General features: G+C 41.6%; 2 protein-coding genes across 4 annotated transcripts; both read right to left on the bottom strand.

The window, feature by feature from the left end:
* Positions 1-16,511: 16,511 nt before the first annotated feature.
* Positions 16,512-20,539, bottom strand: CLEC3A (C-type lectin domain family 3 member A). Its single transcript, XM_074969178.1, has 3 exons — positions 20,425-20,539; positions 18,178-18,261; positions 16,512-16,903 (listed from the first exon to the last, which is right to left on the bottom strand). The coding sequence occupies exons 1-3, from the start codon at positions 20,537-20,539 to the stop codon at positions 16,512-16,514; spliced, it is 591 nt and encodes a 196-aa protein (XP_074825279.1).
* Positions 20,540-44,683: 24,144 nt separating this feature from the next.
* On the bottom strand, positions 44,684-136,772 carry VAT1L (vesicle amine transport 1 like). 3 transcript variants are annotated; one of them, XM_074968806.1, is made up of 9 exons: positions 136,330-136,772; positions 125,491-125,620; positions 119,962-120,177; positions 102,967-103,109; positions 96,332-96,435; positions 95,179-95,234; positions 92,074-92,268; positions 50,729-50,812; positions 44,684-47,802 (listed from the first exon to the last, which is right to left on the bottom strand). In XM_074968806.1, exons 1-9 carry the CDS (start codon positions 136,551-136,553, stop codon positions 47,704-47,706), a joined length of 1,251 nt encoding a protein of 416 aa, XP_074824907.1. In that variant the 5' UTR covers positions 136,554-136,772; the 3' UTR covers positions 44,684-47,703. The 3 variants fall into 3 exon arrangements, with proteins under 3 accessions (XP_074824907.1, XP_074824909.1, XP_074824908.1); XM_074968808.1 differs by having other exon boundaries at positions 136,475-136,768; XM_074968807.1 differs by having other exon boundaries at positions 136,493-136,767.
* Between the last annotated feature and the right edge of the window lie 7,407 nt (positions 136,773-144,179).

Raw genomic sequence — 144,179 nt, 5'->3', positions numbered from 1 at the left:
GCCCCTTGTCAAGCATCAAGGCCTCCATTGTGCTAGGCACTATACACAAAAAATGAAAAGGGCAGTCCCTGCCCCAGGGAGTGTGAACTTCTTATTTTTGAGGAAACCATCTGAGGAAGCCCCTATTTTAATTGGTCCCCAAGTGCTCTTATGCTCATGCACACCCGAGGCTGACTTCTCATGAGAATAGCTAAGAGCAGTAGAAGAGAGCAAAGCAACATCTGGCCTAAACTGAAGAATGAAGCAATACATAAGATTTAGCTTTGCTAGGTAATTATTTAGAGTATGATTTAGCCATGTGAACAGCACTAAAGAAACTCTGAAGCAGGCTAAGGAGGCATAAGGTGTTTAAAGATAGAACTGGTCTGAGATCAAGAAAACCTGGTTCTCAGAGTAACAATTTAAACAAAAGCCAGGGTTCATAGAATTTACACTTTTGGGTCCAGGATAAATTACTTTGTACTCAGATATGTATAAATTACAGAGCAAATGTGAGGAAGAAAAAGGAACAAGGAAAAGGAACACTGAAGTGAAATTTCTAAATGAAGTTTGAATATAGGAGGGTTATGGCTATAGTATGCAATATCCAGGCTACTTTTACCAGCTGTTCAAACATTCATTTTGTGGTTACATTCAAATCCATAGGGCAAATTCTGCCATCAGCCCCACTCAGGTAAATCCACAGTACCACCATTGCAATCAGGAGGAGTTCCCCTGCACTTACACCAGTGGATGTTAATGCAGAATTTGGATGAATCTGGTTGTCTGGTGAGCAGAATTTTTATACTTCCAGTTATTTCAGCAGGTCTGTTTCATTTAGGCTGGGATTTGCAAAGGAGCCACAAGAAGCGAGGCACACATCTCTCTGAATTTCAGAATGATTTTGGCACCTAATGTCCTTAGGCTGCTTTGGAAAATCCCAGTCTTTAAGGATTGTTGTACTCATTTTGTCTTGTTTTCTATTTACAGGTGGCCAAAAGCTTGTGAGGGTGGTGGCGGGGAGAGGCGGTCTGATCACTGAAGTCACTGGGGGACTTTCCCTGGATTTTAGTGGCTTTGTATCAGACACTAATCCCAGGAACATTTTTTAAAACACACACAAGTAAGTGTAACACAGGTAGCAGAAAAGGGGTCCTCTTTCCACAAAGCAGACACAGCTACATATACAAAGTGGGCGCATACATGATGCAAAAAAAAAAAAAAAAATGTCATTTAGTGCCCATCTGGAATTGTGAGTACCATTACTTTAATTCATTCCTCCTAAGGGCGAGTGGGAAGCTGAAGAGAAGCTTAAATATCATGGGAAATCTTTTCATAACTTTGGCTCAAATTACAGTTGCTAAGAGAAGAGTGTTTTGATTAAGTTCGAATACTTTATTAATTACGGACAGCTTGGTGATCCAGCCACCTTACCGAGAGAATCCAGCTCATCACAACAGCATGGTATTTATTTGAAGAAGCAGGGGATTTTCAAACCCTACTTTTACAAGTGTTGGCCCCAATTTCTTTTGGAAACGTTTGCACTGCAGAGCTACCATTTTGTTAGCCTATATTCTTTGGCTACCCTGACAGCTTGGTCTATTTGTGCAGAATTTTCCGCACTCCATTTCTCTGGCAATTTGAAGGTAAGCCACAGTGCTGTTATACATACCATATGTTCTGGTTCTCAGGTCTGGATAAAGCAGTTTTCCTCAGTACTGGCCCCAATTCAGCACACTCACCATAGCCAGCACATGCTCACAGGTGTGCTTTGCTGATTAGGCATGGGCTTCAGCACCTGATTTTTGGAAACAAGGCCTTTTTTGGGGGTACTGGAAATATGGGGCTATATTGTCCAGGTGCAACCTCAGGCAGGCATGTCCCTGCTCTCTGGGGATGGCTCTGCGTACGTGGAGGGCTGCTCCCTTCATTGGGCTGCAGCAGAGAGTTCCTGCATTCATGCTGGTCCTTCTCTCTGAATCCTGCCCACTCCCCGTCTCTCTCCACTCCCTTTTTGTCAACGTATTCTAGGTGAGGAGCAAAGGCCAGTGCCTCTGTGCTCCCCAGAGCACAGGCAGAGCAAGGACTGCTATTGTGGGAGGCTCTTGGGCAGTCATACAAGTAGGGGGCATAGGTTCTCTCACCTCCATCTCCCTTGGGCACAGGCCATCGGATCTAAGTCAGTTGTTTTAGTTAGAACAAACTTTGCTTCGCAGAAGTTTTCCTCTCTTCCATTTGACAAACCAAAGAGATTGGTGGATTGCTCTTTCATGCTGTGCTACAACAATACGATGCCACAATAGTCACTGCTGCTGCTACAGTTATCCAATCCAGTTCATTAAGCCAATTCTTGAACTCAGCTGTTCACTGGGCCTTCTACAAACATGCATTTCAAAGAGATCAGGGCCCCAAACTTAAAGCAAAGCTTATTTAAAGCTGCCAGTTTTCTCCTTGTTTCATCTCCGCACCGGAACCTCACATGCCTCTGATAAGAAGTCACAAAGTGCTACAAGTTCTCTCAAAACTATACCCATTGTGCTGAGTCTCTAACACAGAAGGCCCCCTCTAGGCTGCAATGGCAGCACAAAGGGGAGGAAACAACCCTCTGAACATAACCCTTGTACAGAGGCTGGCATAAGGGCTCTGTGCTGACCCTGCTCCCAGCCACTGATACAGGGGATGTATTGAGGATGGGAGAGGGGACTGGCTGGACTTCACTGTGTTACAGCTGCTCTCTGCTTCCCAGTGCCCACATGCTGCTCTAACTTACACCAGGGGCCGAGAGACCCTGACTGCTCCAGAATATGGGGAGTGCAAAGTAACTTAAAAGCACCTTTAGTCCCCGCTTCCATTCCTGCTGCAAACGTAAGTAAGAGGGAACCAAGAATCAGGACCATTGACATCTGTGGAGTCATTCCCAATTTACATCATTGTAAGAGAGAAAGGAACCAGGCCCTAATTATGTAATATAATGTCCCTAGGGCACCCATCAGTGTAGTATCTGAGCTCTGACATTACTGGTCTTGTTAACTAAGCGGATCACAGATAAGGAACTTAACAAAAAGCAACTACGTTGGAGTAAGGCTTTGTAAACAAAAGCCAGAAAACAAAACCAAAACCCTTCAGTCTTCTAAACAGAAAAATCAATAGGGAAGGAAATAGTTCCAACCTCTCAACAGTAATGGCAAAACCATTAAGGATAAACAAAATAAACAGCACAGAGTAGCAGAGTTCTTTTTAAAAGATACAATATTTAAGTCTTATTCTTTTCTTCCTCCCAGGGACCAATTCCAGAAGAGTCAGACTGCATGTGAGCCATCCTAGATGGGCCACATTCTACCTTCATCTATATAAAGGCAACAACATGGAAATCAGGGAGAGGACTAGGATTGCACATCAGCACATTCTTCTTTTTATTTAAAAATCTGATCTTCAAAACCATGTCAGCTGGAGTAATCTCTAGCAGGGTCTGTGGAGGAGATGGGTGGTTTCTGGTGGCCCTTTGCTTTCTGTTCATTGTTAGTGGTCAAGTAAGGAGATTGCTACATGGAATCCTACCAAGTAATTCCGAGATGATCATCATCTGCTTAACAGGATGGGATGGGGCAAGGCCAGGGTTTGTGCTACAGAGACAGTTCACAGGAGTCCCACATTAGACAAAATGAACCCCTCTGTGAGGTTTCTGGTCTACTCACAGAGTTCTTGTTCAAACTAACGGATGAAAACTGTTAAAGTCTCTGGCCACTTACCCTTCATGCAGCTCAACAGTTTGTCCTGAGGCAGATAGCAATTCTGGCATCTGCAGCACACCCAGTGACATCTCCTGGCTAGCAAACACCTATCTGTAGTTACTGTCCTGTGACTAAAGCTCCTTTTAAAGGCTTTGAGCCCATCTAGTCACATTTGCATCTGATTGCCTGAGCTCAGGGAAGTACTTCCAGCTAGTACTCTGAACCCCCAGATGAGATTTAATCTCCCAAACCCTATGCTGCTCTGTGGGCCTTCCTACAGGCCCCAAAGGGGTAGGGGAATAACAGGACTGTCACATCCCTTCCAGGAGACACTGAAGGACCTTATACCCTAGCACAGCAGCTACTGTGGTCTATAGAGCTGGTTTTTATCGCAGGGGAAGGTTTAAACTGAGCATTCTGAGCAAGAATCCTGAAATTCAAAATCTGGAAACTGTTTCCCACTGTATTAGTGGTTCCCTGGTTCATTTTAATTAGAAACCCCTAGACAACTTTCCTCTTTGCAGACCATTTGTACTGAAATCCATTGCATGTGGACGTCCGCCCTTCAGACACTATGCAGCCAAAACCAGCCTAGTGGAACTTCTCACCGCATTCTAAACTTCCAAGCGAGAAGGGCAAAGTAAGATGCCAAGTTTGGGATGGGAGTTAAAAAATGAGCCCTGGTCCTACGCAGGGCTCTGTGTCACTGTGCAACAGTCCCAGTGCCTTTTTATTTCATGTTAGGTTTCGTCCAACTGCAAATATCCCAATTGCCATCCAAAGAGAATTCTCCCTGAACCTGTATTTAACAGCATTCACATGTGCCTCACTAGCATAATGGGACTGTACTGGACCTGGCTGCAAAGGGAAGCTTACTAGGGTCCTAGTTAATTTCTGTTCTCAACAGCCTGCTATGCACATATAAGGTTATGGAGGAGGCGGAGGAAAAGGGGCAAAATAAGGAGAAGAAGACTCAAGTCATAAAAAAGTAGGGTGACAAAAGATAACGATAGCAAGTAAAGGAACAGGGATGCAGAGAAAGAAGGGGGATGAAGAAACTAAGATAGGAAAGGTGCCGATAATTTGTGCCACCTGGAGCAGCACCTCCTACAAAGCACAGATGAAGCAAGAGTAAGGGATTTAGGGTCACATTTGGAAGTGAACTTCGGAGAAGGGGCTTGAAAGAACCCAAATCCCATCTTCTTTTGGGGCACCAACATACCTAGAACTGGTCCTGGGCATCTGTGTCCACAGGCTCCTGGAGGTGTTCTGCATAGTACAAGCCAATTCAATACATTTTGGCTACAGCACAGGCTTCCTCCCCTCCACCCAGTGCATGGACCCCACGGCTGGTGCTTTTTCTTTCTGAGCACAAGGTGAGGAGGGATCATAGCACAACGCTGGCACTAAACAAGCTGCAGTCAGATGAGAAGCTGATTGTGTCCCATCCCCCTTCTACTTGCTGCCATCCCAGGATCTGCTCTGCAATTCACTGGGTCTATGCTACACACTGTCAAAGGGCTGAACAGTTAGTCGTTGCTCCTCTGTGTACTCCTCCACTTCTCAGTCCACTGCTTCTGTTCTCTCCAGCCACTACACAACCCTATAGGTCAGTAATGGCACAGTATTGCACTGTGAGGATTAGGATCCTCAAAAGACTTCTGTGATCCAGGTGGGCATTACTATCCCCATTTTACAGAAAGGGAAACTGAGGCACAAGACTGAACAGTGACTTACCTAAACTTACAAAGAGGGCCGAAGGGTGGTGTTTATGTGACCATCACTTATTTGCACTACTGCTGTAGTGCAAATAAGTAATGGTCACATAAACACCACCCTATACCGGAAATCTACTGACAACTATATTTACCTACATGCCTCCAGCTTTCATCCAGACCACATCACACAATCCATCGTCTACAGCCAAGCTCTAAGATACAACCGCATTTGCTCCAATCCCTCAGACAGAGACAAACACCTACAGGATCTCTATCAAGCATTCTTAAAACTACAATACCCACCTGCTGAAGTGAAGAAACAGATTGACAGAGCCAGAAGGGTACCCAGAAGTCACCTACTACAGGACAGACCCAACAAAGAAAGTAACAGAATGCCACTAGTCTTCACCTTCAGCCCCCATCTAAAACCTCTTCAGAGCATCATCAAGGATCTACAACCTATCCTGAAGGACGATCCCTCACTCTCAGACCTTGGGAGACAGGCCAGTCCTCGCTTACAGACAGCCCCCCAATCTGAAGCAAATACTCTCCAGCAACTACACGCCACACAACAAAAATACGAACCCAGGAACTTATCCCGGCAACAAACCCCGTTGCCAACTCTGTCTGTATATCTATTCAAGGGACACCATCAGCCACATCATCAGGGGCTCATTCACCTGCACATCTAGCAATGTGATATATGCCAGCAATGCCCCTCTGCCATGTACACTGGCCAAACCGGACAGTCTCTATGCAAAAGAATAAATGGACACAAATCAGACGTCAAGAATTATAACATACAAAAACCAGTCAGAGAACACTTCAATCTCCCTGGACGCTCAACAACAGACTTAAAAGTGGCAATTCTTCAATAACAAAAAATTTCAAAAACAGACTCCAATGAGAAACTGCAGAACTGGAATTAATTTGCAAACTGGACACCATCAAATTAGGCCAGAATAAAGACTGGGAGTGGATGGGTCACTACAAAAACTAAATTTCTCCATACTAATTTCCCCCTACTGTTACTTCTTGTCAATTGTTTGAAATGGGCCACCCTGTTTACATTGGCCTCATTACCACTACAAAAGTGATTTTTTCCTCCCTTGGTATTCTACTGTTGAGAATAGCCCACTTCCACTTTAATTGAACTGTCTCGTTAGCACTGACCCCGTACTTGGTAAGGCAACCCCATCTTTTCATGTACTGTGTATATATACCTGCCTACTGTTTTTCCCCCCACTACATGCATCTGATTAAGTGGGTTTTAGCCCACAAAAGTTTATGCCTAAATAAATTTGCTAGTCTCAAAGATGCCACAAGTACTCCTAGCTGTTTTTGCTGATACAGACTAACATGGCTACTACGCTGAAACCTGGGTTTTTTAAGTTCAACATACATAACATACAGCAGGACCTCAACTTTGGCATTGCTTGTAAAGTGTCAGGATTATACTTAGTCCTGGCTTGAGTGCAGGGGACAGGACTAGAAGACTTCTTGCAGTCCCTTCTAGTCCTTCACTTCTATGATTCTATAATCTGATGTCATTTGTGTCAGTTCACTCAGTGCTGTGCCTAAAAGTCAATTAGCAAGTCCTAGCAAGTCCATTAATGATATATGAGAAATACTTCTCACTAGCTCAGTGGTTCCCAAACTTGTTCCACCGCTTGTGCGGGGAAAGGCACTGCTGGGCCAGGCCGGTTTGTTTACCTGCCGCATCCGCAGGTTTGGCCGATCACGTCTCCCACTGGCTGCGGTTTGCTGCTCCAGGCCAAATGGGAGCTGCTGGAAGTGGCACGTGCCAAGGAACATACTGGCTGCCACTTCCAGAAGCTCCCATTGGCCTGGAGCAGCAAACCGCGGCCAGTGGGAGAGCCGTGATTGGCCAAACCTGCGGATGCGGCAAGTAAACAAACCGGTCCAGCCCAGCTGGGCCTTTCCCTGCACAAGCGGTGGAACAAGTTCGGGGACCACTGCACTAGCTTATACTAACTTCATTATGCCAACCTTGGAAGATGGAGCACCTGCTTATAAGATGAATGCACAAGTGTATGTATTAGGTCTCTAGTCCATTGTGATATGGCTATATCACAAACACACTAAAAAAAATGCACAGCCATTCTCCAGAGACTTTGCTTCCATGCAAGATAGCCATTCGCTCTGTCCTTTCACATCTCCTGCTGCAAGTCTTAAATTGTCGGTATCTATTGTAGTGAGGTATAGGACCATCCAGCTGTAATAATCCTAGTGGATTCAGAGGGAATATGATCTAGCAGAAGATGTTCCGTTGTATTTATTTATTAAGCAAAATGAAACCAGATGGCTGAGAAACACCAGGGTCATTCTTTTTCCAGATACCAACCTGCAGCTGGTTTCTAAAATACATAGTAGTAGCAGCATCCTTTCAGACTCATTACTTATTTGTGACATTTATGGCCTAATCACTTAGACTCTTCAGCAGCTGTCAAGATGACTGTTACATATAATTACTTCATGCACATTGAGCCTACAACTGTAGTGTCCCTGATGGTCTCTCCTTCTCTTTCTGCCTCAGTATCCCCATTTTTTCACTCTTCTCATTGCCCCTAAGTCTTCTGTACTTGGGCCCTTTCTCTTCTTTCCATTTATAGTGTCCGTGGCCAATCCCATCTGTTCTGAACTAAACTCTCAAATCTACCTCTACTCCCCTAAAAATAACTTAATATAGAATAACTCTGTATTGATTTGGTTACTTCTGCATGCCTACTAACTAGTGCTATAATTCTACAGTGGATTGATGGCGTAGATAAAATAGTCACATGGGCCATTTACCACAGTATTACAAGTTAATGTAGAGACTTCCCCCACGAGACACTAGTCATCAGAGCTTCCAATGGACTTTTTACCTAGTCACCACAGCGAAGATTTTAAAAGCAGGATCCTAGAATTAAGTTGCTATATCTACAGTTAAGCTCCATAATAAATGGCCTGAATTTCACAAGTACTGATCACCCATTGACTTCAATGGGAGCTGCTGGATGTTCAGCACTTTTGAAAAATCAGGTCATTTAGGACCCTAACTATGCTCTCCTATTCTGCTCATCTTGTCCTGCATCATCATGAAGTAATGCTGTTTTTTGTGATTCCGGGGAATAACTTGTCATCACGCATCTATTTCCAAAGTTCAAGAATTAAATGCTGGAATCGCCCTCCTTTTCCCTATGTTTTCTATGGGTTAACTTATTAATTCTATTTACACAAGTCTCTGCTGAATTTAAATAGAATCCTCTTGATAATCCACCAGCCATAAATTTAATCATCAAATCTTCAGGCCATCAGTGCCTTTGGTCTAACCAGAGACAACCTCAAATCCAAACTGCAGGTAATCTGGCTTTGTACTCTCTGCATTGCTTCTGTGAAACAATGGGCTCTTATTGTTGCACAGAGTCTGTGCACTTTGAACCAATTCTGTGACTACATAGTCTCCTCAAATTAAGCTGGCAGGTCAGATAACAGAGGTTCCCATCTCCTCCTGGATATCCCAGATTTGGGCCTCTTGAGAGCATGCTACATGCTTCTGAGCTTATAGACCCGCCAAGAGTATGCCTGATTCTGCGCTTCTTGTATTGGCCTGGTTGTCCACATTAGGGTCCATTCTAAGCATGTTCAAACTATGTTATAAGATTATAAATCATCATCACATCAGTTAAATGGACTAGAAATAAGTCAGACAATACATTTGCCTTCGGAACATTTTAATTAGGTGTTAATGTAGACTTCCAAAATATGGATCCCTTCCTAATGTAATAATAGCTGGGTAGATCTGTTACATGCACTGATTTCTTTAGCACTGAATTAGAAAGGAGGGGAAAAAAGCAGTTTTAGCAGTACTTGCTACTGGAGTTACTACTGACATCATCTGAAACAAGAAAAGGAGGACTTGTGGCACTTTAGAGACTAACCAATTTATTTGAGCTACAGCTCACTTCATCGGATGCATACTGTGGAAACAGAAAGCTCATGCTCAAATAAATTGGTTAGTCTCTAAGGTGCCACAAGTACTCCTTTTCTTTTTGCGAATACAGACTAACACGGCTGTTACTCTGAAACCTGACATCATCTGGCATTTTTAAAAACAAAGTAGGAACCACATTGTTTTGTTATACCACTAGGTGTCAGTACTACAATTTCTACTGCAGATCTTGGGTCCTTTGACTGTAACTTACTTAACAGTGGCAAACTATGTATCACATTGAACACCCTCCAGCCCATGCAAAGAAACTAGCTGATTTCCAGGTTTGCCATCACAACTATTCACTAAGGAAAGTCATCAATGGAAAATCACCAACTAACCAACCTAGGGTGACCAGATGCTCCGTTTTTATAGGGACAGTCCCATTTTTGGGGACTTTTTCTGATATAGGTACCTATTATCCCCCACCGCCTGTCCTGTTTTTTCACAGTTGCTATCTGGTCACCCTAAACCAACCACCTATCATGGGCTGCTCTGACAGTGATCACAACAAAGCCACACTGACTGTGTTCAGTGGAGACCATTATTATTAGTATTGTGGGAGCATCTGGGAACCTCAAAGGAGGTCAGGGCCCCATTATGCTAGGGGCTGTACAACCAGGTGCAAAGAGCAGGGACCATCAGAATTTGGAGTCAGGGGGAAGGCAGCAGAAGGAGAATGTGCAGGGAAACATCAGTAGGATTACAGGTGGGATTTGGGAAGGCAAGGTATTAATGACTGGAGGGTCTGGTTAGGGGATGAATGCAGATACATGGGTTATGTGACACACTCCATTATCAGGAGGGAGGAGAAGAAGGGAGTATAAGCTGTTTGGAGCAAGGACGGTCTTTTTGTCCTTTGTTTGTACAGCACCTGGCACAATGAGGTGATGATCTCTGACTAGGATACCTAGGCAATACTAATAATTCAGATGAAGATGACAGCTCCACATCCCAATCAATGAGTTCAGACAATAGCAGACCCAGAGCCCATCTTAAGTTCAAGCCTTAAGTTCTCTGTGGTCATGGGTTTCACAGGTCCTCAAAGCCATTATCAGTTATTATCATACTGGTTTGGTTTTCAGTCCTTGTCATATACCGTTAGCCAAACCGGTATTTTATTACATCAAAGCAAAAAATCATTTGAGGGAATTGGTAGCAGAGCGTGTGTATTTATGTAGCAATAGTCTGAAAATCTTTCTGGTTTTACTAAGGAAAGGTAAAAAGAAAAGGAGTACTTGTGGCACCTTAGAGACTAACCAATTTATTTGAGGAAAGGTAGACCTCTGCTGGAAGAAAAAACTACTGGGACTCTTGACATACACTTATATCTGTATAAAATAAGATGCCGATGCAGATTACAGGTAGCCAACATTTTTCAAACAAAAACATGTTTTATTGGAAAATGGCTTGTTTTCAGAAATAACATTTAATAAAGTAATTGTTGACGCTGTCAATGTTTTCACAAAAAAGGAGGCTTTTTTTTTTTGGCAATTTTTATCAAAACAATTATCAAGATTTCTCACTGACCAAAGATCAATTTTTTGGTAAACACAAAATGTCTAGAACTAGTTCGTTAACACTTGCAATACAAATGGTGAAGAATTTAAAAAAACAACATTCAAATATTTTGAAGAAAAACAACAGCTATTCATTGTTCCACTTCAAACATTTTGAACTGAAAAAAACTTTGAAGTGATCATACGTATGATAAAAAAGCAGCTAAATTCTTAAAAGGCTGTACTCATTGTTTTGAACATAGAGAACAGAGGTTGTAGGATCCCTGCTTGACTTAGATATAACTTTATAGGGTGTTGAATCTAATAATGTATTTGTCCCATTTTCATTCTCTTTAACCAGGAACCAATATTTTCCTTGGTTTTTTATTTTTATTTTTTGTGTTAAATTATTTCACTAATAATCCAAGTGAAAGAGGGGGAAAAAAAGAGAGCTAATAAATGCCTTACAATTAATTGCATTTCCAACCACAGATGAAGAAACAAAACTATTCAACATGTAGAAAAGCTGGCAAAAAATATTTTGTAAATGGTTAATTTCCCTCTGCCTGTCTGATCTCTCATCTTTTTGTCTGTCAAAATGCTTACATGGGTTCCATCCCAGGAGCATCTGAGCACTTGGGACAAGAATTCTCCAGCAAAGCTTTACTCTCTTTCAGAGTGAGTGGGATTTATGTCAGTGTTCCCAAGCTGTGATTATTTACAGAGAAGTGCGATTTCCACTGTGCCATGATAGCTCAAGGCTTGTGGCTCAGTGCTGTTCATGCCGCTTACCAGCTTGTCTCCCTTACCTCGAACCCAAGTCAGTGCAGCGCGTTGCTTTGGGAGCATTCTCCATTTCACTCACCATTCTGGGATAAAAGTGGGGTCCTCATCAACTCTGGAGCTACAGCATAGAAAGGCTACTTGGTTAGGAAATACATTCCCCTGCAAGGCTCTGATGAAGCCATTCAAGCCATCTGGGACAGGCTTGTTTCCTTATCAGGCATCAAACACCCATCCCCTAATGCTAAGTCACTCTGGCTTCACGCAACGACATGATCACAGTTAGAGGAAAGGCAGGAGAGTGTGGCAGTTTGTGCTTTGCTGGTGCACTCAGACCCTTTATTGGCGCCAGCTGGTCCCTGCATTAGGGAGGCCACACTAGCACTCTCGGAGGGAGAGGAGCAAAGTGGTGACTGACTATGTTTTCTGTGGAGAGAGGGCAGCACTCACCTCTGTACAATTGCTACATAGTATCTACAGGATGGGGTAGGCTGGGTGAAGGAGTGAGGGTGGGGGCAATGGAAGAAGATTGTTTGTGCTATTTAACAAGGTCCTTCTAGGGCTTGCTAGTCACTGCTCTCTAGATCTACAACTGCAAAGCTCTGTGCAGCTCATCAAGTGACCTATTTCATGGATGTGAGTGAATGGGGGGAGAGGAACATTCTTTGCTTTAGCCCAATTACCGCAAATTGACTCTTACCATCACTCTGTTTCCTCCTCTCCATCTACGCCAATTACTCTCTCTCCCCTGCCCACCCTCAGCTTCTTGCCAGCCATTCCATTCTCTTTGCCCCACCTTTTTCATCCCATCCTTCTGGTCTACTTCAGATATTCCAGTTATTAGACAAAGCATCTGGCTGGGAGTGTTAAGACCTAAGTCTGAGTCCCCCATACTGGCTGTAACTTTGTGAACTAATTAATTGGCACAGATGTCTGTTTGTTTAACAAAGTGTATGACATCTGCTGTCTATGGAAAAATGTTCCCCAGTAGTGTCCATAACCAGTTTATATTGCTATTACCTAAAGTAAATGGATGAAAATTGAGTAGAAATAAAGAGTAACTCCCTTGGCATTTGGTAGCTATTTGTGCTACTGCTCATGGGAATAGGTTTCCAAAACAGTGGTGAAATTACATGTTGAACATAATGTAGTTTCAGATATATTTATATAATTAACTAACCCAATGAACCGGCACTCAAGAGGCCATATTAAACTACTGTAGGGCTCTCCATTTATTTAAATCACAGTTCAAAACCAAAACCAAAACCAAATGGGGATCATAGCATCTGCTGAGCTTAATAGAGATGGATAGATCCTGATAGCCTGCTTTGCTCCCATAATTTAAATCAGAGGATGGCTAGCAGGGTGGACAGTTAAGCCTCTTTGCAGGCTTATCTGGGGAAATAATTATTTCACCAATGAAGGTGCAGTAATAATAACTATTCAAGTTCAATCCTTGAGGGGGCCATTTAGGGATCTGGGGCAAAAATTGAGGATTGGTCCTGCTTTGAGCAGGGGGTTGGACAAGATGATCTCCTGAGGTCCCTTCCAACTCTGATATTCTATGATTCTATGTATAAGATGGTTCTATATGTCCAGGTATCATTGCCCGCTATTGATGTGTGGCCGTCTCTGGAATGGAAGAGGGCAGCTGTTTGACAGCAGCACGACATAACAGCTAAAGATGAGGAGAAAAACTTATCTGATTGAAAGTGACGGAGAATTTACAAAAAGAAAAGGAGTACTTGTGGCACCTTAGACACTAACAAATTTGAGCATAAGCTTTTGTGAGCTAGTTAGTCAGAATCTACCTACCTACAGTGAAATCTGCCTACAGAACTCACTTCCTCTTGTTACTCTTGTGATGAGGGCCATGGACAGCAAAAGACTAGATAGGGTCAAGATTTTGGTGTAGCATCTCACCCAGAAGAAGATCCCCCACACATGTCAGTTCCTTTACTGCCATACTGCTGGAATAATGAGAGGAGTGACACCTATCAAAAAGGACTACACCATTTCCTGTGGCAGCATCTTGCATCGTCTTTGGTGGTCTCCCAGCCAGGTGCCAACCAGCCCTAACGGTGATTAGTTTGTGAGAAATTATGGGACCTTGGCCCTAGCTGGCTAGAGAAATCTGTGGGTGAGCAAACATTTGCCCAAAGATATCACATTCCACTTACAAATACGAGTGATGGGCCCCACTGGAAGTGGAACCTTCATTCGGAGTTGCTGACACCAAGTAGGGTGGTACGGCCCAGTACCCTGTACCAGCAAGAGATTTATAGCTAGTACGGCGTACCGGAAAGAGGAGCAGCAGAACGTAGGGCCATGGGGCAGCCCCACACCGGCAGCTCCTGCGGTACAGCTGTATTGCCCCCAGCCCTTCCATGCAGGGTCTCCTCCCTCTGTACAGCAGACCTGCCAGAGGACCGGGCTCGGGGGGCGGTACAGCAGCGCCGGGGGAGCTGCTGGCATGGGGGTGCCCAGCGGCCCCATGTTCTGCTCCTTTCCACGCTGCGGTTCTGGAGGCACAGCGAGAGGAGGACAGAGCCCCCACATCTCCAGGTAAGGGGTGTGGATCATGGGAAGGGAAGAGCATGGGGGTCTTGGGCTGGGGGCGGGGAGGAGTCACATGCAGGTTCATGTGAGGGTCTCATGTGCCCCCCCGTACTGGTAAGAAATGGATTCCGTTTGCACCACTGCTGACACCAGACCTGCTACAATAGCTTTGGTTCTTGGTTGGAGCTGAAATCAGAAGGGACCTATTTTCTGCATCTGATGCTGCTGAAGTCACATGAGAAACTCAGCCCAAGATGGCAGAAATGTCACAAGAACAGCTGAACTCTTATGATTTCGGGCCAGAGTCTTGCAAGATTTTGGTGACATTAGACTCTGATCTTAGCCCAGATTTGGCTTTGAACATGAATCCAAGCCCTCTCCTAAACCTAATTTGTGTCTGTACACTGTCTTCTCAATGCATCTTGAGCAAAGCCCTCCTTAGGTACTCGATATTATGGAATAGCAGCGGCACTCAGATTACTCTCAGCCTCAGTGTTGATGGAATTCTCTCCATACAGGATGTATACACAATATTTACAGAACCACAGTACATGTAACCTTGTACACTTTATCTTTGAAATGCTGATTGTACATGTCTTCATGTTCTCAAAAAAAAACCCACTAGTGAATTGTTTGATTTATTAGCAATTTATTAGCAAATATGTTTGATTTATTAGCAATTGAAATTTATTGTACAATTAAAAGGGAAACTAAGAGTTGACCTCCAAGTAACAGAATTCAGGTTCTAGGATGCAAGAGGTTATTTTCAAACTGCATTGTATATACCACTAAAATAAAGCATACTTGGATGATGCAAAGTATATGGCTGGCTTCTTTTTTTCTATTGTTTCTCTAAATGTATAGGACTTATTTACTATTCACAGTTCTTTTGAAAGATTAAGAATAGCAAAAAATAAACAGTGTAATTCCTCCACTTCCAAACATCAGGTGCTTAACTAGCATTTGCATGTAAACAAGTCAGTGTAGAAGCACAAGGACAATATTTTCCAAATGACCAGTACATACAAAAGATTTTCACAGCTGGCGTTTCATGAGGCTAGATTGTCCCCTGGATAATGAGGCTCATAGAAATGTAGGTAGGAGCAAAGAGTCCTTCTCTCTTTGTTCCACACTGGGGCTGTGTTAATTGCCATGCTCATCCTTGAGTGGAGTGCAGAGGCTGTACCCTAGATATGGCCCTGGAGGAGCAATTGAGAGGGGTGTGGGAAGGAGCAGGTGAAGCCATAGCTCCACCTATCCCTATATGCCGGTCAACGGAGCTGGTTTGCCACTAGCATGTTGCACCCTGCAAAGGGGGGGTCACAAATTACTCCCCCACATTACAACCAGGGCGTGCTACAAGGCAATATGTCTTTGAGCATACTGCTCCTGCTGGGTGGTGTGTTTGTGCACTGCCCCTTATTATGGATGGCAAGCTGAAAGCACGATCTAGCCCCGACGTTGCACTTCCAAATGGGCAGAAGAACATTCCGAATGACATGCTTTACATTTAAAAATAATAAAATCAATCTGAGTGGAAGCAAACATTTCAAGCTGGGCTGATGTCTCGATCACTAGTGGGAATATTTCCCCCACTTTCTAGGAATGTGTCCTTTTTAACTCTATAATCTTTCAGAATAATATCAGCTTCTATTCATTTTTTTCTTCCTTTAGATCAAAATCTTATCTCAGTACTACATTGTTGAGCTCCAGCAGATGAATTCCATGCATTTGCAGAGGTTTATACACCACTAAAGTTCTACTTAAGCTTCCGTAGCCTCATGTTGGCAAACTTCACCCTCTAGTGAATGTTCCATGTATGGAACTTTCATAAATATTGACCAGAGTTCTGCCTGGGGTTCAAGCAAACACTAACCTATAGAGATATGTAGTGTGGGTCTGAAAGATGGATTTTGACTTTACGATGTTGATAACATGAACATCAGACTGTGAGATATGGCAAAATATGATGCAATACACCTCAAAACAAAACATTATGTATACTCACGTACAGCATATGTGACAGTTGCATGGTGAGAGAGAGACCTCAGTAAACACAACCTTTTTAGCAGTTGAATGGAAAATAAATTAATAAAGAAAATTCCTGCCTTAGGGCAAGGTGTGTGTATTGTGGGAGATGTGCATTTCAATAAGTATTTTCAATTCACCACTGTAAATGGAAGGAACTACTAACATGCAAAACCTGCACATTAATAACCAAATATTGGTGCAGGTAATGGTAATGGAATTACGGGATCAGAAATTCACAAATATATCTTTTGACAGTACGGCAGACTTCATCCCGCCACTTGCCTTGAGATGACTGGGAAAACAAGACACAGTTTTCACGCTTTCCCCCATTTGGTTGGGAGCGATCCCAGTTGAAATAGTTTAGAGCCATTCCATTGACATCAACAAATTTCCCTTCGTTTACCATGTCGGTGATACCCAGCCAAAAGTCTGCAACCCCTGGCAGACTTTTCTTGCCATAGTCTTGAAGGGAGTTGGTTTCATCATTATCTCTGGGGATAGCCAGTGTCCCTCCCTTGGCTATGCAGTTTTCATTGGCTTCATGGAAATGCTTGGCACCTTCTGATGCCAGGTAGCACTTCTTATGGATCTTTGTTCCACGAAGACAGACTGTGAATAAATATGGTTGAGCATATTGATTAAGAAATTGAGTCACATATTAGAATAGGGTCTGGACCGGTTCTAGGGGCAGGTGAGCAGGGCAGCGCCACTTGGGTTTATTTTTTTATTTTGTGCATTTGGCTGCTCGTGGGCAGAGCACCAAGAACATTTTTCGCCCCAGCTGGCAAAATGGCTAGGACTGTTCCAGAACAGAGTTGACATTTTAGTGGGAGATTTTCAAAAGCCCCTAAGGGAGCAAGGCCTACAAGTCACGTTGACTTTCAGTGGGACTTGTGATCTTAATTCCAGAAGGGGCTATTGAAAATCCCACCTATAAGCTTTTTATATTAATCTACTTTGGTCATCATTCTCAGCCTGGATCCAGCCAGGAACGTAATTTCCTCAAGGATTATTTATGCTGCTGTTTGAGAACACACATACACAGGAAGATGATGTAGGCCTGTTGTTTGTTTAACTTCATTTTTTTTGTAAATAGTCCCTGCTGCCAACTTCACACATTTGACTTCACCTCATCGGGTTCATAACGTACGCTGAGGAGAAATGGATGTTTGTATTGTTGGCAGAGCTGGTTTAGTTGTCAGGAAGTAGGTGTATTCTTGGCTTCACACCAATGACAAGGATCTAAAGGTCTTTTCATACTTGTGACATTTAAGTGCCAAAGTAAAGCATGTTATGCATTAGTTAAGCCTAGTTCCTAGTAAATAAATGGAAGACAGAAAGTGCTAAAGGGCTAGTTTTACAGTATGTCCTGATCATCAGATATTGATTGGAAATTCATAATTCAAATCTGTGTTTGGGCAATAGATAAATATTGCCACTGGCAGGATAACATACAGAGGACATAAATTCTTTAGGGCTTCATTTCCAGTCACTTTTTCCACCAACCTCCTCCCTTCAAATGCTAATTTCAAGTGACCCAAGGTGATTTAAAACTAGAAAGGCCTTTTAAAAGAGAGAGATTACATTCAATGCCTGGTTTGCACAACAGTCTCATTTATTAAATCTTATTTATTTTTGGCTTCCCCGTGTGGCAATAGACAAGGTATGGCAGCATGGCTCTTCCAACGTCCCGGCTATTGCTGGCTTCATCAAGTGGAAGATGTTGGCAACATCTCAGTGCTGTGTTGCTAAGGAATCCCACTTGTCAAAGAAGCACGATTCCTCAATGAACATTATAGGGGGGGCAGGGGAATGTTTGGTTTCACTGATAAAATGTTTAGTGACATTTCCTAGTAAAAACAGACTAATAAAACATGTTTTACCTGTCTGAAGTGCCTGCATTTCTTTCAGGGAATTTACTTCTAGCCACAGCTTGTCAATCTGAGTCTTTAGATCACCATCCTTTTCTTAAAAGAATAAATGAATAAATAAATATACAAATTGAAGAATATCTTTAAATAGAAGCCCTGTTAAAATAGCATGGGCTTCTGCATGTATGAGATTTGCATAACTCTTTAGTTGGGAGAAAAATCATAGTAATTACAATATTCAGGGACAATCAAAATGCTATAATGCAATAAAATTAAGCAGCAATCATTTAAATCCCATGAAATCACAATGTCAAAGCAATGCAATTCTAGTAATAATTATAAGCCAAACAAAACATTCACCGGGGTGAGACTCAGTGCTCTGTGACACTAGTGCACCTTCTTCCATCGAAATCAGCGAGATTATACCAACACAACGTTAATGCAGGATGAGAAAGCAACAAATATTCATAAACAAATAAATCGCATATTTAACTATTCTGAAATACATAGTTTTAGTAAAATTAATTTCCCAAGATTAAGTATAATATTAATATGACAGCTTGCTGTTTTGCTCATTGGTTTCTTTGGGCTCTCTTTAGCTGAATACACATGAAATTCCAATGCACTCTCATGGTAGTTCACTTATTCCAACTTTTTAATGTGTTGCTGAATTATAAATTCAGACTATTACTTAGAGATCAGTCATTATTGTACTAGGGCTGCTGAAAAGATTTGGTTTTGGCTGTACATTTGAGGCCTGGTCTATGCTATACGGTTAGGTCAATGTAAGCTGCATTGCATCAACCGCGCTGTGGAAATGTCTTCACTTAAATTTGGCTCCCCCCATCATAAGTGCCCCTCTACACCAGTTTAGTAACACCACTTCCCCAAATAGGGTAGAATCAAGGTCGATGAAATTGGGTCAATGAAGTGTAAATGTAGCCACTGAGTTACTTCCGTCGACTGTTACTGCCTTTCAAAAGCCATCCCACAATGCCCTACACTGACAATTCAATTGGTACAAGAACTCCTGGTGAGGACACGCACTGCTGACACAAGGAGCCAAGTGTGCACATACGCAAGCGATTTAATAACTATGGTGACTGTATGCATACGTAAGTTAGGTCGACAAAATTTTGTAGTGTAGACATGGCCTAATTTAACTATTAGATGGGGTGGAGATGTTGAGAGGTTTTTTCCATAGAATTTTCGCTTTAAAAACTATATTGAGTGATTGGGCTACAACCTGCTTTATATACTTGTCTTGGCAAAAGAACCCCAAACAATCCCAAAAGATGCTATGGCAGACATTTTAAATTTTGGGTGTCTAAAGTCAGTCACCTAAATAAAAGAGGCCCGATGTTCAGATTTACTTTGCCACTGCACAAATATGCACATGGGTTACAATAGGAATCAGGGTTCCCATTTACCGTGGTAATGAACATGGTGTAAACCCCTCAAAACTAGACAGATAGATTCATGAGAAGGGGAAACAAATGCCATACAGCCTCCTGACTTTCAGAGTCGTATGAGCATCGTAAGAAATGGACTTGTGTAAGCTGCTTACTTTTCACTGACTAACAAATATTCACCAACTGTGTAATCTACATTATGCTTTCTAAAAAATGTGAAGTAAGTTTAAATTAAATACACACATTTTCCAACAACATTCAAGGTTTTTGTCTTTGCTTTGCATATTTTTATTGGGAAATTATACTTTTCTCATGAATTCTTTCTGGTTTCTTTTGTCCATCATTGTACAACACTCCCTAAAGAATTAGAACTGAAGAATATCTCACAAATATCCCATTTAAAAGTTATAAAACTTTCTAGGTCATGGAAAATAAATCTCTACAATAATCCTTGGGAGTCTGTTAATTTATTCAGCTTGTTTTAACCAGATGCACACGATATTCCACCTTGGTGATATCCATTATATAATACATAACTGAAGATCATGGGCCAAACTGCGATCTCATTTACAACTCAGAATCCCAAATAAAGTCAATGGAGCTAGAGGACACTATTTGGCTCTGTACCCTATATTTATGTAATACAGTTTGGCACATTACACTTCACTTTACTAGTACATGTAACCCAAATAACATATACAAAATCTTCTCTCTAGACAGAATAAACAAAGGTACAGATATTCTTTGATAATACATTTAAAAAATAATATTAACCACTGGGTTCAAATAAGATTTAAGAGTATTGTAAATGCCCATAGTATATACGCCCCCAAATTAAACTGATTACCTTTCACTCTACGTTTACTGTGCTTTCTGGCTTTGAACTTGGAAGCCTGGCCAGTAGCTTGATCCAGCAGTAGTATGCTAATGAGGAGAAAAATTAGAAGTCCAGTTTGTGCCATGTCTCTTTTCAAAAGCTAATAAGACGCTTCCAGAGAGTCTCTATAGCAGCTAAGAGAGCAAATCACACAGCCACAGCTCAATATGAACTGACTGAGGTCAGCTTTATAAAACCTTAGTGATAGAGTTGGCTGTACTCCTTGCTTATGAAATGTGTTTGATGCTTCAGCTGGCTTCAGCATAAGGTACCCCCTTGTTCTCATTCCTCCTCTTTGACTGATTTCAGTTGGGACAGATCCATTTTACAGAGCGTATACCAGAACTGAACAATTTATTTGTTTTGCCGTCAGTGAACTCCATTTTTCAAGGGTTAATATTTAAAACTTTGAGGATGAATGTCATAGAAAAGCAAATGGGCATTCAAGAAACATTCATCCATGCACTGTCACTTTCAAGGAGATACAGTCAGACTACTTACGTGAATGTCATAGAAGCATTTAGCAACATCCCCATCCAGCTTCTTGAAAATGGGTCTGGCCTAAGCCAATTAAAGCTAGACAATGAACGCGATCCTCCTTCCATTGAGGTGAATGGGAGTTTTGCCACTGAGTTCTTTGGCAGCAGGCCTGAGCTCTGTAGCTCTCTGAGGGGTTTTGGTCACTTTCTATGAAGGGTACATTTATCAATAGCTTACAAAGGGTTAATAAGTGACTAATAGATGTTACAAGTTTACCAGCATAAGTAGTATGTGTTATAGACTGGGGTAAGATTTGAGGGGAAAAGTGCTGGTACTCTTCCAGCCTCCTCCCACACAATAAGCGCTTCTCACTTGAGTCATCAAAATCAGACGTCCCTCAGTTAATTGACGTCCACTGGGCTCTTTGAATCAGGCTTCCCTGGGTGGGGCTTGACTATGCCCACGGAATCTGCTGTCCTCCTTGGGCCTCGATCCTTCTTGATTGGAAGGGGAAAAATAAGCAGTGGCACCTCTTGCCCATTTGTGGCACCAAAACGAGATGTTGCCCACAGGGAATTGTGCCTCTCCTTTTTCACATGAGGAATGAAAGAGCTAACGGAGTTGAGGTTCAGATAATCATCATTGCGTCTCTGGGTTCACAGCTCAGGGAGATGAATGGGGCAATTCACACCTGTCAAAGCTGTTCCAGACTCACCCAGACCTCTTTACACTGGCTACATTCCATTCCCATTTGAGAGGTTTTCTTTGCAACCAGAACAGCTCGGGGCATGTCGGGGCTGGAACAAAAGCTGAGATTCAGGAGAACAAGATAATAGTTTCAGAGAAGTGCCTATATAGTGCATAAGTCTGTATTGGCTGTTCCCAAGCCCTGGTTATCAGGACAACAGCAGAAGGTGTTATGGATTGCTATAAACAACCTCTTTGACTCGAACAATCCATAACACTTGATTAATCATTAAAACATCTATTAATTAACCCTTTAAAAACTATTTATAAATGTACCCTTAATAGAAGTATGAGTGGGTCTCTCTAGCATCTCTCGTCAGAGGATCTAGGCCCTTCCCAGTTATGGTAGATCAGCATAATGAAGTCTCTGTAACAGTAATGTTAACTCCTTGGTGTTGTTCTTAAATATCACAGCACTGACATACTGCTGACCAAGTACAAGACATGTATGTAAACGTATAGTCTGCCTTGAAAACATAGTAGGTAAGTGTGATGGCTGCCATTTAAGCTGCCACACCAGAGACTGAACTGTGAACCACTACAGCTGAAAGCATGAGTCACTACAGCACGAACTAAAGAAGCCAAGCAACCAAGCTGAGAGTGTAACAGACTCATATCCTCTGTGGATCAGGGACAAAGGGAATCGTACGTTTCAATAATTTCATCAGTGACTTGGATAATGAAGTGGAGCGTGCACACAAAATTTTCCACGCTGGAAGGGGTGCAGGCGCTTTGAGAATAGGAACAGAATTCAAAATGACCTTGATAAATTGAAAACTTGGTCTGAAATCAACAAGATGAAATTCAACAGAGACACGTACAAAGTACCATACTTGGGAAAGAAAAAAAAAAATCAAATGCACAACTACAAAATGAGGAATAACTAGCTAGGCAGTAAGTATCAGAGGGATAGCCGTGTTTGCTGCTTTCACAGATCCAGACTAAGAGTCCTGTGGCACCTTTTAGTCTAAGAGATGTATTGGAGCATAAGCTTGCATCCGACGAAGCGGGTATTCACCCACGAAAGCTTATGCTCCAATACGTCTGTTAGTCTATAAGGTGCCACAGGACTCTTTGCTGCTTTAGCTAGGTAGTAGTATTTCAGAAAAGGATCCGGGAGTTATACTGGAACACAAATTGAATGTGAGTCACCAATGTCATGCAGATGCGGAAAAGGCTAATATCATTCTAGGGTGTATTAACAGGAGTGTCTCACGTAAGATACTGAGATAAAGGTTCTGCTCTATTTTGCATTGGTAAGGCCTCAGCTGGAATACTGTGTCCATTTTTGGGCACCCTAGTTTAAGAAATTGTGGACAAATTGGAAAGAATATACCCATAGTGTGGATGCAGTTATATCAGTGTAAAGGTGCCTTATGCCAGTATAGTTTATTTCCCTTCCCCTATAAGAATACACTACACTGGTACAAGTACCTTGGTGTAACTGCATCCATGGGGAGAGGGGGCATGTATTGCTTTAACTATATTGGTATAGTTAAAGCAGTTCAGCTTGTGTGTTTAGACAAGGTCTTATGATCACCTCCAACTTGCAAAAGCCATAGTCTACGATATTGTTCAGTGACCCGGGTGGGTTTTTAGAAGCAGTTTTCTCAGTTTGTCCGCACTTGCTTTCCAATAACAGGGTCATTCAGAAAATGAGATAGCTTTGTTTATAGGAACCTGCTGGTTGGTCCATGGAGACTGCTCAGGGTAGAAAGTATGCCCTATTGACAGTCGGATCTTTATCTGCTGCTGCAAACTGGCTTTGAACAACCCATTCTTAGCCTCCACTGTGTATATAACGGGTTTGTGGAAACAACATGCAGTTACACGTTGAATACTAAGAGAGCTATGTGAAACTAGTCTTGGATGCTGGGCTGAGCTCCTGAAATAGGTGTGGATGCACAAATCATTTCCTGTTGCATGGAATAAGAAGTTACTGTAAAGGATGGTCACGTCAGTCACTTATCTCCTGAGTTGGTAGAGCTGCAAATAAAACACAGCTGGTGAATAGACCTTTTAAGATGGTGAATGCATTGATCTATTCAAAGGAAAGCTGTTCAAATATTGCTTTTTGGCCAACTATGTTTTACTGAGGTTTACCACCTCCTCCAGGTTTTGGAACTAATAGATTACTATTTGTGTCATGTCATGCTTGGACAAAATGTGAAACTGACATGTTGTTGCAATAGCTATTTCTGGAGTTTCAGTAAGTTGTTTTCCAGAGTTTCATACTCTGACAAACGGGACCAATATAGGCTTAGATAGAAAAGCCCTTGAGTTTGTGGCTAATTGTCTGTTGTAGAGAGAATCTGAAAGCTGTCAAGAATTACACTGAGCCACTGCCAACCTGTGGAATTTCAAGTGGCACAACCTGAGGAACTAACAGGATAGATAAAAGTAGATAATATAAAGCTAAGAGTGAGGTCTCTTTCCCTATCACAATTCTCTCTCCAAATGTCATTTCAGACTATCCAAGGTGGAAAGCATGGAGTACACTGGATAACATACACTCGTTTCAGTTAAATGTAACAGGTTTGCAAACTCTTCAAGTCACTGAATATGTTGTGCTTGGAAAACTACTGTATGTTTCAATTTCCTCAGTCCCTCAAAGCCTTGTAAGTGCCTTTTTAAAGGAGCTGAGCTCAGACCAAGCAGGCATAAGGGGAGACTATGGCTGAAATCCCAGAACTAGGAAGCAGCACATGGATACTGACTAAATGAAGTTGTACGTCCGGAAAAGGGATGGATCAACCTCCTAGTGTGTGAGGTTTTGTAAATGTGATTAGCCGTCATTCTGGGTTTGTGCAGGGAGGGTCAGATGGCTAATCTTCTTTCCTGTCATGTTAACCCATTCTTTCTAATGGAAATTTTCTAGTTAAAAAGAAGACTGTGCTATGTATTAGACAGAGAGGGGGAGCAGGATTTTTACTACACAAGGTAGGATGCATAACAGGAATTTGTCTGCTCATACACTGAAGACTAGAAAGACCCTGAACACAGACACTGGCTAGATGAAGAGTTCTGGGCACTAATTTAAAATGAAAGATTCTAAGAGTATTTTAAGTTTCTTGCATAAATATTTTGTGTCACACATAGGGGCCCGTATTTGGGCCTTTTCTAAGGCGACTATCACTGTCTTATATAGGTGGCCTAGAGTATTGTATCCTTATTCTTCCAATTCTCTTGAATAGTCAGAATATAGCAGGGGTTCTCAAACTTCATCGCGCTGCGACCACTTCCGACAACAAAAATTACTACACGACCCCAGTGTCCTGTATGACTCTAGAGCAGTGGTTTCCAAACTTGTTCCGCCGCTTGTGCAGGGAAAGCCCCTGGCGGGCCGGGCCGGTTTGTTTACCTGCCACATCCGCAGGTTCGGCTGATCGTGGCTCCCAGTGGCTGCGGTTTGCTGCTCCAGGCCAATGGGAGCTGCTGGAAGTGGCGCAGGCCAAGGGACATACTGGCCGCCGCTTCCACCAGCTCCCATTGACCTGGAGCAGCGAACCGCGGCCACTGGGAGCCGTGATGGCCAAACCCGCGGACGCGGCAGGTAAACAAACTGGCCCAGCCTGCCAGGGGCTTTCCCTGCACAAGTGGCGGAACAAGTTTGGGAACCACGGCTCTAGATTCTAGAGTTTAGAACAGGGATCGGCAACCTTTGGCACGCAGCCTGTCAGGGAAATCCGCTAGTGGGATGGGACGGGTTGTTTACCTGCAGGCTCTGTAGGTTCGGCTGATCGCAGCTCCCACTGGCTGCCGTTTGCCGTTCCAGGCCAATTTTTGCCTAATTTTTAAATTTTGCCTAATTTTTAAAAGCCAAATGTGACTATTAATCACAATGCACTACCACGGTCACATTCTACAGGAAAAATATGAAATTAAAGAATGAGGGTTAATTTAAATTTGGATAAGAAAATGGGTTGTAAATAAAGACCCTGAGTAGTAAGTAGAAGGAAAGCCTTGAAAATAATTAGATATACAGCCAGAAGGAGTGAAGTAGGGAGGACATCTGGTTCAAAGAATAACTAATGGAATAAGGGGAAGTTTGTGAAAAGAAAGCACATGACCAATAAGGGTAGCTGCAAATGGTTTTAAATAAGACAAAGAGAATTGGTCTTCAAATGAACCAGCATGGTCCTTCCAACCCACACACCAATGTTGCAGCCTATGTGAACGAGGTGCAATGGAAAAACTGGTGGTCAGTAAGAAGGAGGGGAGGAAAGGCCTTGAGGAGAAAGGAGGTTGTAAATTGTATCTGGACTAAGACTGGTAATACAGGTGAACTGTCTCCAATTGGTTTTAAACTGAAGTCAGTATTTGGGAATGACATCACTTGTTTGTTGCAGGGTATAAAAAAGTTAACTCTTAAAGGGCTCATTGCTAATATCTGCCTGACTACTCTGGAATGCACCAGTATGGGTCTAAGCACCCCGGGTTTAGCCCACGTGTATCTTGATCAAATGCTTATAAGTGTTGTGTCACTGTCTGGATGTAGTAAATTGCTAAATATTTAGGCTTTTTAAAGGCATGTTTAGAGCAACTTTATAAAGTACCATTTGGCCTTTGGACTTCAAGGAATTTTTATGGTTAAATTTGAATCATGGTAATACCCTGCATAAATAATTCCAACACTTTTCCAAAACTGTTTTTGTTAGGCTGTAGTGTAATGACAAAAAGGACATATTTTAGTACATCGTGTTCCAGAAGAGAATTCACTCAAAAAAAATGAGAATTTTTACCATGTAAAATGCAGTCAGTTATTTCCACAGAACTTGCTGAAATCTTCAATCAATGGCCTCCATTTTCTACTTCAGCCAAAATATTTTAATGCACAAAATATTTTTTTTCCTGGTTGCAGCAAACATTTTAACTCAAACAACTCATTTCTCTTTGGGGCCCTGAGTGCACAATTAAGTGACCATTCTGCAGACTGTCCCTGAACTCTTGTGCTACATATTTGGAGAGGAAAAACACCAGAAGTAATTTTCCATTGAAACATTTCTCTGCTGACTAATATGTGAAGTATTCAAATGGAGCTGAATACCCAAACTCACTCCTCCAGCTGGGAGACCTCATGCACAGGCTGTGGTTTGGGTTTTCTGTCCCAAATCCCCAATTTTTACATTTTTTAAATCCTGCAGTTTTGGGGAAGGGTGAATTATACCGTCTTTGTTTGTTAAAGATAAAATGGAACTTTGTTTTGTCTTCTTTAAGGAGAAGGAGAGTTAGGATTAAAAGTAAACCCTCTGTTTCTTTGCATTCCAGGTGCAGTGAAGACGCTGAAAGGAGTCTTTTAAAATGCTGCCCCTTCTGACTTGGCAAAGATTCCGTGCCTGACTTGGGAATTACTGGCGGCACCTCAGTTTGTTTAGACCTAGGTTTGGGGTTTTTTTATTTTAAATAAGCAAGGATGACCCATTGTGTTAATTTCTCCCCTGTAATGTGTGGTGCTTTCTTTTCCTCCCAGGAAATGATCTGAGAAATTTTAGACTCGAAGTTTTGTTTTTTCTGTACCAAGATTGTCCCGGCCTGGCACTGCTGCTATTCTTCCACAGATAGGCAACTTCCAGACAAAGTGGCAGGAACGAACGCTTAGCTTCAGTAAGCGAGACAGAGGACAGCAGGTCACATATGCACACGGGGCGGCAAAATTGGTAGAGCTACCCCTGATGAAGGCTGGTGGGCTATTATCCTTGTGAATTCCCCTTCCTGAACAACTTACTTAACAGTGCAGCTTGCCTCTTGCCAGTAGGTCCAGCCAGAGTGAGATAAATGTGCTGGCTTGTTTGGATTGCTTTCCCACATGGGATTTGGTCACTATGGACTTTTAAGAGTAGGTCTTTTCACGTACGTGGTCCTTTCTCCCTTTAGCAGCTGCAGCCTACAGATGCATGGGCCACCTTGTTTACATTGGCCTCATTAGCACTACAAAAGTGATTTCCACAACTTCTTGTCAACTGTTGAGACTAGCCCACTTCCACCTTAATTGAATTGGCTTGTTAGCACTGACCCCCCCCCCCCCCCGCCACACAATATATGGTAAGGCAACTCCCATATTTTCATATGCTGTGTAATTACACTTTCCTACTGTATGTTCCACTCCATGCACCTGATGAAGTGGGTTTTAGCCCATGAAAGCCTATGCCCAAATAAGTTTGTTAGTCTCTAAGGTGCCACAAGGACTCCTCATTGTTTGTGCTGATACAGACTAACACGGCTACCACTCTGAATCCTACAGAGGATATATCATCCATACCTCTTAGCACCACAAACTTCAGCTCAAGTGTTGAGGCCTGTGTTACACCCATAAGGCCCATGTGACCACAGGGATATGTAGGGAATAGATGAGGCCTGAGGCTCCTCCACAGATGTGGGTTTGTTAGAGTTCCTTTGAGGGTCCCAGCAACCCTGCTGTTCTTACCTGGCCCGCAAAAGTTGTTGTTGGGGAGAACAAACAACACCTCCCATCCCTCTGGCTCATTGGGAACTGAATGCCCTGCCTGTGGCAGCCAAGACAGACCACAAACTTTCAGCTCAGGGCTATCAGCTTCCAGTGTTCCTATAACCAGCACCAGCTTAAAGCACAGCCACTATATGTTGATGTACAGGGCCCAGGTTTTGGAGTCGTGATGAGGTCAGAACCTCAGCTTTCATTTCACATAGCCTGGCATCATGACCTGAATGAAACCTCTGCAGTGACATCTGCCCGAGTGTGCAGACAGCCTGGAGCAGGAGTTCTGAGAGGTGTGAATTGCCTCCTGCATCTCAATGGGGTGTTAACTCCAAGACAAAAATAACAAAAAGAAATCACCAAAACAAAACCTTCCATTGCACATGTAATCCTGGGGAGAGGATGAGGGAAGAAACCACATGTCACTTCATGCACTACTGGAAGGTACTAAGATACTATGGTGACCCCCTGGTGCTGCATCTCCAGGGGCAAGTGGGGACTCCTGCTGCGGCTCCTGTTGGTTCTGACCAGAGGAGGGGGCCTGGATGCTGAAGCAATAGGGACCCCATGCTACTGCCCCCCCACCCGATCCCACTATAGGGCAGGAAAAAGGTATGGGGGGAGGGCCTCAGGGGTGGAGACCCAATGGGCCTAAGTGTGGTATGCTTAGGCCCTGGACTGCCTTAATCCAGCCCTATTTATAACATGGATGACATCTAGCTGTGCTGAGTTTGGCAGCTAGTGTCTCTAAGGCAGAGGTGGGCAAACTACAGCCCATGGGCCCTTGAGCTCCCGGCCGGGGAGGCTAGCCCGTCCTGTGCCCCCTCCCGTCCCGTCCTGTGCCCCCTCCCCCGTATCCTCAGCACACCATGCCACCAGTGCTCTGAGCAGCGCAGCTGTGAGCTCCTGCTGGGCAGCGCGGCTGTCCCAGTGCTCTAGACTGCATGGCAGGCTCCGGCCAGGCGGCGCGGTTGCCAGGCCTGTTGCTCTGAGCAGCATGGTAAGGGGGTAGGGAGGCTGGATAAGGGGCAGGGGGTCCCAGGAGGCAGTTGGATAGGCGTGGGAGTCCCAGGGGTGTGGATAGGGGTCAGGGCAGTCAGGGGACAAGGAGCAGTGGGGGTTGGATGGGTTAGGGGTTCTGAGGGGGTGGAAAGTGGGAGCGGGCGGATAGGGGGCAGAGGCCAGGCTTCTTGGGGAGGCACAGCCTTCCCTACCCTCCATACTGTTTCAGCACCCCAACGTGGCCCTCAGGCCAAAACATTTGCCCACCCCTGCTCTAAGGCCCAGAGCCACAAAGGTATTTAGGCTCCTAATTTCCCTTAAAATCAATGGAAGTTAGAGCCTAAAGGCCTGATCCAACACCCATTGATGATTGTAGGGAGATGCAATTCCAGGGCACCCTAGTATGGGCTGGGGTGCCCTGCAGGCACTCTGCCAGAGTTTCCCTCAGAAGGTCCCAGAAATAAGCCACTCACAGAAATGAGGTATTCCCCCCCCTTGGGATCTAATTTATTCAATATAGTCCATCCCATTTTCACCCTTTGCTAGGTGCAGGGTTTCCACAGAGCTTCTTTTGGAGTGTACAGCTTAAGTCCTGGCTGCCCCACCCTTCAAACTCACCCCTTTAGATCAGGGTTTTACAGTCTTCCTCCCAGGATATTGGCTAGCTGCGCTCTTGATCTTTCTAGGTTCCCAACCCCAGCTTCCTCCAGCAACTCCTTCTTGACTAAGCTTGGAGCCTCCTTTTACGTTACCTGCCCCATCACCTGCCCAATCCTTAATCCTTCCCAGGTGGGCCTAATAACCCCAAACACCTGTTTGTGTTGCCTCGGCAATAGGTGAGTCTTGTCGCATCCACTGTGCAAGGATTCTGGTCCTGGGACTCTTAAAGGAACGGTGGGCTGGGTTTTCCTCTAGCTTTCCCCTCACAGACATTAACTGTTCCCCAGATCCAACTTCCTCTCTCCCAAGAGAGTGCTTCATTCACTTTTCTGGACACATGGAATGGGGTAGCTGACTTCTCAAGCTACCACCTCTGACTTTAAAAGGCCAGTCCCCCATAATAATGCCAGTGGGGGGACAGGGACATCACTGGGCATTGAGTCAGACCCTTAGCAATACATGATTCATTATTCTAGAACTCCTGCAATTGTGTCCGCAAAATTCCAGAATGCTGACAAATACATCAGTGAAACATCAGGAATCACATTCCCATTTACCCTAAGGCCCCTGTACACTGCTCTGTTAGGGGGAATGGGAATTAGAATAGATGTAAATGTAATCTACTCCCATTTCAAGGTCCCTTCACATGGCCAGAATGATGTAAAGGGGTTCAGAATAAAGGAGAATCTAGCCTTTGATTTGTTCCAATTTTTTTTTATAGCTGTTGTTTGGATTTGTATAGTGGCAAATGAGGGTGTGTGCTGTGTGGGCAAGTTTGTTTATTTGGGATTGTGTATGCCGATTGTGCTGTAGGGTGGGTGGTTGTGTTTATTTAAGTCTGGGGGCATTGCTAGGAGATCTGTGTGGGTGGAAGTTGGACCTAGTAACCCTGCGTCTGTGCAGTCTCCCTCATATAACCAATGAAACTGTTGCAAGAAAATCAGGTGTAGAGGAAGAATGGTGATATGTTGAGTTATCTTTGATAACACAATGGCCTAGGACTCTTAGCAAGACTTCAATGGGCATGCTAGGCTAGCGTTTTGAGTGACCCAGTGACATTCCTGGAATCTTATTATACAGATTACTGTAGCTCTCACTAACAGTCTGATCTGTCTATTTAGACATTATGTCCCTTTTCAGAAATGTTGCCATCTCATGGAAGCTCAGGTGTATAACATTCCTTCCAATTTTCACATCTGCTATGGTCACTATGGACTTTTATGGCAATCCTTACATGTTTATTTTAAATGCACTGGTCTATGGAAGGTTCTCAGAACATTTATATGGTATAAATATGTTACATCAAAAGCACGCCCTCAATTTTCCTGATTATCCATATGATACAAAAATCTTTGAGGGCCTTTTCAAAATCTTGGTGACTTCCCTTTGCTTAATCTAACTTGGGCATTTAGTTATCATACTGGATAGCTGGGAGAGCACAGCCTGGTGGCTCGACAACTCTTGTTTGGCTGGATTTCCAGGCAGCTAGCACCTTTGGTGGTAGGAAACTGGAGAGAGATGTGGCCACTAATTGATGAATAGGCTTAGACTGTCCGATGAAATGAGCTGTAGCTCACGAAAGCTTATGCTCAAATTAATTGGTTAGTCTCTAAGGTGCCACAAGTCCTCCTTTTCTTTTTGCGAATACAGACTAACACGGCTGCTACTCTGAAATCAGAAAGTCCATTGATTTACAGACCTTAGCATTTATGACAACTCTAGAATTACTTAAACAAATGGGGGCTGGAGAAATCTTTGTTACAGCCAATGCAATCGTACATGATAGGAAAGATTCATCTGAAGTTTTAGGGAAACTAGATTACTCTCAGACAAAAGAGTGCTGACTGACACACAAATAATCCCCTCAGGATGTGGACTAAAAGTTGCCCAGGCAAGCACCAGGCAGAAATAGCTGCTAGCCATGGAAAGGAGAGAATGAAAACTGCTTTATCCCTAACTCCTTCACCCTTGAAAAGTCTATAAGTTTGGTCTCTGTGGTAGAGCTGGAGAAATCCTGTCACAGCCCATTATTTAGGTATCTCCATTTGCACATGAGAGCGATTGCTCTGTGGGCTCAGGGCTGTTAAGGGGACAGGTTCAGTCTGTAGGGATTTCACCATGCAAGACAAGAATGCAAACCCTCAATGTTTTGTTGTCTGACATGGCATACTTTTAAGCAGTAGCTATGTGGTCCACTTTTCTCATTTATTCCTGGATGCCTTGCACTTCAGATATAATATAACCAAAACCATATTATAAGTTGTATTATGCTCTTTTGAATTGCAGTTTATGCCTATTTCCAGTAGATGGCTTAAGAGACCTAGGAATAACTGACAGGTTTCAGAGTAACAGCCGTGTTAATCTGTATTCGCAAAAAGAAAAGGAGTGCTTGTGGCACCTTAGAGACTAACCAATTTATTTGAGCATAAGCTTTCGTGAGTATGCGTGAGTATACAGTATGCATCCGATGAAGTGAGCTGTAGCTCACGAAAGCTTATGCTCAAATAAATTGGTAGTCTCTAAGAAATAACTGAGTACTCAGTCCATGATTTTGTGCTGCTAAACCCACCAAACTGAACAGAAAAGGCCTGATTCTTTTCTCACAGGTTTGCACCAGGGTAATTCCACTGAGGTTTATGGAACCACTCCAGATTTATACCAGTGTCAGTAAGCGGAGCATTGGGCTTATGCTGTATTGTATATTCTCCAGACAGTTCTTCAGTGCATGATCTCTGGTTGCAAAGATAGCCAGAAGGATGAACTCCTTCATTTAGCATGGGATCCAGAGATGTTTCACATATGGGAATATAAAATAGGCAGGGGATGTTTTTTGTTGTTGTTAATATTGTTCCCCAAACGAATGCCTTGATTTCAGTGCTAGTTAATCAACCTAATCCAATGTTGTGACATGATTTCAAGAGTGCTCATGTGTGCCGTAAGTATATGGCAATATGACAGGCTGGTTACGTAGCCTTTAATGAACCCTGTGATTGCTGGATCAAAATTATTTGTTTGCTGAGCCTCTCACTACATTGCTATGGGAGAGTACACACATGCCAAGACTTGATGCTTAAGTTGTTACCCACATTTACAGAAGACACCTTAAATCATTATGAGGCAGGCCTCCCCCTAAGACCCAGGCCAAGCTATTGGGCTGGATGCTGGGGTGAAGGAAGTAGGAATCCTTTAGCCTTAGGGGTGTCTGGAGCAGCCTCCCTGGAGTGGGGAAGGAGCTGGAGAAGGCATGCAGCTAGACCCCTTGGTGCTGTCATTCTCCTGGCCCAGCCCCAAATGCCTTGTGTGCGTGGCCAGGCTCCATACCAAAAAAGGGCACACTACCACTGCATGGCTTTCCCCTCACTGCTACCAGCCTTATGTGGTGCTACCATCCCAGCTGTGCAGCAAGAAGGCCCCTCACACCCAAAGAGATGCATGGAGGAAGGGTTTGCTCTGATGAGCCAAATCCTCGCTGAAGTCAACAGGGGTTTTGTCTGAGTGAGGCCAGCAGGATTTAACCCTCTAGTCTTACTTTTTACTCATTGGAAACGTCTGTGTGTCAGACATATTTTATCAAGACAGTCCCTTTGCAAAACATATAATTCCAAGAAACAAACCAATTATTCTAAGGAAGGGCTAGTGAATTCATACTCTCAGCACTGAACTTACAAGGTAAGTATTTGCTCCTTAGCTTTATATATCTAATGCCTTTTACATTTGGGAGCTTAATGCAACTGGCTTGGCTGGCATTTTTGCAGTCTTTGATAGAGCAGAGTTTTGTGAGTCTCTTTAGCACATAAAAAGAAAAGGAGGACTTGTGGCACCTTAGAGACTAACAAATTGATTTGAGCATAAGCTTTCGTGAGCTACAGTTCACTTCATCGGATGCATCAGGAACCAGTGCAGCAATGAGTGCAAAGTAACATCTGTATTCTCCGTACAGGGATTTTCCATTTCATACATCACTTACTTCACAATTTACTCCAGTGGCTCCTCAAAACCCAATACCGACTAGTCCAGGAGCCTCAAGGAAAATAAGTAGCTTTTGCCAACATCAGGATTTGACCTTAACACATATTTTACTGAAAAGCAGAGAATTAAATAAAATCAAGTCAAGGCAATGTTGAATATTTTTCATGGGAAATTATCATGTGGAGTTAATTATTGATCAGTTGTTCCCTGAATTACAAATACTGTAGCTGCAACAACTGGGTTAACTTCAAGTGGCAGTTGTAAGATCTTTGGGGCAGTAATTAACTTTATGTTCTGTGTTTATACAGTGCCTAACACAATGGAGTTCTGGTCCATGACCGGCGCTCCCAGGCACAATAATAATACAAATAAATAAATAATAATAAAACATAATAATGATCCTCTCTCCAGCAAAGTCAGGAGCAAAACTCCCATTTATTTCAGTAGGCGGAAGATTGGGCCTAATTTACCATCTTATTGGGGATAAAGCAGGAAGCTTAATAATCATTATTATAATTAACTATCTTTTTATTAGGTCTGTGTTCGCTCTGTTGGCCCAATGATTAATAAACAGAGCACTGTGAAACGACATTATTCAGTGATGGAACGTTGCGCTAGAAGAAAGCTCAAACATCTCCACATGAGTCATATTAAATATTGTGTGTTGTTATTAAATTAAAGCCACCATGCCAGCACAAATGCTGCCTAGGCAGTGCTGAAATAACACCCGTCTTCTGCAAGTGAACTGTGTGAATATGTAAAGCCAGTATCATGCAGCACAGTCTGGAAGGACCTTGAGAGGTCATCTGGTCCCGTCCCCTCCACTGAGGCAGGACCAAGTATACTTAGGCCATCCCTGACAGGTGTTTGTCTAACTTGTTCTTTAAAATACTCCAGTGATGGGGATTCCACAACCTCCCATGGAAGTCTGTTCCAGAACTTAACTCCCCTTATAGACAGAAAGTTTTTCCTTAGATCTAACCTAAATCTCTCCTGCTACAGATTAAGCCCATTACTTCTTGTCCTACCTTCACTGCACATGGAGAACAATTGATCACCATCCTCTTTATAACAGCCCTTAACACATCTGAAGACTACCAGTCCCCCAAATATTATTTTCTCAAGACTAAACATGCCCAGTTTTTTAAAATCTTTTCTCATAAGTCTGGTTTTCTAAACCTTTTAACATTTTTTTTTTGTTTCCTACCTGTGGACTCTTGCCAGCTTGTCCACGTCTTTCCTGAAGTGTGACACACTACTCCAGCTCTACTCACTACTACTTTACTCACGAGAGCTGAGTAGAACAGGACACTTACCTCCAGTGTCTTACACTCATGTTAATATACACCAGAATGATATTAGCCTTCTTTGTAACTTCATCACATTGTTGACTCATCTTCAATTTGTGATCCACTATAACCCCCAGGTCCTTTTCAGCAGCACTACTGCCTGGCCAGTTATTCCCCATTTTGTAGCTGTACATTTGATTTTTTCTTTCCAAGTGTAGTACTTGTCTTTTCACTTGTCTTTACTGAATGGGTATCTATTGTCATTGGTATCTAATGCCAAACGAGCGACTGTGTATAGATCAAAGTTCCCTGGGCACTTTTGTAGAACAAAAATTTAGTCTGACACCTGTGGGCAATATGTACCCTTCCCATGACTGCTATGCTCCGCACCATTTCATATACACATGAAATCATTTCAATAGTGCTCTGTGTAATTCTTTGGGATTAAAGACATTATAGTGTTAATATTTTACATTTCAATATATAATGCTATTTTCTATCTGAGGAGCTACAAACACTTTGCAACAGTTCAGTAAACCTCACACTATGGGGACAAGCCAGGAAGCTTGGAGCTGAGGTTTGATTTGAATCCAAACTTCGCCAAAGTCTGGCCACGTTAGAACTGGGGTTCCAGCTTTGGCCCCTCTTTACCAGAACACCCCCAGGGAGATAGTGTGCTTAAGCCCACCCTGTTGTGACTGCCAGAAAGGAGAGCAAAAATGGTGGTAGTTAGATAATAAATGCCAAATTCAGCACTGAGCCATCCCATTCAATGTGAGTAAGTAAAGAATTTAGCCTATTGTTCCTAAACTAAGTCTAGGGTAAGTTATTTCATTCTTTGTTCTCCAGATGCAACTTACAGACTTTGAGTTCAACTTTCATCTCAGAGCATAGTTTCCAGCAATACCTTCCAGTTAGCAGAAGGGCTAAATTCAAAGGGCAGCTATGGCCTTCTCGGGAATGGCCTGGGGGAACAGGGAGGTCTTGAGTCTATTACGATCTGTGCTACTGACTCACTGTGTGGGCCTGGGCAAGTTCCTTAGCCTCACTGGCCCCTTCTAGAACGGAACTTAACAGTGGAACCAAAATGCACTGTTGAAGGAAATGCAGCCTTTTACACGGAAAATAACAAGGTCACTGGTGAGTCATGAGCAACTCAATTCCAAACCCAAATGTGAAATGCAGGCCCTGGAGGGAAAAAATAGCAATAAGAGTAAAATAACAGAGAACTAATCTGCCAAAGCAAACTGATATTGATGGGGAATGAGAAGGAAAACACTTCAGTCACCATCCATTCTTCTTGGTGTTAGTACTAAAAGAAATGCCCTCTCCTGCTGGAGTCTCTGTAAAATCCTCTGCATCTGACATAGTTCCTTTTCATAGTATGATGCCTATATTCTGGCAGGTACATAAGGCCTGTATTCTACTTCCTTCCCCGGGGTTTCATAAAGCATTGCCTATGTTTCATGTGGAGGACCGCAGCTACCTAGTCACCTGGTGCGCGGTGGACTCCAGACTATATATACACAACCTCTGTACAGGCATTCACTGCAAATAACTTGTTTTCATTAGTGTGTGTAGCTTTGCAGGTAGCTGAACAGTTTGCTGTGACATGGAGATGCTGCACTTTATTCCCTGAGGGTCTGTCTACATTGCAGCTGGGGATGTGCTTCCCAGAGCAGATAGACAGATGCGTGCAATACAGCTGGGGGCAGCATGGGCAAAAGCCTGTCCAGACCCCTGGGTACATGCTTGGCTAGCTAGCCCGAGTCATTGCCTGTGCTTCCCCTGGCTACACTAGTATTTTGAGTCTGTCTACCCATTGTGGGAAGCATGCTCCCTTCTGCAGTGTAGTCACACGCTAAGTAACGTGATGTATGTTTGCAGGTGGGAGTTGTCAAGCAGGGGACTATGCAGTCATCTGTATTGCAAACTGCAGCTTATCAAGAAAATGATACTTGGTGGGGAAGTGGCTCTGGTCTGACAGAAAAGCAATGCATTTCCTTCGCAGAGGCAGAGCAGTTTCTGAAAGGGTTGTAGGTCACCAGGGGCTGATTGATTGCTGCAAACGGAATGGAACAGAGCACCTGATGTTACAATGGGCATGAGCAGGGGATGAGCAGGTCATGGGCACTGTGAATGCCTGCACAGCTCTCAGAGCAGATTTCTCAGCTGAGAGGACTGAGCCTTCTCTCCCCAACTATGTGCTACAACTGCCTCCTTAGCTTCTTGTCTCACTATTTTTTTCCAGCCCAGTTGTTTTTTCAGACTCACTGTACTGTGTCAAAGCTCCATCTTCCCCACTCAGCACCAGAGACTCCCCAAGCAAAAGGTTAATTGTATCCAGATCAAAGCCTACCCATTTCCAGGCTGCAAGCAGGCAAGACAAAGCTCCCTCCCTTTTCCAGGATGCAGCAAAACACCCTCCTTCCCTCTCAGCTGTGGACCACAATTCCCCCCAGGCTCCTCCCCTTCCTCCTCCCCTTTTTTATGCATGGCCACTGGATCCTGCAGCGTCTGTTCTCCAACCATTTAACCCCTGGCAGGCTGCCTTGCCACACTGCAGCCCTGCTAGATGGTGGCAGCATTGCTAACCTCAGATGTTCAAAAATAAGGAGTCAATCCTCTGCCCCTCACCCCAAATAGTCTTGAGCCTGGGTCAAAAACCATGAGATTTTAACTGAATTCTTTTCCTTTGCCTTCTATTTTGGAGCTCTTTGGTTTTACTTGGGTCACATTTTTCTGCTTTTCTCTGCAACCATGAGGGCTAAAATCTTACTTTTCTCTCTTTAAAGGGCAGCCAAGATCCTCACATAATCACGACTTCAGGAGCAGGGGTTTTCAGAGAAACACCAAATATTATGAGATTTGGTAACCCTTCGGTTCTGGCCTTTTGTCCCCCTTCTCCAAAGTACCTAGGCGGCCTTCTGCTACGTGGAGGGTTAATCTACCGCACCACACTTATAAGCCACCACTCTGTGGGGGTGGAGAGCTTGGCCCCCCACAAGGAACTGCCATGGAGTGACTATGCAGAAGGATTCCCAGCTCCTGTGTGGCAGAGAGCAGTGCTCTGGTGTGACTCTGCCCATAGCCAAGCAGAGGAGAGATATGGCTACAGATCCACCTGTCAAACCTTCAGCGTCTAGGGTGGAGTGGCAGCCACAGCTGCTCTAAAAGTCATGGCTGCAGCAGCACCATTAGTGTTATGCACCATTTTGTGGCATGGGGAAGGAGGTTTCCCATTGCCCCCTCGCAAATCTCCTGCATGAGGCCTGTTTACTCAGGCTTTGCACCAATTTGGCCCCTAGAGCATTATTGCAGTGTTACATACGTCTCGTTTTGCCTCATTGCCGTGCTGATGGAATGTTCTGCAGCCTCTTGGAAATGCTGCTCCTTTTGGAAAAAAAATGAGAGACAGAAAGTCAGTTAAACTCCATTGCACGAGCTGAACGCTCTCCCCAGAGATGAGGTGAGTCAGGTCTCCAGTGCTGCTGTGAAGGAGATGAGGACAGAACGACTCTGAGCCTGCACTGGAGCAGAATAACCTGGCAGAGATTAAAGGAGACAAAGCCAAACCTACTCAGCAAATCACCCTGCAGCCTCCATTCCCCTGCTGGCCTTGGTTTGTAGGAATGAGTACTGGCTGGTTTAGTTCATACAGATTCACATCCCCTTTAAACATCACATAACTTGCCATTTTCAAACAGTGAGGCATGCCACCCTCCTTTGAAAGCCATGGGACCCCCCCCCCCCACACACACACATACATAGGATCCAGATGTTTTATCAGAATCTCCATTACTGCACGGTGCAGTCTGGAGGCATCTCAGGCCCCCAGTTAGGGTCACTCTAGCTGTGGATGAAGAATCCTTTCTGATAGCCGGGCTGCAGAGAAGTTGGGAGAGGATGGGTGGGAATCCTGCACTTCAGCGCACACCGGCCAACAGAAATTATGGGAGGCAAAGCCTTGTGTTTTACAGCCCTCCCTACTTTCCCTTTCAGAATCCAGCCTGGAGACATGAAATGGCCAACAGGCCACCCACTGAAATTACAGGCATGGGGAAGGAAGTCAGGCATGGGGAAGGAAGTCAAGCAAAGAGGAATGAGTGGACAAAGCTGGTTAGCAGGCTACTGGATTCCCTGCAAATAACTACAGGAAGGTACATAGGTAGGTAGGGGTGTGTGTGTGTGTGTGCACGCGCGCACGTGTTATGGCCATTGGGGAAGGAGATGATGTAAAGAAAGGGTTCCGTTTTTTAGTGGTTTTACTCTTTGGCTGACAACCAAAACTAGTGGAGAAAGAGATTCATGGCTTTAATTCTAAGCATCCAAAGGAATTCTTCTCCATCCTTGGGGTTTACTTTCTCCAAATACCCACGCAGGATTACATCCCTCCTTAGCAGAGGTGGGTGAATGCTGCAAACACTTATTCATCAAATAATTCATCCAACTAATCATGGCAAGATTTATGAAATAATTCAACAAATGACAGACAAGCAGCTCCACTCCTCAGGGGTTGCTCTGCCATGATGCACATAATTAATGTAATCTTTTCTCCTACATCACACCTTCTCGCCTCTGAATCATCTGTGTTTTTCTCTTAAGACCTTCCAGATTCTGAACAACTTCCGGCAGTGAGGCACTGAACACAGTGTTGTTCCACTTGGCAGGCATCCAGCCAGCATGCAGATAACCACACAATTTGTAATAGAAGTAATTGATAGAGATACCACAGGTATGGCTTAGTTAAGATCAATCAGATGGGATCAATCAACATGACAGCTCAGACTAAGGAGATAAAGTCACATTCACACAAACTAACCTGTTCCCTCAAAGGAAAACATTAGCTGAGGAATGTCAGCCTGGATATTAAAAATGTCTTGGAACAAAGATGTCTTGTTTGAATAATGGGGATGCAGATGTCAGTTATAGCTGGATGATTGTTTCAGCTCTTGTCTTTGTGAAAAGGGTGTTAACACCAGGGATAAGGCTGGCTCACGCTGCGGGATTTACAGGCTGCCAGTGTAAGAAATATCCCCATTGATTGCCTAGGAGCTGGAAGTGTTTTGTACGCTGTATGTGTTGGCAGTTATGTCAATAACCAGGAGAATCCATTCTTGGGATGACCACCAGAAATAATCACGAAACTCAAAGAGAACGAGGACTTTAGGGGGAAATATTAAACCCCCATCCCATCCGCTTTATGTACTGCAAGATGAATTTGTATTTTCTTTGGCTTGATGTGATAGATATACTCCTGCAATTCTGTTGTAGTGTAGCAACTCCTGTATGTTACAGAATAAGATAATTGAGTACAGATGGCCCAGCAGGAAAACCTGGAAGAGGCAGAGCTTTGCTGGTAATCACAAAGAGTTTACAAAGGGCTAAGTCTGCTTGCTTTTGGCCTACTCTTGGCCCCACAATCAGCAATGGACTGCTCATTATTTGCTTATTAAGACTGGAAATCAGAAAGCAGAAATTTGATGTGCTTGCCTTCAAGTTGGCATGTGTGCTTTTGGATTATGGGACTCGTCCAAAGCCTACTGAAGTCAACAGAAATTCTTTCCATTACTTTAATGTGTTTTGGATCAAGCCCTGTGTGACTGAAATTAATCAAAGATAGCCCTACTGCTTTGATTATACATCAAAGTGAACAGTATTGATCCATTTTCTCCCTCCATGCACTAAAGAAGATAACTTTAAGGCCTATATCCAAATGACAAGGCATCCCAGTATGAATTTGACAAGGCCACTAGACTTATTTTCTGACAAGAATATTGGTGGGTTCTTCACAGAACAAGGTTCAAGGCCACTTTTGATCCCCATTGACTTTCCTTAGAGAGAGCTAAAGGAAATCCCTCCAAGGTACAGCTGACTAGACCAGTGCACTAAAAGAGAGTGAAGATAGAGCCTGTTACTCACCTTTGAATAAACTCCATATTCATGAATAGACATTGGAGGCTTTCATTGATCTATGCTGTAAGAAAACTGAAAATTTACAGTGTGGAATCCTGAGGCTACTTCTGTCTTCAGAATTATTTTTCATACTCTTTAGAAGAAGATGTTTGATATTTCCTCTTGCAGATTACTCCACGTTCCTCATAGAATATTTCCTGATGATTATTTGGTACAGGCAGTTTCATTTTGTCTTTTGTTGTTGTGTACAAATTCACTACAAAAAACAAGCTACATATGTTAGTTGCTACACCCTACAGTTCAATATAGAATTTGTAAGATCTACATAACCTTACCCTATATAATCAACACAGTTCAGAACACCAGATTGTTCATGCATTAAAATATTCTTCTACCCCGTCCACATACCATACTATGATAAAACTTATACAATTCTGAAATTACAAGCCTGTGATTATTTTCTTTTCCAAATCTTTATTACACATATTAAACTATATATAAAATCAACAGTATATACTCCTAGCAGGTTATTTCCATTACTGAACAAAACAAGGGAACAGAATTGAGGTTAAACATAGTCAGAGCCGAGTTATATTGTAAAAAAACAAAACAAAACAAAAAATCCCTGTAAATATCTATTCAATTTTTTAAAATGAATTCACTTAGAATGTCTTCATGTTCCTTTGATGTTTAATTTCTAGGAAAATTCCAGAAAATGAGTTTACTGGGAGGACTATTCATGAAAATAGAGAATTTTAAACCAAGGTGGGAGAAGTAATATGAAAAATAAATTTTGAATTAATAAGCATGGGTATTCACATGCTTTTAAGAGATACGCTTATTCCACTCAAGGAGTGGAAACGTATCACGTGACCTACAAGTCCAGTCAGTACTAAGCAAGGCAGCTGTTTGACTATCAAATATTCACAGCGAACTGCTTGACACCCAATCTACAGACCAAGGCTGTTCAGCCAAAATGTTTGGCAAATAATTTAGAATAATGAGTGATTATTTCAAATTCAGAAAGTCAAAATCCAGAAGTGAAATTCACTAAATACATAATTTACTATGATGGATTAATTCAGCGCGGAGTCTCAAAATTGCTGCCCTCATGCCTTCACAGTATGCATAGTTCACTCCCATTGAAGTCCATCTGAGTTTTGCCTACGGCAGGTGCAAAGGATTGACTCTTCTCTATGTGCCTAGATATCTGTAGTCTCCTCAGAGGTACCTCCAAACTGCAGTAATTAAAGCTTTGGAGCAAGAAGGTGGGGTTGTGCATAGTGGGTGTGGGGATGGAAGCTGATGCTCTACTTTGCCTGAGGAAGAGAGGAAACTGAGTTCCTTCTTTCAGTTTCCCCGTGTCCTTCAAATATTAGCGGTCTCTGAAATAAGGCACTATGCATCTTAGCCTTTTCATACTCTGCTTAAGTGATCTTTAAATGAGTGTATTTCATCATCACATATAATTGCTGCATCACTCTTATTTTCTTTCTTAAAGCTGCCTTCAGCCCCTGCTCACATTTCATTATTCCAAGTCACTGCCTTATAACAGGTCCTTTGTTCCCCCATCTGATTCCATTATGTGTTACTCACAAGTCCTATCAGTAGAATGCTTCTCAGAAGAGTTAGCAAAACTTTTCTGCTGTCAGAGTAGCAGCCGTGTTAGTCTGTATTCGCAAAAAGAAAAGGAGTACTTGTGGCACCTTAGAGACTAACCAATTTATTTGAGCATAAGCTTTCGTGAGCTACAGCATCCGATGAAGTGAGCTGTAGCTCACGAAAGCTTATGCTCAAATAAATTGGTTAGTCTCTAAGGTGCCACAAGTACTCCTTTTCCTTTTCTGCTGTGACACTCTGTAGGCTTGAGTCCATTGTCTGATCAGAGAATGTGCATTTTGGATGTTTGGAATATCTTCACACCTAAGTAGTGAGAGTTGATATTTTATGAACTGTAACTTGCAACGTGAAGACTAGCAGCTCTGCTTACCTTCAGAAGTCACTGCACAAGACACCAAAGCATGTACTATGGGAAACAAGCCTATATTGGCATGGAAATGGACTGGATGGTCTAACAGGTCTTTTTCATCTAGAACTTCAATGAATCAGAGAAATGACTGGTGGCTGTGTTGATAGCTGAGCAATCAATCAATGGAGCTCTTAGGTCTGGAACCCCTGTCCTCCATTTTCAGGCAAAAAAGCCTTCTGAAAAACCCAACAAAGGAATGTAGAAATCCTGTCTGTACTACTGGCAGTCCAATATCAGAGGTGGTATTCATGTGCCATAGGTATCATGACACAGTACAGACAGGTTTCAGTATTATCTGAAATCTAAGCAACCAGGTGAAAATGCCAGGCATTCATTAGTTCAAAGAAGCTTATTTAAAGGAACTCACTAGATAGAAGGATGCCTCACTTCATACAATCCTTCAGCAAGACATTTATTCTGAAATGTCAAGTCATTTGGACTATCCTTGGAAAGGTGGGATTAAGAAGTAATGGCCCTGAAAAAGTCAGCTAGTTAAAATGGGTACCTTAGCAATGAAGTCAATGTAGAACTGGAAATTCACACGAGAGACTTCTGATGGAGCTACTAAATCAAAAAATCACCAATAGGTGTGCTGAGAGGATATGTGTGTATAAAGTTATCACTGGTTTATATATAAAATATTGTGAAAGCCATCAGATCAATAGCACTGGGGTGTGTGTGTATACACACACACACACACACACACACACACACACCCAGTGCTATTGATCTGATGGCTTTCACAATAATTAAAAGCACACCCAATCTTCAGGATGTGAATCAAAGCCATAATCATAGAGCTCATAAGAATGCATTCAGAAGATTATATAGTCTTATCAACACACCTGGAGTGGATGGAACTTGGCTGTGAGATGTTTCATGTCCTCAAGGACACCCTGCAGAATAATACATAGCACTTGCATAGCCCTTTTTGTCAAAGCACTCTACAGATATTGACCAGTTAATACTTACAACACTCCCTTAGTACTATATTGGCTATTTGTCTAAATCAGAGTCTGATGAGGAAACTGAGGAAGGGAGCTGTTAAGTGACTTGGCCAAGGTCATATAGCAAGTTAGTTGCAGAGCTGCAAATAGAAGTCAGGTCTTTTTACTCCCAATACTGTGCACAGAGCCACATGACCTCCCTTCCAACCAGTCCGTCCTGATTGTTTCAGATCATAACCATGTATGTGGTTCTTTCACTTACACAAGTTGACTCGACTGACTTAAATAGAGCTCCAGTGTGTAAATCAGGAAGGAGGGGAAAAAACCCGAGCCCATTAGCCCATAAAAATATCTTATTACTTTCTGAAGGGAAAAAAAATGCCTCTGATGTTAATGTGCATGCCCAGATTTATCTCAATGCAACCTGAGAGAGAACATTCTGAAAGTTGGTGTTTACATGTTGTGAAAGCCACTGATTCCTCCTCCTAGCACTTCAGGAAAATGCTGCTGGGATAGTCTGACCTTTCTCGCATAGACTGTTAAAAATACCAATTCTTTGTAATATCATAGAACATTTTATGTCTGAGTTGTTACTGGTCTGAAAGGCAGTGTTTTCAGCTGGTTTTAATGACCCTGGTCCAGTGTATTTTGAAATAAAAATGTTCTTTTTCTTAACCTATCGTAACCTGCTCCCAAACAGGAGCAGTATGCTAGAATGAGTGACACCAGTCCAGGGTAATGCTATGCGTAATACTTTATTTATATCTTTATGTAAACATAATTTGCTTTGTAGGCACAATATAACAAAAGCTCTAAAGCAACAAGACAATTAAACAACGTTTCAGTTCACTTCAATCAGACTTAAGTTAAAGAGAAGGTTTCACAGTTCCTTAAGGCAAAATTGAGAAATAATTTATTTCTAACCAATCAATTATCTAGGGAGAAGTTGTTTAACTGACAGAGTTAGCAAGTGGTAAATGCAAATATTTGTTTAGACTGTGAGAGGGTTTTGTTCAGTAATAACAGCCTAACTACTAGCATTTTCTTCTGAATGGCCTGTAACATGCCAGACAAAAGAGATGCTACCTTCTGTGAAGTTTTCAGTAAACTCTTAGGGCTAGTGGGTCAAATTCTGCTCTCAGAGCCCAGTACTGCTTCCACTGAAGCTAATTGCAAAACTCCCATTCATTTCAATAGAAGCAGGACAGGACCTTCGCTTAGTCCGGATTTATACCCGTGCAATGGAGAGCAGAAGTTAGTCCATATTAGGGGAGGGTAGATCCGGAGGAAATTCATTGTATCCAGTGGAATTTCTCCAGCCCTTTAAGGTGATGTTTTGGAGCTCAGAAACTGCCCCTAAATTGGCATTAGTTGCATCAGAAGTATTTTTGCCTCACTAAAATAACCAGAAAGAATGAGAAAAATGGTTTCTTTTCATCATTGTCCTCTACCATTTCTACAGATACTCTAGGAACGTTAATCTTTATTTGACTTGAAAGGAAATTTAAGTGCAGTCCCACCAATACTGTGGTATTAACAGAAGAATTGGTTTGTTACTCTGCTTGCCCTAGTTATCTAAGGCCTTGGGAATGCCACTTTGCTGCCAGCTCAGGGTTACGAGCAATATTGCTCAGTTTGGTATCAAATGAAAACGCATGAATTATGTTTTAAAGTGTGTTGCAGGATAAAATTGCTCCAGAAACTTTTAAACAAACATAACCAACCATTTTTCTTACTGTTGTCATCTTACATGGCAAAAATTAAATGACAATTCCTTTAAAGGCCCAATTTAGCAGTCCTAATGCACGTAAAACTCTCACTGAATTCATTTGGTCTGTATTCTGATGGCAAACTTGGGCCTAATATGGCACTAATACCTTAGATAAACTCTGGTATGACAAGATGATACAATTATGCTGAAGTTCTGCATTAAATTCTATAAAAAACTGAAATTCTGTTTTGTATTTCAACAACAGCTTTTTCTGTGGCATTTTTCTCTGTAAACTGACTATTTGGCTTTTCTCATTTGTATTTTTTTTCAACCCATAGAAAACTCATTTAAAATGAACATTTTGCACAATTAACTAGTATTAGAGCAGCAACTGCATGAACACAGAGTAAAGAGATGGACACTGCTACTCAGGCAGCATGGATTAAACAGAAAAAGAGGAAGGAAAAAAAAAAGGAAAGAGAATCTTCTGAAACCACACACACAAGTCATCCAGACCTATCTTTCCCATCACATTGAGAAAAGCCTGAGAAACCCATTTTTCACTTGGATCACGACATAATGCTGCTAGGTTTAGGAGATCAGCTAACTTGGCATTTGGGAGAAGTTTTTTCTTTTGTGAAAAAGATATTAAATCCAAAAGGGAATTGTCAGAATATGAAGTCTTGGACATTCCTTTACTGCTTCTACTGTGAGTGGCTGCAGTCATTAAAAAAAAATAAATAAATAAAAAAGGACCATGGAAGAACTGACCAGCTGCTACTTGGGTAAATGGAAGATAGGGACAAGCATATTTATTTCAGTGTCAAGTTTTGTTTTCATTTCCATTACTGGGAGGTAGATACGCTACATGTTCTTAAGGGCTCGATCCTGCAAACATTTCCGCATGTGACTAACTTTATGCAAGGGAACAGATCTGCAACGGGATTACTCACCTATGTAAAGTCATTCATGTGCAAAAGTGATGATGGAATTGAGGCCTAAGAGTTGTGAGCAAATTGATTAATCTTTGTAGGAGTTCGGCACCATTACTCAGCTTTTTAGTCCATTAGTGATTTCAGAAGTGTAAACTCAGCCAACAAGATAACATCTATTCCATGTGCTGAACAATGATCCCTACTGTTAGCCAGCTTTTATATATCACTAAGAATATGGTTGCTTCAGTTTTTGGACACAACCAGCTCAAATTAAACCTTGGGAAGAGGTGCTGTTGAATCAACAGTAAATTTGGTAATAGTTTCATATGGTTAAGAAGCACTGGGCAAAAAAAGTGGCCCATTGACTTTTCCTGAAAGTAATATAAGGGAATGGTACATAGGGTGATCAACAGTAAGCATGAAACTTGGCACCATGCATCAATTTCCATTTAATTTGTAGTGCTGATGACTAATGTGTTTATACAACACTAATCAAAGACGCTTAGTAATGACTTCCGGCATATTTTCTTTCAGACTCTACCATATATTATCTAGGTTCACAAATGAGGTATTTTTTAAAACTTAAGACAGAACTGTTTATGAGATGAAGTAGCACGATTCAGGGAAACAGAATTAGTCTTCTTTGCTGCCTCTTATTTGTGTCTCATAAAGAAATGCTATGTTTTGACCTTCTTTACTGAAAGTCCACAAACTGAAAGCCCTCCCTCTGATTAGTGGAGAATACCAGACGATGGGCAGGGAATTAAAAAAACAAATCTCCAAATCGAAAAAACATTACACAAATTCACATGAAGAAAGATGCCCATCTAAAATGACACAGTACATTAATAAGGCTTTTAGATAGGAAAAGAAAATCAATGGGACTCCTACAGATTGGCCGTCACACTATGGAATGTCATAATACTGCACTGGATAGGAATGGCACTTGAGTTCAAAACAACAATGATCAACAATTTATAGCTCAGCTGGCTGCAGACAAATACAACACACACTGTACTACAGCATTTGTTCACTGATGCACAGAATAGATTTCCCAGTCTTGTTCTCTTCTACTCAATCAATCTTTCTGTTTCCCCCCATCCCTAAGGGTTACTGGATGAATGGCATGCGTTCTTTATTCTCATTGTCCCCTTCATGGTCCTCCTCCTCTTCTCCTGCTTCGCTTGTCTCTGTGCTGTCATTGGCCATCTGTGGACAAAATGAAGGAAATCGTGATGTTTACGGTGGTTTCTCAGCTATTTTAATTTTAGCTTGACTCACCTGATAAAGTGATATTAAAAAAAATAAAACTTGGTTAAAAACTGAAACTGCACATTCTATCTGTGCAAAAGATTTGTCTGTTGTAGAGCAATTTCAGTGTAAGATCATAAACCATTCTCCAAAGGATTACACACCTGAATTATTTATCAGGAGCTGCTATGTATGACAGTTGTGCAATTGAGTTTGGTGTGTGTAGCAAAATAACATCAAGGCTCCCACATATGAAAGAAAAATGTGTGGGAGGTTCACAAAGTGCATCCATCATGTGTTTTATGAATCCTTCAGAATCAGTTGTCTCACCAAAGCGAATAGCAAGATACTTTGGTGAGTGTTAATAGATGGCATCTGATCCTACAAATATTCAAGGAGGCACAATGTCTTGGGAACCCACAGAATGGTTATTTATTTTTTATAAAAACAAATTAGGACCAATTTGTATAGGACCACTGGGCATGTGAACGTGCGTATACTTGCTGCCATAGGATAAATAGGTACTGAATCAACATCATTACAGTGAAAATACAATGTAAAATTTAATGGTGGGACAGATGCTAGATTTCTATTGTGTAGTGAGGGAACTTCTCAGGTTGTAGATAACCACACAAATATTAATCCATAGTAGTATTTAAAGAGCACAGCATCTTTTTTCCAGATAAGAATGCTATTTACACAGCATATAATAACCAAAGATGCAACAGATGCTTGCATTGCATCTTTCCAATTTGGCTGAGGTCAACAGGCACAAACAGAATTGTACTAATTTTACATGTTCCACGAGACAGTGTTGCATTCATCTGCATAGACCATGGATCCTGGATTGTCTTGCTAACTAAGACTATCCTACTTGGTACATGGTGAAATCCTCGTTTGACTTTATAGGTATTTTCTAAACCTGTATGAAATAAGGAATTAAAAACCAAACATTAATAACATCAAGCTTTGATTTAGTTTTCTGCCATAGATCACAATAATCCACAATGGAGAGTTCATTAGTGGGCTCAGCCTCAGAGGGGTGTATTAATAAGTTAATAATGCATACCCTAAAATGGCTTATTGCGGTAAGAACCCGACTCCTTAATTTCACAACAAGCAACTTACTTGGAAACATAAGTGGGGAAAGAAGGCAGTTTTACTATGTGTTCTTCCATTCTTTGAAAACCAGAAGAATAAGAGGTAACCCTGGGGAAAATGGCTACAATCACTTTTCCCCTACTGCTCTGAATATATTTGTGGATTATTGTTTCTAACTTATTTTTCTCTTTTTGAAGTTCCTTGGTCCATATGGATCCCTTCATCCCACTTCTGATGCCAAAGTCCAGTACAGCTAAACACTTACCTTCAGAGTAGCAGATGAATTTGCAATAGTATTGCTCTATAGTTATGAGTTAGAACAGAATCATGAAATACTCTAATGTTCATACTGCAGTTTGGGTTCCCTAACTAAGGGCAATGAATAACTATAAACTCTGGAGGGGGAAAAAAAGGAGTCCAGCCAAAATTATATTTGCTCTATTAGATTGTTGCTAGCTCTTGAAACCCCATGGAAATGAAATGAAATAAATAAACGCAACCCTATTTTAATGGACACGCAAGTGACATTATGAAATTACTCATATTTATGAATGAATTCCCTTCAGTGTTTGTGAAAATATATCACATATCCTCTCACTTTCTAAGTCTGTAGCTTCCACAGACACTAATGGCAATTAGGCATGTGCATTATCAAGAGAATAGATGGCTTAATATGTTGGAGACTCCTCCTCTTTTCTCACACTTTATTGCTCTGCTGTGTTTTACAGTTTTAGGACTCAGTTGAGTGTCTGGTGTCAAAGAGTGTCTGGTTTCCATGTGTGAGATTCCAATAGCCTTTAAGTCAGGTTTCCTGCTGCCTTGTGAGGGTTATATACAGTATTAAGTAACTTGCGGTCAATTTTAGAGCACATCCAAACCTCCTCTCTCCAAATGGGGAGAACTTCAGATCTGAATCCAAACTGTGCATTTTAGGTCCATCTTTAGTTAATTTGTTCCTGCTTTTCTTCTATTACTCTTTCCAATGTAAACAGCCAAAGTTTGGGCTTGATCCTTCTGATTTCCCTCTACCAAATACTCTCTGTAACCTTTCATTCTCAGCATCTTGATGCGCTGGGCTCAGTCTGAACACAACATTTAGTTTCAGTAGATCCATCAGTTTCCTTCTCTCTCAGGCGCTGCCCAGTAACAAGTACAATTATCATTACATTAAAGCTTACAAAGCATGACTTTACCCAAAATATCAGCATACCTGGCATTTTCAACGGAGTTTCAAGAAATCACTAGCTGGTTCCTACCCAAGAAATATTCCTTTGTATGGCACTGGGAAGGCAATTCTGCAGATATGTAGGTTTTAAGGGGAGTACTCTCTTGTGTTTATAGGTAAAGATAAGTTGATTTGGTCTGTTTGGCTTCAATCCATTGCATTATCTCCACTAATGTAGCAATCTAGTATTACATGGAACAGCTATTTGTTTTCCATCAGAGACAGAAATAGATGCTGTGAGGTTTTTTTCCCCAATCAAAGTAATCTAGTAAGATTTTCCAGAGGCAATACTGGTTTATATTTTGAGAGACAGAGATGGCCATTTTACCTATGAAATGAACTGCTGTGGCTATTTTCTGCAAATCTCCTTCAGAACAAGAACTACAATTTGTACTGTACCTTAAAGTACAAATTAAAGATTGTGATGGTTTTGATTTTGTCACTTTAGGTGATATTTATCTGGTAGAAAACCACATGCAAAATAATTAACTCTAAGAGCTGTTGACACATTGTAATTTGTATGGAACAGTTATTATATACACAATGCTTTTCACTCACCAGTGGAGTGGGTGCCTTCTCTATATCCAGAATAAGTTTTCCTATATTGCCCCTGTCATGGATTCTCTGCATGGCCTCCTTCACCTGTAAGACAAAACATGTTAAATTCCAAGGATTAGTAACACAGAAACCAGAATTTTATATTCATACTAAAGTGACAGCTATTCTTCATGATGCTCAAGTTGTCCCTCAAAGAAAAATGAGGAGAACTAGACAGGAAATAGTTTTACCATCCTGTGACTTCATAAACTGTTCCTGTTCTTCGTTGGGACAAAACAGAGACCTGTCAATTTTTTCATTAAAAAACCAAAGAGAGACCTCTGCCAAAATAGTCAATAGCCCAGTGTTCAAGGCACTCACCGGGGATCTAGGAGGGTTCAAGTACCTTCTCCAAATCAGGCAGAACATGGATTTGAAACCAGGTCTTCTACAGCCTAGGCAAGTGTCCTAACCAGTGGGCCATTAGCTATTCTGAGGTGACCTTTTCTCTCACTGGCTGTCCCCTCTGGTTTTGACCAGAAATTCCATCATGGACCTCAAAGGCCCTTCTGATTAAAGTTTCATCAAACCCAGTACATTCCCATAAAAAGTTTTAATGAATTGACATAACAAACAACAAAAACCAAACAAAAATGTTTTGTCAAAAAGTTCCTGGCCAGCTCTAAAAAACTATATGTTTGGCACGGTCTATTTAGATTATAAATACTTGGGGCCAGGGATTCTCTTTTGTATAGCACCTAACACAGTGGGATCTCTGTCTTGATCAGGGTCTCTAGGTGCTAGTTTAATACAAATAACAAATACTATGGCCACCTGAACTGCAAACTAATGGCTACAAGTAGTGATCAGCCAGTAATTCCCAACAAAAAGTTCATTCTGCCTCTTTTTCTCTTTGCAGAATATCTGTGAGTAGACTGGTTTCACTGAATGTGTTCATTATAGTAATATATTCAACTACCATATTTTCAATTAATCTGTCATGGTTTTCAATGAATACCTTTTTTGCATGCAGGAGCAATGCTACATACGCTACACCGGTTGTGGCTAATGTCATAATTTAACCCTCAGTGCATGAGCAATGTGCATTTCCAATTTTTTTTTAGCGTCCTTCAGATACCACTGAAAAAAGACATTTAACAGCTGAATGTAATTAGTGCGTGTGAGAAAGGAACAAAAAAACCCTCAGCTCACCAGTGTGTTGGAGAGGAGCTTATTTTGATGTATGAAGTTTCAGAACTCATGGGAGCTGTGTGTTGATGAAATGGAATACTGCATGTGTGTGTTTTACTGGCTATTTGATGCATAAAATGTAGACATTATTTAATGGTCGAGGATTGGAAGAGGAGTAGACACTTTCCTCACTTTAATGGTGGGAAACTTCAGTAACTGTGAACATTGCATATAAAGGGTGTTTCATATCATTGTCACTTCATTTTTTTTTTGCCAGAACAATGGGATGTGTTGAGGCAAGAAAGTAAAACACAGAATTATATGTTAATAAGACCTACCACCTGTGACATAGCTTTATTACATTATTAAACAGGCTAGCATAGAAGTTTGAAACTAAACATTGCTCCAGGAACAAATAAACCCTGCAGTACATTTAAGGGCATAAATCAGGACCTGGATACTTAGCATGGTCAGTTAGGGCCCAAATATGGATGTAGATACTTAACTTTAGACATCTTGGCTTGGCACTTTAAAAGTGTCTAAGAGTAAGGCTACCAACTTCTACGGAAATCCAATGAGAGCTGGAACCCTAAATCCCTGATTAAATGCCACCCCTATGTTCGAAAATTGGAACCAATGAGCTCTCAGTTCTGCAACCCAAGTGTTGCCCAATGGTGCCCTACATTAGAAAATGCTAGACTTTAAAAATCTATGAGAACATGAATGAATACGTACATTTATAATGGAAACAAAATGTACGACCAATATGAAAGGCTTTCCAATTAATGACACTGCTGTAACTTAATTTTGGAAATCTTCCCTCTTTTCAGCAATCCCAGATGCTTTCACCAAAAGGGAGACTGGTGACCTTTTAATGGTGTACAAAGAACCACACTGACTTTTATGACGTAACTGTGTCGTGATCAGTAAGCCCAGTTATTCTGTTAAACTTTCTGTACTGAGCAGGATACGTTCTGTGAGCCTAGGAATTCTTTTCAGAAAATATTCTTTTAAGAACAATCATCAGATTCCCTAAAGAAGAAGCAATTTCCTTATGTTTTAAAACCTGTAACGATATAAATAATCCAAATTAATAGGACAGAACTGAAGGAACCAGCAAACACATTTGCCCACCAGGTGAAACTCATCACCAGAAATGTCATGCTGAAAGCAAGGACACACAACGTTTATTATCATCTGCACCACCTCACATTAAGTGAGGCAAATTTGAGAAAATGTGCTTTCCCAGCATATTTTTCCCCATGTGCAGGATCAGGTTTAAGACTCTGGAGAAAGGTTCAGGTGTGTTTCTAGGATACCCGTAAGTAGCTTGCGAATGCAAACAGCAGGCCAGAGGAGACGGGAACAGTACAATTTCTAAAAACAATATTGGATATGGGATCCAGGTGGAGCAATTATGAATAATATTAAAAAACAAACCCAATATGACCGAAACTTTGAAAGAGCTGCTGCAATGTCACACTCCAAAATCTGTACGTGAGAATGTCATTTGTAACTTGCTTGCCTAGCCAATGGGCCCGGTTCTGCCCTTAGCTGTATCAATGTAATTTCATTTGCTACACAGTATCTGAATCAAGCTGCTGTAAAATGCACCCAAGTAGAAGACTTTGCAGTGTTTGGGTGCCAAAAGTTCATATTTGTTAAATAAGTCTGCGGCAGCTTGTTTCCTCAAGGTGCTACAGAAAGAAAAACCAGGCCATTCTTTGCCACTAGATCTCACTGCTGTTGATATTTATTATAACAGTTATTCAAATGAGAGCAATCTGTACTGATGCCTCTCAATTGCACATCAGTGCATCCTGGTGACATTCCATCCAAAACAGAGGCCCCATGCCTTATTATCACATCACCCCATTTGAGCTGAGTTCACCGGGCTTGAGTTTAAGTGGGGCTTAAGTGATAATCTGCATTAGACTCTCTTTCTCTGAACCCTGGTTGAATTTCATCCACAGGGCCTGTACACCATTAGCTCCAGCAAGGAACTGCTGGAGTTGTGTAGCATTCGGAGGCCAAGCAGACTTTCTTGTCCCTAAATTACTGGTCACTGATCATGCTGAGTGTTTGCTGTCTGTATTTGTCAACTCAGAAAGTCAAAACAGACAAGTAAGATTCACTTTAGTTTTTCTGGTTTAGTCAATTTAATTGTCTGCTTCTTGTGCATTAACACAGTGATAGAGTGTTTGGGTTGCAGACACTGCAAGGGAACGTTTACTTACTTAAAAATGATTTCCATTGGAATAAGGAAGCCATAGAAACATTCCGATAGGCTTGCTTTCATACAACCTACACTTTGGGCCTAATTTGACCCAAATTAGGTTTGGTGCTTAAACTACCACTGTGGTATTGATTTTAACCCCAAGAGGCTCAACAGAGATACAATGACCATCACAGAGGCATTACACGGCTCAGAACAGGCACCAAATGAACATTTCCACACACTCGAGGAGAATAAGAAAAGGCTGCCAATGCTGCTGTAAAGAAGTACAGTGCCTGTGAATATGAAGCATGTCCTCCTGTGTAGCAGGAAGAGATACTGATGAGTAGGAAACTGCAATAAAATGAATCCTTGGAGTTCTCTCATATCTGTCCAGCCTGATGGAGACATATTTCCCTCTTGCTTCCCACTCCAAGAACTATAGCTGGGGGGCGGGGGAAGCAGAGGGAGGATGAATGTGTATTGTGGGATGGTAGATGTAGGTGAGGTAGGGTACTGAAGGCTAAATCATGATTGTAGCTGGGAAGCACTGTGTTGGTGGCAATATGCATGTGAGCAACCATAATTGTTTTTAACAAAAGTTTTTGTCTATTTAATTTACACACACACACACACACACACACACACACACACACACACGATGCGGTGAAAGAGCCTACCCCAGTTTATTTTCCTGTGGGGGATGTTATGGTTGGGAGCTTAGAGCTGCTGCTGTTGGATCAAAGCCATTTCTGTCCATCTGTATTGTGTAGCATGCTGAGAAGAGCAACACTTACTGCCAGTGGGCCTTGGTAGAAGAGGAAGGGCAGAAATGCATTTGCATTAAAGGTCAGAGGATGTTCTGAAATAGGTTTCATGACAGCTGTGTTTTTTGGAGGTTTAGGTTTGACAGCTGCATCAAATCTTCTCCAAGACCACCATGTTGTCTCTGTTAGGATACTCCATAAAAACACAGAGCTGTTTGATTTGGTATCCTCTTTACTATTTGTTGTTATCCTTTTCTTTTTAATAACTTCACATTCCCTCAAATCTTTTCACTATGAATTATGCCCACCATAGCTGATCAATCAATCTGGAACTTAGGACCTCTCTACTCATCCAAGTCAAGGCACTCATTTTAATCAACAACTGCAGCTCGTGGAAAACCACCTGATTTAATACTCTCATCTCCTGCCAAATTAGATTTCCTCTTTCTTCTTGTGAAGAAGTTCAGCAACACATTATGTCACTGAGTCCTCAGATATCAGGGGGTAGCTGTGTTAATCTGTATCCACAAAAACAACAAGGAGTCCGGTGGCACCTTAAAGACTAACATAAGCATAAGCTTTCATGGGTAGGAACCCCACTTCTTCAGATGCAGATGTTATTTATACCAAGAAGCACTCCAAAAAATTAGATGAGACACCATCCAAGCAGAAAAGTGAATGGGAAATCCAGACTGGCCAGATGTCTTTGGTCCTGGAGTTTTGGAATTGATCAGTAGACATTGTTTGATATCTAAGCTCTACATTTCTTCAAAGAGAACCTGGATGAGGCTACATTTTAAAAACAGGATTCCTAATTTAGAAAATCCATTTGGGGGATAGGTTTGCTCTCTGAGACATTTAAAAAACTAGACTTCACCAAGTGCTGGAAAAATGTCCTCTAGTGAAGAATCCAGCATCACAGGAGGTTAGATTAGATCAGCAACTTGCTCTTTTTCCATCTCTAATTTCTCCGATTATATACAAAACCATGGACTTTTAAAAACAGATAATATTATTTTCTATATATACACAATGCTCCCATAATACTGGTTCACAGCTGTCTGGCTTTCCTACTGGACTGCTGATCGCTGTGGGTCATTAATGCTTCATTTTGCTTCCAGTCACCCCAGGCAAGGATGTTAGTGCTAATGAGAATTCTGACAATTATTGATTGTGTCAACAGCTGTATGCAAACACAGAAGCTATGCAGCACCACATGGCAACTGCAAGCAGGATGCTGCTCAGCTTCCCTGTGTCAAAACACAAAACCCTTTAATTAATAAAACCCTTATCTTGCACATGGTGACCAGCTCTGATCCCTTACATGAGTAATAAAAAGAATAATCACACACAGATCCACTATGTCCCAGGCCAAATCCCATGTGTAGGCCTTTATGTGGTTGATTTTTTGGATGAACGTTGGCCAGTCAATTCACCTGTTTTAGTATGCTCTGAAGTTGTAAGGAAAATATTAACATGATTCAAAGAATTACGCTAACATTTGACTACATTATGAAAACTGAAAGTCCAACATGTGATGATGCCTTAAGATTTGAGGCATTTGAGATCGATTTGGAGTAATCAATCATGTATCTTGTCGACATTAATAGGATTAACATATCCATGGTGGCTAATGCCTGAATATACCACAGTGGAACGCACAGTAATTAAACAACTCTTACTTCAAAACTTCCATAGGAGGTTTTAAAAGTATATATATTTTAAAAACACAGTTATAATTACAATAACAGCAAATTTTCAACTGTGCCATAATCGACAGAGAGCCAAGCATGTTGTCTAATGAAAAGAAATACACATTTTATATACAGCTCTTAAAAGATATACAGTAAAACAGTAGAAATGCAAAGTATTGTTGGTTACTGTACATTTCCTTCTAACAATGATACTTTGAATTTGTTGGATTACCTGTTAGAGCAAAGGGAAGATCACTGTATCTCATTAGCTGTGCTAAAGCCCAGTGGCAAAGCAGACTCTCACTTTTGAACTGCAATAGTTCTTTTTCATTAAAAATGCACACTACCACATAATAACCACACATTATTTGTCTCGAGTGACTAGGATAGTGATAGGTTTCAGAGTAACAGCCGTGTTAGTCTGTATTTGCAAAAAGAAAAAGGAGTACTTGTGGCACCTTAGAGACTAACCAATTTATTTGAGCATAAGCTTTCGTGAGCTACAGCTCACTTCATCGGATGCATACTGTGGAAAGTGTAGAAGATCTTTTTATACACACAAAGCATGAAAAAATACCTCCCCCCACCCCACTCTCCTGCTGGTAATAGCTTATCTAAAGTGATCACTCCTTACAATGTGTATGATAATCAAGTTGGGCCATTTCCAGCACAAGTTCAGGTTTTCTCCCCCCCACCCCCCACCCACACACAAACCCACTCTCCTGTTGGTAATAGCTTATCTAAAGTGACCACTCTCCTTAATGTGTATGATCATCAAGGTGGGCCATTTCCAACACAAATCCAGGGTTTAACAAGAACGTCTGGGGGGGGGGTAGGAAAAAACAAGGGGAAATAGGCTTGAATAGAGACTGGGAGTGGTTAAGTCATTATGCAAGGTAACCTAAGTTAATTGTATCCAATTTGCAAATGAATTCCAATTCAACAGTCTCTCGCTGGAGTCTGGATTTGAAGTTTTTTTGTTGTAATATCGCAACTTTCATGTCTGTAATCGCGTGACCAGAGAGATTGAAGTGTTTTCCGACTGGTTTATGAATGTTATAATTCTTGACGTCTGATTTATGTCCATTTATTCTTTTACGTAGAGACTGTCCAGTTTGACCAATGTACATGGCAGAGGGGCATTGCTGGCACATGATGGCATATATCACATTGGTGGATGTGCAGGTGAACGAGCCTCTGATAGCGTGGCTGATGTGATTAGGCCCTCTGGTGGTGTCCCCTGAATAGATATGTGGAAACAGTTGGCAACGGGCTTTGTTGCAAGGATAGGTTCCTGGGTTAGTGGTTCTGTTGTGTGGTATGTGGTTGCTGGTGAGTATTTGCTTCAGGTTGGGGGGCTGTCTGTAGGCAAGGACTGGCCTGTCTCCCAAGATTTGTGAGAGTGTTGGGTCATCCTTCAGGATAGGTTGTAGATCCTTAATAATGCATTGGAGGGGTTTTAGTTGGGGGCTGAAGCTGACGGCTAGTGGCGTTCTGTTATTTTCTTTGTTAGGCCTGTCCTGTAGTAGGTGACTTCTGGGAACTCTTCTGGCTCTATCAATCTGTTTCTTCACTTCCGCAGGTGGGTATTGTAGTTGTAAGAATACTTGATAGAGATCTTGTAGGTGTTTGTCTCGGCCTGAGGGATTGGAGCAAATGCGGTTGTATCGCAGAGCTTGGCTGTAGACAATGGATCGTGTGGTGTGGTCAGGGTGAAAGCTGGAGGCATGTAGGTAGGAAAAGCGGTCAGTAGGTTTCCGGTATAGGGTGGTGTTTATGTGACCATTGTTTATTAGCACTGTAGTGTCCAGGAAGTGGATCTCTTGTGTGGACTGGACCAGGCTGAGGTTGATGGTGGGATGGAAATTGTTGAAATCATGGTGGAATTCCTCAAGGGCTTCTTTTCCATGGGTCCAGATTACACATTGTAAGGAGAGTGATCACTTTAGATAAGCTATTACCAGCAGGAGAGTGGGGTGGGGGGAGGTATTTTTTCATGCTTTGTGTGTATAAAAAGATCTTCTACACTTTCCACAGTATGCATCCGATGAAGTGAGCTGTAGCTCACGAAAGCTTATGCTCAAATAAATTGGTTAGTCTCTAAGGTGCCACAAGTACTCCTTTTCTTTTTAGGATAGTGATATATATTATGGGGATCTGGGATAGTTTTATTGTAATCACTCTTTAATTAGTGCCTGGAAAGCAATTATACATGAAAACAAATCAAGAACTTAGCAAAAAAAAGTTACAATTAAAAGTAAAATATCAGAATTTAGGAGCTGATGGACAACTATCTAACTGGTTATTTAAAGGCACTCCCTTGAACAAACAACTTGATGACCATTTACGGTTCCTATATCTAACTGTTTCTTTGTCTATCTAAACATGAATAAAAATATTGATTCCATTTCTGCTTAGAAATAAATGACTTTTTAAAAGGCTGCTGTAGTAATAATCTTGTTCTACTTTATTGTTATCAGTTCTAAAATGAGACTGTCATGAAACTAAGGAGCCAATCCCCTAGTATTCATTCCACCTCTTTTAGGAATTGCGCTATATCAATGTTGCTGCCCTAAGTATGATTTTATTAATAGTGTCCATCTGCAATGAGCGAGGCCTGCAGAACTGCAGCACCAGATTCGTTTGGAATGCAGATCTCCATGAGAAGAAGTGCAAGATTAAGTATGATGATTGTCTAATTTGAGTGACTGCAGCTAACCAATTAGTAGTTTCATTTTCTGATTTTTCAGGAGTAGTTGCAACAAGATAATATACATATATAAATCATTTCAGCAACTCCACAATCATGGAAGACCAGGAATGTCACCAATGGAGAAAGTAACTTTTTAATCTATTATCAAATTATGAGAATTATACATACAGTGATCAGTTTGTAACTTAATTTAGCTTTAACCTTGCATTCCCAGGGTCCTTGGCAGGGCTGGTTGAAAATGTTTAACTGAAATACACAAACAAATGGGTTTTCACTGAAACAAAATATTTTGCAGAACTTGTCTGCTTTCCCTGAAAATCTTGGATTTTTGTTGGAAAACTGTTCGGGGTTCTTTTGGGGAATTTTTCAGCTGCAAAATTTCAGTTTTTGGTTTTCTCAGTGTAGTTTTTCGATGAAAAGCTGAAATTTTCCACTGAGAAATTTGACAGAAAACAAGGACTTCTTTTCATTAATATCAGGTTGGGTTGGTTTTTTTTCCCCAGAACCAGCCCCATGCTCCAATCCCACATTTTCCATCCAGCTCTAGACTTTGGTGCAGTCCTTGCACTTATGGATCAGTCCTTCAATGTGCTGAACACCTGCAACTGCTACAAGTTAGCGGGAATTGAGGGTGCGGTGTACCTTGCAGATGATACTTCATTAATGCACTTTGGTGAGATTCCAATTCAGTAAAGCACTTAAGCACCTACTTAAATCTCAACTTCAGGCACATGCTTAAGTAGCCTTCCTTAATAGGGACGCTTTCCTGAATCTGGTTCTAATAGTTTAAGGACATCTTATGCCTGGAGCAAATAATCCAAAATGATGCTTCAACTGTCTGTTGTTTCACTCCATCTCTTCTTTATTTTCTATCCCCTCAAACCTGTCAGCTATTCTGCATTTTGAAAACAAGACCTAGCAGTAATCTCTGTTGAGGTGCTCATTGAGGTTTGCTACTATTCAGTTTCCTTTGGAATTTCATTAAGCGCACACAGTCATTACAGTATAACCAAAGCAATTTACTTGCTACATATATAGTAAATGTTTAATAATTTGCTATCCAAATGGAAAAAAATATATTGCTAATTATCTCCTGTATCATTTTGCAGTGTGGAAATTAAGTGCAGCTTTCCTATGAAACGATGAGTAATGCAACATAATTATTAAGTGTATCTTGCAAAATCCTCTTTTGAATATTATTTGAATCAATAGGCTCCACTTCTGCTACACAGCTCAAATTAAGAAACAAGCCTCTGGGAAGTTAAAAAAGAAATCTCAGTGTAGCTGAATGCAGAAACATTCTCAAGTCAAAGTAGTACCAGGCACCATTTGAACATTAAACTGCTCCCTGTGACAACAGAACACCCGGGGGAGCTTTATATCCATGTTAGTAATGTGGATGCTGGGTACAGAGACAACAAATGCAACATACCATGGGAAAAAACTTACCTATGGGAACATTGAAATAAAATGGTTTCATCATCCTAAAAAAGCCGATCAGCTCAGCAGTACCACATATTTTATAAAACTTATTTTTAGGGATGTCTACACTGCATCTGGGGAACTCAGGCTCTGAAGCCTGGAGGGTGAGTTTGAGAGGTCAAGATCCCACCCATATCTACACAGCCGTTTTTAGAGGGCTAGTGCAAGCTCTGCTAGCACAAGGCTGTGGACTGGGATGCTTTCTCCCAGACATAGTGTAGACATGCCAGTAAGACAGTGCACATCCTTTATGAAAACAGAATCTGGGATAGGCGGCTATTGGTACAGAGGAATGATTCAATATGGTTTTCCCTCCATCTGGGCAAACCCCAGTCAATGGGTCAAAATGACATCTATAAGTTATAAGTTTCCATCTTTAAACCTTTCATGTGCTTCCCCTCCATACACACCTCTTCCTAGAAGACATGTTTACTTTGGGTTGGTGGAGGACTTTTGTGTTAGTTGTCTATGTTGGTGATTTCATTCCCTGGGTCCCTCTGGGGCTGGCTGGAGAGAAACCCAAGTGGAGGACAGGAATCCCTCTTTCCCCTTGTAAGTGGCAACCACTGCAGTGTGACACCCTGAGTAACACAGTAACCCCTTCCCTAATTCTTGTAAGCAGCACCCTGTGTCTTTCCCCAGTACTTGTGCTACAGTGTGAAGAACAAGCCTCAATTAAGAAGCTACTCGATACCACCACCTAGCTGCTGCTGCCTCCTTTAATCCCTTAAGGTGATCCCGCTGGAACAAGAAACAGACTACACATTCACACACAAGTGATAACCTTCCACCAAGAAAGAGACCAAGCTTCCCAAAGACAGACTTATGCCGAAGGGTGGTGAATGGGCTAACCACCTAATCCCCTCTCAGAAATCCAAGATGCACAGAAAATAGGTACATATTAGGGAATGAGAGGGCAGGGAGGACTGTGGTGAGACTCTGAGCTTTTCCTGAATCTCAGCAAAAATGACATTGGGGCATGTGGGTGAAGATTGGGAAAGTTTTGAATGTTGATGAACAGGTTTGTCCATTCCCAGTTTGAATTTGACCCAGTCCACACGTGGAATGAGTTAAGAACATAGGACTGGAAGGAACCATTTGGGTCACCAAGTCCAGTCTCCTACTATTGCTGGTGCCCCCATCATATAATCCCTTCCATAAATCTATAAAGCTCTATCTTAAAACCAGTTAGATTTCTTGCCCCCACTACTATTGGAAGACTGTTCCAGAACCTCACTCCTCTGATTGTTAGAAACCTTCTACTTTCCAGGCTAAATGTACTCCTGGCCAGTTCATACCCGTCTGTTCAGTAGTCTCAAGGTAGCCTGGGACATTGGACAACAGCTCTGCCAGTGTAACCACTGATCTCACATTTCAGTGAGATGGCAGTCACCACCTCCAGCAGGACATAAGAAAATGCGTATTTCAAACTCTTCTCCAGGGGGCACTGTGGAACACACCACCATTTATTTTATGACCCAGCACAATAACCTGGCCCTCTCTTTAGGCCCACACCTCTAGGCTGCATGTAAAAATTGCTGCTTCTCTACGATCCAGCCTTTCCCCTGTTTCCACAGCTAAACTTCTCATCCAAACCCTCCTCTTGTCATGTCTTGACTACTGCAACAGCCGCCTGTCTGGCCTTGATAAACGTCGTCTTGATCCCTTCCTTCTTTTATCGTTCTAAGAACATCAAAGAACATCTGCAAGGCTCACCATCCCAGCCACTTCACTTTGCTTCCCTCTTTGCATCCTTCCATCAACTCACCCCGCTCCTTGCATCAAACACAAATAACTTGTTCTCACTTTTAAGGACTGTTACGGCTCAGCCCTACACTACCAATAACCTCTTATATGGTACTGACATCAACCACCACCTCTGCTCTGACAAGGCCAGCCTTTATCACCTAGCCTTAAACACGTTCATGCTTTCTCCCATGCTGCCACTTGGGCATAAGTGGATCTCCCCATAAAAATATGCAAAGCCACTAATTTAGTGACCATTACTACTGGCTGTCATAATGGTCTTCAAATTTCTCCTTCAGTCACTTCTGTTGTTATGCCTACAAGACATTTGACAATGGCTAAGCAGCCATGAGTCAGAACTGTTGCTTGGTACAACAATCATAATCATCTCACCATTACATAGTAGTCTCCCATCTGCTTGTTGTTGTCTCCTTTCATATACTAAGCTTGTAAACTCTGAGTCTGGGATTGTCTTTTTGTTTTATCTCCGTATGGTGTAATGGGACCCTCATCCAGTTCTAAATGTGGCAGTTAGACACTATTGCATTACAAATAAATAACAGTAATACTGCCATTTTATATCCCACACCAATACAGCCTCTTACACAGAAACAGAAAAGAATAATAAGAGACGGCACTAAGCTTTGTGCAAATGCTAATGTCTGTCTTGAGACTCCCCTTGTGCCAGTCATATACCCTTGAAGAACATGGCAGGAAATCAGCTAGAATAAACACAACCTTTGGAAGTATTTTACAACAATATAAAGCTAAACCGTTTAACCATCTGAGGCAGGACAACATTTTTGCTCAGAAGCTAAATAGTTCTCTTTGATTAGTACCAGCAGATACTTGGCTGCTTCAGGATCCCAGGAGAGAGAGCGAGGAAGGGGATAGAGGACATATACTGAGATGAGCTTGCTTGCCATTCTTGATATCCCAATAAGGCAGATGCTATTCACTGGGAGGATTTTAAAAACCTCCTCCTCTTTATTAATCTCTTCCTCATCCTCTGTCTGCAGCAAAACAGTAAAGCTGCGCAAATTTATGCTTCTGTCATAGGAGTCAATGCAGATTCTTTCTATCACAGAAAAAAGAGCGGGAAGAGCATTCCTTACTCGTAATTAATTCCTCTCCCTACCCTGGTGTGGTGTGTCTGAGGAGCCAGCAGCTTAATCATGTCCGCAAATCACATGGATAGATCTCCATGGTGACAAAATCATGTGGTACGTAAATATGAGCTTGATGGCCGAGGTTACTTTGGCAACCCGAGTGGCACAGGTAATAATCCAGATCTTGTTCAGATTTATGAAGGGATAAGCTGAATAAAACTTGTCCATTTTATATTCTAGGGCTGGTCCTATTTCGCTGCTGTTAATATCAGTCACTATTTGAGCCAGACCAGAGCTATCGCTGTTAGAATTAAGCCACTATCAAGAATATTTAGTTAAGCAGTGAAGAAAAAGTCTGCTGCATTGTTTATTTTAGCGGAGATACCCCTTAAGCAAAGCTATAGTACTATAGCTTTCAGTAGCATCATAAAGCACCCTGATTTTTACCATCAGAGAAGCTGCCTTGGTGTACTACAGACTTATGTTGCCCGTAATAAGAGTTGCAGGTTGCATTATAACTGCAGATGCTCTGCTCAGGCCAGAAAGGGAGTTTTATCTTCACTTCATTACCTCGGAAAGAGTCTAAGGTTTTTAATATAAAGGTTAGTGTTTCAGTGTTTTGATAGACATTAGGGATCACGGACCATGTTTTAACAAGCAGCTACTGTGAGCATGGAAAGGAGCCATCACTTGTGGTTCCTGTCTTACATCTGGCCTCTGTCTCCAGCACTGAATGTTTAGGAGTTTAGCTCTGTAACTGTAAGATCAACAGAAGGCTTGCAAAAAGCCAAAGGACAATGCTGCCTTCTTTTCTTCATGGCCACTGGCTTCAGTAAGGGACAATGCAGAGCTGCCTGGTTCGGTGGCGCTTGTGGGAAAGCTGGGGCCATGGGTGTGCATGTGCCCCTAGTGAACCACCGCTAAGGAACGTGTAGTCTACTCTCCTGTTTAGTGGGGAGGGGCAGGACCCTGGTCCCTTTGAGAGAGTGCCGCCCTCAGTGGGATGCTCAGGATGTACTACATTCCTTGTGGTACAAGGACTATTTTCTTGTGCCCGTACCCTCCCACACATTTTCCATACTCCTCCAGCCCTTTGTTTTTGTGTTTTCCATGCCCCATGGATTTTGATGGGCACCTTCCACATTTGTGCAACAACATGCATCAGATTATATTCTCTTGGGAAGCTTGTTGGTTTAGTTAAAAAAAAAAGAAAAAAAAGAAAAGCTTTTCCTTTATCTTGGGAGTTCACAGGAATGCTTGACTTTCTTAGGCCAGGTCTTCACTACAGACTCTTACTGGCATAGTTCTGCTGAGCAGGGATGTGATCTCTGAGCAGAATAGCGATGGCAGCAAAAGCCCCTAGTGCAGATGCAGTTAGGCTGGCAGAACTGTGCTTTTGCTTATTTTGCTCATGGGATGGAATAAACTCTACTGGCAAAAGCACAGGAGTGTTGGTATAAGCTGCATTCATGCTAGGAGCTTTGCTGGTGTAGCATAATGGGACAGCTCTCCTGGCAAAGGAGACCAGGCCATAATCTAACTCACTGAAATACTGTGTGTGTTGTGTGTGGGCAGCGGGGAGGGATGTGGATGGTTAGCATTCCATAACCGTGATTGCTTTGGCCTGTCCCCTTCCCTTCTAGAAAGACTTTTTCAACCAGTGCACTGGTTCTAATGAGTATCCTCCTATCCCCTTAGCTCCACTGGGAGATGAGGGCACTCAGCACCTCATAGGATTGATTGGGAGAGGGGTGGGATAGTGTAAAAAGGAAAAATAAAGCAGGAAAAGAAATTCAGGCCAACTGGGGCATACACAATCTGTGGCTTCGACACACAAATGAAAGATTGGGCACCATCATTTGTGCTTTCACTTGTGCAAAAATTCCTGGGGGCTCTAGAAACTTTTGCACCCAGAGTTTACATAAACATTAATTTTTAAAAAGTTCTGGAACATGAATCTAATCAAAAATATTTGACAAAAAATATCAAAAAATGGTTGCAGTTAGTTTTGTTTTCTATGTGATGCTAGTTGGTATCTTTTATATAAAAATGATCCTGCATGTGAATGTATGAGATCCAAGATCATTTTGTCTGCTATATAATAACTTTCCCTGAGCCCCTTGTTTTAATTAGTGTTAGAATGACAAGATCTGTTATTTGGAACTTTCGCACTGACGGTTTGGCCATGTGGGTGAGAATATAAAGTCATTTTAAAATCATCTATACTCATGTATCGCCATTCATGGCTGCAATGAACAGTTCTGGCCTCTTCTCCCTTCTCCTTGTGCCTGCCAGTTAGGAGAACACTTTTCTCTCGGGATTGAGGAACAGCTTTCAACATTGGTCTTGCATTGCCATGACAGCAAGACTAAAAACAGGCCCAAGATGAGAAAAATGTCAAAGGACTAGACACTGATGCTACTGTCAATTTCTGACTCTCCAACTCTTTCCTCAGTTACTAAAGCCATGTATTAAAGTGACATGTCTTCCAGCTACTGGGTTAAATCCTGAGAGCTTTACTTTGCTTTTACTCTCTCCTTACTCCTATAAGTGGGTATTTGCTTGAGAAAATCCAGAGGAAACACAGAGTAAATGGTTTTAATTATACAATAACAGAGCTGTCACAGAGCCCAAACCTACAAATCTTTACTAAGGCAACTTGAAGTCAATGGGACAACCTGTGTGAACAAGACATAAAGATGGCAGGATTTGGCACCTAGTTAGCCATTTGGTTCATTAATTCAAAGGGAATTTGCCTGAATACTACCAAGGAAAAATGGGAAAGGATCTCAAGATTTGACTCATTGACTTCAGTGAGAGTAGCATCATAGAATCATAGAATATCAGGGTTGGAAGGGACCTCAGGAGGTCATCTAGTCCAACCCTCTGCTTAAAGCAGGACCAATCCCCAACTAAATCATCCCAGCCAGGGCTTTGTCAAGCCTGACCTTAAAAACTTTTAAGGAAGGAGATTCCACGACCTCCCTAGGAACGCATTCCAGTGTTTCACCACCCTCCTAGTGAAAAAGTTTTTCCTAATGTCCAACCTAAACTTCCCCCACTGCAACTTGAGACCATTACTCCTTGTTCTGTCATCAGCAACCACTGAGAACAGTCTAGATCCATCCTCTTTGGAACCCCCTTTCAGGTAGTTGAAAGCAGCTATCAAATCCCCCCTCATTCTTCTCTTCCGCAGACTAAACAATCCCAGTTCCCTCAGCCTCTCCTCATAAGTCATGTGTTCTAGTCCCCTAATCATTTTTGTTGCCCTCTGCTGGACTCTTCAATTTTTCCACATCTTTCTTGTAGCGTGGGGCCCAAAACTGGACACAGTACTCCAGATGAGGCCTCACCAATGTCAAATAGAAGGGAATGATCACATCTCTCAATCTGCTGGCAATGCCCCTACATATACATCCCAAAATGCCATTGGCCTTCTTGGCAACAAGGGCACACTGTTGACTCATATCCAGCTTCTCGTCCACTGTAACCCCTAGGTCCTTTTCTGCAGAACTGCTGCCGAGCCATTTGGTCCCTAGTCTGTAGCGGTGCATGGGATTCTTCCATCCTAAGTGCAGGACTCTGCACTTGTCCTTGTTGAACCTCATCAGATTTCTTTTGGCCCAATCCTCTAATTTGTCAAGGGCCCTCTGTATCCTATCCCTACCCTCCAGTGTATCTACCTCTCCTCCCAGTTTAGTGTCATCTGCAAACTTGCTGAGGGTGCAATCCACACCATCCTCCAGATCATTTATGAAGATATTGAACAAAACGGGCCCGAGGACCGACCCTTGGGGCACTCCACTTGATACCGGCTGCCAACTAGACATGGAGCCATTGATCACTACCCGTTGAGCCCGACAATCTAGCCACCTTATAGTCCATTCATCCAGCCCATACTTCTTTAACTTGTTGGCAAGAATACTGTGGGAGACCGTGTCAAAAGCTTTGCTAAAGTCAAGGAATAACACGTCCACCGCTTTCCCCTCATCCACAGAGCCAGTTATCTCGTCATAGAAGGCAATTAGATTAGTCAGGCATGACTTGCCCTTGGTGAATCCATGCTGACTGTTCCTGATCCCTTTCCTCTCCTCTAAGTGCTTCAGAATGGATTCCTTGAGGACCTGCTCCATGATTTTTCCGGGGACTGAGGTGAGGCTGACTGGCCTGTAGTTCCCAGGATCCTCGTTCTTCCCTTTTTTAAAGATGGGCACTACATTAGCCTTTTTCCAGTCGTCCGGGACTTCCCCCGATCGCCATGAGTTTTTAATGGCCAATGGCTCTGCAATCATATCCGCCAACTCCTTTAGCACTCTCGGATGCAGCGCATCCGGCCCCATGGACTTGTGCTCGTCCAGCCTTTCTAAATAGTCCCGAACCACTTCTTTCTCCACAGAGGGCTGGTCACCTCCTCCCCATGCTGTGCTGCCCAGTGCAGTAGTCTGGGAGCTGACCTTGTTCATGAAGACAGAGGCAAAAAAAGCATTGAGTACATTAGCTTTTTCCACATCCTCTGTCACTAGGTTGCCTCCCTCATTCAGTAAGGGGCCCACACTTTCCTTGACTTTCTTCTTGTTGCTAACATACCTGAAGAAACCCTTCTTGTTACTCTTAACATCTCTTGCTAGCTGCAACTCCAGGTGTGATTTGGCCTTCCTGATTTCACTCCTGCATGCCCGAGCAATCCCTCAGAAGGCATTCAATACTTTGGAGAGTGACTTCCCTAGCAATTTGGTAGACGTATAATATGCCTACACTGGAAGTTGAGGTGCAGTTACCAGTGTAGACAGACATACCTATGCTAGCTCTGATTGAGCTGGCACACTAAAAATAGCAGTGTAGCCATGGTGGCACGAGTGTCAGGAGGGAGAGGCTAGCTGCCCTGACTACATACCTAGGATCATACGTTGGACGGGATTGTATTTGGCATGGCTAGCCCATCCTGCCAGCCATGTTGCAACAGCTACTCCATTATTTTAAGTGTGCTAGCTTGATCAGAGCTAATATCGGCATGTCTGCCCACACTGGAAATTACGCCTCTAGCTCCAATGAAGACCTACCATGACTGCTATTTAGAGAGCACACTTAGATGAGACCATGTATGTTATCTCAGCTTCTCAGTATGGAAAATCCTGACACAAAATGAGAAGGGCAACTCATTTGATTTTCATTCAGGGTTAAAGATAGTGTAACTTCCTTGGGAATTCAGTGGAGAAGAAAACTTTCCCAGCACTACTTTTAATCTGAGTATAATGCATACTATTGCAGTACATGGCATTATCCCAAGTTATTAACGTACATTTGGAGAAGACAGTCTATTTTTGTAAAAACAAAAATGGGTGCATTGCTAATTAATACAATACATATGTATTTATGCCCTCCTTAGTGTCAAGGCAGTTCTGAAGGTGAGGCTGGGTGGGTGAGGCTCAGGTGAGGCCTGGGTGAGGCTCAGGTGTTTTCATGTCCACACCTGAGAGATGTGTGGGCATGAAAACTATCGTCTCATGAACCAGGATGAAGTTTTGAAGGACTCTAAGCTGCAAGCTTCTGCAAAGCAGCGATGCAGGCTCCTTGTTAAGATTAGCAAACTCTTAGAATCCAGAAAACAGAGCCCAGCTTGTCCCCTGCAGTATGGCTGCCTGGTGCCACACCACTAGCACCAAAACACTCTTTACAGTTTAACAGTAAGTAAATTCAGGAGTCCACCACTGCACCTGCCTCCTTGTCTGCTTGACCATAGATCTTGGACCAGGCTCAATAGGTTACTCACCAGCGTGATCAGAGTTGCTCAACCATACACTGGCTTGACCTGGTTTCCTCCCCATCCTGTGACTGCAGGGCAGCATCACAGACAATAGCTCCTGTGGTGGAAGAGTGCCCAACCCAAAATCTGGAGGGTGGTCTATAAGGCCTAGCCTTGATACAGAGGCACTCCTGTGGTTATAGACCTGGATGTCAAGCAACAACATCTGCATTTGAGAGAATGAGTGAGTGAACAACACAGCCCTAGAGCAGATATAGCCTGACTGAGGAGGATCAACTGTGTTAGAGGCAGATAACCAGTGGTGCTGGTAGAGTTGTTACAGTGTTACCTACAGCAGCATTCCTCCTGCACTAGGCGGTGTGGCTGGGACATCCCTGCGTGCTGAAGACTTCCTGCTGTACTGATTCTTTGGGGTTGTTGGCAGCTTGCATGTTAGACCAGCCCTAATTTACACCAGGAGTCCACCTTCAAGCATACCATCCCCAGGATGCAGGGAGCTCAGAGTTGGAGTAAGGTCACTTTTGGACCTCCCTTACCCATTTTGAGTTGTGGTGGACACTTCTTGGTGGTAGCCAAGTGTATGGACCATGAAGTCCAAACACTCCTGAACTTTGGAATGTTCAAGAAATTGGTCCATATGTTGTGGTTTAGGTCCATCTCCAATGATAATCTATTTGGTTGAACCATAGATGAAACTCCTGTTGACCTCAGTCGGCGTTTTGGCGGCACACACCCTGAAGGAACAGGCCCTTTGTATTTAGTAAACATGAACTAATCCTTGCAGCTAAATTAAATGCATATTTGAAGCACCATTTAGACTATTCCTATGGAATCTACATCACAACTGTTGGGAGGATTTATAGCAGGAAATAAAGTTTATGGTGTTCTTCTGATGAATTAACACATGCATGGTATAAGATGGTGGTACAGTGTAATTAAAATAAAACATTTTATGCAGTTATTGACTAGCAAAACCCACGGTATCAGTTTTTTTAAAATATTGCCTAAACAATGTATCCTTGTGATCTTGCAAGAAAAATATGCATCATGCCACAAATACATGTCACCATGATACTGTTTCATATAAACATGTTCTAATAGTTAAAGTCCTTAAATAAAAAAAACAAAAAACAAAAAACAAAAAAAATCCTACTCAAACTAAACCAAACCAAAACTGCCATTTAATAGTAAGCATCCCTTGCTTTTCTTATTCATTTGATTCTGTTGTACCATCCTACAGATTTCTACTGCTTTCTAATTATGATACTCGAGTGATAGAAGATGAATGCTGTTGATTTCCCTTTTTCCTCTCCATCTTTTCTCCCCACCCCCAAACCTTGCAATGGTAATTCTGTCTGGTAACTTCTCTGTGGGAATCTGGCAAGTAGTGATCCCTCTTTACACAGAAGAAGCGAAAGATCAGAAACAGCCTTTCTTGAATCATATTGTTTGGCAGCCACGTGAGAGCTCCAAGTCTGAAACACTTCCAGAACCACAGCTTTTTACACACAGCGTCTAGACGCTTGCAGGACACTTTTTAAAGACAACAAAACCTTTTCTCTGACAATCTATTCTGAATTCCCTCTCAAATCTGACCCATTGAAGGCGTTCTGAGTTCATGAATAGTCTGTTTCTAAGCAAACATTCTAAACGGGAAGAAATGGACTTGCTAAATATGACCCTCACTCTTTAGCCGGTGAATTTTCATCACTGTCTTGTCAAATAGTAATATTAATCCCACAGTTTCTTGGTATGTGCTCAGATGTAGCAGAATATAATCTCGGTACTTAGATTGTAAATTCCTCAGGGCACGGACTTTTCGTTCTTGGTTTATATAGCATCTAGCACAACGGGGTCCTCGTCCACCACTGGGATTCTTTTGTGTTACCACAATATATATAATATTGTAGAGGTGGGGTAGTCTAGTGGTAGAACATGGAACTGTTATTCGGGACTCATGAATTCTACTCATGGTTCCACCACGGACTCAGTGCGTGACCTTAGGCAAGCTATTTAATCTCTCTGCCTCATCTTCTTTATTTTTGGTAGGATCATGTTTACCTACCTCACAGAAGTGTTGAGCATAATTAACTTAATATATTGCATTGTGCTGCCATACTTTAGTTGTGCTTGGCTGTTCGTGCTGTTGGCTTTTTAAACTATGTGAAGTTTGACTAAAGCATATGGGATAGGCACCTATTTTATCCAATCCAAATAAATAAATATAATGTAATAAGTGTAAAGCAACCTGAGATCCCCCTATGAAAGATGGCATCAAAGTACTGTTAAAAAGTCAGAGCATAAAGAAATTTCTGACGATGGATGTTTCACTTATTTTATTAATTATGCTAGTTAGTCAGTTTTGCCCAAGGATACAAACCCACACATTTCCCTTTGGCATATGTGTGTGTATGTTCATGCAGGGGAGGGATTTGTAGAGTTATTTTATGTTGCTATGATGACAATGAATAGTTTATTTTTACAACTGTCTGCAAGCTTCCCCAAGAGGCCAGTTGAAAACCCCAGTCATTTCCTTGCTCCTACTTAAATTTTTCATCACTGGCCATTTGTTCAGAGTTTTGTTTTTTTGACAGCAAAGTGATTTCTTTTGTATCGAGGAGGAAGTACCTTGTGTGTTGATCAAGTGAGGGAGTTTGTTTTGGTTTAAGAAGTACATAAAGCTCTTCAGAAAGAACACTCCTCTCTTCCCATCTGATATGCATTCAACTAGAATTTGACTGCAATGACTTGTCCAGCCCCTTGGCCCCAGTGCAGGAAACTGCTTAAGTCCGTACTTAAGCATTTTGCTGACTCAAAACTATTGTCTTTAAGTGAAAAGGATTTAATTGCTCTGACTCTACAGACATACAATTGATTATTCAAACGAGAAAATTAAAGAAAATGAAAGCCCGGGCAAAATTTCTCATGGCAAGAATTGGGCCTGGAACTTACTGTAACTTACAGTTTTGGAATGAACACTGAGGAAAATTAAAAAAAAAGAAGAAAAAAAAAGCCCAGTTCTGCCTTCTTTGTCGCTATCTCTGAAGCATTGATCATATATGTTTCTGCACCTTAGCTCAGTGGGATGGGAACTAGCTGCCATTCTGGTAAGTGGTCTCTTTCATATTTGCTTTGCTTCAGAAACATTTCTGCTGTAAGTATGCAAGGCATTTAATAAGCCAAAGAAAGAAACTAGAGGAAAGGTCAGTTAGTTACTTATCATATACTGTCTGGCTGAGTAAATCCAAGTGCAAGTTCTCCACCTGCATCCAAACTAAGGCTAATGCATACCCTATAAAAAAAGCTGACCTCCTTCTTGGGGGCTGGCTTTGTTACCAAAGTAACTCAGAATAAACACAAGATAAATCACAACCTAAGCCTTTTCCTTGGCTAGACTGCCCTTAGAGCTACCACCATAGGCCCTGATCTAGCAGATTATTGGAGCACATGCTTCACTTTAAGCATATGAATGGTAGTTGAATTCAATGGGAGTATTCACATGCCTGAAGTGAGCATTGGATTGGCATCTTAATTCACTGCTCCCAGATCCTTACTATTCTGCCAGACTGCTACTCTCACTTTCCTTTTACCCAGGGTAGGGATTATTGAGCCATACCAGCCCAAGGAGATAAAAGTTAACCAGAAGCTTCTTGCAGGGTTCCAACACCTATTAGCAAGGTGGGGCAATATCAGAATCCTTCCATCCTACTACACCAAATGCACATATGAATTCATATCCAAATCAAGCAGGAATGGATGAGTGGCCCTACGGTAGATTTGGATTCCCATGGATCTTGCAACATAGATTAAAACCAGACTGGAGTTGAGCACCACTGTTTAGAATTCTCAGCAGGTCCACTGGCCAAAATACAACAGAAACAAACAGTCTCTTTCCCGTGATATTTCCAGTACCAGCTGTCTGGCAGGAAGACTAGTGAAAAGGAGAGAAGAGAAAAACAATGAGTGATGTCTTGGGCACAGAACTGTGAAAAGCCAATGCTGATGATATGTCTGTAGGCAATGGATTGTCCAGGTGGAGAAATGCAGACAGACAATTATGTTGCTAAAGCCAAACAAGTGATGCATAGTTTACTGAAGTCTGCCACAATGCTGTTTTACTTCTGCCCCAGAACTCCATGGGTTACGCCTGCTAAGAGATGCGATAGCAATGATTTGTCTAAGCTATCATCACTCTTTCCTAAATTTCATTGTTCCACCCAAGCTTTAATGTGAGCTCTTACTTATTCCTCTAGGGGAGAATCTCAAGGCCCTTTCCCCTCATTCAAGCAAAGCTCCCACTAAAGTTGATGGAAATGGTAAGGCGCCCTAGGATTTAGCCCACAGTCAAGTACAGGTGAGCGCTCAGCATCTATTGAAGGAGTTTCTCACTAGTTTAACGTGATCTTCATTTCAAAAAACAAAATACATATGAGCAGGGATTTGGAATGGTCTATGTTGAATTAGGCCTGACTTCTTAATACCATCACCCACATTTCCAAATTGCTAGTGCTTTAATAGCATGTCCAAATCCTGCCATTGGATGCTCAAACTGGCACGGATAGAAAATGTACAATGTAGGGATTTGCACATCTACACTACATGCTGATTTGAAGGTCCCAGTGCAGATTTTAGATATCTTGTTAAGATGCTCAGGTTTGAAAACTGTGCTTTGTATGTGAGTGAGTGTTAGTTCTAAAACATGACCTTTTAGAAATCACCATAAAACTATTCAGATTTTTATTTCTGCTATTTTCTCTGAGTCAGCAGATGCGCAACATCGATTTGCCCTACAAAACATCTTCATTTCTGCTCAGTCAAAGCAGAATATACATACAGGAACTTTTTGTATTGATAATACATCAGATGTTTATTGTTCATTACAGATAATGGTATAAATTATGTCATTCCAACACTATAGCACCATATAAAAATCTCAATCATCATCTTAGAGTCTGATTATATTAGCCTAAGAGATGCCCAAGAGTAATTTTGCTTTCAAAACTATTCTTGGCACAAAATTATTTGGGGGAATGAATGATACAAGCCATTTCATTAGGTGCGGACACTGACTTTGACTAACAGTTGTAGTAGAATACTAGAATACTGTGTTCTATTGAGTTAAGTAGAATCAAAAGAGATTCTAGTGTGTCTGGTATGTGGCAAAAATATATGACCAATAAGTAACGATCACTGGTCCCAACTGATGGTCTACAATATTTTTAGAAAAAAAGAATTTAAGCAGAGTCTGTTTTAATAAATGAAATAGCTTTAAAAGCTTTTAATGGTAGGACTTTCAAACCTTATGTCAGAGGGAACTTTGATTAATTAAAAATAAAACAAAAACAACCCAGCAACACCTATGCCAGCCTAAGACTTCAGATGGCATTAGGATGGAATGGTGCACAGCCCAGCTTGTTGCTTAGGGCCATACACTGGACACTCATGGACTGCTATGACAGCCTTCAGGGACAACACCCACAGCTAAATTACCTGGGGTGTTTTGGTGGATGCCAGAGAACGGGCCAGGAGGGATCCAGATTCTGTCATACCCATTACTGCAGGGTGGGTGAACTTCTTACTGGTGGAGGGGTTTGTAACCTGCCAGCCAGGGATACTGAATGTGTTTTACACTGACCTTTTTCATGTCGGTATTTTGAATTCTGTCCAATTCATTCCAATATTAACAATACCATCCCTCTGGTTTTGGCAGTACATCGCGAGACAGGCTTTCTTTGAGGAAACGGTGGCCACAAGTAGCATATTCTGGCCCACAAGCGACCACTGAAAGGAGGAGCAGATTGCAGCTGAGCTTCAGGATAGAGGACGCCTGACAGCACAGGCATCATAACAAGGGAATACCCTGCGATCGGTTCCTGCTGGTGCTCTGCTCCATGGAGTGCAGGTGTTGTTCCCCACATATATTAGCACGATCTCTTTTCCAGAGCGTCTGCAGGTCTCCTTGTTACAGTCAGAGTCGTTTGGGGGCTCCTCAGCGGCAGGAGGCATTTCCCCTGCTCACTGTTGGGATGGTCTAGCTTACTCCTGAGAAGGGTGTAGTGTGGCAGCACAAGACAGCCTGGGATTGATTTGAAGCTGCAAGGTTTAATCTGCATCTATGCTTCCCAATTACAATATCACCACATCTGATCACAGAGTTAATGTAACACTTCTGGGTTAAGTACTGTTGATCAAGTATTCAAGTGTGCATTACTATTTATGAGTGCAATTTTTGCAAGCGTCAGGATAATAATATGGAACAGAAGTCTGTCCCCTTTCTACAACAAAAATAACTACTAGCCAGTGTGAAAGTGCAAAAAGCAGAGGAAGAATTCTGCACTACTTCTCTAGAGACTTCCCTCTAGTTCCACCAGCCTGCCAAAACCAGTCATCAGCGTGATTGCCGTTGAGAGACAGCAACTCATTCTTGCTGATGTAGCTAGCAACATACTTCTGCTTTGGTTTCTGTTGCCCAGAGACACTGACAACTGATCCTAGGAAAACTGCTAATTCTACTAGAGTTATTATTTTAGAAAGGCACTTCTTAAAAGGTCTGATCCCTTTTCTTTATCAGACACCTATATTTCTCCTGACACAAAAAAAAGGGTCTCTACAGTACAGTGTGCGTGATCCTCATCCCCATATTATCTGAGCAAATGGAACTCAGAGGGCATAAAGTTGTGACCCCAGACAAAAACCCTTAAGATATACGATCTAGTATTGTTTCCCACCAGAGCCATTTTACATCCACTTGGAAGTCTTCTCCGCATTTTACTTCTGTCACACAACACTCAGTTAGGACCTCTCTCTTTTTTTAGCCATGCCTGATGCCTTACCAGATACTGAAAACAGGCAGCTAAGCCAGGTCAGTCATTTAGATGGCCACAGAAGACATTAATACTAGTGTAGCATATTCTAGGCCACAGGTGGGCAAACTATGGCCCTCAAGCCACATGCGGCCCGTGGGACCGTCCTGCCCGGCCCCTGAGCTCCCAGCCCCTCCCCCGCTGTTCCCCCTCCCCTGCAGCCACTCCGCCGCGCGGGCAGCATGGCTTGTGCCCGCCCACCTCCCAGGCTTTCCAGTAAGCCTGTCCTGCCCCCCTGAGTGGCCTGGTAAGGGGATGGGGACAGGGAGCAGGGGGGGCAGTTAGGGATGGGCGTCCCAGGAGGGGGCGGTCAGGGGACAACGGGGGGGGGAGGTTAGATGGGCCGGGGGGCCTGTCAGGGGATGGGGGGTGGATAGGGGTTAAGGGAGTCAGGGGACAGGAAGCAGGGGGGGTGGTTAGGGGTGGGGGCTCCCGGGAGGGGGGGGTTGGATGGGTCAGGGGTTCTGAAGCGGGCTGTCAGGGGGCAGGAAGTGGGAGGAGGTGGATAGGGGGCAGGGGCCAGGCTGTTTGCGGAGGCACAGCCTTCCAACCCTGATGTGGCCCTCGGGCCAAAAAGTTTGCCCACCCCTGTTCTAGGTAAACTATGATGAGGGACATGTTATCTTTTTCTCTCATTCAGATCTCCCAACACCTTTTGGGTCTTTCAGAACTCCTCAGATAGCATGATGAATAGAACTAAGCCACAGCCTCATCATGAGTATTAAATTAACAGATTCATATTTTAATGGCTATAGAGACAATTATGATCAGCAAGTCTGACTTTCTGCATAACACAGGCCAAAGAACTTCACCCAGTCATCTCAAAGTCAATTAACCAGTGACCCAAGTGACCTCAATGGAGTATAGCTCAATCATATCAACAGTAAATTTTGCCCCTAGTCTGAAAAAGGAAAATTGGATCCTGACAGAACTGGATTATTTCTATGCCGACAGAGTATCTTAATACTTGGAGGGTGCTTTTGCTGTCAGTTCTTTCCATACCACCAGTTAATAAACTGAGGTAGTCATGCTGGAGTTTAAGCACTAAATGCCCAATCTTCTGAGGAGCTGGCGTCTCTCCTTCATGACACACAGAGAAAAACTGGATTTCTTGAATTAAGAGTCCCTGCCAGTCTAGCCTGAACAATTGAGGGCTTTCTCTCTCAGCCAGTCAACTAATTAACAAAGAGGCGTGAGTGGAATTTTTGGACACAGAGGAAAATCCTGCATTTCATCTACAGGCTGTGTGGCTTAAAGAGAGCACATCAATGCGGCACAGCACAAGAGTCCAGCTACATCCTTGAAACTTTTAAAAGACAGTTTTAAAACACATCCTAAAGATTTTTCCTGGGTAGCTGCCTGGCCCTGTTCAGTTACAGTCCTATTCCAATAACTGTTGTGCTGGGCTGCACAAGAAACTTGGACATGGTAATTCTTAAAAGTTCCTCTGATGGCAAATTAGTGCCACTACAGTTCTATAGAGTGGAGAAAAAGAAATCAATAGAAGCTGATCTCTTTATCTTGGGTCCATTTGACAATTCTTTTTACAAGATGGATCTAACTGATTGTACCATATTTAATCAAGAACTATGGAAAAATCGGGATAGGAAACACAGACAGCTGCATTACCACATTGAAAGAACTGGATGAATGGATCTCAGCATGCTTGCATCGGGAGCACAAAATATGCAGTTTGTTAGTTTCCTGGCTACAGAGCATTAAAGGGCTAGCAGCCATGTTCAAGACTAGCTATTCAAAGTCCTTTCCTTTAACTTCCCCAAACACAGGGATCTGCAGTAATCTTCAGACCTCCTAATTGCATGATACGTTTACAATTATTTCCTGTAAGAGTCTTGTCCTTTTCTCCTTCTCTTTCTACTCATTCTTTCTCACTGGCACCAGCAGCAAAATTAGTGACTAGATAAGCTGCCTCTAAGGTGTGCGTCACTTATTCCATCCACCACTTGGTGTGGATCTGAGCACCAAGACACAGAACTAACTGGTAGATGTGACACCCGGGGCCTCAGCATGGCTCAGGGAGGGGCCGCTAAAAAAGTTTAAAAGCGGTTTTCGAAGGGGAAAATGACTCCATGAAATATTTTGTTTCCTTAATTCTTGTGAATAGGTTAAATTTCATGGCACAAATAATAAAAATGAAGAATAAAATTTAGAGTTGCTGCAGCCAGTCTCCCAACTACAGAACACTGGATACCCTCTTCCCCTACCCCCAATATTCCTGCACTCAAGTCTGCTTTTAAGCTAAGTTTATCAGGTCTCCCTTGGTAATGCTCTCCAAAAACCAGGTCTCTCTCTGATTTTATCCAGGAGGCTGTTCTTGGGTGCTATCATCACTCTCTATTTAACACAGAGGGGAAACATGCCAATTTATTACTTAAAGATGTTTCACCTATCTTTCACCATCACATATAGTCCTCAACGAAAACCTCTCCAACGCATCATCAGTAATCTACAACCCATTCTGGACAACGATCCTTCACTTTCACAGGCCTTGGGAGGCAGGCCAGTCCTCGCCCACAGACAACCCGCCAACCTGAAGCATATTCTCACCAGCAACTACACACCGCACTATAGTAACTCTAACTCAGGAACCAATCCATGCAACAAACCTTGATGCCAACTCCGCCCACATATCTACACCATCACAGGACCTAACCAGATCAGCCACACCATCACCGGTTCATTCACCTGCACGTCCATCAATGTAATCTACACCATCATGTGCCAGCAATGCTCCTCTGCTATGTACATCAGCAAACTGGACAGTCCCTAGGTAAAAGGATAAATGGACACAAATCAGACATTAGGAATGGCAATATACAAAAACCTGTAGGAGAACACTTCAACCTCCCTGGACACACAATAGCAGATTTAAAGGTAGCCATCCTGCAGCAAAAAAACTTCAGGACCAGACTTCAAAGAGAAACTGCTGAGTTTCAGTTCATTTGCAATTTTGACACCATCAGCTCAGGATTAAACAAAGAGTGTGACTGGCTAGTCAACTACAAAAGCAGTTTCTCCTCCCTTGGTGTTCACACCTCAACTGCTAGAAGAGGGCCTCATCCTCCCTGATTGAACTAACCTTGTTATCTCTAGCCTGATTCTTGCTTGCATATTTATACCTGCCTCTGGAAATTTCCACTACACACATCCGACGAAGTGGGCATTCACCCACGAAAGCTCATGCTCCAATACGTCTGTTAGTCTATAAAGAGCCACAGGACTCTTTGCCGCTTTTACAGATCCAGACTAACACGACTACCCCCCCTCAGATACTCGTCACCTATCTTAGTACCCTGGCTCCTTTTGTTAAGTGTTGGTTCCTCACAGTACTTAATCAGCAGCTCACGCCATACAACGGGTTTGTTCTGATTTTCTAATGAATTACAAATTGGTCAAATTCATCGATCTCAGTTTGAGCTCCTCTCGGTAATTTCATTAATTGGCAGGATAGAACTGGCTTCCCTTTCACCCAGTTCATTTTTTTCAGTAGAATCTATTAGTGCTAACTGCATTATTTTTATTTTCTTCCCTGTGTATCTTGTTCTCCTTCACAGTAGCAATCCAGACCCCAAATCTGCATGCTGCTTTGATATGGCCTGCCGTAACTGGAAGCTGCTATTTCCATGGTAAACAATGGCAACCAGAAGTGACAATCAAGCACCGACCCAATAACATGTGTCACGACTCACCTCTTTCTCCAGCTTCCAATTCCTCATAGCCTCCAGAAAAGGATTGTTTTCTGCCGGCTTATCTTCATAATTAATGAATCCTTAGCAGACTGCTTACCGAGTGGCTACAGGCTGTATCTTTATTAATTGGGAGAGTTTTAGTTCAGCTGATCAGTCTTCTAACCTTTCCAACCACAATATTTTAGCACAGGATCAACACTCATCAGTACAATGGACGGAATGTTTTTCAAAGCTCTGTGCACTCGCTACTTCTTCCCAAGATTTAGCTTCTTCATACACCTTCCTGAAATGCACCCAGCCTAAGACTCGATTTTCAAAGAGCATGTGACTCCCAGCATGCAACTAGAATGACAGGGCCTGATTTTCAGAATTGCTGAGACATAGCTGAGTGGCTCATCACTCAGAAAACAGAACTGAAAATCAGAGGTTTTATTCCTGACTCTTCGATTAACTTGCTGTGTGACATTAGGCAAATCGCAACCTACCTGTGCCTTCTCCACACCCATCTGGGGCAAAAAGTGCTTTAAACCCCTCCAGGTGACATGCTTTATATATGCTTAAAGTATTATTTATACATTTAGGTGCACAGCTGGCATGTGAGCGAAAACAAGTCACATTTCAGAATTCTTTCCAGCTGCTGGAATAAGGCATGTATTGATTTGGAATAATTCATGAGTTTAATTACATCCTATTTCTATAAATTATACCTCATATAGTACTTGATTGCAACTTAAAATAGCAGTTCACTAGAACATATATCCCCATCTGTATATACAGATGCAAAACTTGAATTCCTCTCCCTCTCTAAGAGCTCATCCACCACCCTGCTCTTGCAGTAACAATGACTAATGTGCAAGTGCATCATAACCACCAGGGATCTGAGGCCTTAGGGTACGTCTTCACTACCTGCCAGATCGGCGTGTCGCGATAGATCTATTGGGGATCGATTTATTGCGTCTCGTCTAGACATGATAAATCGATCCCTGAATCAACACCTGTACTCCACCTTGGCAGGAGGAGTAAGCGGAGTCAACGGGGGAGCCACCACAGTCGACTCGTCGCCATGAGGACGGCCAGGTTAGTCGAACTAAGATACTTCGACTTCAGCTATGTGAATAGCTGAAGGGGTTTGAATAGGGGTTTGAACTAAGATACGCAACTTCAGCTATGCTATTCGCATAGCTGAAGTTGAATTATCTTAGTTCGACTTACCTGGCCGTCCTCACGGCAGCGAGTTGACCGCAGCGGCTCCCCCGTTGACTCCACTTACTCCTCCTGCCGAGGTGGAGTACAGGTGTCGATTTGGGGAATCGATTTATCGCATCTAGATGACGCGATAAATCGATCCCCGATCGATCACTGCCCGCTGATCCGGCAGGTAGTGAAGACGTACCCTTAGTCTGGTTCTGCCTCATTCTTTAATATCACAACCCTATTACATCTCAGTTCAACAGCAAATGAAGCTAAAAACCAAAAACTTCTACTGGACTGTACCTTCATTTATAGTGAATCAGATAGGGGGAGCAGATGAAGCATAAATGAGGTAACATCTTTTTAGATTCAGATCTTGGTAAACCACAATAAGGGACAAAGAATGTAAAGAAAATGATTGTACAGTGAAAGTGGGGCAGGTGGGGTAGTAGAAAATTAATAAATAGTATGCATGAAAGCTGCAAGGGCTCTGTAATGAGGTGTGCAGCATATTTTAGATGGAAGGGCTATGGGAAAATTGCCTCATTACCTTAAAGTTATTGTCTATTCTTTTAAATGTTTAACATTTGAATTTTTCAGCTAAAGTAATTAATTTTAACATTGCCTAAACATCTCTAAGAAACACTCTCTTGCCAGATCCTTTAAAATAAATAAATAAATCACCTTACTCATGTTCTGTTTTCATCCATTTAGAATTTATGCTCATTATGCTACTGAAGTAAACTTTAAGTATAATGCAAGCTTTGTACCTATCCTCCATAAAATCTAAGAGAAATTGTTCTTTAGATGCACCTAGGATTAGGAGATTGTTTCTTGGCAGGTTATTCCTATGCTTGTGTTCTTTTTTTGTTTCTCAGTCTTCCCCCTCTCCCCCACTCTCAACATTGCATTACCAAAACATACTCAGTTGATGGACTCTAGCTTCTTGGAGTTTTGTTAGCTTTGATATCTGCATGACATGTACCTTGTTACATTAAACAGTATCTGTATACAGATAATCAGCAGTGATTTACAGGATAAACAATGTAAATAGTCTTTGAACTGCTGATGTTTATTTTATGCAGTCATCAAAGCAAGCAGAAGGTTACACTTCAAGAAAACAGCAAGGCATCTCTCTGGCAGAACAGTGTACACCAGTGTCTCATAACTTTGGATTAGGAAACCGCTCTGCATGACCAACTGCCCATAAAGTGCCACCAGGGCAATATTCCTGGTGACAGAACAGCAGAGTCCATACTCTAGTGCTAGAGGGATGGACATTAGGAAAGGAAGCATTTATATTATAATGAATTGAAATATTTTCCTATTCTTTAAATGTAATACTGCAGTGTGATTATTTTAAATCAGGACAAGGTAAATGACTCTATTTTAATGTCTGCTATACTGTAAGCAATCTGAAGAGAGACAAGTTGTGGTGAACTTTCATTTCCAGTGCTTGAAATGTTTCTTTAGTCCCTTGGCACATCTTCAAGGACAAATACAGGGCTCAAACTGCTTCTACTGAAGCCAATGGCAAAACTCTCATTGATTTCAAATGTTGGCAGGAAAGTTTCATAGTGTCCTCAGCTGGGGGGGCTGCTTCCATACAGGAGGAAGACACACCAACCATGCTGAAATATACAAGTTTTCTGTGAATCTTACTGAACTGAAGTACAAATGCTCCTCCTGATCTCACAGCTAAGACTGATGACAGACGAGAGAGAGGTTTTGTTGAAATTGTAGCCTCCTTTTTGGAGGTTTCCCTCTTTCATTATTCTACAACATCAATACAGAAGCTTTTCCCTTAGAACAGTTTTGATATCTAACTACCTGCACTGATAAGGTCATTTATGCCAGAGGATGTTTTCAGTGGAAAAGCAATGAGATTTACACCAGAGGAGTTCTTTGAAGCCATACAATACAATGTTCTCCACTCCCCATCCCACCAGTGGTTCTAGAACTCTTTCATCACTGGGACATAAAACCTGGATGCTGAGGGCAGAAGGTTGCGACTGTACGCCATTTTAGTTAGCTGGAAAGAACAAAAACTGGTGCAGACACAGGAAAGTGCATAAAAATGGGAATATACAAAACTGTTCCTTTTAAAATAAATGATGATACTAGCATGGATTCTGTAATTCTATTAAAATATCGTAATGCATTTGTTTCAGTGCTAGGTTCTCAAAGACAGTTTGAGTCAGGATGTTTCAGGAAAAATGAACTCAATGCTGCAATAGATTCATGGAGACAACTAGGTGGCCCCATATGTTCCTTTCACCTCAAAATGATTGTAAGCATCTCCCCCCCTTATTCATAATACTCACCAGCCTCTGATGTCAGCCCCCAACGTTTCCACCTCATGGGGATAAAAGCTAAACACACAATTACTGCATTATCACTTGGTAACTAACGTGTTACGAAAGGCATTATTACTCTGTTATTTTGCAGCAACAGGTATTACCTGGGGTGAAAGACAGTTAATTCAAATCAATATAGGTAGCAAGGTATCAAGAGTTACTGTACAGCACTAAATTTTCTCATGACGTTCTAGTGCTTCTATCACCTTCTTTTCTTCCTGTGCTCAGCCTAATTAAAGCCCTAAAGGTGGCAATCCTCCTTGAGAGACAATGCTCTTGTGCCCTACATTAGCAAGGGTTTCTGCTGCTACGCAAGATAAAAGTGAAAATTTCTTTAAATTTTCAGAATTTTGGTTATCCTGAGAAGACTTACACCTGACCAGAGATCTTGCTCTTCTGTTTTCCAGTAGGATTCTCTTAATTATCACATCACAGCAGAAACAAAACCCACTAATTAAGGAGGAGCAGTACGCCCTGCAGTCTAAAGAGATTCACAAGGACTTACAGGAATGAAGTGTTTGGGGCCTGGCTCCTCTGTACTGCCTATATTAAAAGGCAGGTCTTTTTCTACAACAGTGCAAGTAGGGAATATGTTTGGCAATTCCCAAAGATGGCAAAGATCAGTAGGGCTCTACCTATCTGGTACTTAGAAGCCAGAGGTCTCTCCTTATGGATAGAACCAGAGATGGGGAGCCAAGTAGCAAATGCTCTTCAGCCCAAGGTTTTCTTCTTGTGGAGTTCCCCACAGAGTTCTATACTGTTACCGTTTTGTTCAATGTGCATATGAAGACCTTAAGAGAGGTAGTGATGAGATATGGTCTGAAGTGTTTTCAGTGCACTTATGACACTCAGCTGTATATCACCACCTTGTCCTGGATGAAATGTGCAGTTGAGTGTCTAGGCAAGATCGGGGCGTGGAGAACAGTGAGTTAGACGAAATTCAGTTCAGGTAAAACTAAAATGTTTCAGATGGCTTAGAGGAAGCAGCCTGAGGATTTGGCTAAGATTATATCCCACTCTGCTCCCGATTAAGGGTGTTCATCCATCTTTTGTCAGCAAAGGTCAGAAACTACATTGGTGATTTGTGGGCACTGCTGGTTAGTTTCCAGCTGCCTTCAGCAACTATAACCTAAAATGCTTTCTTTCCTTTTTGGAATCTGGTCAGGAGGTTGCAAGCTTTCCCCACAGATGCAGATTTGCTACTGTGGTCCATGTCTTTGGTAATCTTCTAGATCAATGGTCCACAGACTCGTGGGGGTTCACAGACTATACCTAAGAGGTCTGCGAAAGATTGTCATTGCCAAAGAACAGTGGTTTTTCACCCTGGGGTCCACAGACTACATCTAAGATTTACAAAGGGGTCCACACCTCCATTCAAATTTTTTTAGGGGTCCACAAATGAAAAAAGGTTGTAAACCGCTGCTCTAGATGCATTCTACATGGTACAATACTGTAAATCCATTTGGATGCTGAAGCCAGTGCAGGCCCTTTCATTAAAAGGAATGTCTCAACAGGAGCCTGTGCCACCTGAGCTGGAATTCCCTTGGTAGATAAGAAAGGGACCTGCTAGAAGGCATTCTCCATGTAAGTCCCTCACATCACATGGTCCAAAATAGCCCAAGTTTGGTGACTTTCTGGGCATACTACAAAGCAAGTTTTTTTGAGCAAGCATTTGGAGTGCTTGGAAGTGGTCCAGAGCTTTTGTGGGGTCCTGGGAGGTGGGGAGATTTCGTTTTGCAATATTTCCCTTCCTGAGTGTGGGAGGGGTTTGAAATTATTTTGTTGTTATTGCTATGGTTGGTATTTTTAATTGCTGCAGGGCATCTAGAGCCTGGAATAGGTGTCTAATGTTCTGAACAAAACAATTTCCAAACATTGTGCCCCAGTCCATTCTTTTGAACAATAATTTCACTTATAATTTCATGCCTCTTACAGATGCTACTTTTGTAACGATGGTAAACTGCAAAATTAGCTTTCACTAGAGAGTTAAGCACATACATGATTTACTAATGTGCTGGATCTTAAGAGAACATGTTTTAGAATTTACCTTGGACGATAATCTGGAGTCATCTATGGTGTACAGCCATACTTCATAAAAGGTCAGGCAAATGCAAACTCACTTACTAAATGCTTATTGCAGACTAATCAAAATGGGGAAAAGCAACTTAATGAAACCAAATCAGAGGCTTGATCATTAGTTTCCAACAAAGACAAACATGTAGCTCAGCAAGTAACTAATTAATTGGGATTCTGATCTGAAAATTTACAGTTTACACTGGAGTGCCGTCTTGCCACACAATCAACCCTGTGCTACTACAATATTTTAAGCATGCAGCAGCAGCACATTACCTGCTCTCTTAAATACTCCACGGCATAGGCAAATAACTGCAAAATGCTTGGAGGAACTAATTCATCATTCGGCTCTGCTTAGTTAGTGATTAATAATTCCAACTAAACTTCCATTTTACAAACCATGGGTTTTGTTAGAGTCTCTTTTGGCTAAACCTCTGGGTATAAATCATAAAATGTTGCTAATCCGAACCACTTGAGAACAGGCTTTTAACTTGGATTTATGGATCGGGATTTGCAATAAAGAATTAATCTTCATGAGTCAGCATCAACAGATATTACAGCAGTAAAAATATACTCCTACAGTCAGTGACCTAGAAACTGATTGCACTCACATCTGTATAATCTAGTGCAACTCCACTGAAGAGAGTGGAGATTTACAGATTTACATCAGAATTCAGCCCACTCTTCAACAGTTTGTTTTATTCATTTAAGCAGCCTGTATTAAGAATGCATGTTTAGACCCACATCAAAAGGGTCTTTCCCTGGCATTCTGTCTTTCTACTGACTTCAGTGGCATTTGGATCAGGCCCTAAAACTGAGGGCTTAAAACAAATGGAAAGGATTCCACCCTAGCTAGACAATGATCACAGTGGTCCCAATCCTGCTCTCACTGAAGACAGTGGAAAACCCCTCATTGATGTCAATGGGAGCAGAGTCAAGGCAAGTATGTCAGTCTAATATCCTGCAAGTCATTTAGCAATCAACTAGAAATCACTGTATGAATTCAACCATACAATGGAGTTGTATGAAAAATACCTGCTGTAATGCACTTCACTTCCTATATCGCTAGGTTGAATTTGGAGAGAGGACGGAGGTGCACACACAATCTATTCATTTGTAGATTCATATCTGCTGAATGAAGGAAGATATAAAGACAAAGGCAGATATTGAGTAGGCAAAATGATTAAAAGTGGTACTGCAGTGGGAGATGGGAGTGTTCAGCATATCTGAAAAATCAGGCCACTTATGTGCCTGAATATAGATTTAAATAGCTGACTTGAGGGACCTAGGTTTGAAAAGTTTGGCCTCTGTTAAGAAGGAATGCACAGGGCCATGGTAGCTGAGGCTGCATTGAGTGCTTGGAACAAGATTAAAACCCCTTTACACTTCAGATGTCACCAACTGAATTTAGTTTCCAACTTGGAGAGGAGGAGCCCTTGTGGCACCTTAGAGACTAACAAAGATGAAGTGGGTTTTAGCCTATGAAAACTGATGCCCAAATAAATTTGTTAGTCTCCAAGGTGTCACAAGGACTCCTTGTTGTTTTTGCTGGCACAGACTAACAATGGCAACTAGTCTTAAACTTGGAGACAGTTACTGGTCAGTGAACAAGTGAATTTTCCATGAGACTTGCGAGATTACTAAGTTTTTCCAGAGAAAACTATTCAGATCATTCACTTTTAAATTTTTGGCCCAAAGAGTCCTACCTTCCCCCCCCTCTACTTATCAAGCCAGTGACCACTAACTAAGGGTTTCACTCACACATACACAGTCTCACCACAGACACAGGCCACATGCCTAATGTTACAATTAAACAGCAGGAGGAGTAATTCTCCTTATTGGTCACAACCTTCTCCATGTATGCTAGGAAAAGCCAAGCACTATGTCAATATCTACCATGAACTACCAGTCCCCTGCCCAGCCTGCCTCAAGGTCTCCTCAATTCCACCTCTGGGGAGGCAAGTCGGGGCAGTGTGCTGTCCTGATGCCCAGCCCACATGCATCCTCTCTCTCTCTCTCTAGGCTTCATCCTTATCACCACCACCCCTAACTCCACTGCATTTCTTTGACTTGCTCCCTATTCCGATAGCAGGCTGCTCATATCAATAGAAAGCCCACCACCTTAAGTTTATTTCTCCCATCCTGCATGTGTATGCACCCCTGAGGCTCGTTTCACCCACAGGAGTCCTCAGGTGTTAACTTTCATTAGATCTAGGGCTTCTCTCTGGAGAACAGCAGGAGAGCTGCCAGATAAAGGAAGTATTTCCACAGTGGAGCTACAGGTATTGCTTAACCAATAACTCTGCCTGCAAGTCAACCTTCTCCTTAGCCCCCATTGCTGTTAGAGGCTTGCCACAAGGCAGGACGGGACAAGGATAGGTATTTTTTCCACGCCATATGAAGAACCTACAGTAAAATGAACACGTGTCCATACAAATGGTGACTAGTACTGTGCCCTCTAAGCTGTGCGCGTGTGTGTGTTCACACAGATCCGAAACCCCGCGCACATGGCGAAAAACTGCGCACACAAAAATTTGCACAGAAGCACAACAATTTGCACAAAAGAAATTTTTGGTGCACACCGCCTGTCAAAAATTAGAGGGAACATTGGTGACTAGTGCATAAATATACATTTTAAAATCATGACTGAGTTGAATTGAGCTTCTGAATTCAGCCTGTGAGTTCTGCATCAAGGTTACCAATACTGATGAGAAATGAGAAGCAATCAAAATAAGTTCATGATGCATTCCAGGAAGGGCCAGATTCATGAAGTTCAGAGACCAAAAAACAAAACAAAACAAAAACCCAAACCTTTCCCATAGTCCAAGATTGATGAATCTAGGGCACTAGCTCTGGCCCATCTCCAGGTCCATCATATTGATTTTGCTCTGGAAAACTGACCTGAGCATATTTTCTAATGTTTAGAATGAAGAGTAATTCTATACAATCAATTAGAAACCCAAACATCTCAGGATCATTATATTCCTGCAGATGCCAGCCAGTAACACATTTTGTAAATTGCCTCCTAGATCATGCAAACTGAGCAGGATTGATAAATGAGCTAGATTTTGCAAGGCTGCAGTCTTGAACAGATGGATTTACATATTCCACAAACTAATGTCAGAGACATAGTTTACATACTGCCAAATGTTATATGAAATGTTACCAAACAAATGAAAGAATATTGCTTAAAGTCTCCCAGTAAATTCCCATCATGTTGACTAAAAGATTATCCTGCCACGTATAACCTTTTTTTACACTGTTTTCTCTTGGTCCAAAATTGCTTAGGCTCCTAATTGTCGGTGTTAAGTGCCTCCTTATTTTAAAGCCTATATATCACAAATAAATCTACAACGAAACAGTAGCATGCTCAGTTCCATCACTTACATCCTCATGTCACTTAAGAGATTTTAAAATATTGTGCAATGCCATTTAATAAAAAACAAATCAGATTCTGCATATATCTATCAGCGTTTTATACTGCTGCTCATCAATGTTGTATCTGATCACCTTAACTAGAAAATCAATAGCAAAGTAGAGTCTCTGGCACTTCTCCCTTTATAGGGTCAGAACTGTGATTGAGATAGGTCTCTCCTTGGGGAGGGGTTGGGAGAGGTTTAGGAATAAAAGAGATGTTTGAAATACATGGCTTATGGCAGAGAGGTTCTCTCGAAGATGGAGGCTTTGCCTCGTTTCCCAAAGACTCTAGATTTGTCTGAGCTCCTCAGAAAGATTGTTCCATAGCTGGATCCCCTTGGCAGAAAATGCTTTGTCCCCAGATCTCATATGCTTCGTCCTGGGCCTTGTGAGCTGCACTGTCACAAAGAAGTGCTGCTGTCATGGGAGTTCATAGACTGAAATTGGGTTTTGATATAACTGGGGCTTGATCCATTAATTGCTTTGAAAATCAGGCCGTACACTGGCATAAGAAGTGGACTGGAAGCTGGTAGAGAAACTTGAAGCCTGATGTGCTCATGGCAGCCTGAGCCAGGCAGAAAGCAGGCACTGCATTCTTTACCACCTGGAGCCTGTGCGTCATCTTCGCATTCAGCTTCAGATACAATGAATTACAGTAACCCAGCCAAGACATGACAAATGCATGGAACACTGTGGCCAGGTCTGCATCCAGGAGGAAAGGACAAAGTTTCCTAGTGAGCAGCAGGTAGAAAAAGACTTTTTTAAGGAACTGATGCTCTCTGGTCATCCCAACATAATGAAGGGAGACTTTGATGAATGGGGGCTGTGCACTGTCACTGGAAGGTGGACACCATGTCCTGGTCAGTTCTTTGAATTGTTTCCCCTTCCAAACAGTATCACTTTGGTCTGACCTGGGTTCAGCTTGAGCCAGCCGCTCTTCATCCAAGAACCAATTTCCTGTAGGCATTCTGATGGTTTGGTAATGGCAGTGGTTGCATCAGTTGAGAATGAGGTATGTAGCTGAGTGTTATCAGCATGCTGGCAGCGGCTAAGCCCATGTGTAGGAGTATAGGCCCACATTAGGCATGAGTGAACTATGGTTTTAAATTGAGTTTGGATGGTAGTATGAGTAAAAGGCCAAGGAATGTAATCAAAAAGAATAAAATCATGACAAGGTTGTTTGTGTTAAACTTGTAGTGACCATTGAAATATCAGAGTTATTTAAGATTTGGGTTGAGGTTATCAAATTTTTTAAAGATTGGGTATCAGATGCAGTAAATTACTGGTTTGTTTAGTTTATTATAAAGAAATGCTTGGCCCAGTAGTTAGGGAGAAATATGGCAAAATGAGATAAGAAAACCTTGAAGAAAGAGCCCCAGTCATTAATCTTGTCTGCACTGGAACAGAGGATAGGGTTCAGCCCTAAGCTTTCATCTGGCCCTAGCAAAAGTCCCATAACCAGCTATGACTTAATTTGTTTTTTATACACGATTACAAACAAGGTTTTTCTGGGGGTTCTTTGTGAGAGCTTTCCTTTGCCCATCAGGAGTCATGTCATGGTGGGAAGGTGTCTCCTGAGTCTGATCCGGTTGTAAGTATTTTGGCCAATGCTTGTAACTGTTGTTGCAAGGGTACAGAACAGAGGTGTGTGCATATGCTTATATTTGTGTTTTGGATGTAACAAACATCAAGTGGCCTTTGAACTAATAAAGGAATACTCGTGTGGAAACTTAGTTGTGGTAAACCCGAATGAACTTATTATGAAAATTATTTCCAACACCCTGGCATCTCACTATCTCTGCTAGTGGTCTGAAATAGACATTGAAGAGAAGCTGGGATAGTATGGATCTTTGTAGGTGAGGCCCTCCAGGAGGAGAAGCATTTACCCATCACCACTCTCTGAGTTCTGCTGGAGAGGAACAATTGGAGCCATTGTAGTGCTGGGCCAAGTACTCCTGCTAAGTCACATTGGTGTGTTAGCACTACGTTGTGGCCCACTGAGTCAAAGGCTGCAGAGAGATCCAGCAGTGTGAACATGAAGATCTTACCAGTGACCATAGCCTGAGGAGGGAGTCTTTTAGTGCTGCTAGAGCAGTCTCTGTGCTGTGCCCTGTCTGAACTCTGATTATGAGGCATCCAGAATTTTGGCTGATATCACACGTTGATGGAGCTTGGTGGTTACTACTTTCACTGTGGATGCCGGTAATACCAGCACAATCACAGCCAACCTATGTTGCCAGTACCTTTTCAATAGCAACTATACAACTAGAATTCACATTCAACAGAGCTGGGGGAAGCAATCATTTTAGCTGTGTGTCAAACTTGGTACATTTCACAAACAAATTCAGGGCAAAATTAAATCTTGAGGTGGTATTGTAATACAAATGAATAATAAAAAATGTCTGTTCAGACTGCTAAGAAGACCAGAGTTATTTTTCTAACAACATTTTAGGGACAGCAGAGTTTTCAGAAGACAGTGGCTTGGTTAAGTAGGGGTGTGTAACTATCCTATTATCAGCAGGCTAGATTGATTGCAATCCTTTAAACAGAGTTGAACAAGCAGTAGAAAAATGTGTCCCGGAATATTCATTCAAATCAGAAGATAATTCTGATCTGCCCAGATCAGCAACACTTGTGTATTCACTTTCTGCAAACATTTGAGTTGCTTGACTCATCTAGCACAAATATAGGCATGAAATGAGTCTCGTTGTAAAGTATTAGGCTATTCACTGAAGGCAGATTCTGAGTTGTATTCAGCTAACATCTGCAATTCATGCTGCATTGGCTAGTTAGACAATTCATCCAATCAGGTAATAGAAAGAATAGCATGTGACTATTTATCACTTCATACATTAGGAGTATTTGCACAAACCAGGAACAGATCCTCTGCAAACCAAAAATTATTCATTGTAGGAATGTGTGCATAACTCTTGATAACAAAGAAATGTGAGACTGTCAGGGTTTTGGCAAACAATTCACGCACAGAAGTAAAAGCAAAATGTGTTGGATAAGTTAAATTACTGTAAATAGTTCACTCAGTCTGATTTCATATTTCAAAATAATTATTTTCCTACCTCTTCCAGGGCCCATAATGAATCAACCAGAGGCTTGATCTTCTTCTCACTGTACAGGGTTATGAGTTTGTCCATTATACCCTTAATTAGGCCACTTCGGCCCTGTTTGAAAAGTAGATTTAGCAGAGAAAATCCAGCAATGACTTTATTCTCTTCATACAGCTTGATAGGGTTCACTTTCTCAACCTGCCACCACTGGAAAGGAACAAATGACATGAAGGTTACAAGAACAAACTAACGTATAGACAAAAGGGTTCACAATGCTACAATGTATGCAAACAGGTTACATCTCGCATGGGAGAACAAACAAACATAGAATAAAGGTTCTCTGCAAACAGGACACAGCACTTGATCAAAAGCCCACTAACTTCAAGGATTTTAAGAAAAAACAAAGCAAAAATACAGAGGCACTGTTTTGCTGACAGCTCAAGGGCTAGGGTGAAGGAGAGAGGATTCATGAAATAAAAGTGTGAACAATAGCAGCAGAAAGACACAGTATGAGGAAATAGCTGCACAGAAAACTGAACTGTCCAATGTAGAGTAATGGGCATAAAATACACTTGTTTGGTTTTCGTGCCCAAATTCCAGAGATTTCCAGAGCTGTCTTAGCCACAATGTTTGCACAAAGAAATGGGGTAGACAGACATGTAGCCTGTGAAGGTCAAATGCAGGGTTTTGGTGCAAACACAGACAGCTGGGAGGATGGATAATCCTGTGACTAAGGGGCAGGATTTAGGAGTCTTGAATTCTATTTGTGCCTCTGCCACAGTCTTCCTTTGTTTCCTTAGGGAAGCCATGTAACCCCTCTGTAAAACCCCTTAGCCCTACTCCCTCCCTATAACTCATCCCACCAAACATACTATGTAAACCTTACTGCTGCTCTTGCCTCTCTGTCTAGCTCCTGCTGAAGTCTTGTACATTGAAACATTTGGGAGTTGTGTATTATCTCTAATGACATTATTTTGTCTACTGTAGCCCCAGGGCAATCTTGTAAGTGAGATCTCACATCTTAGCGAGTTTTATTCTAGTGGGCAAAATTTTAATTAAAAAAATTCTTATGGTTTTTGGTAACTTAATTTTCACAGGGTTAATTAGATTAGTGTAAAAAAGCAGTTTACATTTTTATGAACAATTCAATGCACTACTTAATATTTTGATTAAATATTCCCTTTGATTGCCTTTTCAGTTTCCAGAGGTGGCATTATTCCCTCCAGTACCATTACAAAGCAGCTATTATTGACTCATTCTGGTTTAAGACTTTGTAACATCGGCCTGGACATGTTGATCAAGGCTTTTGTTTTAGCCTATAACTTCCATACAGTTAGTTATCACACTAGCTCCAGGGAACCTGGTTTCAAGACGATTGCAATGTGCAGCACACTTAGACTAAAACCTTGGTATCTGTTTATGGAACAGTATAGCCCTCCCTAGTGGATTGCATTAGTATCCTAGAACAAGTCTCATTCTCTGGGCCTCTCTTGGTTTCAGATGGAGAACCAGTAGCTCGAGGAACCAATGTAACTGTTGCTTTCTTCCAAAACCTACAGTAGCTGCTCTAGATGGGACCAGTGGGAGCCAATTTCAATTTCTACCAGGGCTGTCTACTCTACCAATTGAAAAACATGTGGTGACCTGTCTCCTTGACTTATTCACATGTGCAGCGTGAAGCTTGCCTAGTCTTAGGCTCAAAAACAAACCAAGGCAGCAACAGAGACAACAGAATAACTTAATGAACTTGTTGGTCTTGCATTTCCCAATTGTCCCCATTATGTCAAACTAGCCAGACCAGGTTGTTTCAGCACCCACAATATCTTTTCCTGTATGTTCGTATGTAGATATTTTCTTTGAAGATAATACAGATTTTAACGGTGACAGGAATTTCTTCAGACTATTTCAGGTCTATGTTTGTATCTAATTACAAGGATCTTTGCATATTTTAGCCCTTGCCACTATGTGAGATAGAGAGGTAAAGTCTCCGAGTGTCTCTTATTGGGGATTTTGATATATCCTCATTTTAGCTCCATAGAGATATCTGAAGTTAATTTCTTCTGGGAAATAGAGTTGCTGGTATGAGGTGTTGATGAATTTTTAGCAGACAAATTGTGTGTGGTGGGTCTCTGATTAGCAGCTTGTGTCCTTGTTTCTCATATCTGAAGGAATCACTTTCTGAGCTGGTTGAACTTTTCCTTGCAAACAATTTAATGACAGATTTGGCCTTTTTTATGTTTGCGAATTGTCTGAACAGTTTTGTTCATTACTTGTAATAGGCCAGGGAATAGTTGATTAATACTTCAGCTTTTAGTTTGTTCACATCAGTGAAAAGGGTAAGACAGCACCATAAGAACATTTCAATGGGTGTCTATCCTTCAATCATGGGTTGTGATTGTAGACACACCCAAGTTAGCATTAATCTAGTTAGTTGGGGTACCAAAACAGTGAAGCCATGGTACCACACGCTTCAGTGTGGACTGAACAAGTCCATCCAGAAACCAGGTAGTTACTCATGCACTGCTGCGGCTTCACTGCTCTGGTGTCTGAGTAAGCTAGATTAAAGCTAGCTTGGGTATGTTTACATGAGCTGTAGTCACATTCCAGTGTAGACATACCCTGTATGGCTCAATTAATTCCTAAGACTCTTCTGTACACCTGGAGATGACAGAACATCAGCTGAGCCCTGTGACCCAAGTATATCCTTGAATTCACATCACTGTACATCCATATTAGAGAAGGAAAGAACCCCCTGGGAGTACAGTTGTATAGTGGATATAACATGCTATTACCAGCTCAGAAAATAAACTGATGGTTTAGTTTTGTCTAAGATATAAAATGACTTTATACAGATTATTGGCAACTCAAATATTTATTGCATACAGAGCAGACTCCTGTCTAGCTGTCATACCAAAAGAAAAACATATCAGTCCAAGCTACATTTACCACTCTTCATTTGCACTAGTGTGATGTTATATACTGGAGTTAGTAAACGATGGAATGGAGACAAATTAGGTTGGTGTTGGTAAAGATGAACTAAGCTGCTAAAAATAATGGGTTAAGGAGATAAATGCTAATAAGTGCGGTATAACAGAACCACAGGAGCACTATACTTACTGATTTTGCAAAGCTAAAGAAGCTTTTTGTTTCCCCAGTAACCATATTAGATGAACCTGAAAAAAAGAGATCACGTACATGTAAACACCCCTTATAACATGCCAACGAATGAGGCCACTTAATTGTCTGCATTAAAAAAATAAAAACATTTCTATTTGTGCTTTGGAAAAATTCTTAGTTTTTTTTCCAAATTGCATAAGCTATAATGATGCCCTTCCTTTTATCATTGCTACAGCAATCAAAGAAGTCAAGTTGATAGCATCCTACACATTTCAGAAACAAAAGAAAGATTTGTTCATACCAAATGACAGATAAGCTTTCATTATTTCTGAGATCAGAAAAACCACCAATTCAGCCTCTCAAACAGATGTTCATAGACAAGCAGACTAGATAATATTAGGTATTTTGAGAGCAAATCTCTTCCTCCCCATTACAGTTTCCTCTCTACCACTATAGTTTAGCAGCTAGGTGGTAGCTGTAACCATATAGACTTCCCCTCTCTCAGTCTTCAGAGATATGTAGTCTCTAACTCTCCTCTCACAGAGGCTGGGGATGTTGCTGTTTCATTATCAGTAAGTTATGTGGCACGTCGGCAGAGTTATAGGGAAGCAATTTTTATTATTAAATCCACTGAGTGGCCAGTGATACATGCTGAGGCTCTAAAATGTGAGCTTTAGAAGTCTGGATTCAGCTTGCACTGCTTGGTGTCAGACCAAATGAAGCCATTCCTGATTGACTCTCTTTCTATAGTTCCATGCTTCATACTACGGTTACTTCTGCCAAACTGCTAGCTTCCTGTGGCCTGAGGAATAAGAGATCCAAAGTCGCTCCCCAAACATATTCCATCTTTGTGGCCAAGTGATGTTCACCTATCTGAACCACAGAGCCATTTCCGCCTTTGAATATTTTGAAAAAACAGCTTGCTTTGTAGCAACTAGCTTCTCCTAATTTTTTAGCCTATGAATCAGATCCTCAGAGACTCTTGAATAGAAATGATTGAACTGACTAAGTGTAACATGGCAGATAATTTCTTCATACTCCCCAGGGAGAATGTAGTAGCATGAATTTTTTAAAGGGTGTCCTCATGCTGCTAGAAGAGGTTGGCAAATTGGTATTTTTGAAATAAACTTCTAATTGTTTTGTTTTTACTCACCATATAAAATGTAAGTCCCAAGTGGTTTGAGAAGACTGAGGCCTTTTCCAGTATTTTCTCCACACAGACAATCCAGAACGATATCTACTCCTTCTGCTGAGATTCTAAGACAAAAGGAGGGTAAATTTCACACTGCAACAGGACTCAAGGCTGCATTTCTTTTAACCGGTCTACTGTAGGGTTATTGTTTACATAGCACCCACAGTTTGAAAGGCAGTTTCGAGAGGAGTCGGAAGAGTTTATTATCTAATGTTAAGATTTGCAAAAGCAACTAGTGATTTTGAGCATCTCAGTTACAAAGTACACAACTGGAGCCATTTTAAGAACACCTAATTCTCCAAAAGTGCTTAGCATTCACCCTCTGAAAACCAGGCGTCTCCACTTGGGTATGCAACAATGGAGACACACAAGATCAATAGGAGTACTTGTGGCACCTTAGACTGCAAGTACTCCTGTTCTTTTTGCGGATACAGACTAACATGGCTGCTACTCTAAACCTGCCAAGATCAATAGTCTCTTTTGAAAAACTTGGCCTAGAGTCTCAGCCCTGCCACACACAGACATATTAAGTAGTATCTTACTCCACAATCAATCTCATTGAAGTTAATGGGGCTATTTGTGGAGTAACATACTACTCAATGTGAGTAAAGATGTCAGAATCTGGCCTGAACTAAACATACATATGTGAGATGGGAAAGGAGTTGCGTCAAAGAAAGCCAAGTGTTTAGTAAATGATTGGTTACCTTTACACTATTTTTGTTTATTTCTTTCTTCTGGAAAAACGAATGAGGAAGAAGAGTATAGTGGAGTGGTCAGAATGTTATAGGTGGTACAGATAATTATGGAGGAAAGAGAAGTTTGGCTTAATTGAGATTCGACTGGGATAGTATATTACAGGATGATAAAAATATGTTTATCTATCTGAGCAACAGTGTTGTAACCAGAACAACTGAGGCAAAGAAGCAGAACATGAGAAGGTAGAAATTATATGTTGTTACTCTCTGGCACAGAGACTATGTGAATGGGGGGGGAGAGAGAAAATCATTATTTAATCACTACAACTATTTTACAGGGCAAGATGGGAATCTAAAATAGGGAGGTTATGAAAATCAATCAAGAAGTGTTTATGCAGATCAGAGAGGCTTGTGAAAGACTAGAGCATGGATCATGGGAATGAACAACTGAATGTAATAACAGCATTGGTCTACTTCATAGAAGATATCGACCATGCAGCAGAAGTGCTGTGGGAGTGTTTGCTCACAATACAGCCCAATCCTCTTCATGTTTCATTCAAGTCAACAGTCTCAATTCTTTTCTCACACCAGTGTAGATCAAGAGTAACTTCACTGAGGTCAATAGTTACACTAGTGAGAAGCCAGTGTGAGATGACAATCCAGTGCAAAAATGCTACTCAGGTGACTAAGGGCTGAGTCTATCCTCAGACACATGGGGATGTATTGGTGCTTATAAAAACAGCTGTTAGATGTGAATTTCTTCAGGGAAGCAAATAATTCTACATGATACACTTTGATTCATCCCCCATGCAGATTCAGAGGGAAACTTGAAATCTATAGTTTCCACACTAGAAACAAATATTACATTTGTAACTCCTGATAATGATGGCAGGCACTCACAGTTGTCATAAGAACCTAAATAAGTTAGGGTACAAAAAGATTTATAGTGCTGGTGCCAGATAGTAACTTCACTTGGAGCCAAATTGTATACAATTCACCTGTGTACATGGAAGGAATCATCCATGGGTGGGTCTCCTCTTTTTTTGTGGAGGGTGGCACAGGGTACCATCACTCCTGCCCTAGTCTCTGTGGAGACCCCTCCATGGGTTTGGGTATCCATGCATAGGCTGGTGGAATGCGTATTGTAGTAAAGAATACAGCCTTGAGCTGTATTGTCCCCTCTTCAATGTGAAAACTACTTTAAGCATTAAAGGGGCATCATGGAGGCATTCAGAGGCTCATGGGGGTGGGGGGGTCAGGGAGTTCCCAGTGGGATTGGAGGCACCCTAGATGCATAGGGGCAGAACTGGGGCATCCTGGGTTCCATTGCATCTTGCACATTAAATTTGGAGGATTCAAAGACACGTGGAGGTGGGGTGGGGGTCAACCCCTTGCTTTATGAATAAGAGGGCAAATCCAACCACCCAGATAGAAGAATTCAGTGGGGAATCTTACAGAGTTTTTTACCACCTACGCAGTTTCTCTCATGTAGAGGTACAGTCTAGGCTTTAGTCATTAAAACTACAATGAAAACCACTGTGCTAACTCACTTTTACACAGCAAACCCCACAGGGGCTGCAATTCAACAGTTTTGACCCTGTCTCCATAGATCTTAAGAGTTTTCAATTGATGGTTCAACATGGGCCTCCCAGGATCCTAAAATAATTTGGCCAGCCAGTATAGATGGTTATAACAACCATGCTCTAGCCTGGATAAGAATTGAGGTTGAAGCTGAGGTTTTTTAACAGTGATCTAATGTCATACTCTAGTTTACATAACTTCCTTATCTAGCTAAATAATGCTTGTTCCAACATAGCTCAATCTGTGTCCCCTCGCCCAGTCATGTTAGAATTCTATTTAGCTACAACCAAGTTTAAGAGAGAATTGTCCATTTGGTAGAAGAACAATCGACCTCCTGATCAACTCAATTCATACTGAATCTGAGCCCTAAAGTTTGTGCTCATTCGGGCTTTGCTGCACAGACTCGAACAGCGTACGCTCTTCAGCCTGGCAAGGGTTGAATAGCCAAATAGATCCTTCTATGGAAGGGCCTACACAAAAACTGCAGCATACCAGAAGGATTTGTGGGTATAAATTTGAGTGTGAATGGGTGTCACATGGCAGGGAAGGTCTGCTTCTGCATTCATCAGGCAAAATAAAAAAAAGGGGAAACGGGTCATTTTCTATCTCACTTCTCCTTAGATAGTATGTTTTTAAGCATCAGAACATGGACAGAATTCCATTTTGGATTTTTGATCTATGAGGTTCCTGCACTGAGTCAAACCAAGCTTAGAGAGAAGTCAATAGGAGCCATCCACATGAATCCAAGGGCAGAATATGGCTACAATTTGTGCAGCAGAGGAGTTGAATTTTTATATGGTTCCAATAAATAACCTTGTTTGCATACATTTCTGAACATAGCTCAGTATTTACTGGCCAAAAAACCGCTCTCTTTTTTCAGGTGCAAAATATAACCCGACAACGTTCGGAGCTATTTTAAGAAAAGAGAGAGAATTATTAGTTACTCTAATGGTGCCAGTAACAAAGTCTGGTTTCACATTTCTCTGCACTAACTAAACCTGTGAGCTCCTGCCTCCAGTTTGACTAAAACCTGCTATTTTACTTTATAACCAAGTAAATATCCCTAGTAGTTGTAAATAATTGACCAGTTCTCTTTAATTAAACAATTATGCAAACCACAGGTACATTATTCTACGATAATTATACCCTGGGGACTATCAAAGGCATAAGGTGCAGTCAACAGTTTCTACTCCCCAAAAGCAACTGTTAGCTTGTGATGACCCTACCTCTTGCAGTTGCCTAACTGCAATTAGACAAAGTCGGAGAACAGAGAAAGCTTTATGACCTATAAAGAATCTTTCATTTTCCTCAAAAAAGAGAGAGAAAGACAGCTCTCAAAATGTCTGCCGGAAACACATGACAAAGAGCCACAAAACATAAGACTTCTTCCCTTAGTAGTCTTAGACACTGCTGATTTGTGTGGGCCAATAATTTCTCCAGGTGGGTAATATCTTTTTTAGCTACTGAGCTACACAGAGTTCTTCTTCAGGTCTGCTCAGCTCTGTGTGCTCAAAAACTTGTCTCTTTCACCAAACAGGCCTTGGACCAATAAAAGATATTTCCTCACCCACCTTGTCTCTCTAATATCTGGGGATTGGCACTGCTAAAACAGTGCACACAATTTTCTCTACAGTTAGGCAGTTTGATGAGCATTCATTTGTAAACACATGATACTTAACGACAGGTTTCAGAGTAGCAGCCGTGTTAGTCTGTATCCGCAAAAAGAAAAGGAGTACTTGTGGCACCTTGGAGACTAACAAATTTATTTGAGCATAAGCTTTCGTGAGCTACAGCTCACTTCATCGGATGAAGCTGTAGCTCACAAAAGCTTATGCGCAAATAAATTTGTTAGTCTCCAAGGTGCCACAAGTACTCCTTTTCTTTTTAATGATACTTAACGTACCCTTTCAGAATGTAATCAGGGCAGTGAATGTATCTTTATTGTAAACATCATCCCAGTCATTGTTACTGCAGGATTTTGATATAAAACAGGCTTTGAAGTAGAGCCACTGCACTCTGGCAACCAAGCCATCTATCTACTAGAGCGGGTCAGGAATTTTCCATCAAAATGTTTTTTCCAATGGAAAATCCGGTTTCTGCAAGATCAACGTTTTCCATTTTCTGATTTGAGACCAAACCAAAAATTCAAAATATTGGAATTTCCCATGGGATGGACATTTTGACTTTCCACAGCTCTACCACCTACATTTCAGTGACACACTCATCACCCTGCCATCATAGTCACAGCAGTCTTCCTAAAGAGGAAATGTAACATTTTGCATGTACGTTTTACCTTCCATTCCAAATGGCCCCAAATCACACACCCTGTGGACTGATCATAGGGGAAAATCCACTAGTAGTAAACCACAGTGAAAGCTACAAAGTGCTGCCATGCATTTTAATGGACTCGTGTAGCAAAATTTCTCTCCACTATAACTGGGTTCCACTGTAATAATCCCTTGGAATAGAGCAATGATCACCTACCACAATAGGGAGTGGGGCATTCCAAGGAGATTGTATCTTACTCTGGTTCAGCACAGGAGAAGTCAGCATCCCATGGATAAGGAACGGGAGCTGGTTTTGAATTCTGATGAAATTTTTCTTCAAAATTTCAAATGTTGAACAGTGAAAAAACTCTGTGAACATTTTCTCCCCATTTGTTCAAATGGCCCTAGTACAGTGGGAGGTAGCTGACTCCTGGTCTGTTGCAGCTGCTCCCAGAGGGAAGTGAAGAGGAGCTGGATCATCATGCTACAGCAGCTCCCCACTGGCAGTGAAAATTCAGCCCCTGCAGCTTCCAGTGGGGGGAAGTGAGGTCCTATCAACAGTCCAGGGCTGAAGAGGTGGGGCTGGGCAGATACCCTTTGCCAGACAACTCTTCTCCTGATCTACTGAAACGTCGTGTTGAGTGAAATTTTCTTCTGATATAAAAAGGCCTTTGTTATGGTCCCGATTCAACTTCCCCTGAAATCAGGGACAGTCTTGCCACTGAACTTAATGGGAGTTAAAAAGGATGTTAAGGGGGTGATACAGAGCACTCACATGCATACCCCAGCATACCAACTTCAGCTGCCACAGGAGTGTTTAGCAGTAGTCAGACTATTCAACCCATGTAGGATGAAAGAGTGATGAATACTGTATCCAGCTGACAATGCAGAGAATACTTGTGGGAAGCACAATGTAATTACTCACACTAGAATTATGTCAGGATATGGGGACTAAACACCCTGATCTTACAGAGGAGTGCCACAGGATCTTCAACAGCCACTCCTCCAAAAGTTCCCATGGTTTCCCCCAACACCAAGCTGTGGCAGCAATGGACTTGAGAAGGAAGCATGTCACCAATCGAATACCTAACACTACTTCCTCCGGCCTATGTTCTTTTTGGGGACATCCCATCTATGCGCTGAGCCTGCTTAGTTTATGAGATCCACTCTGATCCCAATCCAAGGTGATATAAGCTAAAAACTTTGCATATATTTTGATGCAGCATCCCTTATGGAGAACCTTATGGAGAACCCACACAACATGCTACTGGAGTGCATGCATGTGCAATGGACATAGAAATTTCTGTTGCTCCCTCCAGCTGACTGAGATAGTGCATCAGTGCAGTCAAGACATCTTTATTTTTAAAGTAGAATTAGAAAACAGCAACATCAAATATTTGTTTCTAGAATTAGAGAAGATTTTCTTTACTTTCCCTGCCAAATATATCCCTTAGCAGCCAAGACTAATCAGACTAACCCAAAAAACTGCAAGCATTTGTGAAGCACTGAAGCCTAGGTAACAACTTCAGGAGGCCACCAAATGACTCTAACCTTAAAGCAAACAGACAAATTTTAAGTATTCACAATCCAACCAGACACCATAGAACTCAAGATACTAGTGGTTCGCACAATATAAGAACCTAGTTAGACAGAATCACACAAGAGAATTCCCGAACATTTTGAAGAAATTGCACCAAATCTACTAAAAACAACTTAGTCTTTTATTATTGCTGTTCACTATCAGGTTACAGGAAAATAATATGAGATTAGATCCCCCCCAGTCAAGTTCTTTGTTCTCTTTCATTTAATTCCTTTGGCTTGTAGCAGGCATCTAAGTGAACATGATCAGTAAAGCCCATGTTGGATCGTAAAGGAAGAGGGAGGTACTGATTTGCTATAATTATCTTTTCATTAGAAAGTTAGAGAACATCTAGATTAGATCTGTGATTGTTCCAAAACCAACCTGTTCATTCAGTTCTCATAGATATGCTTAACTCACTGTTTTCATAGTAATTTGCTAGCTGCTACTTGATAATCAAAATAAAATCCTTACCTCTTTACTTCTTGGACATAGTCTGTATTTCTGTCAAACAGGTGAGTTACTGAATCTTTGATTGCTTCATGCTTGAAAGAGGAAGCTGTTCCAAATACAGTAACACTGGGGATCGTTGAGCAGAGCTGAGCAACGGCTTGACCCTGCAAATATATTGTTATATCAGTTCCACGGACAAAGTCAGTTACTTGATTTCTGCCTGCCAATTCGCTCTTAATACAATAAAATCCCAGGCTGGCCATATGCAGTTTTCAAAACTTTCTTTATCCTGGTCAGACATTTCACAGTCACACAGTAAAACAGATGTAAACCCACGCATATCCAGAAAAATATTCTTTGGGGATAAAATTAGTTTAGCAAGTGATAAATTATACTGGAAAAACCACACATATATCCCTTTTACAATGGTGTTTTGAAGTGAATTCAGCTATTGTAAAATGTTCCAATTAAAGGGCAGCATCCATTTAAAATGAAAAGGAGTACTTGTGGCACCTTAGAGACTAACCAATTTATTTGAGCATGAGCTTTCATGAGCTACAGCTCACTTCATCGGATGCATACTGTGAAGTGAGCTGTAGCTCACGAAAGCTCATGCTCAAATAAATTGGTTAGTCTCTAAGGTGCCACAAGTACTCCTTTTCTTTTTGCGAATACAGACTAACACGGCTGTTACTCTGAAACCATCCATTTAAAATGATACTTTTGCATGAAAGACATTTACATACTGACCTAAAATGATGATTATTGAAGGATTACCAGAAAAATATTTCTATTTTTTTTCCAGTTTGTTTACTATGGGTATTTGCCAGCGTCTTAGGCCAGATTTTTGAGTGTACATTGGGGGAAATCCACAATGATCAGTGGATCTTATGCTCACCTGTATGATGTGCATCTTTAGGCTTTGAAAGCTCTTAAACACTTGAAAGCTCTTAAATAGCTTGTGTCACTATAAACATGTGAGCAGTGGAGGACTCATTTACTTAAAATTACTTTGGGTGCACTGAGTAAGAGCTAAAGTCTCACTGAGAGTCAATGAGACTTAGGATTCTAAGGCCCAGATCCTCACAAGATATTTAGTTTCCTACCTTCCATTGATTTAATTAAAACCAGTGGGAGTTAGGCACCTAAGTACCTTCGGGATCTGGGCCCTTATGAACAAGCAGGATATCACTTTTTCCTGGTACAGTCATTTTCCTCCATTTGGGTGGGTTTTTCACATAGCAACAAAACACAGAGCAATGGTTATTATTAGAATAGGATATGAAATTGTAAATGCTGGTGTAGTACCTGAAATTACTTAACTCGTGTATGAAGAAATTAACATGGTTTTAAGTTAATGGTATCTCTTAAGAAAGAAAGGAGGGTTGGAGAGAATGCAGTAGAGCTTGTCAGAATTTTGAGTGTTTCTTTTTTCAATTTTGGTCTTTTTGTCAAAAACAGCATTTTTAGGAAAAATTGTAGACTTCACAGAAATTTCTCATTTTTGTAACATTTTCTGATGTCTTTTTTAAACATAACTTTTTACTGAATTTTTTTAATCAACTGTTTATAAAGTTATATTTCTTGCTTTACAGAAAATACATTTTCTGACTGAAAACGGAGTACTGAGAAACAAAAACTTTTTAACATGACTTTGACAAAAGTTTCATGGAAAAATTTGCTGAAAGTTTCATGGAAAATGCAAAACAGAAAACTTCAAAATGTTGACTTTTTTTTGCAAAATCTTCCTATTTTCAGCCAGCTTTCTGCACAGAAAAAGTATGCCCTTTTTCTTATTATACATATTCATCATGGATAGCTCTCTGAAAACAACTGCTCAAAGAGCAATGGCAGTCAAAAAAACAAACAAACCCAACCCAAAAAAACCGCTAACAGAATGTTAGGAACCATTAGAAAAGAAGACAGTAAATATCATAATGCCACTATATAAATCCATGGTATACCCACACCTAGATTACTGCATGCAGTTCTAGTCACCTCATCTCAAAAAAGATACATTAGAAATGGAAAAGGTACAGAGAAGGGCAAGAAAAATGATTAAGGGTATGGAATAGTTTCCATATAAAGAGAGATTAAGACGACTGACTTTGCAGCTTGGAAAAGAGACGACTAAGTGAGGATATGACAGAAGTCTATAAAATCCATGAATGGTGTAAGAGAGCAAGTAAGTGTTATTCAGCCCTACGTATACCACAAGAACTAGGAGTCACCCAATGAAATTAATAGGCAGCAGGTTTAAAACAAACAAAAGGAAGTACTTCACACAATGCAGTAAGCCTATGGAACTCACTGCCAGGGAATGTCGTGAAGACCAAAACTATAACTGGGTTAAAAAAAGAATTAGATAAATTCATGGAGGATAGGTTCATCAATGGCTATTAGCCAAGACTCGCCTCTGTACTCAGACCTCTTCAATCACCCCTCAGTTCGCTGGTCTTCCAGATGCCCTTTATGGTCACTTATGCCACCACAGGACATGATGATGAAACCTGCTTGGCATAACGAGTGGTCAGCAATGACAGTCATTAATCATCTCGTTACCCAACCATCTGCCCACTAGGTTTTGACCTGCCAAGGCACCTGTGGTCATCCGTGAACCGGTTTCAAACAGGACAGGGCAATTGTGCAGCCACTCTCTTCAGATGGGGTGCAGTCAACTTCAGACTATGTCGCATATCCTTGACGAGTGCCTGCTGACTTACATTGACGGGGGACTACCGGCTCTTCACTTGGCTGATGATGATGCTATTAAATGACTGGGCACACTGCACACATGCTGAAGAGCCAAGATGGTCAGGGATGCTCTAGGTGTCCCTATGCCACTGACTGCCAGATACTGGGATTGAATGGCAGGGGATGGATCACTTGATGATTGCCCTGTTCTGTTTGTTCCCTTTGAATCATCTGGCATTGGCCACTGTTGGAAGACAGGACTAGATGGACCATTGATCAGACCCAGTATTGTCATTCTTACGTTCACCATTTACATGTAGATATTCATCTTACTAAGGCTGCAGTCAAGCTACAGAAGAGTAACTATCATGGTCAAGGTTCCTTCCCCACTCTGAACTCTAGAGTACAGATGTGGGGACCTGCATGAAAACCCCCTAAGTTTATTTTTACCAGCTTAGGTTAAAACTTCCCCAAGGTACAAACTATTTTACCTTTTGCCCTTGGACTTTATTGCTGCCACCACCAAGCATCTAACAAATATATAACAGGGAAAGAGCCCACTTGAAAATGTCTTTCCCCTCCCAAACCTTACACCCCCTTTCCTGGGGAAGGCTTGATAAAAATCCTCACCAATCTGCATAGGTGAACACAGACCCAAACCCTTGGATCTTAAGAACAATGAAAAAGCAATCAGGTTCTTAAAAGAAGAATTTTAATTGAAGAAAAAGTAAAAGAATCACCTCTATAAAATCAGGATGGTAAATACCTTACAGGGTAATCAGATTCAAAACATAGAGAATCCCTCTAGGCAAAACCTTAAGTTACAAAAAGACACAAAAACAGGAATATACATTCCATTCAGCACAGCGTATTTTATCAGCCATTTAAACAAAACAGAATCTAACACATATCTAGCTAGATTACTTACTAAGTTCTAAGACTCCATTCCTTTTCTGTTCCTGGCAAAAACATCAAACAGACGGAGAGAGACCCTTTGTTTCTCCCCCCTCCAGCTTTGAAAGTATCTTGTCTCCTTATTGGTCATTTTGGTCAGGTGCCAGCGAGGTTATCCTAGCTTCTTAACCCTTTACAGATGAAAGGGTTTTTCCTCTGGCCAGGAGGGATTTTAAAGGTGTTTATCCTTCCCTTTATATTTATGACAATCATCCTCTCAGTTTTACCATTTCCAATTTAAAGGAAAACTGACAACAATGGGATCAACCTAATTTGACAAACTGTGTTTTGGGACCCTAAGGTACAATGAAAAATATATGCTTCCAGCCATGTGCTTGAGCTTAGAGATTTTACATAATAGTTTCCCTAAGTTTTTGTCTCTAATAAGCAAACTTTCACCCTCTATATGATTATCCTCACTAGTCCTTCCATAGAAATACTATAAGTAATGTTGACAATCCTCTTTGCCCTTGATCCTTTGGAATAGAATTTTGGCACATGCAACACAAAAATAAATACCATACTGAAAAGGAAGTTGATTAGCACACTCTTTGCTACTTGTATTTGACATCTTTTCCCCCGGGGGGGGGGGGGGGGGGAGGGGCATAGCATGTGGGTTCTGAAGAGCATTAATTTTATGAAGTACGGTCTGGGGGCATGGCGTTAAAAATCTGTACATCTTCTTTAAAAGATTCTGAAAATGTTTGGAGGTGCCTTGGGCTAATCTTGTACCACAATTCTTCTTCTACGGGAAAAGTTCTGCAGCATGTTATGCCTACCTTAAAAAAAAAAAAAAAAAAGAAAGAAAGAATCATGGTAGGTTGCAAATGTTCAATCTTGATAAACAACTAGGGCAGTTTGGTGCTGCTATATCAGGGTTTTGTAGCTCTAGTGAGGAAGTCACAGTGGGAGGCATTCAAAATACACGATCAGGCCTAGTGTACCTCCAATAGCCACAGCACCTTGCTATGCTTACAATAGGAGATAAGTGTGTGAGAGACAAATATTGCATTTTTAAACATGCCTACTCCATCTCTTTTATTAGTAACACTGTACTTGAGGATTGGATGCCTGTTAAATGAGGGATGAGGAAGGACTTTCAAAGATATTTCACGGTTGAAGTTAGTTTGTGCCATTTACTCAAACGCCTTTTTAAGGTAATTTTGCCATTTTACAGCAGAGGAGTTGAGCCCCTGTAATCTGGCCAGTGCTTTTTTTTTTTTTTTTTTTTTTTTTTTTAAATGTATTCCTTTTAGCATGATCCATCAGAAAGTATGAAATATCTTGTAGTATTTTGAACTGGTCACGTTGCTTAAGCTCTCCTGAGCTATGAAATACAATTGCAGCCGCTGCTTCTGGTTGACATTCACAATATGATGGCCTGAATTTAAGAAAGAAAAGTCACGTTGCTCTTTGGTAGAGCCTGGAACAAGGAGCAAGTGAGACACAAAATGAATCCTGATTCTCCTCCCACTTAAAATGAGACTAATTCAATAGTTACTCCTGATCTAACTGAAAACTAGAGCAGGTTGGAAAAATTAATTTTTTTCTTCAGTTTGATGATTCATCACAATCGAAATATTCTGTGGAGACAGCTCATTCTTAGGTAAGTTCCTCCGAAACCCAGGCAGATTTCAAAACATGCCCAGGCTTTCAGAGTCACAGACCCCAAATCTTCCAGGTTTCCCTGTTCTGGTATAATCCACCTGGTAGGCTGAAGGGAAGCTGGGAGCCTGAAAGCTCTGGCTGTCCCAAGCTCTGGGGCTCCCTGCTCAGTTATGGCTCCCAAGGCATCCAGACTCGTGGCTCCCTTTCTTCCCACCAGGAAGAATTTATTCTGAAGTTATCGACATGAGACATTTCCATTTTTCTGTGTCACACAGAATTTTGAATTTTTTTAAATTTTGTTTTCAATAGGAGCAAAACCAAAATTTGGATGTCTTGAAATCCCCTGTGAAATGGAATTACCATTCTGCTCTGAAAGCAGAATAATCAGGCTGGAAGCAGAGCTCTGCAAAACGTTCATATCAAGCTCAGCTTTTGCCTGATTTCATTACAATCTTTCTCCAGGCTAGGTGAGATGTTTGTAAGTGTTTCCAATCAGCTGGGTCAAGTCATGAGTGAATGCACTCTATAAGCAGAGGGGGAAAGAGTCTGATGGATATTCACTTCTATCAGGTGGTTGTGACAAGAAAGCAGGCACAACTATGTGTAGTATTCACTAAGCTTTTTATTATTATTATTATTCACAAGCAAGATGTGGAGAGTGAGTCAGAACAAATTAACCACCCACTCTTGCAAGGCCTCTGCACGTAGGGCTCCCATTGAAACCAAAGGGCTCATCGGCTTAGGCCCAAAATATACAGGACCCCTTACAAACTAAGGTCCAGATCCTGCAAGCAGCTCCTTGTGGATGGAAGCTCCCGGGCTTGGGCAGAATTCCATAGACGTCAATGGAGCTCTACGTGGGTGCAGGAGTCTGCTTGTGGGGAGCTATTTGCAGGATCTGTGCCTTAAACTGTCTGAGTTTTACATCTCTAGTCACAGTGGGCTTTAAATGCTCTGAATTAACATGGAAAAATGGTATTTTCTTGAGGCTGGGGAAGGAGATATTGGATAAACACTGAATTGCTTACATTTGGAATTGAATATAGAGTTGTCCTTAAGGTTATTTTGTTAAAACAGATGTACAGAAGACATATTTATAAGCCACATTCAGCCTCTGATTGCGCCTGTGTAATCTCACAGAGACCTGGAGGCAAGAACTGGCACTGTGATTCAAATAATGATGTCTGGCTGAATTTAGCAAACCCTTGCTATATTTCTAGCCAAAGGTTGGCATTTGTAAACTGCCTGCATGATTAGTAAGATCATTCATGGATAAACACACTTATTGTTCATTCCAAACAGAACTCCTGGTGATATATATAATAAATATCAGTAATCAGGGCTTTTATTTACACTAGGATAACTAGATAGCCCTGTGAGCCTTGGCATCCTTCCACATAAGGATGAATGTAATTTTCATTGGAGGTCCATTCAGTGGTGTTTTTCAGGAAAGGACATTATTACTACTTATACTATGGTAACTCCTAGAAGCTTCAAGACGGGGACCCTGTTGTGCGAGGTATTGTATAAATATACAGCAAGAGATAGCACTGGTCCCAGAGACCTTATAAACTAAGCAGACAGCGAAGCAAAGGGGGGAGAAATGGAGGAGGATGCTGAAACACAGAGTGGTTAAATGACATGCCTGAACGTAACCCAGGGAACCTGGGGCACAGCGAGGAACTGAACCCAAGCCTGCTGAATCCCACTCCAGTGTTTCAAAGCACAGGCCATCTTTTCTTGCTGCCATCGGCCATTTTTGCTTGAGAGGGAATTCCTCATCCCTCAGAAACATAGGGAACCCAGTTCTTTTACTAGTCTCCCACTCACTTCCGCCTTCAGCTGGCTATATTGTTTTGAATCCAATTTTAACCCTCCCGCGCCCATGCCAGAAAATTAAACCATGAGCTTAGAATGGAAACAAGATCTGGCTTTTGTACCTTTCTCTTTGTAGCCACACTTCTGAGATGCGACTGGTTTCATTTGGTGCCATTTTCCAATTTGATGCCTCCTAACCAGACTGGGCCAGTATGAACCATGATGATAAATGGATATTTTGTGAAGGATGCTAATGAAGTCAAACTCTGACCTTCTCATTGTTCTAGAATATACTTAGTTTTCTGCGTACAGTCCCTTTAACTTGGGAGGAAAGGGGAGAATAAATGTTCCTTGAATCAAAAACACTGAATACTGAAAAGGTCAAACTATTATAGTAGAAAGCCATTATATACATGATGTAAAAATTCCCAGAGTTTCACATTTCCAAGAGAGTGCCAGGCCATTAGGAAAATGCACAAGAAGAAATGATGTGTGCCAAACCTGCTGCAGATTGGGTGGTGCACCCATTGTAGATACAAGCCTGACCAAAGCCCCAGACTACAACATCCCTCTGACATTTGTGGGTGTTCCAAGTCCAAACTGGATAAAGATACCTTTATAGTGGGCTGAAACAAGAATGCTGAAGAGTCTGGAGCCAATTCTAAGAAGACTCTTGTGTAAGTTTCTCTTCCCCTACTCCTCCTTCTCAGGACAAATGACCTTAATTTAATATCCTCTCTCTTCTTTTGGAGATGTAGTTCACACGTACATCTGCGACCCTCCATACCAAGATATAGGGCCAGATCCTGATACAAGACCCTACATGCTTTTCCCAATGAAGTCAAGTACCTTTGGACTCAAATCTTAAGTAAAGACAGGTAGAATTTGGTTGCATGCCAAAGCAGTGCTGTGGCTATGCAAATCTCTCAAATCTCCTTTCTAATCCCTTAACTCATTTAGTTTCCTTCCAGTATAGTTCAGATTAAAAGTTCATGTTTATGAGGTTACACATTTTAATTACAAATACCTGAGGGTCCAGTCCCGGGCCCCTTGCAGAAATGGGATGTGCATGGAGGACTTCTGCAGAGACTGGAGAGAACAGAGTCCTCCCCTCTCCTGCCCTGGAGCAGCAGTGAAGCTACTTGGCAACTAACCCTGGTGACGAATTGCTGCACATTCTCTACAAGGAGCACAATTTGGCCAGAGGAGTCACCCAGTTGAGGATATGCCAACCACAGCCCATATCTTCTGCTTGCTAGGATAGTTCCACTTGAGAGAACATCTTTGTAATGGATGCAGACCTGAGAGGGCTTCCAGTCCTACCTGCTCCTTGCACAGCAGAACCACATCAGCAGCTTCACTGCTGGTTAGCCTTCTGCCTGCTTCCTGGATGTTGTGGGGGTGGGGAAGCAGGCAGGATTTCACCAGAAGTAATCACTTATGCACTGCTAAACCAGCCTAGCACTTATGTGATTAAACATGCACGACTACAATACCCCCCACAAAAAAACCAACCCAGCAACAAAAGACCAAAGCCACCAACCACTCTTCCCCTCCCTCCCCCGAATTGTTAATATTTGGAAATAAATCCCGATGCATAGCCACAAAACAGGTTCTTGTTTTCTGAAACTGAGAAAATAAAACATGGAAATCCAAATCTCATTTGACAACTAATTTTACCTTTAATAGGACTTAGCAGCCTTTGGATAAAGTGATCAGCTGTTTCATTGAAACAATCAATGTTATGATGAAGTATTTTCTTGAAACAGAATTAATCTTATTTCCAAAACCTGTAATTTTTACACTGCTTATCATGCAGAACATCACAGTTAGAGTCTTTAGAGAAATAAATGACTCAGATTAAAGTGCTTCTATGGAAATATAAGAAATCTCTCATAATATTGTACTTGGCATACAAGCAAGTTTCAAAGACGGTTTGATGGATTTTATTTACATGAACATCAACTTATAGAACCAATATGTTGGGTCGCTACAAAATCCAGTAGAAATGGCAATATTGTGTGTGAATGTTTTAAGGTCCAGTTAAAAGGCCTGTTTTTTTTTTTTTTTTTTTTTTTTTTAAGTTCAGCTACTCACCTGCAGAGTGGGAAACGTGTAGTGTTTTGCTAGTCATACAGGAGAACCAAAAAAGTGAAATTTAAGAAACATAAAATTGAAATTGACAGTTTAGTTCCATTGTTTATGAATTTCACTCAATTTAGAGAAAAAGCATGGATGATGAAAAGTAAATTATATTTTTAAGTAAGTTTCTTTTAACAATCTTAAGGTGTTACCGGGACCACAGGAAAGTTGGGTTTTTAAAAAAAAAAAAAAATAATAGATTTTTATCTTGACAACCTCCCTTTTGATCAAAATGGGCCAGATCTGCAGCTTGTATAAACTGGCATAGCTACGTTGACTTGCTAACTTGCCCTAGCTGTGACTCTGACCCAAAATACCTTTAGCAAGATTTCTGTGTATGAAATTTGTTTATTTGATTAGATATAAATTGACTCCAGCTTTAAAACCTGAGTCAATAAATCATCTAAAAAAGGTAATGCACAGTACATCTAATATCTCAGAATGAGCAGCATAAAAAAAAAACAACAAAATATCCTTCCATTAGTCTAATTTTTGTCAAGTCTAGAGATACTGCTCAATTCTTTTAAATCATTCAGTTTCAACCTTGTATTAGATTCCTGTTTGGGACTGAATGTGGATAGAACCTACTATTCATTATCAGATTTTTTTCCCCTGGTATATTCATATTTATAGGTGGACATGAAGCAATGCCTATATTCAGGATACGTTATGGGATACATGTGTTAAAACATTCTGAATAGGATGACTGTGGGCGAGGATTGTATAATAGCCTCTCAGCATCTAGAATGAGATATCTGAGGTGCAAGGAGACATCAACCTACACAATAACGCACTTCCTGAAGATGTCATTTTCCAATTAAAACAGGGAAATTGGAAGCCAGTAGAAAAGGCAAACATTGCTGAGTAGTGAAATGGAATATGAGAAGTTCAAACTCATGAACAGATTTGGGACAGGTCTGATTTTAGTTATACCAGAAGAAAGTTTTTTGATCAAAACAGGGATCATTGAATGATAATAGCCTCTTTTTACGCAAAAGCAGGCCTATTTTTTAGCAGAAATTTGCAAAATGTTTCCCTCCCCCCACCTGCAAAATTGGCCAGTTGTGTTCAATTTAAAACAAAGCGTGTAAATCAGCACTGCTCTATTAACATCAAGGGAACTATACTATTTTACTCCAGAACAAAAATGCAAGTCCCTATGTGACAGGATACAAATAAATAATAATAAGGGCCTCCTGCCTTTCACATGACTCAACAGGGATTTAAGGAAGGGACTTGTCCTCTGGGGAGGGATGGCTGAAAAGGCTTTTTCTGTGGCCTCTGGGGACTACAGCTTGCTACGGTCAGGGGAATTGCTTTGTTTTGTGTTACTTCTTGAGTTTGTGTGTTTGAATAAACTGTGCACTGAGGCAAGGACCTCAGATTTTTGCATGGCACTGATTCTTTCCTGGCCTGGTGACACGTTTCCCCACACTTTAATTGAGGCTTGCCATTTCTTCATGAATATTTTGCACCATTTCTGTTGCTAACAATATGCCACTGCTTATGTTTGCCATACACTCCTCATTCTGCTTCTCACTTACTTAAAAATAAGATATTTTCCCTCCCCCCCAAAATAAAACCTTGTAGATTTGTACTAAGGCTACAGAGGCACAGTTATCAATAGCTAAACTAAAAAACGCCATCATCGCTCACGTAGATTGGTTTGCTGGGAAAATGTGTGCTGCCGTGTCTGCCAATTAAAATGAAGAGTACCTGACAAACAGTAAACAGTGCTGTCATTATGACCTAAAAGCGCTGTCCTACCAGTTTTATCCTTCAAGTTCAAACGTACGAGATCGCGGTCCGGAACCTACTCATGCTGCTTGCACTTCCTCTGATGTTGAACCTGAAAGTGAAGGTCACATCACAGCTAGAGGATTGCAATCAATGTCTCTGCATGAGCGTAAGTTTAATTTTAGCTCATGTGAAACTGAAATACTAGTGCAAGAGAGTCATTCAATATTAACGCCTAACAGTATCTGGAGGTTAAGTGATGAAGTGGTGCAATTTACACCCTTATGACTTTCAGCAGGTGTGCAAAACATGGGCAACGCATATATAGAAGATGGAAGGGGAGGATAAAACCCCAGAAAAATAAGACTATGGGTAAAACAGGGCCCTGCCCTTCTGCTTCCTTCTCATTGCCCGCCATAGCCTCTTTGTGTGCCAGTTACACTAGTTTTGTATGTTTACTGAATGCCAAATTATGGCCAACTAGACTCTTTCACCACTAACACTGTCCTAGTCCCTGGGTTTAGCAGGGGGCCCTGATGAAATATATGGGGTTTTTTTAAAGCGGTCTTGTAGTGTCATGCAGGTCGCTACCAGACTCCTCTTCCAGGCTCGCTCTATTCCATGCGTCTCTTCCCCCGGATCCTCTTCAAGTAAGTTTCAGAGTGGCAGAGGAGGGTCCTGTGCCCAGGGAAAAGCAAAGAGAAGGGCTGGGACCAAGGCATGAATGCCCAGCAGCTGTGTCAGGTCTATTGTCTCAAAAGGCCAGGAGAGGAGAACCCTCCTGCCAATAGGCTTGACCCTACTCCATTGTAGTCAATGAAAGTTTTGTTATTGACTTCAGTGGGAGGAGGATCAAGTCCAATAGGAGGAGGATTCCTATCCACCTGTTGGCATCCACAGCAGCAGATGCCTGCTGCTCCCTCTTCCCTGACCTCTGAGGAAGGGCAGAGAAGATCCCTTAGTCTCCCTAGAGAACAGAATCAACAGAGAGTGTGAAGAGCAGGGGGAAACAACAGAGAGGAGAGAGAATGGGCTGTAAACTGGAACAGGTGGGACTCTTTTGCATTTTGTCTCAGGCTCTATAACTCTTGGGTTGAAGCCCTGTCACCTCCACCAGAGGAATGCATGAATTACACCAGCATTCATAAGTAACTCAGAGATTTTCATGGGAGTAGCTCTTGCTTTAACCAAGTCTGCAGGAACAATCCTCGGCCTTACTGAAAGCACTTCCTACGGTAATACCTAAGAGCTCACCATGGTCACATTGTGCAGCTCTTTCTATGGACGTAGAGGATGAAATGCTGTAATTTGAGGTCTAACCATACTAATCTATGTAATACATCATTTAATGTGGGATTTTTCAAAAGAGCTCAAAGTTGAGATAGTTCCACTCCCATTTAAATTATGACCAATAAGCAAAGCTAGGCTAATGCTGAGTGCTTTTGAAAAATACTACCCTTAATAAAATAAAGAAACAAACCATAGCTAGATTGATTTTTAAAAAAAAAAAAATTTTCTCTTAATGTATCCCGTATGGCACTATTCTCATAGCACTTCATTTTCAGCCCAGCCTTCATTTTGAAGTCCACCATTTTAAGGGGTGCAACTTTGCACTCAGTAATGCAGAGGAACAATTGCTGTTACTCAGATGTCGAAATACCCACAAGAGCCCGTTTCAAACAATTAGATATCTAAGGGTTTGTCCACGTGGAGACAACGTTAATTCAAATTGACTAAAGGTATGAATTTGAAGTGAATTAGTTAAATTACATTAAACCTTTGTGTGAACACCCTCTTTTAATTGTGAAGGAGAGTGACCACACAGAAATTTAATGAATCCACTTTGGTCCAGTTGAATTAACTTTCCTGGATGTCTCCATTTTGACAAGCCCTACATGGCAAGGGCTGGTCTCATTGGTGCTGAAAGTGGGGAAAACGAGTTTTTTAAAATCAACGCTGAATCTCCCATAATCCAGAATTAAACATTTAACCCTATTAAATTGTTTTCAAACGTTCATTTCTTGTATGACCCAAGAGCAAGAGAACTCACTCATGCTGCACCTGAACACTAATGAACCTTCATCTCAAGTAACTAGCTAATTGCTTTATATTGAGGCAAAAAGTCCCACTGGGGTTCATGTTACTATTCCATTTGTTTGTCAGATGAGTATTTTTTGTAGAGATATGGCAATGCTATCCTGGCAAGCGAGTAGAGGGGGTCAACTCTGTGCTGAATCAAACACTCATAGCCATTCCTAGGGCTGATAGAAGCCCCACCATGAGACTTCTCATTCAAAGACCACCAGAAATAGAAGACTTACCCTTCTAGGGTCCACGTGGTATAATTGGACCTGCATATCGTGATTACATCCTGCCACTGTTTTTTTTAAACCTCCAGAGAACTCTCCCTTTTTTACCCCCAGCATGGAGATTCATGCATGGATCAATAAAAAGATGTTGAATATTTAAGTTGCATTTTTGGGGTATTAAGAAGGTGTGTAATGTCTAATTCAGCAAGGCTTTTAAGTATTTACCCACCTTAAAACTCATGAATAGTCCCATTGAATTCAATAGGATTTCTCATGTGCTAAAAGCTAGGCACATACCTAAGTACCTTGGTGAATGAGGGCCTAAAACAGGGAGTATGGCAAGCCCTCTCCTTGGAGCCTCTTCATTGCTTTGAAAGTTACGGATAATGACTGACTGGGCATCCTACAACATGCCATACACACACAGTATTTTTCCCAAGGAGTTTTCACTCCTCATTTAGGCAACAACCCTGAGCCAGCTTCTTCCAGCTGGCCCATTACAGTTGGTCCTGCTTTGAGCAGGGGATTGGACTAGCTGACCTCCTGAGGTCTCTTCCAACCCTAATCTTCTATGATTCTATGATTACATTCCTCACACCCAACTCTGCCCAGACTAGCAGCAAACTGAATTCTCCCAACAAAAAAAAAAAAACCTGGAACAAAAGCCCTACAGCATTTGTCCCTCTCTCCCCCTCAAGCGTTCCTACCTTGGGTGGGGTTTTCAATAGTCCCCCAAATTTTAGAGGCATAGTCAAACAAGCTCCATCTTCTTTCAAGCTGTGGAGAAGCTAGAAGGCAAGTAACTCTCTTCCAACCAGGGTCCTTCCCATGATGAAGGAATAGGTAGATTATATACTGGCCTCCTTCCCAGATTGCGTCCTGATTGGCTGAGAGAGGAGACAGGGCTGCCCTGTTCTATGCTACAAAGCTCCTGGTTCCAGGCTCTAGAAAGATTAGTAACCTTAGATTTTCCAAAAAAAACAGTTTTTACCCTGTGACCACTTGCGGTCTCCCAGTATCTGCCTGTCTGCCAGAGAACTCCTGGAATGGGGGTTACGTGGCCCCCAAGCTCCCCCCTCTGACTTTAAAGAGACAGTATACCCAATCACAGTGAGCATATCCCCGAACAGATATTAGCAGAAGGTCAGCTGCTATACTAAATATCATAAGGATTTCTTTAAAAACAACAACAAAAAACCAAACAGGCAGAATATACACAGAGGTCAGTGGGAGTTTTCTCTGGCTCCTGTCAATGAAAGGGCTGCAGGATTTGTCCCAGAGGGAAATCCAAAAATGAACAGGCAAGAACTTAACAAATCAACAAGTTTTCTTATATAAAATGCCTGAAGTAACTAGAATAATGAACTAGCATTGCTAAGAGAGGAACAATTGCAAAGTTCTTGTACCACAGGGGTCTATTGTCTCATTAAATTATTCAGGAATTTCTATGACATTTAGAAATCAACTGGCCAATCTTTTCACTTGCTGTCAAATGTTAATGGGCTTTGCATCTGTTAATACAAGAGCACAGAAAATATCTTTTCTCAAAGTGATTTGAATGCTGGTTTTCCTGTATTATTAAATGAGGAACTTCCTGGGAATCATTTGCTCAATGGATACTGTTAAATTTTCAGTGTTTTAAATACATGGAGTATTAGTATTGGGCCCACTGGAATCGGGGTCTGTCAGCACATTCACTGTAAGACTCAGCTTCAGTTAGTGAGGTGGAAACCCCCCAACTAACCTCCACAGTGAAGTTTTCCCTGTAAGGTCTGGAGAGACAACATGGTCTGGATATGGGACTGGGAGTCAGGCAAATCGATTATTTTCTGGCTGTAATCCTCCATGCGCTGCCACCAACAGAGCTGGCTGGCTACAGGGGGGAACGCACAACACAGCACCTGTGGAGATATAGTATCCAAAGCCCATCCCTGCAGGCCAGCTAGCTGTGGAAATCACTGTGTGCCTTGGGGGGTCCAGTATCTCCTGGAGCTCCCACTGGCCCAGTGCAGATCTGCAAAGTCCTGCTTAACCTCTGGCCTCCTTGCCTGTAATTTAATCACAATGGGCAGAGCTGGTGATAGACTCCTTCCCTCCCCTCATAACAGCGAGTCAGCATCTCCCCTGCCCTCAGCTCCTCTAGCGATAGACACAGAGAGCACTGAACAACTGTCAGGAGAAGGACAGGGAAACAGCCAACTGCCTAACAGCAGCAGATACTCACAGGATGAACCCAGCACGCAGACCATATATATAGGAGAAGACGCCTCTGTGTGAGGAACAAGGGAGAGTTAATGGAGAAAAGGAGGGAGAGAGAACAGAAACTGATGGGGGGAAGGAGGGGAGGATGGAGAAGGCAAGGAGGAAATGGAGAATTGATAGAATATAACAGGAAGGATTTATACATCTGCATTGGGGTGACTGATGGGTGTAGGAGGAGATAATGGATTTGTTGTTTCAGAGGGACCACACTTTGGGATTCTATGCAAATTTGCATATTAATTTATACAGAAATGTCTACATGGAAATTTCTTTCAGGCAGCTCTGGTTCTGTGCCCCCCTGTACAATCTAGTGCCTTAAATGAAAGTCTCAGTCATAAGTTATTACAGTGACAGCAAAGTGCACAGTTTCCCTTAATATGGAGCCCCATGTTATTTTAACAGTTCCAAATTCCACACTAAAGATTAATATTAAACAAAGTGGACCATAATTCCTTAGTCCATACTGCACCGAACTGTAATAAGATTATAAATTCCAGACATTTACTGGAGTATTCCAAGAGGGTTGTTCATTGCAAGCAGGATTATCTTTGGCTACAAATATTTTGTGTAAAGAGCTGATGAATTTATTCCTTTAATTACAGCCTATCTTTTAGAAGACTATGGAAGAAGAGGTAAAGACATAAAATCAAGGATAAGGTGTTTGAGGGCTGCCAGATGGTAGAAGACTATGGAATATTAATTTAGAATAAATAAAGACAATTTTGAAGGATAAAGGAGAGAACTCCAGTTGAGAAGGCAGAGATCTACTGCAGTTCCTGAGTGGATAAACTATATAGTGAAAGCCCCGTTAGTTTAAAGATACAAAAATTCTACTGTCTGTCTTAATTTTAAGCACATACTTAGGTGCTTTCGTGAATCACAGCCTACATGATTTGTAATACAGACCTGCTGACTCCTTGTTTGCTGGTTGGCTAGTGTCGTGTTCCCCTGAATCCATCCAGCTGGTGCTTTGCTCAGGCAATGTGTACTTTGTTGCAGGTGTCAGACTGTAACACTCAGTAGCCATTGCTCACTCCAACTCCACTTGTCTTTTGTAATTATTGACTTCAGGCCTGGCCTTAGGAAGTCCTGCAATGTTTCTCTTTGCTGTGGAAGATGTAGAACCCCCTTTCCAGGTTGTGCGCAGAAGCAGAGAGGACATTCTGTGCATATCACCTACTCCCTAAACACAGATTTACAGGCAAAATTTCTACCCCTTAATCAATATCTGCTCTTTTAACTCTGCCCTCCCACTTCATTTTGTTTGTTTGTTTATTGGGATAGCCTCTTATTTGGCTTAGAGCTCCTATCTAATCAATCCTTGAATACGTTTAGTATTAGATAGAGATGGGAAACATAAAAACCCTCACAACACATGGGGAAGTTTAGATCTGAATCCAAACTTCGAGACTCAGCCCCCTTTTGTGTATTAACATACATCAGACCATTTCAGTTATTCATATGACAAGAAGAGTTAAATGCACCAACTTACCACCCCACCTCCTGCAGAGTGAACCAGCACAGACATGCCTTCTCTTAGGTTGGCCACTTCAAAGAGCATCATGTAGGCAGTTACAAAGTTCATAGGAAAGGCAGCAGCTTCAGAAAAACTCATGTCATCAGGAATCTTGTAGACAAATTCTACTGGGGTACATACTACTTCAGCCCATGCGTTGTAGTTTACGAAAGCCATTACTCTGTCTCCAATCTGCAGTAATAGAAAGAATGACATTGGGATTATTAGGATAGTAAGCATGCACATCAGAATGGTTACAAAATGCTATAAAACATTGAATCCATGAATAACTGTATTAGAATATAAGTGACATGACCAGAAGTTCTCCCACCAACCTTTATGGATGATGGGTTGTCCACAGAACTGCTTCTGCCACACTGATTATGAAGAAGCAATTATTGTTGCAGCCCAGCCTTGGCTGGGTTCAGTTAAACTTTTTAACTGGGATCAGTTAAACTTTTACTTAAAAACAAAAACACAACTCTGCTTCAGGTCTTTCTCTGCTGGTTTGTTTCTTTGGTAAAAATTTAAATCAGGATTAAATTTGCAGGCAATACTAACACTGGAAAGGTAGCTAACATAGGAGGACCAAACTACAAAGTGACATCAAAAGATTTGAGCAGTGGGGTGTCCAAGCTGCGAGGGGAGCTTTGCTACTAATGAAAGCAAGTCCCGCATGTGGGAGCAGGGCTAGAAGAGCACCAACATAAAAGTGAATGGACATGACTAAGCAACCCCATCTAAAAGGGAGTTTATTTTCACCTGGCCTTCCTAATCTTAAGAATTTTTCACAAGCTATTTTTCCAGGCAATATATTTGCTGCATGGGGAGGTGTGGACATAGGAATGGGAGGCCTTCTATTTTAAGAAATAAACCACAATATGAAAGTGTGAGTACCAGTGATTTAGCCTTTTACTTTAATGCTAGCATTACCTGTTTACTTTGTAGTTATGTTATTCTAAGTAGATATTTAAACTGCCTTTGCCTGCTGGAGATAATCAATATGTGACAAGGATCTTAACTACTGAGGCTACATTCTGCCCTGAACTACATCAATGTATTTCCAGAGTGACTCCCCTGCAGTCAGTATAGCTACCATGGGTTTAGACCTGTGTGACAGAACAGAATTTGATCCTATAACTTTAAAATAGGACTTCAAACATCAACCTTGTGTCCTTCGGTTCTTATGCCAGCTTCTAAATCAATCAGCTCCTGTCCACAGGAATTAAAGGAGCAATGCAATCTTCTTTTTTCCTGCAACTGAAGACCCAATTATGATAGAAAAAAAAATATATATAAGGTGTTTTTCACTAGTGTGTGTGTATATACTAGTATATACACACACACACACACACACACTCTAGTGAAAAATGCCTTCTATCAAATACAAAATGGAGATCAGATAAATTTGAAGATGGAGTGAGATTATATTAGCCACATTAAGTGCTTCTTGGGCATTGGGCTGAAGTGCAGGCACATCAGTTTCATACATTTATCTAGCGGCTTTGATTGCAGTTTCAGATTCTGAGAATTCAGACAGCAATTCCCCGTAGATAGCCAAGAATAATAATGTGAATATCTGAAAATGCAAGGCAAATTCTCCTCACTTGCATGGGTGTAGGAAAACTTCAAGAAGACTACACCAGGGTAAGTGAGAACAGAAATTGGTCCAATAGGACAACTCATGTGACTACGGTGAGGAAAGTTTTGCCCCTCTGCATTTAGTTCTCCTTTGCTGTCATGCTTACAAAAGAAAACTTGACGATGATTAGGCAGCTGGTGTGCTGAGACAGCTGCCTCAGAAAACCTTTTTACAGTACAAAAGCATTTTGGCCTCTCAAGATGTTTTCATCTCTTTGGCCTTGGGATACTGTAGGTTATTTAAAATTTAAAGTGCTGGTGACAGTTCTGAAAGGTTTATGTCTTGTCGGATGAAGTCGGTGAACACAACCGTCATTCCAATTTCACTGAAATTCCTCCTCCTTTTGAAATGCTTCTTCATATTAACAATGTGTCACCAGCAACAGTTCTGCTGTTTCTCTTCCACTGTTCTAAAGGTGCCTACTTTTTAAACATACAGCTTCTGCATAAGATTAGTTGGCACAAGATTTTAGCACTTTACAGTATACACTCAATTACAAAAAAAAAATAGCTACAGAACTGAAGGGGGTAGAGCACCGAGGTCTCTCCTGCCAGTTACTGAGGATGCTTTTACTGTATTTTATAGCATTTAACCAGCACGTCACTTCAGATCTCTGCAAATGAGCACCGCCACCGGAATTAAGAGCTTCTTAAACGGTAAAGGCCCGATCCTGTTTCCTGTGAAGTCAATAGGAATTTAGCTATTGATTTCAGTGGGAAGTAGGAACAGGCCTTTCAACTGCTGTGCTAAATGATGGTTTTTATTCAACGTAGAGAACATTTTTAGAAACCTTTATCAATGAGGGTTTCCATTAGAAGCCTGGATTTGTAATATCCTCAGTCAATGAAGAGACCCATTAAATTCCAGTTTGGCTATGCCAGAGATAAAAGGCTGAGTTCAGTTGCAGACTAATGATCATGGGCCGAATCCTGGACACATTAATCCTGCACAGCATGGAGTCCCAATGACTTCACTGGCGTTGCATGGAAATGGAGTCCACTTATGGGGAGTGGTGTACAAGATTTGGGCTTTAACTTTTGGCCTTTTTGACCCTGCACACAGGGATGCCAGGTTGTAAAATATGTCTAAAAATTACAAAGACTTGTTTTAATTAGAGGATGGTTCTACCAGAGTGAGCATGATTTGCCCTGTTCATATCATGCCCTTGATCATGACTTTTAAAGGAGACCCAGTATAATCAGTCAGGCATAATGGTATTCAAGCAAACAGTCATATCCTATAGCTGTCTGATTTCCATTTCAAAAGGATTAGAGAAGTTTAGACCAGAAAATGCAGACAAAAATCTAATCCAAAGCAGAATCTCATCATACTAGTTCTATACACTGGATTATTTTTCCTCAGCTTTATACAGAGTCTAACCCTTTTTAAAAAAAAAAACATTAAGAATGCTAGATCTGCACATCTGAAAGTACACATTTCAAACGATGAAATCATTGTTTATAGGAAAAAGGTAGTTGAAAAGCTGTGATTCCTTGAAGGAAAAAATAGTTCTAAGCAATACTAGCCTCATTCCTAATGAGACCCTATTAGAAACCAAATGGACCATGGTCTGTCATGTGACTGAGCACTGTTCACAAAGCTGGTGTGGAAGAACAATAATGCTGCCTAATACAGCTCTCTTTATGCAATGTCTACTTAAAAGAGAAAAAAATACAAGGATCCAAAAAGGGGGCGGGACTATTTCATTACATTGACAAAACATGTTGCTGAGATAAGAACGATAAAATCATTGACACATGCCCAGCAGTCCTCCTTCAGGAGATTCACACCTCCCTGTTGCATTGGTTCAGCAGGATTTGCACGTAAATCAAGAAAATACTGTGGGAAGTTAAAACAGAAGGTTTCAGCTAAGAGAGGTGTTTAACATAAATGATGGAAAACAGAGTGGGATGCCATACATTTTACACATAATACAATGCTTTAAAATACCTGGTGCCAGCTATGGGATGAGATCAGATGAGATCCCTGTTATTTGTCATTTAACAGTGTACAACTAGGGTGAAATTCACCCTTCCCTGCATGAAGGGTGAGTAAATTATTATTAGTCTTACTGCAGTGCTTAGAGGCTCAAAGCAGAACGAGGGCTCCGTTATTTTAGTCATTGTATAAACACAGCATAAGAGAGACAGTCCCTGAATTTACAATCTAATTTAAGTCAAGACCCAACAACTGAGACTAAGCAACAGCGGGAACGTACAGGGGAGGGAAGAGGAGGGTAACAGTGATAGGAAATATGGTTACGCAGATGGACTATGCGTAAAATTAGCAGATTTCTAGTCCAATTATTTTGACTCTTTTAACGTATAAATAAAAAGGGAATATAAATTATCTCAGCCATGTCTCCTGGCTTCCTGCCTCGTCATTACCAGTTGGCAGCGTATCATAAGCATCCTGGCAGAAGTGAGTCTTTAAGAGGAATTTGGAGGAGGTGGCAGTAGTAGCTTTATGGATTAGTTCCGGCGGGGCATTTTCATGCATAAGGGGCAGTAAGGAAGGAAGCACAAACTTACCTGTAGGAGGAACAGACGTGTGGGTAATGGAGGCTGTCACCACTGGCAGAGTAGGAGGCAGCAGGGCAGCATGATTACATGGGTAGGTAATGAAAGAATGGCCAACCTGTGAAGATTGCTCTGCCCACTGCCTCCACAACGCTATTATATCCCAGAAGGTCCCACATGAGACCACCAGGCACATCAATGAATTTCACCCCTGACATAATTTGATATGCAGCGTGTCTTATTGTTTTCTATAACAGGAATTACAGCTCAGTAAAAATGCAGTCTCATTTATAGCATTCGTTACACTCAGTGCCAAGATCAGAATCAGAAAAATCTTGAAGGCCTGTGATCATATTATTAACTAACTTTGGTGAGCTGGACCAAGGGGAAAACTAAAATACAAGCTTCTGGAATGAAACAATGATAATTAACAACAGTTCACACTCGTATAAGGTTTTTCAGCTTCAAGGTGCTGGGCAAACATTGAAGTCAGTTTGCTTTGCAATAGAGCTTTCAGAACAGGAAACCAGAGGATACATTAAAACTTATTTCGACTTCTGCATGTTAAAAGGATACTTGCCCCGAAGTGCCAATCTAGGCAGATCTTTAAGCACAATATAGCAGCCTAAAATGTTTTTAAAAGGAATTTCTAGAAATGGGATAAACTGATTAAAAATAAAAAGACTCTCGATGCACTAAAAAGCAAGAAGTAATAGAATTTTTCCCCACTAAGGAAGAATCCAGTGAGACGTTGTTGAACAGAACGTATACATGAGGGTTTGGATAAGCTGGGGAACTTTTTCCATGAATTTAAATGTCGCTCTGGGGAAATTGATCTCATTATGATTAAATTAGTTCTTCACTAATCAAGGTTCAGATAAGTGTGGTTTTATCTTAGCTTACTAGACAAGAAAATTGTTCTTGTAGGAAGTGTCTGCTGCTAGTTAATGGCCCAGTGCTGTCCCTTCACTCCCTAGTTATTGGATAGTTTCTTACCCTGCATTGTCAATGGGGCAACCTGCAGAGTAAGGGCTTGTCTATGCTGTGAGTTAGTGTGTGGGAAGCCAGGGTATAAATCTATGTTTCACACAGGAATACGGCAAAGCCCACTGTAGAACTTCTGGTGCACTGTAGGAGGGTCCACAAGCCCAATCAGTGTGCAGCAGATTAGTGCACTGTAGAATCCTGCCCTGGCTTGTTGACCACTGACTCACTGGGTAGACAAGCTTTCAGATACTACTCAAAGGGAGCAAGGGTGGCAGAGTCTGGCCTTAAATCCTTTCTTCTCCAGTCCTAGTCAAATGCTGGGTCCTTGATCACACTACGAGATAAAGGAAATGTTACCTCAAATCCTGCCACACTGTCCCCCAGAGCTTCTATGATCCCAGAGCACTCAAATCCAGGAACGAGCGGTGTCTTGGGAGGATTGTCGATATTCCCCTGCCGCACCATCAGATCAATGAAGTTTAAACCACTGTAAACACAAGAAAAAACAAAATCAAAACACTAACATGGGGCTAGGAGGGGGAGAAACTCAGCCAGGACAATGAAAGATGCTGAAGGCTTCCATTGTTTTTAATGCTGCATTGTTCTCCTGCACCTGGGTGGGCAGAGGGAATTCACATCTTCTCTCATGGAACAACTTGGCTCTAAGTCAGCTGTCTTGGAGGTAGGGCTACTAGATCTGTGATTACACTGAGCTCCTATGCTTAGAGGTTGCACTGGAGTCATAACTACTATTTCAGACCAGAGATCATTACCACCTGGATCAGAGTCAGATCAGTGAGCTAACGATGAAAGGATCCTTCTCATTACTAATCCCCTGAGATACCTCATGACCCTATACAAGACATTTTGAATTATTGTGAAATATGCACAGATCTTTCAGTATTAAAAATATGTAGCTCTGTGAAAAGCAGACTACTTCTGTAAATGAGGATGGTTAGGCTATTCAAGGTACATAGAGCACGTGCAAGGTTGGCCTGGTTAGGTCTCAGCATTACTGTTGTACATCTGTGTGTGAACCGAGGGACATGTCTACCTGAACATTTACTGTGGGGCATGCTGGAGGGTAAATCTATATCACGTCAACATGCCGCACCTTAACTGTCCATATGGATCCTGCTGATGAGCACTAAAAGTTCCCTAGTATGCACTGATAAACTGAGGTTTATTTCAGAGAAAGGACAATGCAGTGATTGGAGATATTCTTTAGGGACTTCAAAAATGCAAACAGTGAAGTGATATTTGTTAGGAGTTTGTATATAATCCACTGTTACATGCTATAGATATTTTGGGCCAGATGCAACCCTGGTGTAACTGCACTTAAATTACTGGTGTTACACCAGGGAGGAATCTGCTGTTATCTCAGCAAGGAACAAAATAGTTAGTGAGAATTTATTAAACATCAAATGGGATGTTATCATCAATAAACTATTATAGATGCTCTTGCACCTGATCATTTTTAAACAGTCTTTGCAAAAAGATTGATTCAGGTCTTTGAAATCTTATGTAGGTGGCTGCTCAAAAGAATCTCTGATGACCTTTCCTTTTATGCTCAATTTTGTGAAAATCATGAGGCCTCCTTACCTTGTCTTTGTATCTCATCTCATTTTATGAAAATAAAATACCTTTAAAAAAAACAGGGGGGAAAAGTATTTTGTTTACCTAGTGCCCCATTATATAGATTGCAGACCCATCAAACACCATGCACACATTTTGAAGACTCCTTACATTCATAACTAGCTAGAATATACAACAGCCCCAGTCTATTGTTTCAGAGCACAGCCCCATAATTACTGCCAGCTGGAAGAGATGTATACTGAGGCCCTGTATTCTGCAAAGTTATGCACATGAGTCATCTCTCACACGCACATAGAACCATTGACTGGTCACATACAAAGTCACTCATGTGAAAGTGTTTGCAAGATCAGGGTTTTCATCTGGGTACTAACAAAGACATGGACAAACCTGATAAACATAAAACAGGATAAAGACAAAGTGACACCATGAAACCAAGACAATTCATGGTGAGATCTAGGTCACTGGGAACTTCAGTGGAAATTCCACCTAACGTAAACATTGCAGGCAATTGTGGATAACATTTTAAAAGTGCCCTCAACCCATCTTTGATTTGTGCATGAGAAAGATTATGGGCCACTTTTGGAAAATACAACTTTGAAAACCAAAGTTGCAGAATTAACATGTGTGTCTCCTGACTGACAGTCATAGGGATGTCATTTTCATGACATTTCAATGGGAAGTTTTTTTATCCCAACTGTGCTCATCTCCTCTCCTGGACCCCCATGGGAAGCATTATTAAATCCTTTCTACAGAAGGGGAAATGAAGCTAATCAGCTTGCTCAAGGTTACATATGAAACCCGCAGCAGAACATGGAACTGAACGTTGGTCCTACGATCCCCTAAGCCAGTACCCAAACCACTGGGCCATCTGTCCTCCCTGAAGACCCAGGGGAAAGATAAAAAGACACTTGTACACAGTGACTGCACTAAGCCTACAGTGAGAATGGTTAGCAGGGGTACAGCACATTGCAGGTTCAAGGCTTAAAAATGATTGTGGAAAGGCTGCATCTGATCAGAAAACTATCAAGGCAATTCATATTCTGTAATGTTATGTATAGGGTAGGAAAATTCTGAATGATAAAGATCTTTTGGGACTAATTAAGAGAAAGACACTCACAATGATCACCATTTTAAAAACAATTTACACACCTGGAAGGCAACATTGCTCACAAATGTTGACTTCATTGGAGACCATTGTCTAGATCTTTCAACAATTAGAGTTATTTACAAAAGTTATTTAATTAACCTTTCTTATGTTCTCCCACTAGGTAACTGGGGGTGGAGTTGTGATGTAAGAGCAAGCCGAGGAATTGGGGTTGTGACATTAGAGCAGGCAGGGGGCACACACACAGACCTGGCTATGACTGTGGCTATTTGAGAAAGACATATGATTTTATCTATATATCATCACACCTCAGTGCACCAACCCGTATGCACCTACTCATTCTGATGGAATTACTTGGCAGACATATTTTTTGAATGGGCATGTTTTCAATTATGAACCTGACTACATAACTCTAGCAAACCAATTCCTTGCCTTTTGTCTTTATCCCCAGGAAACAGCAGCAGCATTAATACAAAATTTCATATCTATTAAAATTAACTTGTTACTAGAACAGGATTGGGAAGGAACACAAAGGTGTAGAGTTTAAAAAAAAATTAAGGCTATCAATCACAGTTAACTCGAGTGATTAATGCAAAACAAATTAACTAGATAAACAATAAATCACAAATATTTTTAAACAATACAATTAAAACTGAAATTATAGAATACCAACTTAAATTTATTATCAGTATTTTGGTATGTTTTTCTACATCTTCAAAAATATTTGAGTTACAACAGAGAATACAAAGTGTACAGTGCTCACTTTATATTATTTTGTATTACAAATATTTGCACTGTAAAGAAACAAAAGACATATATTTTTCAATTCACCTCATACAAGTACTGTAGTGCAATTTCTTTATCATGAAAGTGCACCTTACAAATGTAGAATTTGTATTTTTTTACATAACTGCACTCAAAAAACAAAACAATGTAAAACTTTAGACCCTACAAGTCCACTTAGTCCTACTTCTTGTTCAGCCAATTGCAGAGACAAACAAGTTTGTTTACATTTACAGGAGATAATGCTGCCCGCTTATTTACCATGTCACCTGAAAGTGAGAACAGACATTCACATGGCACTGTTGTAGCTGGCATTGCAAGCTATTTATGTGCCAGATGTGCTAAACATTCATATACCCCTTCATGCTTCGACTTGTAAGTCTTTTTTAAAAATCTTTTCTATAGGGCAAACACCTGTAATAAAAAATAATAGAAAATGAGCACCGTACACTTTGTATTCTGTGTTGTAACTGAAATCAATATATTTGAAAATGTAGAACATTCAAAAATATTTAAATTGGTATTCTATTATTGTTTAACAGAGCAATTAATGACAACTATTATTTTTAATTGTTTGACAGCCCTAAAATAATTGTGGTATTGGGGTATATAACAACAAATTTTGAATTTAATTTAATTAATAGCTGAGCAATCAAGTTTGATTTTGGCCCTGATATTTAAATACTTCAGTCATACACTATCTGGCTTCTTTCCCCCCATCACATTTTTATTCTCCTGTATATGACTTGTTCATGTATATTTTTGAATGTTCCTGGTACTGTGTCAGGAGAAGTACTTTGGCTTATCTGTCATTTATCAAAAAGGGCATGTATAATATATGTCCAAATAGTGGCATCTGGGCAAAGTTTCATTTCTCTGACTCATTCCTGGCCTGATTTGAAACTCCATTTTCTATTTCCATTTCATAAGGCCACGTGTACAATCCTCATCAACATCAATGAGGTAACTCAGAGCAGAACAGGGCTCGATGAGACAAGCAAACTCATTTTTAATCTTTAAATAAGCTTAAAATAAATTTGAATGTGAGAATCCAGAGGTAAATTGCTAGTCTATTAATTATCTGTGCAACATTAGGGCTCATGAAATCCCTCGTCAAAATTCCTTATGCCTGCTCTAATTTGAAAGGGACAGGTTGGCTTCATTGTCTGGCACAAGAGAACAGCCTCCTCAGTCCTTTCTCTACAAACCTTTGGTATTTGAAAGCTGTGGCCTCCATTTTATTAGACGTGGATGCTTTTGCTGTAATTTGGACAGTGACTAAAGGGCAGTCTAAGAATAATCACACGAATATATAATCACTTTCCCTCTATGAACAATGGGATACTAATACTGTTCTATATTACTACTTGTATGACAATCCCTGCTTATGATATATGTAGGAAGGAGAGGTGGTCTTGCATAGGGGGTCAGGGGAGGTGTTGCTTTAGAGCTACAAAGTTCAGATCCAACCTTCCTCAAAGGTTGGGGAATGCAGAAAACTGGTTTTTTAGCATCTAGGAGCTGACCATAGGGTGGAATCTCTTTGGTTAAAAACCTCAGGTAAAAGGAATATTAGCATAATTGTAGATGATATTACAGGAGATTGAAGACACTTCAAGTCTGCAGGGACAATTCATTATGGGTAATTTCAATTTCCCCAGTAAACTACCTGAATGGCACACTGGGGACATGGTTTGAAGATGAACTATTGATAAATAAGTGATTGCTTTACAGAATAGCTTGTTTTGGTGTCCTGATGGAAGGATAGGATTCCTGACTTTGGCTTAAGAAAGACACAGTAGTTAATTGAGGGCGGACTGTAGGTATGCAGTGGGAAAGTGATCGGCGCATAGTTCAGTTCTGTTCTAACTGTAGTTTTCATTTTAAGTAAAAGTTTGGATGCAATTGGAATCTGAGGAGGAAGGCATAGAATGACTCAGGTAACTAATCCCCAAGGACAGAGCATTCAGGCTGTTGGATCATATTAAAGAAGTTCTGTATTAAAATCACAAATGAGTTTGATTCCCCATAGTTTAAATTCCAGGGTATTACTAATTAAGAGGTCTCTTGGGTTTTGGTACTGTTTCTCTCCCTCTATGTGTGAAACTTGCAAGCTGCTAATTGCGTTAGTACATTCTAAGACAGAGTCTGTTCTCAAAGCAATTCACAGAGACTCAAAGCAATACTCTAACAACAGAAACAGCACCCAGAGACTCCCCGCCCTTTTGTTGTATTAACAATTGTGATTAAAATAGAGATAGAGGATGTATGTGGATGGATGCTTGGTGTGGATAATAACTGAATGATAAGGGAGGTGCCAGCCTAAGAATCCAGTGTCCATCAGCTGAAGAAGGCGTCAAGTGGAAATAACCAGAGGACCCCCGGAGGGCAGACTGGAATCCACCCAACAGCCTCAAGAATGGGAGAACCAAAGAACAAGATAACTTCTTGGAGCCGTCAGGAATGTGCTATCTGCTGATTGATTCAGCAACAGCATGATGAAGCAATTCCCATAGACTGGCATAGGAAGAAATTCCTATAAAAATAGACTCTTAAAAAGTGAGAACTTTGGGGTCTGATTCTGCAAACCAACTTCCAGGAGCATCAGATGAGCATCTGACAAGGCCCTGCTCCCTCCTCATGTCCAGGCCACCTGGCCAGTGGCTTGGCATGAGCAACTCTAAGGCTGGTAACTATGATGACAACCTTGCAGAACCTGTGTGTGTGTGTGTGTGTGTGTATGTGTGAATGTGTGAATAAATATGAGATTGAATGGAATGTTATAGCTATAACTAACTGCTTACTATGATAACAACCTTGCAGAACCTGTGTGTGTGTGTATGAATGAATGAGTGAATAAAGATGAGATTGAATGGAATGTTACAGCTGTAGACTATGATTCTTTCTGTATTCACAATAAATGTGGTATTTTGCCTTTTTCCCTTTAATAAGATCCTGCTGGTTTTTAATTTATTGGTACAACAAGGCAAGGGTTCTGCTGGACTAGCCTGTGAAATAGCAGTGATATTAACAAGAATGTCAAATAAGCTGAACTTCATGGGCTAAATCACCCCCTTCTTGATTGTTCCATCACTGGGCAGGGGTTTGCGCACCACAGAGTCAGTGGTGTATCTGAATTCCGAACCCAGGGCCACTGCAACTACTCTGAGGTTCCACCTTCGTCTACTATATGGGAGCATGGCATTTGTTGGCTCCCTAACGCGGAGAGTTTTGTGTCTGTATTACTTTTCCCTGATAATCTCTGCAGGTCTGGGGGTGGAGACATAATTTGTTTTCTTTACCCTTCCCCATCCAGTGCAGGGCTGCCCACTCCAGGTCTCTGAATCGCCCAGTCCCTGGCCCCTATCTAAACACAATGCCAATGCTGCAGAGTGCCCTCTATGTCCCAAGTTGGGCTGGTACTATCTTATGGATCTGATTTTCTTGCTTTCTCTGGTGTAACTCGGGATTAACCCCATTGAAGTCACTGGGTTTATATCAGCTCAAGTAAGGAGACAGAGAGGCCCTGTGGTCCAGATCCTCAAAGATATGTAGGTTCCTAACTTACACTGAAATCAGTTGACATTAGTAGCCTAAATACCTTTGAGGACCTGGACCCATATTCCTCCTCCCTTTGCCTGCATTATCTAAAACAGTGGTGGGCAACCTCCGGCCTGTCAGGGTAATACGCTGGCAAGCCGCGAGACAGCGTTTACATTGACCGTCCACAGGCTTGGATGCCCACAGATCCCAGTGGCCGCGGTTCACTGTTCCCGGCCAATGGGAGCTGCGGGAAGTGGCATAGGCAGCTGGGACGTACTGGCTGCCACTTCCCACAGCTCCCATTGGCCGGGAACAGTGAGCCGTGGCCACTGGGAGCTGCGGGCGGCCATGCCTGCGGACGGTCAATGTAAACACTCTCTTGCGGCCCACCAACAGACTACCCTGATGGGCCGCGTGCGCAGGTTGCCCACCACTGATCTAAAATGACTCCGGAACTCTCAACTTCTTTTTTTTAAGAGGAGAGCTCATACTTTCCTTTTATTTAGAGAAACACATGAAATATGAATAAGACTAATCTTTAAGGGTACATTCGACACCATGTGCTACTCTGTTAAACATGGGGTTTCTTTTACTTGCTTCTAATTTAGGAGACAGCTCTGTTCTTCCACAAATGCCAAGGCGGCAGAAAGGGTCACCTCTGCCTCCCATCTACGCATATGCATCATGAGGAGCAGCAGCAACAGCTACCATGTCAAGATGAAAAATAAATAAAGGGAGGCAATTATAGGAGATCATTACCTGTCTTCTGCTCACTGCTGTATTTGGAGTAGGTTTGTTCTAGCTGTTTATCTGATCTTGAAAACAGTATGAACTCAGGCATTTTGTTAAACCCAGACAAAATAAACAAGTAAATATAGCCGTGCCGAGCTGCTCCATCATTACCAATCAAGAAATAATTATAGGGAATATGCAAAAGCTGTGATTCAGCTTGGGCTCTGACTATTGCTCCATCTCTTAGTCACTGAATGAGGCTAACATATGACTCATCACAAATGAAAGAAACTTTCAGGCAAATCATTGATATTTCAGGTCTTCAAAGAAGAAAGTTATTCATCTGGCTTCAAGCTAATAGCAACTCTACAGTGGGTCCCAAGTTTCTCCTATTTATAGTACTCTGAAACAGGAAGGTAAAATTTAACTGTTTTGATTGCTGCAATGAGTATGTACAGACTGTACAGGTACCTGTGCCTCTTCTTGTGTTTTCTAACTAATATTTAGCAAAAGCTGTATGGTTGGTTTGATTCTCCCTCCCTTCCCCACAAATCTCATCTATAAAATCCCTTTTGCTTGAGGCAGCTCTCTTTACACTGACATCATTAAATGTATTACTCAGAGTAGGCAATGCTAGAGAAGCTCATCCTAGATGCATGCTGCATCTTATATTAGAAAGAGCTTGCTACACTGGCCACAACAGGCATTTTCATCATTTCCTCAACCAATCTTCCAACCAAACCCATGCAGCCAGCACCATTTCTACTCCCTGTTCTCTCTTTACCAGCTACAAACACAAGGGTCAATGACCTAATCCCTTCCCACTAATTGCTCAAAACAGGCTTTGACCACTTGATCTCACTCCCTCTGCCTGCTTCCAGCTGGGAACAGACATTGGCTATGGTAGGCTACATGGCCTTTTACCAATCTGCACGTTCCTCCACCTTGAGCTGTGCTACAGCTTCAAAAACACATAGCGTAATAAGTGATCCAAGCATAACTACAAAGTAGTCATTTAGTTGAGTGGTTCCACTGATACAAAAACAATGGGTGTACACCTCCAACAGTTTATTAACAGTAACAAAGCCCCTGGAGCCTATTGAAAAGATAAGTATTATTTTACAGCGAAGTATTCACTACACAGGTAACTACTTTTATTTGTAACACCTAGAGGTCTGCAGTCTTGATGAAGAGGAAATTCATGTGCCGACATGGAAGTAAGTCCCGTCAATCACTTATGCATTTTAAAAGGAACACAGACACACACCTCATTCAAAATGACAAATGTTAACTTTTAAATATTTAATGATTGAAAAAAAGCCAGTGAAAAGACATTACAGCTCTGATCAATATAAACCACCAAGCAAGTTTCACTATATTCAATATATAGTCAACATGGACTTGTTGTCATTTATTTCCCATCGTGCCCGTAATCTGCAAGACACTTAAAAAAAAAAAAAGAAAAGAAAAAGAAAAGGGAGGCAAAATCCCATCCTGCATCTATATTAATCATTCAGGTTGCTGGATAGCTGACCATAATTCACTGATGCAAGTGAGGAGGAAAATAAACTCTCATCAGTAATAGACCAGCTGATTCACAAAATTATAATATGGAAAAGCCAGTGTCTGTCTGACTGAGGTCTACAGTCAGTGCGTCTGTTTTGCAAACCTATCAGAACACAGAGGGTTCAGTGATACCCTTTGGATACACTAATAAAACAAAGTCATTACCATAAACCAGTGTCACTTTCAGTGTCGATTGTTTCTAAAATAAACAGCTCAGCCATCACCTTCACATTTATTTTCCACAAATGCCAGAGCATTTAGATAGCAGCAGATTACCACTGTGTGATTACAGTGCTCTACTCCTCTGACTGTGTGCACAGAGGACCTAACTCCCAATGACATCTGGTTTTCTGCATAACAAAGGCCAAAGAATTTTTCACAGACTAGAAGATCATAGTGGTCCCTTCTGGCCTGAAAAATCCGTGACTGCAAAGGAAGTTCTGTGCACAGACAGATTCTAGGTTTTAGCCTCTATTAATTATAAATATGAGACTTAAGAACAGAAAAATCCAGTTTAGATTGTCTGAAAGACTGTTCTTAACAGGAAGGTTTGGACCAAACATTTCTAGATCCTGACTGGTCACTAACCACCCACCAATTCCTCACAAGAACTTTGGGGCTGGTGCAGAGTTGTCTTGATCTGCTGCCATTGCTCAAATAGAAGTTTGGGAAAAAAATGGCAATGATAGTGTCTAGTGAGGGAAAATAATGGCAAGTAGCAAAAGGAAAGGTCATGCTGATCAGCAGTATAGCAACCAATCAGAGGCACACCAACATTTCTCAGATAAAAAAACAACCCCCCAAACGTAGCTGGCCAAATATCTCTAATTCTTCCAATCAGCTCTGAGAAACTCAAACATTAAAAGCAATATTATTCTCTTTTTTGGCATTAGAAGTGAAACAACAACCGCTTGCAGCACAAACACCCATGGCTTTGCCTTTATTCTTGGCTTGTCTAGAGAAAATATATTTTGATACAAACTGTTCTCAGTATAGATTTGCTCTCTGGAGCTGTCAAATGAAAATAAAATGTAAGCTGCTGAAGTTAGAGAGAGATATGGGAAAGATGACCTGCAATGGGAGAGAGAAAAACTGCCAAAGCAGCTCAGAAGTGGGGTTGAGAGAAAATGGTGAATGAGGGAAGTTAATGAAATAATTAACCACCTTTTGACTTCAAATGGGGGAGAGACAAATCAAACAACCCCAGAGAGCTCCAATCTGCAATTTCTGACAAAGGGAAACTTAGGACAGCCTGCAAAATAGTAACACCTGAAGCTAAACTTTACAGATAAAGGGTCAGCACAAAAATCTGCTACACGAAACACTGCAAAGTCACAGGCCTGGGGGAGGGGTAACCAATTTAATAGCAAGCACCCTGGTGGATTACCATTTGCTGCCTGTCTTCTCTAACAGGAACTCAAAGGAGCAGGAAAAGGAGTGCTTCAAAATGCAGAAATCACTACCCAGAAACATACACAGACATTCATGTCAAGTTACAGGATGCTCTATTCCTAGAGGCTGCCTGAGACTGTCAGACCCAAGGGGAGGGAGAGGGATTGAGAATAAAAGTGGCTTTCAAGAACATATGGAAATGCCCATTGAACCCTGTTCCTGGGCAAGACGGCTGTGTGGTTATTTACCTCTCTTTCCTCTTTGACCCCAGCCCCTTTCCCTTCCCCATGCATTGCAAGGACAGAGCCTTCCCCCTCTCCTGCCTTCCTGAAACTGACACGGTCCCACACCCGCCCCAGACACAAGTGCAACCATCACGATCACAAGATGCTGCCGAGGGGATAGGGAGTGGGGGTGCAGCTGCTGCCTACGGAGGGCGGGGAGGGATGGGGGAGAGGCAGAGAGAGGCGATACTGGACCAGGCTTTGACTCGGATTTTGAGCTCCCCTTCCTGAGGCTCCGGCATGACTTTCTTGGACACCCTGAGCTTGTTGAGCCCCCCGAAGCCAGACAGCAGCACGGCTCGCATCTCCTTGGTGTCCCCTGCCCGCAGGCTGCCGCTACCCTCGGCAGCTTCCTTGCCTCCCTCCTTCTCGATCATCTGCTCCGTCTCGTCCGCTTTCTCCGCGCCTTCCTTGGCCATGGCGGCGGGCTGCAAAGCTGCGGCGGAGGAGGGGGCTGCGCTCAGCCTTTGCCTCCTGTTGAATGTGGGTGATGCTGGGATGTGCAATGGCTGCAGCTGGTTGAATGGGGGCTCTGGTCCTTCCAGCCCTACCGCAGTGCACAGAGTAGCTGCGCAGCACGAATCACCAGCCCCGCAGGTAGCCCCCGTGAGTGCCTATCCCAATTAAATCTATGACGACGAGTTGATCTGGCGCCAGGTACCCGCGTATCTAGACAGCTCCCGGGCTGCAATAGTCTGACATGGGCAGAAGGGGTTGGTGGGGGGCGGCAGGGAGATTATTGTCCGGAGACTCTCTACCCATTAGTAGGTGACCTCAGGCCAGGATATATGGGTTTACTGCGCATTTCTCAGCCAGCCTGACAGCGGGCTATGTAGGGCTGGATGTGGGTAGGTATGAGTCAGCTATCCCTCCCTACTGACCTGCCCAGAGAGCGCTAGGAGAGCGGCAGGGGCAGTATTCCCATAGGATTCCTCCCCTCAGATCATACTGAAATGAGAGTTGGGGGGAGAGATTAGCCTGCCCCGTATTGTCATTCTGGTGGGTATAACACACTGTGCTCCCTTTCCTTAGTAAAGTGGTTTGCTTGCCTAAATACCTGAAAAAATAGAGGTCAAATACAGACCTAGATAAAATTAAGCACGCTACCCAAGGACAGGCCTTTGCAGTGAATACTGCCCACCAGTTAGCCCTTTATGCTTTTGTGGCATTTCACTTACAGCTGCTCTTAATTCTGGCGGAGAATCTCCAAGCTGTGTAAACCCCATTTCACCTTCTAACACAGACCTGTGCATAAATATAGAAATAAAGAAACTCATCTAAGGAAAACACCTCAGACAAAAGAAACCACTTATAGTGGATCGGTGAGTTTTGCATGGTTTATATTAAAGCCCACCAGGCACAAGTGGAAAATTTTCAAAAATGCCAAAGTGACTTAGCAACCTGAGTCTCATTTTCAAAAGCAACTTAAGCACTTAGGCCAAGCTCCTCCAAGGGGTTTCCTCAATGGAAGTTAGGAGCCTAAATACTTTTGAGGATCTGGGCCTTAGGAGCCTAAGTCCCATTGACATTCAATGAGACTCAGGCTCTTACTGATTGTATCCAAACATGAGAAGTCCACTACTCACACACTTAAAGTTATGTACATGTTTAAGTGCTTTTAGAGCCTAAAGCAACACCTCATACAGGTGAGCATACAACCCACTGATCATTGTGGATTTCCCCAATATATTGTAAATAGAAAAACATCCATGTTTTAATACCAAAAGCTACCAATTTTGTTCAGTTAGCTTCAAAATGTCTTAATTCATACCAGTGATGGGGGTAGTACAGTGGTCATATTGTGGTACAAAGTTTGTCAGGACTCTGGCTTATGCATTCAAAGTACAGTCATATTCCTTAACTTCTCAAATGCACATTTATATGTCTCTGACTGTATATTTAGCACACAGTATTTAAAGAATGCAAAACAGCTTTAAAAGATGCTAATATTCAAATTATAATTAATGTGTTGGTATAAGATATTGGCACTCATGTACTACAGCAATGAGTGACAACATAAGACACTAGGTAGTCCTACTCCAGAGTTATTCTTTTCAGGAAATGAAGAGAGCATTGGTTAAGGCTGTGTTTCGAAAATCTCTGAAAGCAGGACCAAACTCCTTTTTTCCACACTCCAGTAGATGGATTTTAGTCTTCAAATCCACCTCAATAACTCTTCAGAGGATACTTTTCAAATAAAATATTTACTAATGTTTGCCGAGGACCTATTTAAAAATGCTCCTTTTAGAAATTCTGATCTCAAAGTATGTTAGAAGTGGTGAATTAAGGTAGCTGTAATTGCAACTGATTATGAATTAATCCATTGTAATTGATGCAAATACAAACATTAACTAATGAATATACATGATAGGCGTACATGACAATGGTCCAGATCTTCAGAGGTATTTAGGCATCTAACTCCCTTTGACTGCAATAGGAATTAGATGCCTTAATACCTTGGAGGATCTGAGTCAATGTGATTATCAGGTCACACTGAGGCTTTGCTTACATGCCGGGAATATCATTGTATTGCATGCATAGCTTGCTCCTTTTTATCCATCATGCATTTCCCTTAAGGGGTATTTTGTACAGACATTTTAAATGTAGCCATATTTTGCAAGTCAATTTAATGATATTCAGGCAAGTGTATCTTTATCCATGTACCCGAGAGACCAGGAAAGGGAACATTACCAAGGGATGACAAAGTGACATACCACAGGGGAGGAAATCTGCTCATCCTGAATATCAGCACTGGGAGGCATGTAACCATTTTAGAGATCAAGAAGCTCCCCTCTCTCCATTCTGCTCCCTTGGTTATAATTTGAATACTTCCTTTTCTATGCTAGCTATACTTGGCTGGATAGATGTTGCAAAATAGAATACCAAGTTCTGTTACTTTAGATTCGGCCATTGTAATGAATGACCAGGCAACTAACAGTTAAATAAAGAATATCATACATTATAGTCCAACCGATTCACCCAGCTGACATTTTAATACAATTTAACTCAAATGGTAAAGTGTAGGATGAGTGGAGAAATTAGAGCAGATGGTGTATATCAGCTCAGTGAAATCCAGTATTAATGGAGAGACTTTGGGGGCAGCTCCAGCTTCTTTGCATCACTTTGGTGGTCTAAAGCAGCCACACAGCAAATAGATCTGGCCCCTCTGGGGATTGCCCTTACCTGGAGGAATCCTCTGGTTGTGTAGGGCTGCAAAGCAACACTAACTTATGCTGGGGCCATGTTGGTCCCTGGTTTGCCTAGATAATGTAAGAACATAAAGCTTCCTTTTTGTCTTCTCTCAAGAGTAGCTTGTCCAGACTGTTGGATCTAGCCCAGAGGTTCTCAAACTGTGGATTGAGACCCCAAAGTGGGTCACAACCCCATTTTAATGGAGTCACCAAGTCTGGCATTGGTCTGGGCCCCAACAAGTCTGAAGCCCAAGCCCAAGCCCCTGGGTGGTGGGGCTCAAGAGGACTCAGTCGTTAGTCCTCTCTCCTGGGGTTGTGTCATAAATATAAAGGGAAGGGTAACCACCTTTCTGTATACAATGCTATAAAAACCCTCCTGGCCAGAGGCAAAACCCTTTCACCTGTAAAGGGTTAAGAAGCTAAGATAACCTCACTGGCACCTGACTCAAAATGACCAATGAGGGGACAAGATACTTTCAGATCTGAAGGGCGGGGGGAACAAAGGATTTGTCTGTCTGTGTGATGCTTTTGCCGGGAACAGATCAGGAATGCAGACTTACAACTCCTGTTAAGTTAGTAAGTAATCTAGCTTGAAATGTGTTCGATTTCCTTTTGTTTAATGGCTGGTAAAATAAGCTGTGCTAGATGGAATGTATATTTCTGTTTTTGTGTCTTTTTGTAACTTAAGGTTTTCCCTAGAGGGATTTTCTGTTTTGAATCTGATTACCCTGTAAGGTATTTACCATCCTGATGTTACAGAGGTGATTCTTTGACCTTTTCTTTAATTAAAATTCTTCTTTTAAGAACCTGATTGATTTTTCATTTTTCTTAAGATTCAAGGGTTTGGGTCTGTGTTCACCTGTACAAATTGGTGAGGATTCTTATCAAGCCTTCCCCAGGAAAGGGGGTGTAGGGCTTGGCGGGGATATTTTGGGGGAAGATGTCTCCAAGTGGGCTCTTTCCCTGTTTTTTGTTTAAAATGCTTGGTGGTGGCATATGGTTCAAGGACAAGGCAAAGTTTGTACCTTGTGGAAGTTTTTAACCTAAGCTGGTAAGAATAAGCTTAGGGGGTCTTTTGTGCAGGTCCCCACATCTGTACCCTAGAGTTCATAGTGGGAAAGGAACCTTGACAGGTTGTGTAGTAATTTTTGTTGTCAGAAGGGGGTCATGATGCAATGAAGTTTGAGAACTGCTGGTTTAGTCCTATCTTGTTTGCACCTCAAAACAGATTAAGGGTTATCTTATAGTATGGCCATTTTACAGCATCATAATGTCTGGCTTACGGTAGAACAAATGTTTTCCCCACATCAGTGACATAAATCTATGTGTTCTAAGGCTTAACATAATGTAAAGCTAAATAGATATTCTTGAATTATATGAAATGCTCTATTCTCTGTTATATGTTGATTCATAACCACTTTTGTAACAATATGAGATTGCATCATACATTGAGATTTACGCTAGGAAGTGATACGAGTATTATTCTGACTATTTATTATATGTCTTATGTTAAGTGGCCTGTACTGCTCCGAGCCAGTTTATACTGGTTTCATATCATTCTTGTGGAATGCCTATGCAAATCATCAAGAGCCTGATCCAAAGCCCATGAAAGTCAAAGGATATCTTTCCATTGACTTCAGTGGGCTTTGGATCAAGCCCTAAAGACACAGATATGTGAAGGTTTGGAACTGTACAAGAACTAGCATAGAAATTAGAAGGTGCCCAGAATTCTGTCCATAATTAAGATTTATACAGATGCTACAGACATCCCCTAGAAAAATTCAGATGCTTTCAAGTATCTGAATGGCATAGACACTTTGATAACATATTGGTGGACATGGTATAAGAACCTGAACAGAACAGGCTGATTCTTTGATCACCACCTTAACCGTCAAGTCAATGATATATTTTCCACTGTCGTTCCTTGTAACAGTGGCGCTTAAAAGGGGTACTTTCAGGAACGTTTTAAAAATGTAATATATTATCTGTGGATAAATCCTGACAGTTTGTAGTCAACCATCTCTATGCTCAGGACCATTTTCTGCTACTGTTATTCATAGTGTTTATACTCTGCAAACAGTCCCGTTTAAATCCATTTGATCATTCAAGGGGCACAGTGCTATTCATCATAAATGTTATCCTGGGGCTTGGGTGCAGCTGATAGGCATTTCATTCAGTATAACTGTAAGAAGCAGTTAAGTTTCTTTCGGCGTAAGATAGCTGAAACGATAGGAGCCACCACCCAAAACACATGCAAGGCCATACACAAGGCTAGTCAGAATCTGAGCTAAGTGGGTGGAGGAGTTACATTGGGGGCTGAATGAAAATGCAGAGGGTTGGGTATTTTTTTAGTGGAGGGGTGTGTGTGTCACTGGACGCAGCCAGAAATACCATACAAGCAGCCAGAGAAAGTAGCAGAAAGGCAAGGGCTGCCAGAGATGCTCTTGTAGTATGACACAGAGAGAGCTTTTGGGTAGAGTGCTGTCTGGAAAAACAGGCTTGGAACAAAGAAACTGTTTCCTACTGTTTGATTCCTACTGTGTTCACAGAAACAGGACTGCGTGTACATTTTTTTTGTAAATAAACAGGACTGCACCAAAGAAATACCTACGTCCATCATCAATTTCTCCCCGTGATGGAAACAACCTGCAAGACCCTGAATATTGGTCAACAGCTCAGGTCAAGAGGGGTAACATAAGGATGGCACAATCTGGCCTTAATCCCTTGATATAATGGGTGGAATGAGATCTCTTTAGTTCATGCCAATATCGTTTTCTTTGTTGCATCAATGAGTTAAATCTCATTTGCAGTCAAAGCACAGAGGATTTTTTATTTTAAGGAATTGTATGTTGCAAACTGTGGTAAATAATATAGCCATCTTCAGCAGACATAAATCCACTATATGTTTAAGGGGCCTGCTTTGTCTAAACCTTGGCAATTCTTAAAGTGAATGTTCTACCAAAATAGAACATTTTCTTTTACAATGTAGTTTTAAATAAACTGCCCAAAGCTTGGAGACAAAGAAAAAATAACAAACCACACAATTCTCTTAGCTTTTCCATTTTATTTCTAAATGGGCCAATTCTTCATTCTACATCTTTTCTGTCCTATAAAATGTCCATTGTGCCTGATGAAAATTGCATTTTACTTATGATGCAGTATGTGTCTGTGTAACACTTATTTTTGTCAATTATTATAACCCATTGTCCATAATTGCATCTCTTATCAGTGAAGAGATGATATCAGCAATTATTTCCCATCAGTATAACACATCAAAACAAAGGGAAGGCAAGAGAATATTTAACAGTAAAGTTTATCAGGTTTTGATATTGGGATCTTACATTTCATATATTGAATTACACTCAGAGGTTTTTTTTTTGTCTTAGCTGGGGGATTTTTCTCTTCAGCGTAAATGTGTATGAATTCTTGTATGAATCAGAGGTGCAATTAATCAATTCTCTGTTTGTAGTCACTGCAGAGAGCTATATTTTCTCCTTTAGTGTAAAAAAGCAGTTTAAAGCACCTCGGAGTCATTTGGAATAATGAAAATGTGTTGTATTTTAAATTAAGAAGGAAAAGAAACCAGAGCATTCTCGCTGTGGATTTGGCAAGTCTAAGAGATGTCAGAATGACTCATCTGATTATTGTATTTTCTCAATAGTCTTGTACATAAGTTTTTGCCCAGAGAACACAGTGATGTGTACAATTGAAATTAGATAGATCACTTTTAAAAAACACTTTTTAAAATATTTTGTAAGGATGCTTTTGTTTAAGGAGGTAAATTATTCCCTCCTACATATTTGTCTTTTCTGTTGCTTTTTATTCTTTACAATAGATCTACAATGGAGATGGCTGCTTCTACTTAGCAAAATATGACAGAACCAGGTATCATGGTGATGAAAATCATATAAGTACATGCATAGATAGAGCTAATCCCATTTTACCTGTCAACCTCTACTATCCAAAAGTGGGATATACCTGTCTTTTATCCTTTGCACTGAAATATACCCATGAATCAAAACCTCATGCAGTTAAAAATATGCCACATCCTCCATTCTATTTGGCTAAATGGAATTACACTGTACAATTTTTAAAAAACAGAACAGCTTATCATATCAAAACATCTTTACTTACATGCTGTTGCCTGACACCTGTACTTCTCTGATAACTCTGTGTTATACAGAGGAAACATACATGCACGCTTTACAAATATATGTTCACTAGCTGGATTAACCTCTGAGTGTGTTTAGAAGGGTGCATCTAGACTGCATGCTTCTTTTGGCAGAGTGTCGCATACAAACTCGTGCAACCCTCCCCTAAAATGGGTATAAATAGTGGTGTAGTTTGTAAGGCCGGCCTTCGGGGAGTAAAGACACGCCTGAAGGGCTCTCTACTCACTGGAGCTATGCCTTCCTGTCTACGATGCTATTTTTTGCAGTGTAGCGTTCCACTGCTGGAGCCTTTCTGTGTCGCAGTGAAAGACTCCAGCATGGGGAAAGGCTCCAGCAGCATGGAAACGCTCTGCCAGCTCCCCACTACTGGAGCCCTTCACTATCACAGGGAAAGACTTGGGTACATCCTTGCTGCTGGAGCCCCGGGGAAGACTGTGGCAGCAGGGAAAGGCCCAAACTTTCCCTGCTGCCTCCCCCCTGCCCGAGCATTTTGCTGACACATGTAGCTACACACCGCAGTGTGGATGTGATTTGCTTTTCACGGTGGTGGGTAACTATCCATACACCATAAGCTACCACTAGTGGTGAGTAGTACAGACGTAGCCTAAAGGTCAGGAGCAACAATTATAAGCAGATTCAGTCGTGACGATAAGGACGATGGGGAAATTGGCTAAATTAGCAA

This window comes from Natator depressus, chromosome 12 (assembly GCF_965152275.1).
Source record: "Natator depressus isolate rNatDep1 chromosome 12, rNatDep2.hap1, whole genome shotgun sequence".
Lineage (NCBI taxonomy): Eukaryota > Metazoa > Chordata > Testudines > Cheloniidae > Natator > Natator depressus.
This window is presented reverse-complemented; position numbering and strand designations above follow the sequence as displayed.

Coding starts and splice junctions, on each gene's coding strand:
- VAT1L (XM_074968806.1), bottom strand. CDS start 136,553: ATGGCCAAGGAAGGCGCGGAGAAAGCGGACGAGACGGAGCAGATGATC. Junction 96,436..102,966: donor TATGTCCAAGAAGTAAAGAG/GTAAGGATTTTA, acceptor CTTTTGTCTTAG/AATCTCAGCAGAAGGAGTAG. Junction 47,803..50,728: donor AGAAGGCACCCACTCCACTG/GTGAGTGAAAAG, acceptor TTTTGTCCACAG/ATGGCCAATGACAGCACAGA.
- CLEC3A (XM_074969178.1), bottom strand. CDS start 20,539: ATGGCACAAACTGGACTTCTAATTTTTCTCCTCATTAGCATACTACTG. Junction 18,262..20,424: donor CAGTAAACGTAGAGTGAAAG/GTAATCAGTTTA, acceptor TATTCTTTTAAG/AAAAGGATGGTGATCTAAAG. Junction 16,904..18,177: donor AATGCAGGCACTTCAGACAG/GTAAAACATGTT, acceptor ATTTATTCACAG/TCTGTCTTCGTGGAACAAAG.